General features: G+C 41.2%; 5 protein-coding genes across 5 annotated transcripts; 3 read left to right on the top strand and 2 right to left on the bottom strand.

Moving 5' to 3' along the window:
• Nucleotides 1-17653: 17653 nt before the first annotated feature.
• On the bottom strand, nucleotides 17654-24519 carry eme1 (essential meiotic structure-specific endonuclease 1). Its single transcript, XM_061095589.1, has 8 exons — nucleotides 23799-24519; nucleotides 23464-23591; nucleotides 22352-22441; nucleotides 21326-21447; nucleotides 20793-20931; nucleotides 19534-19649; nucleotides 19235-19424; nucleotides 17654-17830 (listed from the first exon to the last, which is right to left on the bottom strand). Exons 1-8 carry the CDS (start codon nucleotides 24517-24519, stop codon nucleotides 17654-17656), a joined length of 1683 nt encoding a protein of 560 aa, XP_060951572.1.
• A 1130-nt stretch (nucleotides 24520-25649) lies between these two features.
• Nucleotides 25650-29238, top strand: mrpl27 (mitochondrial ribosomal protein L27). Its single transcript, XM_061094945.1, has 4 exons — nucleotides 25650-25717; nucleotides 26794-26922; nucleotides 28242-28309; nucleotides 28857-29238. The coding sequence occupies exons 1-4, from the start codon at nucleotides 25678-25680 to the stop codon at nucleotides 29061-29063; spliced, it is 444 nt and encodes a 147-aa protein (XP_060950928.1). The 5' UTR covers nucleotides 25650-25677; the 3' UTR covers nucleotides 29064-29238.
• Nucleotides 29239-37097: 7859 nt separating this feature from the next.
• LOC133028085 (ras-related protein Rab-37-like) lies at nucleotides 37098-50899 on the top strand. The gene is made up of 9 exons (XM_061095281.1): nucleotides 37098-37250; nucleotides 45437-45547; nucleotides 47213-47254; nucleotides 47416-47482; nucleotides 47588-47640; nucleotides 47763-47828; nucleotides 49015-49071; nucleotides 49336-49412; nucleotides 50794-50899. Exons 1-9 carry the CDS (start codon nucleotides 37098-37100, stop codon nucleotides 50897-50899), a joined length of 732 nt encoding a protein of 243 aa, XP_060951264.1.
• A 3569-nt stretch (nucleotides 50900-54468) lies between these two features.
• On the top strand, nucleotides 54469-78615 carry LOC133027940 (Na(+)/H(+) exchange regulatory cofactor NHE-RF1-like). Its single transcript, XM_061095119.1, has 6 exons — nucleotides 54469-55089; nucleotides 71232-71402; nucleotides 72819-72972; nucleotides 73084-73130; nucleotides 77435-77539; nucleotides 77792-78615. Exons 1-6 carry the CDS (start codon nucleotides 54619-54621, stop codon nucleotides 77936-77938), a joined length of 1095 nt encoding a protein of 364 aa, XP_060951102.1. The 5' UTR covers nucleotides 54469-54618; the 3' UTR covers nucleotides 77939-78615.
• A 1338-nt stretch (nucleotides 78616-79953) lies between these two features.
• LOC133028129 (caskin-2-like) lies at nucleotides 79954-132138 on the bottom strand. The gene is made up of 21 exons (XM_061095323.1): nucleotides 132102-132138; nucleotides 128152-128626; nucleotides 111105-111156; nucleotides 105952-106049; nucleotides 103727-103872; nucleotides 103163-103258; nucleotides 101653-101786; nucleotides 96863-96971; nucleotides 96464-96572; nucleotides 96188-96282; nucleotides 94489-94606; nucleotides 92071-92199; nucleotides 90786-90907; nucleotides 90428-90509; nucleotides 88452-88525; nucleotides 88255-88365; nucleotides 86577-86678; nucleotides 86313-86451; nucleotides 83215-85497; nucleotides 82902-83127; nucleotides 79954-81902 (listed from the first exon to the last, which is right to left on the bottom strand). Exons 2-21 carry the CDS (start codon nucleotides 128243-128245, stop codon nucleotides 81806-81808), a joined length of 4416 nt encoding a protein of 1471 aa, XP_060951306.1. The 5' UTR covers nucleotides 128246-128626; nucleotides 132102-132138; the 3' UTR covers nucleotides 79954-81805.
• Nucleotides 132139-144179: the final 12041 nt, after the last annotated feature.

Raw genomic sequence — 144179 nt, 5'->3', positions numbered from 1 at the left:
AACAAAGGTAAATAACAGTTAATTAATAAAACAGAAGCTGATTATAATACAATTGGTTGTTCATATTTTTCGCCTCTGTCCATTGTTTTTTTTGTCGGCAGGATTACGCTGTTACGTGCTCCCACCTTTAGTTTTCTTTCTGTTCCTCCTTCCCCTCTTTCTTTTCTCAGGTGCATGAAATGCGCATAATGAATCTCTCTCTGTCTCTCTCTCTGCCCTCAGATAGCTGACGGCTTAGATAGTCATGGGGGGGGGGGAGTATCTGGATCCGACGGCCCACTGTGTGGTTGGTCCAGATCTTCCCCTTTTTCAGTTTTTTTTTGGCCAGGTCTCCACACTCCAACAGATTAATTTACCATGATTTGTTTATTTTTTGTTTTGTTGATAAACTTTGTTGTAACCGTGACTCTACGAAGAAAAAAACCCATTGAATTTTAGGGTGGATGCAGATAAAAGTGCAGATCCAGCAATAATTTTTAAATGTCTTTAACATTAGGTCATTTTGCTCCAGTTTGCCAGGGTATAATGATAACCATGGCTCTTGATCAAACAATTAAGGCATATTTAGGGCAATAATATCTATGAGTATGTGCAGTTTTCTGCAGTTTGATTCAATTTAAGGGGACTGTTGGGCCTTGGCGGTGGAATGCGCTCTACTGAGTGACAATTTAGTTTTTACATTGATCTGATGTTTTCGTCTTCTTCGCTGTGTTCCCGTATGTAAATGAAAAATGTAATAAACCCAGGCAGCGTTATGATGCAGGACCAATTAACGAGCAGTCACACATGAAATAAATAACAACGCATGGCATTTGTTTCTGCACTTCAACGTTCACGCTTTCTGTCTCGTCTCAAAAAACACATTTCTGCACAATGGTAATGATGAACCTCACTATCAGACAGTTCTTCAGATTCACTCAGGTATTAGACTCTGTGATGCACAGACACAACACCTACAGTAGTACCATACACAAGCTGATACGACTGAATATCATTTAGCCCGGACTGTCCTGGGTGGATCACTAGGAACTGAGCAGATCAGAGTAGGCCAATACCTTTGCTAACCATGTGGAAATGCATCATTATTACATTACATTACATTACATTTCATTTAGCTGACGCTTTTATCCAAAGCGACTTAGTGCATTCAACCCCGAGGGTACAAACCAAGAACAACAAGAATCAAGACAGTACAATTTCTTCAAAAAATAAAGCAAAACTACAAAGTGCTATAAGTAAGTGCCATTTTAGTGCTACCAAAGTGTTAGTTTCAAAAGTGGTTAGTTTTTTTTATTTTTTATTCAAGGTACAGTCGGAAGAGGTGTGTTTTTAGTTTTCGGCGGAAGATGTGTAAACTTTCAGATGTCCGGATGTCGAGTGGGAGCTCATTCCACCATTTAGGAGCTAGGACAGCAAACAGTCGTGATTTTGATGAGTGTTTAGCTCGCAGTGAAGGAGCAACGAGTCGTTTAGCTGAAGCAGAGCGGAGTGAACGTGCTGGTGTGTAGTGTTTGACCATGTCCTGGATGTAAACTGGACCTGATTTGTTTACAGCATGGTATGCGAGTACTAGTGTTTTGAACCGGATGCGGGCAGCCACTGGTAGCCAGTGTAGGGAGCGGAGGAGCGGAGTAGTGCGAGTGAATTTAGGTTGGTTAAAAATCAGTCGAGCTGCTGCATTCTGGATGAGCTGCAGAGGTCGGATGGCAGTAGCAGGTAGACCTGCCAGGAGGGAGTTACAGTAGTCGAGGCGTGAGATGACCAGGGCCTGGACCAGAACCTGCACCGCCTTCTGAGTGAGAAGGGGGCGTATTCTCCGGATGTTGTAGAGCATGAATCTACAGGACCGCGTTGTTGCAGTAATGTTGGCAGAAAGGGAGAGTTGGCTGTCGAGTGAACATACTTAAAGGAGAGGGATTAAAATACATTTTCCAATAAAATAAATTAAAAGCTTTGCCAAACATATGTTAAAAAGGTTATTTTCATAGGTAACTATATCTCTTTGTCTGTAAACCATTACACACAATATATAAAACATTATATTGAATGACAGTATCCAACAGACAACTAGCTTACCACAGCCATCATGAAAATCGATGAGTTTTAAGGTAGTAGGAACTAGCGAAGCAATATCAAGTTTGTCAGTGTTCAGGATCTTTATATTTCCTTAGATCAGCATGTGACAGAAGTCACTAACTGTGGGTTCCCTCGTCAATGAACATACGGGACTCGTTAGTTTGCACCAGAACGTTTCTTTTTGTCTTTGCAGACACACGCATATACACACACTCACACACACTGTTCCTCCTCTTGCCCGTCTTCTGGCAGTCTTTTGCCCAGCGGCACAAGAGAGTCACTCGGTGTGTGAGGCGGCGCGGCCCCAGCACGCTGCTGCTGAGGAACGGGAGAGAGGGATGACCCAACACAGAAAACCTATGTGAAATAAAACTGACCACACTCCACTACACAGCAGGTAACTTTAGACATTATTTAATAGCGTGTTTTAAATGTAATCCAATCCTCTGCCACTCACAAAATACAAAACAAAAGTTATATCCAAATAAAACAATTTCCACGGTGGAGGATGAATTCAGTCGTCTTGCAGCCTGAGGGAACAAACTGCTCATATGTGTGATGCTACGGCAGCAGATACTTCTGTGTTTGCCTTTCGGCAGCAGGGTGAACAGGATGTGTCTGGGGTGGGTCTTTGTCTTTTCGTATCCTTCGGGCTCTGTGAAGTCATCTCACCCCACTGATACCGCTGATGCTCAGTGGGTACTGATGATGTTTTGGATGGTTTCCATCACCCGGTGCAGGGGCTTCCTGCCCTGGGCCTTGAACATCCCATGTGTGATGTTTCCAGTTAGGATTCTTTCTGTTGCTCATCTGTGAGTATTTGAAAGAAATTTATTTTGGTTAAATTTCCTTACGCAGTACAGACATTTCTGAGCTTTCATTGTCAGGGTGGTTCGGATGAGCATGAACAAGTTAAACCCTGCTCCACCTCAGCTCATATGGGTTGATTTGGAGATGAGAGCTTCTTACAGACATGCACGGAACTCTGAATAATCATCTTTCATTCTCTGGAGAGGCTGTAATGAAAACGCAAATGTCTGAGTGAGAGGCCCAAGACTTTATCCTGATTTTCTCCTGCCAGCCCTCTAGTAAAAACTCTGGAGTGCATATATTCACATTCAATGTTTATTTTAATGTTATTTAAAATATATATTTAATGGAATAATACATTACAATATTTTATAGTAATTACAATAATGTATTGTTATACTATTACAACAAATATTAAAAATATAAACATAAATTGAACAATAATAATCCTATTACAAAAACTATTATAATGTGTTGTATAATATGCTGTAAATATACACACACAGACACCCACATATATAGTATGTTAAAGTCATATGTATATGTAATAATAATGCATGTTACATTCAATGTTAATTTAAAACAACTTAAATCTTTCCCCTGGAAAATTCTAATAAAAAACTAAAACAATGAAACTAATGAAAACTAAACTGAAACAAACACTTTAACAGTGCAGTGCCTGGGAAAGGGCCAACAATTACAGCTTCCCCGTTGCTCAAAGTACTTAACAATCTTATTCGTTTGTTTGAAAACGGCAAAATATAAGGAATTTTCCAAGGCTTTCAAGGAGAGATCTGATTACAGTAAATCCCATAGAGCTGCTGTGATGGTAACATTATGAAAGACAAAGTGAGGGCTGGGGTTTCACCGATAAGCAGTGGAAGCTGTGGCATTCAGATAAGTCCTCTGTACCTGATGGTACATACACTATCCATGTCAAAGACATGCGATGAGATCCCAATGTCACAGAGATTAACACCGCCGGGACGCGTGTTGGCCCAAGCTATGATAACCTTGTCTTCACTTGTCAGGTGTGTAAACCTCATCACCATTTTCAACCCAGCGCAGAAGAGGCTGGCGGTTAATAGAGATCGAGACCTTCAGCGATTCCTTATCTGCTCCAACACATCTCACAGCAAACTATTCCCCTGCTGTTCACTTGATTTGCCTTTTGTCTGAGGGCCCTCATGATATATAATAACTATAGTGTCTGGTACTTCCTGATAGAAGGATATCATAGACTTATAACAGCTAAATTATCTGCCGCATAGCATGTCCTAAAGGAAGAGTTAAACTGATATCATGGGAGTGCTTACGGAATGACAGAACTGGCTCAATAAACTCACTGCTGAGGAGTGTACTGTACCACGGAGACACATTAAGCCCCTGTAGGAATATTAGAGATATCATAGAATATGATGGGCCTTATTTGTTGGATGAATCTTGATATTTTCACATTGATCTCAAAGGGAGACATTAACTGAATATCGAGCTTGAATTCACAGTTTAGCAAAGCAAAAATCATGCATCCTGCCCTACTCTGACAGACTAGCAGATAGTGGTCTTGAGAAGGTAGTCATGGCAACAGGGATGTCTGTGACACAAAAGCATGACACGTCCACGCAAGATACACAGATACACATCCCAGCTCGATCTAGATTCAATGTTTTGATGTGAAGAAGAAAAAAACACATTCAGAGTCATTTGTGCTGCTAAAGTATAGAACTGGGTAATAATGATAGCAATAGTAATTATAACGGTATGGTTATTTTGTAGTCATGGATTGTATGAGTAGCTTTTTTGTTGTTGTTTTTTTGGTTCTCATGTTTCTCTTATTTATTTATTTTAACAATAATTTTTTTATTATTTTTTAGTAGATTGGCAACACCTTTTCTCCTCCAATACACCACACAGGACACAGGAAGGTGCATGCAAGCACATATACACACACCACACGTCCAGTCAATGTTCTAATGTTCCAAAAATGTTTTTTAATATTGACTTTCTTTTCCAGAGAGGAAACATATTGTTCAGTATAGTGCATATGTTGAGCTCTGTCTCCACTTCCTCTCACTGGAATTGGAGCCAACATATCCCAGATGTGAGCGCTACCATCTTGTGTTGAAGAAGTATGGTTTGATAATTAATAATTTCAATTATAACATTTCAACCCTTTTTTTTATAGCATCAAATTACTAATTAAATTAAAATTAGTCTTACCGGAAAAATGGTCTCTTATTCTGTGAGATAAGAACTACCTAAAATGACAGCCACCATTTTTGAGAAAGATTTATTTCATGTGTACTTCCCATCAACATCATGGAGGAGACTACAGTCAGCTACCAGGGGGCGATCAAGATGAATTGGCTTCAATTTTGGGGACCAGTCATGTCATCCACATTTCAATATTTCAAAAGACAATAAAACCTGTGGAAACATCACCACTTCAAGCCAGGGTAAAGGTTGAATGGCATCTGGTTAGATGTAATATATAATATATGACTCAGTGGTGTACCACTACATAGTCCTGTGTAGTTTGCGTTCATTAACAGAACATGTTGGTAGTAACCTAAAGTAATTAGCCAGGGCTTATAAATTATAAGCCAGTAGTACATGATACCAGGAATGCTGTATACTACGTAGTTGTAATTAACATGGCATTAAGTATTCGTGAAGTAGTATGTTTGTTGAATGGTTTAATTGACTTACTTCAATACACAATAAATGTCAATCTGACTACTTTGACCATTCCATAGGGTTCATTCTTTTGTCACAACCCCTGGATCATAAAGCAAAGAAAAATATGTATACAATTATACAAACTGCTAATATTCTGTTTTCCTCTCTTGGAGCAAATAAAATGGTTGTTCCTAGTTTGTACTACTTCTATTTGTTGTGTTGTGGTCACCCAGTATCATACAGAGAACAGGGTCTAGTAACATAAGCTGTCCTTCATGGAAAATCACCAGTTTCCCAACTCACCACCACAGGTTGTCCTGTGACCTCAGCACTCTTCATGTGAAGCGTTTTTTTTGGAGTCTAACAAACCTCTGAGGGAATTATTTGGTTCATTCAAGTTTAATCTCTAAAATGTAACCATTTTATCTTGTAAAATTGTTTGCACATTGTCATTTCATAGAATATTATTGGTATATGCTTAAAATAACAGATGGGACTGATCAACAGCTAACACCATCGACCCAAAGTAAGCATTTTCACACCTGTGTCCAGTCCAGGCTCCACTCCAAACGTCACGTCTTCACTGTTTATATCAGATCCAGTTAGTTTTGGTTTCACATTTAAAATTACTGAGCCGACCTTAATCAACACCTATGCGGGCTGCATCTACCTATACTTGACATTGATTGGTTTAACAAGCCCTGCAAGCTGTAGAACTGTTGTTGTTTAAATCTGTCTCAACTTCCTGCAATTGGACCAGAAGTCCAAACTATTCTAAAAATGTTTTCACACTGCAAACACCAACAAAGTTTTTTTCGGTGTGGTTACGATAACACCTCTTAGTGACTGTGGTCCAAGGCACCTGTTGTGTCTGTGGTCCAAGGCACCTGTTATTTTGATTCGGACTACACTGCAATTTCCAAAGTTCTGGACCAAACAAGGTTGGTGTGAAAGTGTCAAGTTAAAATGAAGAACCATATGTTTCCCATGCCCGTCCACAGAGATATTGCACCATTCACACCCCTTGGAGAAGACTAAACCATACATCTTTTTGGTTATTACAGTTTTGACCTTAGGACACAGGTCAAAATGGATACAAGGAATATAGCTTCTGATTCTTCAGCAAAAATGAATTTCAAATTAAGATGAGGTCCTCTGGCTGCCTGGTGAAAAAGAGCCTGGGGAGAAAAGGAACCAGGAACTGCTAGAATAAAAGACTCACTTCAGTCCCGTCTGAGCTGAGGTTGCCTCTTAAGACCAGACCGCCATCTCTTTTCTAACAGGGTCATTTCAAAAGTGACACTGAAGCCTGCATTTATCTGACAGCCCACATCAGTCTCTCTGGTTACACACAGCACCATGCCAAGAAAATGACTTGGCACTTTTTTCCCTTCACAAAGGAGGTGTTATTTGCAAGCGAAAGAATAGCTTTTTAAAAGAGCAAAATTTAGCAAATGAAATCCATAAGGACAACAGCAACATTACCCAACTTAATGGGAGCTGCTTCGAAGTCAGTATTTGATAATCACCTCATTATCCTGCAATCAGTCAACATAAGAGCTGAGTATATTAATTATATGACTACCCAAAAAGATTCTTTAAAATGCTCCTTTTTTCTTTTTTTACCAGCCTTCATCGGCTGGCGGCCGAAAGGAGCAGCCAGTTGGGTTATGGATCTTTCACTCCATCATGGGTAATGGGGTAGACAGGAGGGAGTAAATAGGAGCTGAGCTAGAGCTGATAGACAGCAACACCAGGGGCCAAGGTTGAATTCAATACCATTTATTCAAGTTGATATGAGGGAAGAAGTCTCGTGCAAAAGTGCAGGGCAGGAGTCGTTGACTTCTTTGGCTCTTGGTTTTCAATCACAGAGGCTAAACAGAGACAGGAAGTAGTGGGAGAGGTGTAATAATTTAAGTCAACCTGCTTATGTGCCTTATGATGTGCAGTCAGAAAGTTATGGTCCTTAAAGTTCCTCAACCAATGTTTTATTTCATATACTGTACATCAAATGACTGTATTGTCGGATCTATGGCTTATTTAAGCCTCTTTCAGCTTATTGCTGACGCTGTTGGTTGAAACGCCTACTGTCCATTACCTGCCCAGTGCCAAATTCAATTATTATTTCATCAAACAGCCAACAAACAGAGTCTGAAAACCAGGTCAAGCAAGAGCAGAAGCCATAACCTACATGTGCTGGCAGCTGTTCACCAATCCCAACAGAGCGGGTCAGCTGACCAAGTGTTTCAGACAGAGGTGAAAAGAGGCGCTGCAGCAATAGACAGTATGAGAAAAGGGATGTGTTTTCTGAGCATTAGAGCATGAAAACGTTTCACAAAATAACCTAAATTAAAATTGAATCTGAATACAAGCAACATATGTGTCCTTAAACCAAATGTAAAATATTTAAGGCTGTTGAGTCATACATATTTGATCTAACTTAATTTCGTTGGGAGTTGGGATCTGATGCAAATCTTCCTAACTCCTTGTTGTGTTTGGAAAATACATTTATAAGATCATGTCAGATGCTGTTTTTTTTCCAGCTTGTTGTGGAGCACTGCTGCCTCCATGTAGACCTAGAAAGATTAATTAATTCAGCCTTAAAGGCACAGTCTGATGTTACACAATTCAGAGACATATGGCACTTAAATTAAATGAGAAAATGCTTATTTTTACATATTTGTAACAGGTACTTCCAACTGCGCATCCTGCTCTGCCACAGGGCATCAATCACAACAACACTTCCCTTAACCCACCATGGGTTTGCGCCATCCTGTCTTTGTCCCTCTGTATATTTCTTAACCCCCATGGGTGCAACAAACAGTTTGCAAAGGCTCACTGGGGGGAAGGAGGCAGACTAGAAAAGAGGCAATGACGAATGACACAACACACAAACACTCTCTCTCTCTCTCTCGTTCGTCCGCCAACCCCCCCATCTTTCTCTCCTTTTCCCTCTCACTGTCGACGGGGGTCTACCTGTCTCTCCTCTCTGCTGTGAGGTAAAAGAAACCTGTCTTCTTCTTGTCATGTGCAGTGGATGTCGCTGTGCAGCTGCATAAAGACCCGACACCGTCCAGCGGCGGTACAGCCAGACACGATGCTGTTAGCAGTCAGATACAAAGAGGGCCTCTACACATCTCTTAGAGGACTTGTCACTCTCTGTCGTGCATCTCAAGAACTAAAGGGAGCAGGCCACTCCATGCCCAAGGAGTTTGGGTGGCTGACTTAAATGGAGCTCCCCAAATGGCATCTGCTGAAGGCATCCCAGAGGCTGGAATACAAGAAGCAGTATGACATCTGTAATATGATGGGAAAGTAACCCTCTCCCCAGCTGGTTATGTGCACGTAAAATGCATACATCGTTGAACCTCTTTCCGTTTATGTGTCTGCGCCTGCCTGTTGTGCGATTAGGCAACTGTGCGTTTTGTGCGCCTGTGAACTCCCTGGGAGTGTTTTCAGCTCCTCTATCAAAGGCTATTCCCAATTTGTTTCTGTGGATCAAGCAACTGGGACGGCAGCAGAATGGAATGTTAATAAAAAATAAGAAAAAGAGCGCCCTGCGGGGGCGCCCTCGCTGCTGCCGTTACCAGTGTGGAGTGAATATAGAGTGTTTGTGCTGAGGCTGCAGACAGTAATGGAGGGGTGGTTGCGGTGGGGTTGTGCGTCCAGTTTGATTTGACTATGCTCTTCAGGGATATGAATAAAAAACCCTGAGAGCTTCTCACTGTGTATTTTAGATGAACAAAAAAGATCTGTGATTTTGCTTTGGGATTTTGCTATGTGATAAAAACAGGGGGCGTGAGTACCTGACAGCATGCTGATGAACAATGGAGAGAAGACCACTCTGATTTTGCAAGATGGGAGATCAATGAGAATTTGATGGGTGTAGTTTGTAGCTCCCAGCCCCTGAGGAAGGAATGCACAGTTGTTAGGAGATCTTCTGTTCCAAGGGCAGATTTAAGATGCCCCCTGGTGCTGTTAAGACTACGATTTAAAGAGTATAAGCTGATGTCTGATAAGGGCCTCAGGGTATCTTCCACTGCGCCTGTTCCTCAAGTCCTGGTCACATTGTCTTAAAGGCTAATGGTGTGGCTGTTTGCACTCATGGTAATGGCGGAGAAAAGAAAGAGGGATACTGAAACACTGTAAAAATGTCCAATGTGAATAAAGATCATTGCTTTACAACGTAAAAATTGTTAAATAAGATTTCTTTCATTTTGTGTAGTTGATATCACACTAATATTTGTTCATGTGCTCATTTTTCAGACAAGTTTGGTTTTAATTAGTTTGCAGTTCATGTAGCTGAGACAGATTGTGATTGGTTGAGCACTGGTATCGATAGAACATACGATATTGAATATTTGCAATACTGCACAAATTGCAATATTGTTGTTTTATTTTTCTCTTCATCTGTAAAGATATATATTTAGATATATATATATTTGTTTTTCTATTTTAAATTTTTGATATTCTATTTTATACTATTTCTATTTTTATTTTATTTTTTTGATTGTAATTACTTGAGCATTGCTTAAAGAGAGCCTGTGACTCAAGTATTTAATTGCCAGCCGACTGCTTCATGTTATCTCTGTGCATTTGACAATAAAAATCTTGAATCTTGAATCTTGAATCTTGAACCTCTGTACCTAGGCTTCATTCAATGATCAGTACCGTGCAAGACAGACGTCAAAAGCTCAAGATGGCGGCAACGGTATCTGGGTTATTCTCCCTTAATTTTTAAACAACGGGAGGAAGTGGGATCACATCGTCCATCTTTATATACAGTCTACACTCTGTATGGAGATGAAGTAAGCTCATACAGCATCAGGAACAAATATTTGCTACTCTGTAAAGATTTAAAATGATTTACCTTCATAAGGACGATATGTTTCCAGGACTTTTGTTTTGTTTTTCAGCAGTGTTATGATCTTGTGGCTGAATCGGAACAAATCCCTGCATTTGGTGAAGTATCTCCAACCAGAGGGGTGTAGACTTTTGAGAAGACACTTTACTGTCCATGGTTTTGAACATGATGCTTCAGTTTGATCTTTCTATATGGGGGCCTTTTTGTTACAGGTTATAGGGTTACAAATAGTGAACCTTTCAGAAGTAGAAGAAATAGTGAACGTTAGCTTGATAACAGAACATCACTTAACTTCTGGTCATCATCGATTGATTATGACTCATACCAGAGGCTCAGAAGAGTAAAATCCTGCAGTTTACTAGGGTGTACTTCCATTCAGATAGATACATAAAAAGGGATCATTATAATCCTTATACCACTTGCCACCCCTGTTAAATGTAACATATACACACTATGTATGCTGGATAAAGGGCATGGTTAAAGGAAAATTCCAATATATTTCCTAATGAATATCCCTGTATAAAGCAAGTTGTTTCACAAGCTTTTGTTTACGGATATCTCTGCAATGGAGGCAACACGTGCAAAGTTACCATGTGGCAGGTTGAATTCAGTGGTGGAGGAAGTACTCAAACATTTTACTTGAGTAAAATTAAGTTCACAAGCACTATAAGTACCAGATAAACCTTCTACTTAAATAAAAGTAAGTAACTTGTTACTTTAAAATATAATAAGGTTATGAAAAGCAAGTAAAAGTAAAATGTCTTATTCCCTAAATGCAATGGTCAGTTACACTATTAACTGTGTCTATTGTATATTCCGTTTAATACAAGAAAAGCACAGACTCTGTCATATTAATAAAGGAAGCTTCAGATGATTCTACTGAAAACACTTTGTCATATAAATTAATGGCTGAGTGTCTGCAACGGCTTCGCCCAAATCTATTTCAGATGTTTCTTCTTCACCAGTGATGCTGCTGCATGAGGAGGCGGGTTTCTAAAGTCACCTGCTCGCTCTGATTGGATCAATGGATCAATTCACCCTTTCATCATTGACTATTTTTTACAAATATATAAAAAACTAGTTGAACATGTGACACAATGCTTTGTAAAAAGTGTGGAAAGTACCACAAAAAAAACTAGTTAAGTAAAGTACAGTTTACAAAGCTACTTAAATACATTTAAGGAGTAAATGTACTTTTTTTTACTTCTGACCACTGGCTGAAATGGGCTAGGAGATTTGCATTAAATAGTGAATCTACACATAGAGGAAAGACTGGGACGTTAAAGAGACTGTGTTGGGAAATATCAAGCATGCTGCACATCTTTCCACACGGCAAAACATCTCTTGTGACATTACTTTATAGCATGGCCGGTGTTAGGGAATCAGTTAAATAATGACTTTTTACAGATGTCCTTGTTCAGGTTTGTCTGTCGTGCATTTGCAGATTCACAGCAGCCTCGCAAATGCACCCTTGACAGTGTGACATCACATCCCTCTTCATGACCGTACGTTTCTAATGGAAACAGACAGCAGAGTTGAAGAATCTCCCTGTTCAATGCTGATTCTTCATCCTTATTTCACACTGGAGCTTCTCAACATGAATGGGCTTCTCCTCGAGCCCCTTACACAGCTAAGACCGAGGCAAGCCTGAAGATATTAAACATGCTACATAAAAATAAAACACAACTGTACAGGAAATCTGATCCGGCCCGTTGATCAAAGTCTTCAGCAGTTTTTTTACGGGCATATTTATCTTTCCCTGTCCTTTAGTTTACAGGATACATTTTGTGCTCTGCCTGATAATTCATCCAACCTTCAAAATCTTGACACATGCAGATGATTTTCTCCCCCTTTCGAAAAACAATGGAGGTGGAATGTGGTGCACGTCTGCCCCCTGGTGACGGAACACGATCCCCCACAACAATCACTCACACGGTACACATTTTCCATATTGTCTTAAATTGAGTACGAGCAGATTCATTTCACACCTTCATCTCATTACTGAGTATGTTAATATGCTGTGGAACATTAATTCACACACAGTGCTTTAGATTGGAAGTCTGTCGAGAGAATTGAGGACATAACATACTGTATATAGGGCATCATTCAGACAGAGCACAATAACACAATTAGCCCCATTTTAGAATACAGGACAGGAGGGTGAATGATTGTCGTATTAAAATTTGAAACTCTTTTACACATTTTATATTCTGCTGATTAAACATCTTGAGTATCCATGAGTAACCACCATGTGGAAATGAGTTTGTAGAGATTTTATGAGTAGAAAATGTGTTTATTGATAGTCCATACAACACTAAAGGACAAAATGATAGGGGTCTAGTTGTAACATCTGCTTTGTTGATAAGTTTGAAGAGTTAAAACTGAGCTTAGAGGAGCTATTTATTAGTTTAGTTTATACAGTGATTAAAAAGTGCACATCCTTGAAATTAGTATTACTAGAGTCGTGCCCATTCTAAACCTGCCTGTTTGCAATGGGCTGTTAGTGAGTCCTCCTTAATCAGATCTACAATATACTGTCACCTTTTATTGTTTGCATAGTTGACTGTCTATGGTGTAGAGTGAAGTTAGAAACCTTTGTGTTCATCCTACCTGGTTTGTCTGAATTTGCTTTATTTCTGTTCATGTGGTTTATTTGTAGGTTTGATGGATTTACTTACACTGCACTTCCCTGGACCACTAAGAATACACTTACCAAGTGTTGATGACCACACAAAACGCTTCACAGTACAGTTTTGCCATTCACCCACTCACACACACATTATTGTAGTGCGTCTAAGCGCTATATAATTAGCATGTAGGAGGCAGCCTGTCTGGCTTAGGGGTTCAGTAAAATGAATGTATTTACAAAGTGCATCATGCATAAACCATATCCAGCTTTCTTCTCTTCTTAAGCACCTCATTGTACGCTATGGCCTGGGGGTAAGGATGGATCACCAACAGGGCAACTCTCCCCAAAAGCCCAGGATTTACCCAATATCTCTCTGTCAATTTTATTAATCATGGTAAATGGTTAATGGTTTTGTATTTATATAGCGCTTTTGGGGATCGAACTGCCGACCTTCAGGTTGGAGGACGACCACTCTACCCCTCAGCCACAGCCGCCCATTGTTCCAACAAATCAGCCATTTGTTGGAACATCGCTCCACTGAAGTAAAAAAAAAAAAAAGAGCTCTAACTGATCGACAAGCCTTAACAAAAATAAATAATAAATATGGTTGTTTTAGTTTAAATTAATTTCCTATTTGTTGTAAAGTTGTGTTTTGTCTAAACGCTTTAGGGGTTTCTTTCCATGTCCAGCAATTAACAGACAGAAAACCTGGAGCAAGGTAAAATTATTTCTCACTGTAAAAAGGCCAAACCCAACAATACGTTAATCATAAGGTCCAATATTGTTCTCATGCTCAGTGTATGAAATGCGAAAAAAAAGTGTGAATGCCATTATTATTTCCTCAACCCTGAGCTAACATATTCATATTTCTTTTTTTGTGGCTAACTGTGAAAATCTGAAGATATTGAATCTATTGTAAACTGGAGAATGTTCCGACTTGAGAAGCTTGTCCCACTCCTTCTTTGGTATTTTAATTGCCCAATTAGAGCACAGTAAGGATTCACAGAGCAGATGTCTCTGAGTTTCATGTCCAATGATGAGACGGTAAAATGTTGGAAGAAATGTTACGTGTGTGAGAGCGACCTGAGGAATGGATCAGAGAGCCCTTTTTTCCTCTCTAATAAATCCATTGAATTATTTCATGTTATCTGAGAGTGAATTCTGCACATTTAATGCTTTACAATGTCCAGATGCACACAATGACAAAACTTGGGACATTCTTTTTGTTTTACTCAACAGTTCATAATGAACACACAGCTTAAATGAAAGACATATAGTGCACAAGAATACATTTTTGCCCGTGGCTCCCTAATGATTTTGTCCAGCCCTGTATTGTGATCATTTTATATCATAATTTTTTTTATGATCTACTTAATTATTTACCCCATTATTTACTTGTTTACTTTATTATTCACTCTGTGTGCTAAAAGCCTGATAACCAACACACACCGAAACAAGTGTACTCTGCTGAGGCCTTTTTCTTAAAAAAAGAAAAACATGTAACCGTGCTGTTCTCAAAGAAAAAACTGTATGAAAGTGTGTGAATGGGTGAATGTAGAGTACTGTAATGCACTTTGAGTGGTCGTCGAGACTAGAAAAGTGCTACTTAAATACAGACTTTAACCATGTAACAAGGTCGGGAAATAATGGAAACAGGAAGTACTACAGGTGGATGCAGGAGATAACCATAGAAAGAAAAACCTGTATTTAACATTCCGTGAACAGGTCCTACTTTAGCAATTAAGGTTAAAACCATTGAATACACGTTGTGATTCTCAATGTAATGATAAACCATTAAAAATAACCATTCTGTTAAAACTTAATCACGAGAATCTCACTGCATAAAACAGGAGGTTTTTTGAAAAATATCTTCCTTCTGTCAGAACAAGCTTGGGTTCCGAGCCATTGGTTCACTGTGCCCCGACACATGTTCTGAAACTATGCACACCCTGGGTTTGGGTAAATGTAAACATCTATAACCATCATTCTGCAAATGCACTTTAGTTGAAATTTTATGAAAATATTATTTTTATGGGTTGCTTTACAGAAATAGCTTTGATGGCGCACGACAGCACAGCACTTTCACCCTGTGTAAGGTTCAAAATGGCCCCTTTTAAAATCCTCTAAGTGCCGAGTTATCACTGAGCGTGGGGCTGCTACACATAAATGCCACATTAACACATAATGTGTGCATCAAACAGATTCCTCAAGTGGATATCTGCCTGTCTGATGAAAAGGGGAGAGTGGCAGAAGGCTCTGAAGCACTGCTCTTCACGTTTCTCCATTCCAAAGATATAACCCTCTTTCCTTTTGAGTTGAGGTCAAACAGAGGGAGGTGCCACGGTGAAATCACATTCTCATGAATGAGACAATTACACACATCTCTTACTTTCACCCTGCAAAAACCCTTTTCTGTTGTTTGCTCCCAGCATCCTTGAAGTCTCCCACACCTCAAAGCTAACAAGACATGAAGGGAAGCAGAGGCCTGTCCCGAGGTTGAGAGAAGCTGTGTATCTTTCGCGGTATTGCCAAGTTCTGTGACCTGAACTTAGGGTGATCTGCTGAAAGAATGCAGCTTCGCTTGCATGACTACATGGACTAAAAGCTACTGAATCATGTACTTTAACAACAGCTATCTAGAGCCGGCATAAAAGTGCATAATCCTCTATGGCAGTGAGTCTTAAAGTCAAGCGTGGAGACTGTGAGGGATCCTCAAAGAGTCAGTTCAATCCATTCAAAACAATGTCAACTGAAGCCCAAGAAGAATGAAGCAAATTTATTTGAGAAAGAGAAACGTCCATATTTATGAACCAACTGCAACAAAAGTCAGGACAAACTTTAAGATTCCATTTGTAATTTGTAAATCTTTTGTATGTCCGCCTTTATTTCTTATGACGGAGCAAATCCCACGGCTATGGACAATACCAGTCTTCAATCTTTACCCATCTATGGAGAAGGGTTCTGCCATTCTTCCCACATCATTGTTATCCAATTGCTCTTTGCTGGAGGGTTTTGTTGTTCTACCTTCCACTTTAAAATGTTCCTGAGTGTGCTCTGTTGGATTAAAGTCAGAGGACATAACTGGGCCAGGTCAGAGTTTGACTTGTTTCCACTTAATAAAAAATATATAATACATATAAGATAATTTTTCTCTTTGTCAATGACTCACCTGCCAGGCTTCTGGAGACTAGGAGTCATCTATACATTCACTATTTAGTTTTACAAACTTTTTTACTCGCATTCATGCTGCCAACTTTAAACGTAATCTTTGGTGGTGTGCACTCATGCAGGCCCACATTAACACACTCACCTCCATGTTTAGTGGGAAGCACAGGTTATAGACTATAAATATGGACAAAATGACAGCTAGCTCCCAAAAAGTGGTGGCTAGCTGCAGTATAGGTCATAAACCCTGCCTCCTCCATGTAAGTGTAAGGGACACAGATCAAGCTAAAAGTAGGCAAAAGTTAAAGAAATATTTTCTCAAAGATGGTTTCTGTCATTTGAGGGAAAAGTAGTATCACATTAATATATGACAGATATATGGTTTTGATTAGTTATTTGATGCTATAAAGTCACGATTGACATGTTGTCCTTCACTGTGATAGCCACTGGAGTTGTGACTGGTGTCGTCATTATTCTGGATCTCAGCTTTTAGTCTTCAATACCTTTGCTATGAGTGATGTGAAGAAACTGCATTGAACATTCTTCGCTTTATTTTTCATTAACAATATCTCCTGATCAGTTTACTCATTTTCTCCCCATGCTTTACTGGCAGTGCACCTCTCTGGGCCTGTCTGCATGCAGGACCAGGAGTGAGGCATGCTGCTCATCTCTTAAGCCCATTTAACAGCTCGTTACCCATTCGTCTCTTTCTCCCTCTTTTCCTCCGTTCCAGGCACTCATCATTTCTTGGTCAGGCTCCATTTTTGCTAATGCGGCGGAAATGAGCCGTGGGCATTGCAAAGTGAAGTGGAGCAGATTTGTCGTGGCATTTTACTACACTGCACTCCATGAAAACACAAACAGGGCCAGGTGTAACAAGGCTCGACACAAACAGGGGCAATGAAGACATGGGCGAGCCCAATGACACAGAAAGCTAATGGTTTGGCCACATTTAATTCAGTTGGACAGCAGTTAAAACACGGGGGGCTGAGCTGTTACACTGCACATATAACGCTTGATGAAACCAGATTAGAGGTGAGCCACAGAGGTGCTGTTCCACACGGAGTTAAGCATCTTAACGGTGACACTGGTGTGGTCATGATATAACGTATAAAAAAGGATTGAAAAATGGAAAATAAGGGAGAGTGCACTTTTCAACACAGGTCCCATTCTCATAACACTATGCTATTCGTGCTAATTTATGAGAATAAAACTGGTTGTAAAATATTCAATACCATTTTTCTTGGGAATAATTATCTTATGAAAACCTTTTAAAATAAGCTTTTCATGAAACTATAATATTTACAAAACATTCAAAAAACTGACATTGAATTAAATTATTGATACTACTCGACACTCTGGTGCTCAAGCAGTCGGAAGCAGTTGGAAACAAGATTAGAAACAATCAATAGGTGGGAACATCTCATGGGTCAGACAGTGGCGTCCAGTGTCTGCTCAGGATCGCGGGAGCTCATCAAGAGGAAGAGGCGTTTGGAAAGCTCTGGGCCGACCCTCCGAGTCGTGGAGGTCACACCTTCGCCTCTTCGGATCATAAGGTCCGACAGCAGGGAGATCCTCTCGCTGTCGGTCTTGCACAGACTGTAAGCCTGCAGAGAGACAGGGCCATATTTAGTATTGGGGGGGGGGGGGGATATATATGCTGAATATGACTTGAAAACATTTGGATCTCGATATCTTGCCTCGATCTTTAAATCTCCATAAATTTATAATTTCTCACGTAGGCTGCAGTTAACTTGACACGCTAATTTAAAAGGGTACCAGGAAATAAATATATGATAACTGTAAAAAAAACATTTAGAAGTCTGCAGTCGCACCGCCGCTGCTTTTCTAAGGCTGTTATAATTAATAAATTAAAACGCTATAATCAACAGAAAGAGCATAAATATGTTAGCACAAGGGAAGAAAAGACAAACATTTAAGCATTTTATGTCGAGGCCTTTCTTAAGAAGATAAGCATGATGTCATAGAGCTAAACACACTGTCTCTTTTTTAATGTTGAGCTGTTTTGGGTTTATTTAAGTAGTTACTGTATGTGTCACCCTGTGATATACTGGGTGCTCGTCAGAGGTGTATCCTGTACTATGCCTGATGTAAGGTTGTTATCGTGTCAAATCATTATAAGTGCCAGTTCTAAACCTGCCTGTGAGGAATGGGTTGTTAGCCTGGCCTGTTGTGAAACTGTAAGAGTGACCTGCAGTGATTGAGTTGAAAGACAAGTGAAGACAGGCTGCTGGACTCAGTCTGCAGAACCCTGAAGTTGCACCACCGCTACTGCACCAAGAGCTGTTCACCTGTTCATTCAGAATGTATTGAAGCTCCACTCAGAACGCAGAACCTTGACCAGGAGATCAGTTGTTGTCAACGCTCCCGTTGTCCAGATGATGCTGATGAAATGAACGTTGTGAGTCCTAGCCACAGCTGCTGCCGGGCGCTGGTCAGCTATTTAATCTAATTGTTTTACTGTTTTATGTATCTTAATCCCACCAAATTTGACACTGCACTTCTTTAGGCCCGGATCCATACACATAGGACGTGTGGCTCGAATAAGATGAATGGTTCTTGAGATGGCGCTCCACATTCGGAGAGATTGTTTCAGTAGATAGATAAATATTTTTTGTCACAAGCCCTTTTTTCTATCGGTCAAAAAAACCACTAACACCCACTAACATCTGGCTTTTGTCTGCAATGCGAATGGACACACTCGGCGTTCAATTCCAGGTGAAATGACACCGCAGTAGACACCGGGGATGGAAAGGTGACGCCCATGTGATTGTGTTAATTTGACAGCAGTGAGGTGAGAGGGCGCCTCAGTATGCTGAACATGACACACTGCGGAAAATAACGGTGAGGCGACTCCTCTACTGGCAATGGGAAAGGAAAACCTGCGTATATCTGCTGATTTGGGTGAAACAGAACTAATAGTGGGACAGAGAAAGGACTAGTATAAATATATACATGGGGTATCCTGAACGAATGAGCAGTTGCAGTACCTTTTTGAGCAGCTGTGGGGATGGGTAAGCTGCCAGGATTGCTGCGGCCATGTCTGGGCTGACTCTGTTGAACTGCTGGATCTGTCTCTTCCACACCTGCAGAAGGCCCTTACCAGCTTTATCCACCCGCTGACCGCCCGCCCACTCGCTCTCCAGGTAGAAAGAGAAGCCCGTCTGCTCCCTCTCTCGCCTGACAACACACACACACACACACACACACACAAGCAAGAGACGTTATTGTTTGATCTGCAAGAAAGCATTTGACACAGTTGTTAAGAGGAAGAACTACTTTCGCTCACTTGAATGGGGCCTCTGCAACTGCTTTGGTTGTCATGGTGATGTGATCGGAGAAGTCTTTCCAGGTTGACAAGTAGCGGACTGAGACGCCAGTGTGGAGCTGGAGATGTGCCACTGCCTGATGGGATATTGGACGACAGAAAGATGTGGATCACTATTAAAAATAAAAGACTGTTCATTTATCTATTTAAGATACGCGCCAGACACCTTAGTTTACATCTTAATGTGTGGGATTGCAGCCAGACAGCATTACATCTGATTATCAAATTATGGAGTTGACTTTTCCCTCAATATGAAATATTGGACAAATCATTTGAAGGCATTTGGGTGTTTTTTATTGGAGGTTTAAAATGTTTTCAGGTGCAAATGATATTCTTTAGTGGTCATGAAATTCTTACAAATATATTATAGAGGTCCTTATTTGCACAAACTTCAATTAAGTTACAAATTCAGGGATTCAACTCAAATCTGGGGCTGAATAAAACTTATTATATTAACTTAAAAATGAAATATATTAACACATACGTTTTTTCAATTAAATATTTGCAGTGTTTAAGGGTAAAACAGCTAAAATCATGCATCTGTTTTCACTTTTTATAAAGTAAGGCCCTTTCAAGCTATAAATGTTAAAGATGTAAAAAGATGGTTTTATTGCCTTTGGACAATTTGAATGGGTTTATACAACTTTAAAATATATTCTGGATTTTACAATATTTCTTCCTTGAGAGGATAATTTCCAAATTAAGAGGTTCAAATAAATTCTGGGGTTGAATAATATAGAAATGAATGGATTATAATGTGTTACGGAGTTAAAATGAATTACATGCATGGTTTGAGGGCTTTTTATGTGGAAACCATCCTTGAATTTTAACCTAAAAAAATAATGAATTTCATGGGAAGGTTACTTTTCAAAGAGCCGATGCAGATAATCAATTTGAAATACATAACTAGATAAAAATCCACAGATTTTATATTTAATGTCATTAAATCCAAAGTAAAATAATTACATCGTTAGTAATGGGGAATATACTGGGACTTAAATTTAGATCTCTATGTGAGACGTAGATTCAGTATTTATATGTTTGTTTTTTCTTTGGTGCTTTTGTATTGTATGTACTTGATTCTATGTTGTGTTGTGTCTGGACCATGAGTCTGGATAACAAATGTTGCCATCATCATCATAATAGAAAGATGACGGGATTCGGTACCACAATGAATAATTAAACAAACACTGGTGTTCGTCCTCCACCAGCGAACCCACCTCTTCTACTTCAACCCGTGACACCTCAGGAAGCGCCTCAGCTCCAGCCTTCTTCTTCGTCTTCCTCACTTTTCCTCCGCCTCGCTCCTCATTTGTGACCGCCTCTCGAAACCTCTTCTGGCTTTGCGACTTCTGGGATCTGAGGGCAATAAAAAAAATGGTTGGTTTATTCTTTTTGGTATTAACTCTCAGCGTGTAGTCTGCCATGGTCTCAACATGTGGGCAGCGGCACTCATTTTGCTTCATTTCCCTTCTTCAAACAGTTTCCAGCTGAGTTCCGCTAGCTGACAGTAATATGTGACATGTTTCCAGACACTGGGGCAGCAGAAAGGATATATTGAGGTTAGTTTACAAGGTATCTGAGTGCTATTCCTTCCTGGTACCACGCAATCAACCAACCGTCTTGTTGCCGTTTAACCTTCTTCCCTGACCAAGCTGGTACAGGAATTCGAACCCGCTGCCTCTGGGTTATCAAAACATCACTAAATGAAGCCCCTCCCAAATGAAAAGAAGCAGATGCCGTCCGTCCCCACCTGAAGTATTTCTCCATGTCGATGACCACCAGGCTGAGGAGCTTTCCAGGGTTACGTCTCTGCTGCTCCTGCACCCACGACGTAAGAGTGGGATTAGCGTCTGACCTGCCGTGTCTCTCTTCCTGTGTCCAATAGAGTGAATGGAGAGCAACAACAGGTATTAATACAATTAACTTTACCCACAACTGGGTGGTGAAACACAAATCCTGCACTCCTGAACATGAACAAAAATATGTATCTAAATCCAATCAAGGACAGGGGGGGGGTAAAATGGCTGAAAGTTGGGTCAACAAAAGTGTTGAAGGCTTGGTGATGATGAAAAAAGTGTGATAGAGGTCTCACTCCTTCTTTAAAAAACTGAACTAAACCCGCTGAAGGGATTTTCCTTGGCTTTGTCAACCCTGAAACCTGCTCGTTTCTGCTGGTGGCTTTAATGTAGGCCAGCTGAGCTGAGGACCCAGATTGTGCAACAAAATCGCTCTATTTTAGATTAAATGTTCTGAGTGGTAAATGGTCTGTATTAATATAGAGCTTTTCTAGACTTGATCACCACTATAAAGCACTTTACAGTACAGTTTTTTGCCACTTTTATCATGAGAACAGCACAGGCATCTGGGGCAGTTTGGGGTTCAGTGTCTGTCCAAAGGCAGAATGGGGAAGACTGTGATTGAACCACTGACCCTGTGGTTAGAGGACAACCCGCTCTACCCCCCTGAACCACAGCCACCCTCCATTATTATACACATATATTCATGTGCATTAAGCATTGCAGGAGTACTGGGACATCAATGACACAGGGAGACATCTTCATAATATACAAAAGCATATGGGGATTAGGAGAAAGTTAGGGAGAGACAGAAGGGATCAGATCTCAGTCACATCTATGTGGACAGCGGAGACACATTAGTACCAGGTGTAAATATGATCAGATCAAAATCATATCAAGATACGATCTGAATATGAAACACATGTGAAAGCAGGTGTAAATGGAGTCAGTGTGACCAGGAGCAGCTGCAGCGTACCAACCTGAACGTAGCTGTGGATCAGAGAAGTGAAGTCGTCCACGGTCATCTGCATCACTACATGAGCCTCTGGTACACACACTCCGTCACCTGGCTGAGATACACACGCAGAACACACGGGAGATTGTCATTTATAGTTATTTAGAAAAATTGTATGATTATGTTGTGATGTTACACACATATAAACCTGCTTCTTGTTCTCAACCTGCGAGTCAATTACAGAAAAGTCTCACAGTAACCCCTTGATATTCATGCTTCACCTCAATGTACGGTATAAGACATTGTGTGTGCAGTGTTTTCCTGATATCCATCATAACCACTGTTGAAAAACACACATTCTTTATTAATATTGTAAACTTTTTTTTTTTTGTCACGTAAATGTGTTTAACTGACTGTAGTACTCATAACTCCAGAATTAATGAAGGAAACATATTTGTTTTGCCAACACAATCATGCACAAATTATGTGCCTACGAGTCAGTTGCTAATTTAACAGTATTGAATAAAGATGTGGTGCAGAGGCCTATGCTCAAATACATCAGGTTTATATCATCAAAAACAGTGCGAGTACAAATAAAACAACAGTGGTTTTATCAATAATCTGATCGTTTCTGGATCCAACTTCACAGAGACGGAACTCGTGCGACTTATCTTGTCAGTCGAATTGTGTCTGGAGATGAGGCTTTAAATTTAGATTATTAATCCGTATTCAAGTTTGAGAACAAATGTCATTATTACCTCTGCTAATGCAGGTTATGGGTCAGGGAAGAACCAAATACATATAGGTGTAGATCCAGATCAGAGGATGGATCCAGGAGTTTCTTAACTCTATAATTTATGGATCTTGATGAAAAATATCAGGCATATTTAGGGAACAGAAATCTATGCGTTGTTGCAGCTAGATTGAATTTAAGGATGTTTATTTCTGCTGCTATCTGAGCCACTGTAACCTTTCACTTGCCAAAAGCCTTCTCCACCAGCATGTATAAATGTGTGTCCGGCATCTTCTACTCATGGAGACACACACAACAGCACTGCTGCTGGAAGAAATCCTTGGGGAAGCACTGGTGTGTGTGTGTGTGTGTGTGTGTGTGTTTGTTTGTGTGTGTGTTAATACCTGAGCACAGGGAGTCCTCCTCCTCCAGCTGACACTGCGTGGGAGGGGTTGCTTCTCTATGGCACAACTGCAGCCCAGAGCCTGCACAGACGCCAGCAGAGTCCCGCCTCCCTCCAGCTGTAAGAGAGCTGCGAACACAAACACACACACCGAGATAATGTGCACAATATATCCATTTAACTGCTTAAATAATGCATTCAAACGATCCCGACGCCATGCACACACTTGGCTTAATTTGCAGTCGGAAATTGTCTTGGACATATATGCAGAGAACCTAAGACGCTGCCCACTCTGAGGGGATTTGCTTTCAGTGCCAGGTAATGTTTTCTATTTACCTGGGTCCACAGCCACCACCATGTGCTTGATACACTCCTCTGGCTTCAGGGCCTTGGCAGCCTCTGCCAGAGCTTTTCTCTCTGCTTTCTGCCTCTCCTGTTCCAGCCGGAGCCCCTCCTTGTCCCTCTGCTGTCTCTCCCTGGCTTGCCTCCTCTTCAGAGCCTCCTCCCTGGAGGCCTGGATCTCCTCTGCCTTCCGCTTGGCAGGATTCCTCCTGGCAGGGGAGGTGTCGACGCTCCCTGCACTGGAGACGGGCTTCGTACCCGGCCATCGCTGAGGGAGAGCTGCCGCCTCCTCTGGACCATCCGAGGCACTGTGGCTCACCTGACGGTAGCTGACTAGGGGCTGTGGCTTTGGAAACCTATTCTGGCAGGAGAGCTGTAAACTAGGCAGATTGGATGGGGAGTTCAGCTCAGCATCTTTCCCATTAGTGACAGCGGAGGAGGCACTGATCACATTGTCTTGTCTCTGTTTGAGTCTCTGTGCCAGAGGGACATAAGGTGCATCCTCATCAGAATCGCTGCTGATCATCATGACATCAGCCACCCCCCTGCGTGCACCTGCTGCATCCTTCACTGGGGGGGGGCGCAATGCGTTTTCTGCATCAGAATCAGCCAGATCCACCAGGTCTGGTTTGTGTCTGTGTCGACCAGGCTGGAGGAAGTCAAACACAGGCAACTCCTCGTCCAGGTCGCTGGTGGAGTCGCTCTGGCTGCACATGTTCTTTCAGGTCCAAGAACAAGCTACTGTAAAAGGAGATATCAGAGAAGAATTATGAGGGGGGGCCGCACATTAGAAAGCCCCCAGATAGCCTTTGCTTCTGGTTGGGGGAAAGAAACCACCAGGCTTCATCCAAAGTTCTTACAATTTAAGATTTAAAAGTGTAGTTGTGTAAGGATTTTAATATTTTAACTATAGTCTGTGTCTGACTGTACTCTTAACAATAAAGATATAAGCAGTTTGAGCCAGATTATGCCTTCACACAAATGATTTAATAATAAACTTTTTCCTTCCTAGTGTTTAATAACTGTCGTTTAGTATCACACCTGTCTTGATAAAAGGTCCGCTAAGAGCTGCTGCCTGATTTGAAGTCAGTGAAATCTGTGACATACTATACACTGTACGTTAACTTGTTCTAATTTCTAACTTCTGTATTAAAGCGTAATTCCCTTAGATTCATTCAACATCACATAGATATCCCAACCTAGAACAATAACAGGGGATATGTGTATGACAGTTTTGAGCTGAGTCTGGCTCAGCGTTAACAATGGAGACACACAGGAAAGCCTTTCGTTTCGCACACTCACGACCTTTCATAAAGTTCAGATGTAGGATACTTAGAATGAGTATCGGCTACTCACAGTAGCGTCCGGTTACAGTACTGTGAAGTATTGGAAGTATTTCCACGGACAGTTTGTTGCGAGACACGTTTGATTTCCCCGGGTTGCAAAGTTATGGTGCGTTCATGCTTATGGGAAGAACGGAATTTTCAAAAGTCCATGGTGGGTTAGTGGGAATTCCAACACGTACACGACACCTAATAAAAGTGACATATTCGGTTTAGTTTACTGAAAATGTAAGTTGCATTAAGACAAAAATTCGTAATTTTTTCGAATCAAAATGGGTTTTTTTGAGGATGAATAATCGGAACCACCATCAGATCTCAAGTAGTTTAAAACACTGCACATGGTTTTTTTTATTTTGATGTTCAAATTAAGCTGAATCCAACTCTTATGTCATTAAGCTACAATTCGGGAACTATTATGAAATATATGTTAGGTTTACATGCATGTTTTCGTATTTTTCTTGGGGCTTTTGAATGCAGCGTGCGTAACTGGATGTGACGAAATTACGTCGACGCAAGTCACGTAATCCAAGATGGCGGCGCTGGCGTCCTTGATGCTGAAGTCTCGAGCAGGTATGAAGTATTTATGTTTATATACTTTCTGTTTTTTACTGCAGTTACTGAAATACTCGCAAGAACGACAGAAGTATGTTTATGAATTCCCAGCAGCCCCTGGACACATGCGTTTTAATGACCTGATGTCTACGAGCTAACTTAGCTTAGCTAGCTCTGCATGCTGTCAATGTGTAAAGTAGCACTGAATACCACAGACATGTGATGCCACTGTCAGCGTAGGTAAAGGTTATCAACATCCAATATATATGTAACATGATTTTAATCGATAACCAACTGTCACAAACGTGTGTTTACCTGTTGTGTATTCATAACAAGCGACACACCTACTTTGAATGTTCTTGATCAAACCTCTTGTGATTGAAAGTCCCACTCCTGTGTGTATGTTGTTTGAAAACCTTCTTCCAGATTGCTTTACTGACAATTTGCATTGAATGAGGAACACTGTTAAATCTGTCGTATTCTGAATGGAGTCTGGTGTGTGCTTGTCTTGATGTCAGGGCTCAGACAGGATGTTTCAATCAATCAATCAAATTACATTTGTATAGCCCATATTCACAAAACACAATTCGTCTCATAGGGCTTTAACATGGTGTGACATCCACTGTCCTTAACCCTCAGCAAGAGTAAGGAAAAACTACAAAAAAAACCTGTTAACAGGGTAAAAATACGTAGAAACCTCAGAGAGATCCACATGTGAGGGATCCCTCTCCCAGGACGAACAGAAGTGCAATAGATGTCAAGTATAGGAAAACATCATCAAATTAAAGTTTTTTTAGCAGCATTGATAGGGTAAACATTTTGAAGGATAACTTCAATACGGTATGTCAAGCAGTCCTGCTGCAATCATAGTCTCTGGTCAGCAGCCAGCAAGGTCATGATCCACCATCCCGATCAGAGGCCACTAGATCCAGCATTGCGCAATCCACAAATCGCAATCCATGGTACGGCCACAGAGGCCCTGGATCTGCGGGCGATAAAGCAAAGGGATTCCGGGGAAGGGGGATAGGGATGGAGAAGAGGAAGGAGAAGCTGGAAAGAGAAGCTCCGTGTGTCATGTGTTGTTTCTGTTTCAGGTTTGCTGGCGTCTCGTCCGTCCCTTCTGCTGGAGCCCGTGAGGTTCGCCTCGAAGAAGTCCGGTGGGAGCTGTAAGAACGTCGGTGGAAAGAGCCCCGGGCGGAGATATGGCTTCAAGAAACAGGATGGTAATTCCTTTGTTGTTCTGAGTGAAAGCCTCAACTCGCCCACTCATTGATAGTTTCTGTTGGACCTCTCTATCAGGTTCCCTACATCTCCACCTTTTGGTCAGTTCTGGATTCCGTCACTATATTATTTCTAAAAGCTGATCCACAGTGTAAAGACTAGGGAAGGGAATCGGCAGGGACCTCCCGATACGATACTATCACAATACTTGGGTGGCGATACGATACGGAATCATACCATCAAATACAAAACAGTCAAATTCACTTAGAGCTTTACCATTTTTATTTCAAATATTAACATTAACTTAATGACTGCCGGGCAGCCAATAGAGAAAATAAATAACTATGTGCCCTATTATTGTACAGCCCCTGTCTACCGCACACAAACTGACAGATTAAGAAATGTATGCCACTTAGGCTACTTTTAAACAATAACTAAAAGGTAAATTAAATAGAATGAATGAAAGTTTACTTAAAATATAAACTTTGAAATAAACAAAAAGTAGGCTATGCGTTATTGTTGTTTGCATGTAGGCTATGCAAAGCTAGTGCTTGGGTATGTTTAGATTCTTGTGCAAAAACAAGAGCTAGTCACATGATCTGGGGTGATGCTGCTCCTCCCCCCCATATATACCCTCTGTGTAAAACCAATAAATAAATGTTTAAAAAACAAAATAATTTAAAAATTATTATTATTTATTTTTTTTAATCGATTTGGGAGGCATCTTGGCGATTTAAAATTGTCATTCACAAGAATCGCGATTCGTAACTGAGTCGATCCCCCCCCCCCATCCCTAGTAACGACATAGAAGACGCATCTCGACATACGATAAAAGTTGTGCTCCACACTTGAAACATTTGTGTTTTTCATCAATAAAACCTTCCGTGTATTTTAGCTTTGTTCAAAATAGTTTTGTTCACATTCACTTAACTTTGACTCTATTGTTATTGGAGATTGATTCAACTGTTTGTAGTAAATGCAGGTGGGGACTGCAGAAGCTGATTTGGTAACAATTTCATACATTCTAATAATTTCTACAGATCATCCTCCATCATCTCTGTGTAATGTTAATTAAACACTGTCAGTATTCTCAATGATTGACTAACACAGTGATTTTTATATACAATTTTCAAACTATTCTCAGGGTTCATTCAAAATGTGATTAATTTTGACTATAACAATCTTTAAACCTAAAACAGAATCCCCACAGTGTTCCTTTATGGGAAAGCGATGGGAGTCATGTGTGATATTCCTCTTGTTACTGTGTAATTACATTGGTTACAATGTGGGTGACCTTGACTCTTGCCATCCGTTTTCCAAGGCAACTTGGTCCACGCCGGTAACATCCTTGCAACACAGAGGGTGATGAGGTATCACCCAGGAGCACATGTGAGTAGACGCATTCTGTAGCAGAGGTTTGAACCTGACGACATTTCTTTTTTTCTTTTTTTTATTCTTTTTTTGCTGAACATACATTTCATGATAAAGTCAATTAGAAGAGCGGTTTAGTATGAATCACATTTCAATTCAAATGCAGGCATAATCACAGTTAATGGGTTGAGAAAAAAGAAAAATAAATAAATAAATAACAATAACATGATTTTTCAAATTCATAAAATTGCAAATCTGTGGATATTGGAATTGTCACATTATACAGCAAGTAAATTGTCTCTTGTCTCAAACACACTTTCCAGTCTGTGACTGGTTTCAAGATTAAGAGCTCACCTCTGAGCTTTAACACTGCAATGAACACTGACTTGATATCTATAAGATCTGCAGGAAATCTTCATCTTCATAACATAAATTACACACACAATAGAAAGCAGTTTGCAAAGAGTCACGGTTTGCCCCTGTGGTGCATTTCCTTTTTTTTTCTGTTTTCTGAACCTGACGACATTTCTGGGTCAAATGTGAACTTTCACCATCTGTTCTGCAGGTGGGTATGGGCAGCAACAAGACCCTGTTTGCCCTGGAGGAGGGCCACGTCAGGTTCACCAAGGAGGTCTACGTCCCAGCACCACGCAGCCAGCTGTCCACACGGGTCATCACCAAACTGCCACAGGGAGCTGTGCTCTACAAAACTTTCATCAACGTCCTGCCTGTCAAACAGGAGGGCAAGTTCAAGCTGGTGGACCTGGTCTGAAACTGACTGGAGTTCCATTCTTTCCTTTTGTGTGTTCCTGTGACAGTCAAAGAGGATCATGTGCACTCTGGAAAACTCTGCCAGCTCGGGCTTCGGTCTGTGATCTCCCATGTGCGTTTAGGCAGAGACATTGAGTAACTATACTGGATAATAAAGTTTTATATGTATGTGTCAAGGGTAATGGCGTGTTCTGTTGCTTAGTGGTGGAAGAGATAACACAACAATGTACAAAATCTCTGACTTTACTATCAGCAAAATGTTTATGTGGTTTGATTATAATGCAACTCATTTTACTTTATTTTAAAAGTAATGTGTAGTTCAAAACAAAGTTGAATCTTTGAAACATTAGAATTGAGAACTGAGAAGTTATTCAATCTTTATATCTTTTGAGTTTCAACTGCTCTATAGTGATGGGTGTCTGCATATCAAAAGACCGATTAAGGCACTTTTTAGCACTATACTTGTTCAAGATTTATTTTTAGAAAATTCATCCTGCCGACAGAGATGACAGGAAATTCGGGAAAGGAGATGCAACAAAGGTCCCAATGAAGATTTGAAACCCAGACATTGTGGTTTATGGTTTGTGTCTTCAACCCTGAACCCTTCCACTGTCAATGGAATTATTAATTATACTACCGCAAGTCTGTAACCAAAATGTTCTTTTAACTGACATAACCTTCAGTAGTTCATTATGTAGACACAGGCTTTCATGTTCAAATTAAGTTATTAACCCAAACATTAATATTTTAATGCCACTTGTAGTAGTGCAGTACCAAAAACTGACCACAAGATTTCATTGCACTGTATGAGTCCCATAATTTCAAATTATAGACTCCCATTAGTTACAAAAATAATTTGACAGAAAACGACCTGCCCACAAGTAATGTCATCGATGATGCTGATTGTATTCATGCTGACATTGGAAGTGACACATTCAACACAATTCTTTTTACATACATTTCTTCATTCAACTGAAACTATTCTTAATGTCTCACTATATCATAATTTATATGCATTTGTTGCTTATGTAGTCACACATATTTAGAACTTAATTTATATTTGAAACCAAGTTTTAAGAAGCGTTCAGGACAAAAACAGCACATAACTCTTTAATGTTGTTAAAAAGGTATAATAACCAAACTGACCACAAGATGTCACCAAATCATCAAATGTGCTCAGCTTGAGTGTCCAAATTACACTTTCAAATGCAGGTTTACTTCCTCATAAACTGTTTTTACAAGAATAGAAAATACCTCCTAAGGTTTATGACTGTTGAAAGTAAAACTTTGATGTCGACCCGTGTTCCTGACTCAGGCTGTGGTCTGATCCCCTTGTGGAATTTGTTGTGGTTAAAGTTTATCAGTCAGATATGTCGACAGCATTCATCTAACGAAGCCTTCTGCAGGAGTACAGAGGCAAATGTGGACAGAGGGAGTGTGGGTAACACTGGGTACACTGTTTGGGAACTGGAACGCTGACGTTATGAAGCACAACACCTGATGGATGTGAAGAGCTTGCCGCCATGGTATTCTAATCTGTAGATGATGGAAAGTTACTGTTACATGTCATTACATTACATGTCACTTGGCAGACGCTTTTATCCAAAGCAACTTCCACTTAGTGCATTCAACATCTATGAGGAACCATTTAGGGGTTCAGTATCTTGCTCGAGGAAACTTCGGCATGCAGATGGGGAGGAGTGAGGATTGAACAGCCAACCTTGTTGGAGGACAACCCCTCTTCCCCCTATAGGCCACACCACGTGTGAACTGTACTCTCTGACTGGATAGTGTACTGAGGAATATTTATGTGAAGCATTTGAACTTTCTTGCTTCTCTGTCCATGCCAGTATCAGTGCAGGACATCCTCCATGGACAGCCAAGTAGGATCCCTTTCACCTAAATCTAACACACTGAACCTTTAAGTCATGCTTCCATTTCAGCTGTTATCTCTCAAGTCCATTCTGCTCTGTTGTTAAAGGTCTGCGTCCACGTTTTTGTAAAGCTGTGACTTTTGGGCCGTCACCTGGCAGAACTGGCGTCCAATGTAGTGAGATGTCAGTCCTCTGCAGCGGCGACATGTTGTGTGTGTCATCCCTCTCTGTCTTCCCCTTTCACGCTTAACTATCGTACCAAATAAAGGCAAATTGCACAAAACATTTGTTTTCTTTTAAAAGCCTTGAATTTGGTGCTTTAAATAGGAAATGGTATTGTAAATGACAATAGTATCTTGTTTTTTCAAAAAGCCACATGACACAATTGTGTGGATAGTTTCTACCATAGGGTCAGACCCATTCATGTATCTGTAATATGTTGTCCCTATGTTTCTGTGATTTATGTCGTTGAGGTGTATAAGTGTATAAATGTATAAGCTACTGGATGACCGTAATTTCCCACGGGATTAATAAAGTATCCATCTATCTATTCATCTATCTATTACAAGGCTGGAATGTAGTTAATTGCATCTTCAAGAATAATGTGAATTAAGTTCTCTTACTTCAGAGACAGAAACTAACTGTAGTGAAATATTAATTTAGTGAATTATTCAGCCTCACATTTACTATAGAAGACAATAAATAAAAGTAGAAAAATATTCCAATCTGTCCCCAAAGAAGCTTATTTGTCAAACCATTAAAAACTCCTTTCATACAGTTCTTCGAAAAGCAAACTGTAAAAACTAGCCAGATATTGCTGAGGCAATGCAGGGACTTATTGCTCTCACCCTTGAGTCAGACTTATTACCATGAAAATACCTCCGGCCAGTATCACAAGAATATATTTGCAGCTCTGTCTCAGAGAACAAGTGTTCCATTCCCTGAGACGCTTCTTGGCCCTGATGGCATCGTTTTCTTGGCTCAGCAGCAAAGGACAGAAGAGACAGTAGAGACAATAGCACTCGTCCTCACGCTGTGGCTTGGCAAAGAAGTCGAAGACCATCGCAGAGAGGGGTGGGGGGGTGGGGGGAGGGGGCTGTGAGTGCTGTGGATGGATTAGCTGAGGTTGTGAGTGGCCTCGCTGAGGTTTGAGGATTCATCCTGGGTGTGGGCTGGCAAATCAACATCCGAAGGCTGCAAAGCGTGGTGAAGGCTTTCTTCATACGTTGGTGGAGACTGAAATGGAATGTTGTAAAGTAAATATTAAGTTTTGAGATACTGTAGCTAAGGCTTAAAGAAGAAGTCCTTGATTTGAGACATAAAGATCAGTTTGCTTATCAAGGAGTGGAAACTATTTAGCTGGAGGAGGCACTGCTCTGTGGCTCTCAACTGTCTGAGGCCATTTTACAAACCAACACACCTAAGGAACCAACAAACTGATGAACTTACGAACCAACCAATAGCTATCAAACAAATTAAGGAACCAACGAACCAATGAACCACCTAACTATCTAATTAATTAACTAACGAACAAATTAAGGAACAAATGAACCAACAAACTAACTGACTACCAAACTAACTAACCAACGAAGGACCAACAAGCGAACATATTAACATACATCAGTTAGTTATGAACAAACTAACAAACTTACTTAAATAACCAATGAACAAACTAACTAACGAACAAACAAACTTGTAAACGAAATAACAAACCAACCAACAAACCAAGAAATGATGAACCAACTAACTAACCAACTAACTGACAACAAAGCAACCAATGAACAAACTAATGACTTACAAACTAACAAAATAACTGACCAACTAATAAAAAAATCCAACAAACCAAACTCAAACTAACTAACGAACCAACCACAAAGGAACTATTGAACCTATGAATCAAACAGACAAAACAACAAACTTACTAACAAACCAACCAACTAACAAACCAACCAACTAATTAATGAACCAAGGAACTAACTAACTAACTGACTTACCAACAAACTAACTAAATAACAATCTAACTAACCTACGAACAAAATAAGAGACGAATTAACAAATAAGCAGACAAACGAACAAACAAACTAACAAACTAGTGAATTAACAAACCAACGTACTAACTAACGAACAACTAACTAAGGGACAAACCAACCAACGAACAAACAAACTAAACAACAAACTAACCAATAATCAAACCACTTATTCATGTTGATTCATTGTTTTTGTATTGTTTATTGGTGTTTGTGAGTTCGTTTTTTTGTTGGTTTGTTAGTTTGCTTGTTGGTTGGTTGGGCGGTTGATTGGTTGGTTGATTGGTTCCTTAGTTTCTTGGTTTCTATGTTCCTTTTAATGGACCAAACACTTTTTTGTCATTTCCCACCTCATTATGGCTGCCAATGATGTTGAAGCGCTTTGCGATCATGTGATAGATGTATCCCTGTTTGTCCTTCCTGCAGACAGTCTCGTAAGAAGGCAGCCGCTGCCAGGGGTTGGCATTTGGCTAAAGAACACACACACACACACACACACATTCAATATTTTGATAAGAAAAAAGCTCAAAAGATACATTTGCAATATTTTCAACAAGCCTTCACAGCTATGATCTCACCTGCGGTCCGTCAGCAGCCTGGCTTATGGCACCTCTGTGCTCATCAGAAACAGTGCCCACCATTGTGTGTCTGATTCGGTGATGAGATTCCTCAGGAGAAGGATTCTAATTTATAAAGTAAAACATTTTCAGTTCAGGTTCATGACAAATTGTTTCATAGGGCCATTGAATCTTTCTCAGTGTTATTTTCGATAACACAATTTAATTTGTTTTTCCCTATAAAGACAAGACAATGAGTTGTTCTTACTGTGTTGGTTCTCCTTTTGCAGCAGGCACAGTATTTCAGGTACAGGAACAAAAGCAGAAACAGGAGCGCAAAACCATATATTACCCAGGCCACTGAGGTGGAGGAGAGAAACAGAACTCAGTTAGAAAAATAACAATGACATGGGGTTACAGTATTAACAGGTAAAAGACACAAATATGATGAAAGGACAAGAAATGTATCCTTACTCTGATAAGACATAGAAACAACTTTTGTAGGTCTATTGACGTTATACCAGATTTTTTTATATTAAACTGCTCTGTTCTGTCTCGACCAGTTGAGATGAGGGGAGAAAAATGGGGGAGAGAGGAACTACACTGCTCAGTTAATACTATACCAAGCAGATAAGCAGGGTTAGGGTTAGGGTTAGGGTTAATATGACTAAATCAAGCAAATTTAGTCATATTATTGATATTATTGAAAGATTATTTTGCTAAATTTAATGTCTCACATTTCACAAATGCATTTCATAGCTTTTACAGACTCTGAAAGCATTAGAGAGCACCTACATTTAAACATTTAACCTTCACGGCATTCCACAAAATATATCATACTGTACCAACAGAAACTATTTCTGTATTTAAAGAACTATTTAATGGACATGCTTTTTCTCTCTTAACGGCAGTTAGTTGAGTTTGGACAAAGATGAAATGTTGTACCTACCTAAATTTATTATGAGATCGAGGTCCATTTTCATCTTTGTAGTAGTCTCTCTTGGGCTCTCCATCTCCATATCTTGAAAACAGAATCAGTCCTTTGCAATGAAGCTGAAGGCAAACGTCTGACTCTGACTTTTTAGAGAGTCAGAGAGTTTCTGAGCACAGCACTACACACACACACACACACACACACACACACACATACACACACACACAAAGATTTCCGGATCATGCAGCAGGTAAACATTTACACCAAGTCGGTAGAGGGGTTGAGTTTCCGGCAGAAATAACTCACCTCTAACTACTTTGAAGAAAAAAGGCTCCGCAAAGCTGAGTCTTGTGCAGACTCTTGAAGTTACCACTCATGTCTAGTTTTATTGATTAATGAGCATGATGATTTGTAGACATTTTAAAATAGTGCACAACGAATGGTTGATTGCTGCCTCTTAGAAATATGAAAATACTGTAAGTTGAAGAGGAGAATGAGAAATAAGTAAAAATAAGAGATATGTAAAGAAGAGCTGCGAACAAATCATTTTAGTAAATTTAACAACGCAGCAAAGAAAAAACATTTTCATGATAACTTCACCCAAAACTGAAGTCATAAAAAAGAGCAACCGACTGTTGTAAGACTTGACTACTCTGTAGGGGCAGATCCCGGGTTGGAGCCGGGTGGCTGGTGGTGGTGGTCACTGGCCCTTATCACTTTTATTTTCCAAGATTTATGAAGGATTCAAAAGGAACTATTTTCAAAATCGACCTATTAATTCCACTAATGGAATCTTGCGAACCGTTCATCTTACCAGCTTCACACTTGGCTTGTGTATTGCTAATGGCCCATGGAAGTGCAGTGTGGCCAATTTGGACATGCTGTATTTTCAATATTGGTAAAAATGTGATAAACAGGTGACCAGCCCTTGTAGCTGTCAGTAATGACAGAGAAACCAGGAACAGTTGCTAACGTCCCTTTCGAGCTGACATATGAGTTGTTATAATAAAGGATAAATATGTCACTTCCTGTGTCTGTCACGTGGCGCTGAACCACACCCACTAATCACAGATTATGGTCCCAGCCATCAAGTGTAGACCACACAGTGACAATGTAATGTAAATCAAATTAAAGTTGTAAAATGAGACTTACCTCCTTTTGGCAGTGGGTGGTGCTATCACTGTCACTACATACAGACTAATAGATCTGTTCAGGTCAAAACACATGTTTCTCTTCAGATCATATAAATCTTTTACCTTTGAAACAGTCTAAGTCATCAAAGGAATCTATGAACCCTGTCACTGGGACATTAAAGCAAACTGACAAAAAGGAGTGTTTGATAATTATTATAATTAATAAACTATTCAAGCTGTTGTTTTATATAAAGCCTGTATATAAAGCCTTTGATACACAACATGGCTCAAAGATGACCCGGCACAGTTTTTATTTTTTATATCTTTGCAGTGAATGAATTTCATCATTCAATACTTCAGGTATTCCCCAATTAATTCTTATTAAACAATTTTCTTTGTTACTTTTTGAATATTTTTTCTTTGTATCACTACCATTCTAATGCACAACATGGGTAGAAAATTTGTCGATTCATTTCCAGTATTGTTTCACGCATGAGTGTTTCGTTGTTATATCTTAAAAAAGATTGGACAATGCACAGTGGAGTTATGACAACTGTTTCTCCTTTAGCTAAGGATCATCCTTCACCTAGGTCTTAAGAGACACGTTGAAATTTGACAAAATAACACGGTGTTTGACAAAAACAATTTGAGTTATTTTTAATCTCCAAGGAATCAAAATGACACTGGAATTTGAAGTTGATCTGATGAAAGCTCTAGGAGGAGTTTGTTAAGATTCACAACATGTAAAACAGCCAAAGTGGCCACTAAATCCAAAATGGCCGACTTCCCATTGAGTTAATCAAATTGGTGCTCTGGAGGAAAATTAACCAGCAACAAATCTTCAAAATAAAAGCACAAAGTTCATTTTGTCGTTGCAATGCTTCAAATTCGAAAAACTTATATAGCGTAATCAATCAAGTTTAATTTTTTGAAAAACATTGGATTTTAAATCTTCCCTGCAGATAAACCAGCCAGGTAAAATGAAAACAAAGGTGTCTAACTTCTCTCTGCCTTACTTGTACACCTGTGACCCTTTGTTGGACAAAGCTCTGTCATTCAGTGATACAAGTCGGAGTTGGAATCTTTCTCCTCATTCACTCCAATCTCCTCCTCATCCTTCATTCTAAGGAACTTCATTTCGTTCTATGAATGGCCGCTCACCAGCATCCTCCTCCTACTCCTCCTCCTGCTGCTCCCATCATCCCTCACTCGCTCTCCTCCAGTGATACTGTGCGGCGTGACGCGGTTGAACGATCACGACATGCCAGTTTAAATGTTAAGTGATGGAGGCAGATGTCCGCAGACTGTGATTCACGCTCAAGGAGAGAGGGAGGGAGCGGGGGAGGGAGAGAGAGAGAGAGAGAGAGAGAGAGAGAGAGAGAGAGAGAGAGAGAGAGAGAGAGAGAGAGAGAGAGAGAGAGAGAGAGAGAGAGAGAGAGAGAGCATTGGTCCTTATTCTCCTCACCAGTCTCCTCCGCTGTCAGAAGCGCACAGGGAGGACAACGGCATCATGGAGCGGATGGAGTCCATGGAACCGATCTCGGCGAACTACACCACGGCTTACCCGGAGATCCAGCCCGACAGCGGCTACGGCTCCGGAGAGACCGAGAGCCAGGCGAAGACTCCACCAGCCCCGACGTATGACGAGGAGTTGGTGCACAAGGTATGGAGACAAACATCTTTTAAACCAGGGATTGTGTGACTGAGACATTTGTCGGATCCAACAAATATAAAAAATAAATGCCTCTGTGATGCAGCCTGGTGCTGACCCTTAAAATACACAGGTCCTTAGGACACCAACACACACACACACAGGCACACGCACACACATAAACGCACGCCCCCACACGCAGTTGTTTATTAGGACTTTGCATTGACTTCTATTCATTGTGGACAGCTTTACCTACCCAGTCCATGCCTATATATCTCTAACCTTAATCTAACCACAATTCACACCTTACCACTAAATTTAACCAGGACCTCAGAAATCAAGTTTTGACTATAAATGGTAAAGGATCTGTATTTGATTTAATTAAATTCAATTTTATTTGTATACCGCCAAGTCCTAACACACATTAATTTGAGGTTCAATATCCTGCTCAAGGACACTCTGGCAGACAATGATGGAGATGGGAAAAACTGCCATTCTACCTCTTGAGCTACAGTGTTGTTTGCCACAAAAACGAGTACACACACACACACACACACACACAAACACTTTGAGTAACGTCTTTTAAATTTGTGCTCGTCATTATCATTAGAAAGAACTCCACTTGTTTATCTTCATTGAGAAGTTACATGGAGGCAGCATGGCGTGCATCATGGCAGAGTGATAATCAGGCATCCAGACTGTAAACATGTCACTAAGGTGAGGCTGCCAGCGCGTCAGCTTTCCTCCCTTTGGAATTCAGACATGAAAAAAACATTGTTTTCATCCACCACTTGTAGAAGCTCCGTCCCATCTGATCATTAAGGATGAGGACAGACAGAGGGAGGTGCAGTAGAGGGCACCCCAGGCCAAGGGTAGAACTACTCTGATTTTACACATCAAAATGGGTTTCCCGGGGATGAAGAGTGCAACCACATTTGTGGCAAAAATGTTGTGTAAAGGCTTTTGCGGCCCCAAGTCTGACAAATTACCTCAAGCGACGGTGGTGAGTAAAAGTGTGTGTGTCCTCCACGGTACAGTTTCACCCGTCTGTCTAATCTCTATCGCACATTGTCTGAGATGAAGGCACGCGCGATCGAATTGCAGACCCTCTGATTAGTGGACAACCCGTTCTACCTCCCGAGCCACAGTCACCTCTGTGTGAGGGTGTGTGAAAGAGGTCTATAGTAGTGACCTAAGTGACCGTCTAAAGTGCATTGAGCGTACATAATGGAAGACAATTGCAGTTCATCTACCATTTGACATTTGTAATTAAAAACATTGCACTCGCCTACACACATCCACAAATCATGAGTCCAGACTCCAGCCATTCACTATGTTCCTTCCAGTGCTGACCTTTGACCTGCTATTAGAAAGAACACAGAAAAAGAAAGCTCCCTTGTGGCTTCAGGGAAATGTCACATTATTTTACATTTTATTTCAGGAACAGCTTCAAAGTCATTGTGAGGGAAGTCAGTCAAGGCCTGTGTCATTTTTATATCTGGCCGTTACTTTGCCACGCCCCACTTCCCTTGTTAATATTGGTCGCCGTGGGAAATAAGTGTGCCCACGGATACTGTTATATTTATATTGACACTTAACTTGAAATCTGATATCACAGCTTTATTATTGATTTTGCTCCTCAGAGCGAGACTGTAGCTCAGAGAATGTCATTAGTGAGAGTTTAGTGAGAATTGAGTTTCCCCAAGGGTTGATGGTCCGATGAGACATAAACTTTGTTACCCTCATGTAACCCCAGTGCTCTTTGAACAGCTTCCTTTAATTGCCATAGTGACTTTGTGTGCCTGTGTGTGTGTGTGTATGCATTTGTGTAGGGAGCAGGTGCTATGCAAAAGTGTAAATTATCGCAAATCCAGCTGTTCTTTCAAAGAAATCAGCGACAGTACTTTTAGATATGAACAATTTGGCCATTTGGCCATCCATTATTTCTCTATCTCATATTTCTGTCTTTCGCATTAGCTTCTTTGGTCTCTATTCTATCTCCGCTCTGTTTCCCCCAAGGAGCCATGATTACACAACAGAACAGCGGCTTGTTTGAGTGCTCTTCAGTAAGGCCAGTGGTTAGATATGGAGCTGAAATGACAAATCCTACACATGCATTACACAATCTCTTTATCTTTCCCCACCAGGGTGATATTAAGCTCCAGCCAACAGTTTTATTAAAATACTTATACTGTTGATCTTGTGATATATCAATCAATATTTCTGCGATTTGGTAAAAGATGTCTTTAAAGTCTTTACAGGTCTAAATGAATGTAAATTTTTGTATTGTGAGTCATTTTTCAAATCCTTTTGAAAGACCAAAACATCCAGCGTGTTCCTCTCTCCATACGTTTTAAAATCACAAACCTGTTTGGGCCTCTCAACTCAAATCCCAGTGGTTCCCATTAAAGCTGCACTTAAATCAACATTGTTTATATGAACAGGGACTAGGTATATTGTGTAAAATGTCGCTCATGACTCATAAAAAAAAATGAATGCCTGAGTCTCCAGTTCACTTCAGCTTTACGCTGCACTTTAGTGTCTTGCATCACATTGTTTTGGTTTCACGGCCCGCAAACAACAGGCAGCTGTTTCATGTGTTTCCTGTGTTTTAGGTGAATGCATCGATGATGTGTAGTGATCTCTTTTGTGCTTCCAAAATGCAGATGGCCTACAAATCAATAAAGTGCCTTAACGCCTCCTGTGGTGACAATTCTGCTCACATTACGCCACATCGTTATCCTATAATGTTACAGTGAAGTTGTTTTTCTGAACATATTCATGAAGAATGAATTATTCAATTTTTTTCTAACAGTTCCTAAAAACACCAGCTATCCCCACATTAGTTGTTCCACACTGATGCTGAGGTGATGTGTTTCAATTTATTATCTTATTTAAGTGTCATTATGGCTATCTGTTCATTTTCATAGTTATTGTATTGGTAAAAAACTTTCTTTATACATTACATTTTACATTTGTAGCTGAGACTACATTACATTTTACATATAGCAGAAATCATAATAGATTAATTTATTCATTCAGTTTTCGAATACACAAGCATATTGAGTCTTAGGGGAAGAAATCCTACACATGCAGTCATCCACACCTTGCCATGATGTTGTAAAGTTGTGTTATCCATCAAACTGAAGCTTCTCTAATCTGCTTTTCTACTGCGGCTTTGAATCCCAGCAGTGCTGTGTCATAAACTTGATAAATTAGTGGCAATATGAGAACTGTCAAATTACAGTACACAGCACTTTATTTGTCCCCTCAGGAAAAGAACTGTGATGATTCTCATGTATCAGGCCGAGAGGATCCACAGAATCTAAGAACTGCAAATTTGCAATTTGCTACACTGCTCTCCAGTGAAGGGACTTCCACACTGGACTTAAGGGAGGGAAATTCACTGGCACTTAACAATTCCTTGGATTAATAAATATTCTCTCTTTCCTCATCACTCTCTCTCCACACCAGACACTCTTGTGCACAATATACTGTTTACATCATCCATGTCTAATTCCCGGACATCTGTGGTGCTTTCAGTTAATTGCCTCCTGGCTCCTGTGGGGTTATAGGAGACAGGCCGACTTCCCAGCTCTGTTACCATGGAAACAGCGTCATAGTCTTCTCCCACCAGAAATCCTACACATATATCCTGATCCTCATCAAGTCTACATATGCATGTGTAATTCTACAAGCATGGTTTTTTCCCTTTATTGGTTCTGTCCTCACACATTCGCAAGCAAATATTATCGGACACGCTCTCAGTGAGTTCCAGTAAACAGGATCAGCTTTTATTACGTCATCGAAGGATCAGATGATGATAATGTTCCTGCTGGTTTGTAATATGTTCTGTGTTTTAGTCACAGCCAGTGTGTGTGAACATTTCCGATCTTTCATTATAATAATATTATACAATATAATATAATGTAATTACCCCAATGTGGGAATTAACACTATATTTTGCGTATTAGGTCCACTTAAAGGTAAAAAAAAAGATCAGAGAACTCAAGACAAGTATGTAATATTGTGAGAGACTAGTGGGAAATTCAGAACAATACAGCATAAAGTTGACTTTTAATATTAATATTTAATTCCCGTAAATGTACAACTTATTTCTTGTAATATTACAACTTGATTCCTCAAAATGTTGGACTTTTATCTTGTAATATTGTGTGACTCATAATATTATGACTTATTTATCGTAAATGTACTCGTAATGTTGTGCCTTAATCTCTGTAAATCAATTGCTTTTTTCTTTTTCTTCTTTTTCTTCCAATTTCTATACAAAATATTGGATATTTATTATATATTTTCCCCTTTAAGCGACCCTATAGGACAAGCATGCATTGGCCTCCTTCATGACGAGCACATGCACCTCTGGAGAAGCCACTAATGAGCCAATAAAGATTAGGCTAACATTAGCAGCTCTGTGCTACTTACTCTGTGTTGGATTGGTTTAACACTCCAGCAGCCAACATCACCTATAGCATCACTCCCAAACCTATCAGTTAGTCCTTAACCTAAAAGCTTTATATCTTGTAAATAAAAAAAAAAATATATATATAGACATAAACATATGCATATAGTTAACCTAGGCAATCACACAATGTACATTTACTTAGCTGTACTAATTTTGATTAAAGTAGCTCTACAATGTAAAATGAGAAACATTTTGTTGAATCTTTACATTTATTGCTGATTGTTTGTACATTATATCACTTAAATAACCATCAAGCACAAAATCTACTTTTCTTGAGTCAACTGAACACTACAGACCTTGATTTGAGCCAACTCAACAAAATAAATCTGCATTACCTCTTTTTGAAATCAACAGTTTCAAAGGTTGTAGTTGTTCAGTATGCTGATATGCTAACATTCAAAAGTAGCCCCATTCACTAAGATGATGCTGATAGGAAAGTCAACAGTTAGTTATTAGCAGGTGTCAACCATATTAAATTCATCTTGCAACAGTATCACCTGTAAGATACATGCCAACTGAACCTGTTCATGTCAGTTATATCTCCTATGCTGCTCCTCAACTTTCAACATCGATACATGCAAGTAAAGTCACATTTATAGATACAGGGAAAAAATGAACAGCCTAGTTTTTGAGACAACCAAAAAACGTTTGTTTGTTCGAGAGATCCAGACCAAGTGGTTTGAAACATGTGACAACCTATATTTTTTAGCCTGGTTCCAATGCTCCACAAGCATTGAGCATTTTATTGTGTTACCTTTTCATCATTGATTAATTATTGAACATTTTAAGCATGATTCCTCTTTCACTCGCTTCATTGGCGTGTGATTCAAATGCAGACCAACTAAATGAAGTCACTGTTGGCGCCTGAGTAAAGCTGATGAAATGGTGAAAATTCAGAAACAGGATGTGTATTTTCTCCCATGCTGAGCTGTGGCACTTTCCTGTTGGTTTATTAAAATCCCTGAGATCAAAGTGAAGCTATAAGACGTGTCTGTGAAAAAAGCTGCTTGAGCCTCTCAACTCTAATCCTCCCTCCACCTCCCTTTCAGGCTTTATCATTCATAAAGCATTAAGATGAAACTGAGCTGCAGGTGAAAGTCGGCCTGGTTCAGCAAATATTTGCTTTTAACCTGACTTCACTTTTTACTTTCTCGCTGTGTCTTTCTTGTTTGGCCTCGACAGTTCGGTTGGTCCAAGATTGAGGTCACTTTTGGTCATCTTAATCCAGGCATTAAACCAGGACCACGTTCAGAAGAGGGTTTACCAAGACCACATTGGGCGTTTTGTGTAGCTGTTAGGCATCTTTGACCCCAGGAAATAGGAAGGTCCCTGCTACCTGCTAGGTTGTACTCCGAAAGTACAATGAAGGGCCGTGGAGCGATGAACTCTTCTGACTGGTTGAGTACTCCAATATTTTATTTCAGACACTATGTCATAGATGTCATAGTCTCTCAACAAATAGGTACAGAATAAAGCATGTTTGCTGTTGTTGCAGGGTCTCACACATAGTGATGGATGACATGATGGCTCACCTAAAGTGAGGCCAAAGCGTCTTGATCACCTCCTGGTGGTTGGCTACAGAATAGGTCATAATTCCCTCCTACTCTATGTTAGTGGATGGGACATCAACCAAGCTAAAAAGTAGACATCAAATTAAGAATTTGTTTATCGCCAAATCATAATATGTATTATCTCCAGGCGCTTTACATGGAGGGTCAAGACCTTAGAAATGAGAGGGAAAGAGAAACCCAACAGTTCCAACAATGAGCAGCACGTTGGCGACTGTGGAGAAAAAAAACTATCACACTGGTTTATGTCCATGTGCGATTTTTTATAATACGTTTGTTTTTGATTAGTTATTCAATGCTATTAAAACTGAGTAAAACATCTTGATTGACAGCTGAGACTGACTCAGGAATGTTGTCAGTGGACCTTGATACTGCGGCTCCATCTCCATATCAGACTCTATCTTCAAATGCACAAGATGGCAGCATTCGTATCGGGGACATTTTGGATTCATTGCCTGTCCGACACTTTAAATGGCGCCAATGTTGTTGTATAGTTTTCTGCATTACCGCCACCTGGTGGACTGGCGTTGATCGGCTTGTTGGTTTTTCATATGTCAGCGGGCATGTTTGCCTAATGTTCCAATGTCATTAGACAACGGTGAAAAAACAGACAAGCTGTCTAAAGGAACCTTTTAGATCCTTTAAGTTTTTGTTTGAAACATATTCAAAGATCATAATACAGAAATGACAGGAAATGAAGGCGGAACGTTCACTTCTGTGTGTGGAGGTGTTGAGTATCTCAAAGTGATTTTCTTCTAAATGGGCTAAAAATTAAAAGACAGGCCTGTATTGACTGCTGACTAACTCGTTCTGAAGGTTATCCTGCTCAGCCAATGAGTCACACTGTAGCAGCACACTGCCAAGCTTTTGAAAAGCCCAATATTGTTTGTGCTGCTTAGAAACTGAAGTGTCCACCGTGACGCAAATGCTGATTCATAACCCTAAACTATAAAATTATTCTGAGATATCAGCCAGTAAGGAATTTCGAGGGTGGCTCTTACTCCATTATAGACCTCTTAAAGTCATTTTACTCATACTTTATCCAAGTACACCCACTAAGAGCTTTATTATTAGCACATTACTAATATTGCTTAAGGCATTGATTTTGCTCTTAAATTGGGTCTTTGTGACACGTATTCAACAAAATGTTGGAGGCATTCCTCTGAGATTCTCCTCTATGTTGGCATGACGACATCACATTGTTTCTGCAGATTTTGTTGGATTGGATTCAAGTTGGCTGACAGTTCATGAAGTTTGAGATGCCTTTTGCTTGGTGACATTGAGCATAATCCAGATGAAAATATCCATTAGCATTAGAAAAGTGACTCAGGAAGTAGAGCTGTCTGTGACTGAGCCTGGTCCGTTTACTGCAGGCAGGTTGCGTCTGTGGATTCACAATGTTCATGTCAAATTCTGACCTGACCATCTGCAGGCTCCTTTCCAGGGTACTTTTATTTCCAGTTGAGTGACCATAGCCTGGTTGCAGTTTCTTTCTAAAACTATAAGAATGACCTGCACTAACTGAGCCATAGCAAGTACAGATTTGCTGCAGTCCACAGAATCCTGAAGCCACAGCTGCAGCACCAAAACCTGTTCACTTGTTTACTCAAGGTTTGGTGTCGGCCTGTTTATTCAAAGATTATTAACATTAAATGCATCGCTGTAAAAATCATTCCAAATCAACACTGTACGTCATTGGACTCTACATGCTCACGATAGGTGTTCCACAATCATTTATGGAATATTTAGAGAGACAGGGTAAATGGTCTGTATTCACAATGGTTTTCTAGATTTGATGAAAGCACTTTACTGTAAGGTTTTTTTTGCCCTTCAGTCATTCACACCTATTCATACAGTGCATTTATGTGCAACACTCTTTCTAGGGGCAATTCCCGACTCAGTTTCTTGCCCAGGGACACTTTGCCATGCAGAAGGGGGAGACTGGAATCGAACCACAGTCTGATGAGAACATTACTGAGGCTTCTGACCTGTGTCTGCATGATTTTCTGCATTGCACTCGTGTAACTGGATGATTGCATAAGCAGGTGTATTACTGTTCCTAATAAAGTGCTTGTGTGTATGTTAAACTCATCAGGGTCACTAATGCTGATGAGACTCCTGAGTGTTCTGTGTGTGTTTTCCTGCAGACAATCCTGGTCGGGGACAGTGGAGTGGGAAAGACGTCTCTGTTGGTGCAGTTCGATCAGGGCAAGTTCATTCCTGGCTCCTTCTCTGCCACAGTGGGCATTGGATTCACGGTGTGTGTGTGTGTGTGTGTGTGTGTGTGTGTGTGTGTGTGTGTGTTTGTGTGTGTCTGTGTGTGTGCATGTGTTTATGTGTGTGTGTTTGTGTGGGGGCATGTGTTTGTGCATGTAAAATGTTTGTATCTGTATCTTTAGATCCACTACGTTCTCTTTTGAAGTTCAACTGGAAAAGTCCCAAGTGTCAGTTCAACAAAATTGTTTCTTATTTATCTACCGTGCTGTTAGATTTGGCTCCATTTGCCGAGATATAGGTTCAAGATTCCTGGCTCTGCTTCGATGCAATTGTAATGAATGGTAATTTGTATTTTAAAGTCACAAATTATGTTTTTTTTAATGCTGGATAACACATATTTCAGATTCACATATACAGAAAACAGAATTGCCCCTACATAACGTTCTTTAAAATATGGTAACCTGATAATTCTCTATGACATAAATTAAATGAGCTACTTGTACCAGCAGAGACTATAGAAACATATAGCTCAGGACGTTAACGTCTTTGCTGCACACCAGCACAGTGACTCATAGGTGGCAAGAAAGAACCGGTTCCGTTAAGTCTGTGTGTGTCTGCCCCTGTAGCAATTTTGACTCGAGTACCTGTTCCTCGAGTGTGTTCTTTTCTATTTATGTTAGATGGATAAGGTTTGACTCACTAATAGCCTGCAGACTGGATTATTTTTTCATGGCAGCTTGTTATGATGGAGGCAGGTTTTATTTTAGAAGGGAAATGGTGAAAGTTCGCCACACATCCTTATTTAGTAGCCGATGCTTGAAGCTGGGTGATAGCAGTTCTACAGCAGCTGTCATGCTAATGGCTAACATGCAAGAGAGTTCTTGGCAAAGTCACAAGCACATAGTCACAACATCAGCTGCTGCGAGTAACCTAGCTCATCAGTTCATCTAAAACCCAAGTCTGCTGTGGAGCATTGAGAGGTGGAATGAATGGTACCACACTTGGAAACATATAATGGAGTAATAGTCTTCTCAAAGTCCGGATACTTATAATCATGTGGAGCTGATGAGCCAGAATATGAAGTTCTTTGTTACGTGTATACTCAAGTACAACTTAAGATTCTCCATATTTCCTCATTAAAACACAGACAACAGACTGATCTTCTGATCAAATCCCTCTTTATTAAATCAATGCAAAGCAATCATTTCAAGTTGTCCTAATATAAGCTCTTGACTTTCTAACCATTTTTTAAAGTTAGACAGATTATTTAAAATTTTGTCAAATGACAAATATATTATTAGCTTTGAAAAGATTTTATTAATGATTTCTCAGAACACATTTCCTTAGAGCAAACATTTATTGTTTTTACATTGCACATTTGTTTCAAAATTTCAAAAACAATCTTGGTGAGACCATATAAGTCAAACAGTCGACAGTGAGGTCTGTGGGTTATCCAGAGGAAGATGGACAGTGAATTATAGAAAAGAGGATGCTGCTGTTGAGTTTAGACATGTATTTTTAAAATTTGTTTTGAAACAGAGGCAGACATTTTTAAACCTTAGCTAATAAAGTGGAAAAATAATCATGCATGAAAGTAACTTAGTAACTTTTTTTAATGAAGGAATTGATCCTTTACTCATTACTATGTCTGATCATCATCTGTTCTGTTTCTGTACATTAATTAAAATCTGCTTCTGCTTTCTAAGAACAAAGTGGTGACTGTGGACGATGTAAAGGTCAGATTACAGGTCAGTGAGTTCCTTGCTGTGCTTTCACTACAATAGCCTGTTTTTAGAGCGCAGGCTGGTTTTATTTTCGACAGCATGTGTTGTGACAGAAAATTATAGTCAGCCTTGTGAAACCAGGCCACATCACCAAGTATAGCTTTTTTTTCTCCTTTCTGTTTCAGATTTGGGACACAGCAGGACAGGAGAGGTTCAGAAGTGTGACACACGCATATTACAGAGATGCACACGGTATGCCAACTCACAGATTTCCTTTTTCAATCCACAACTGTTACAGTTATGTAGACACTTGCATTATGAGACACATGTTCATCTGTTGGTTTTTTGTCTCCAAAGCTTTGCTCCTCCTGTATGACATCACCAGCAGATCGTCTTTTGACAACATCAGGGTAGGTCTGGGCTATAGAGTGGGTAGACATATGGAAAAGAGTGGGTTGGGAGGGAGGGGAAGTGTTCTAGTGTGCATGCCTATAATTGACCCGTACGTATCTGTCTGTCTCTGTTGTTCCAGGCATGGCTAACGGAGATCCATGAGTATGCGCAGACCGACGTAGTCATCATGTTGCTGGGCAACAAGGTGAGATTGGAGTGGTTTAAGAATCTCAGCAAGTGAAGAGTGTTAGGGAGGAGAGAGAAGGAACATGTGCATGATGCATTTCATAAAAAGAAGCTAGATGAATCCTTTAGAGGAAAAGGAACTGACCGGCAGAGGGCGTGGTTATTACTATTTATATATTCTCTATCAACAATAAAATTAGAGGAGTTCAGAGTCCAATCTGAAATGAGACGCTCTGTAAACTGCATCACCATCTCGTCCCACTGTTACAGCTGTTGCCTAGCAACACAGCAGAAGCTGGACATAGAGAAAGTTTTAATGCCCTTTTGTTTGTTTTTAACGTGTGAAAACAAGCGCGATACTCAAGCATTGCTGTCATTACCCCTCTGAAAAACGGTTTATCACTCAAGCCAAATTAATCCTGGGATATGTTGGGCAGGGAGGAATCCACCCGCGGAGCTTTTGTTTCTCGGCGAGGATGCAATTGCAGTTGACAGAGCCTTCAAAGTGGGACTGCCTAGTCACACACTGTGACGTAATCAGAGTTCAAATGCAGCTTCCGAAGGATGTGGCTCAGCTGTATATATTTAAGTAGCAGGGCAACAAAACGATGCAAACAATAAAACTAAAGAAAAAAAAAACAAATGTACATTTTTAAGTCCCCAGATCCAACTGCAGAACCTTGGGGTGCTGTTTCTTTTTAAACCTAGCCAAACATTATTGTAGAGTAGGAGCCTTTAGATGTAGCTTGAAAGAGTGAAATCCGTTTTTACCACCTACATGTTTGTACACCTGTGACTACAAAAGGAAATCTTATCCGGGATTTCTTTTCAAGACTCTTGAATCTTGCAAGATGAAATATCCAATTAGGTTTTTCAAGATTCTTATTTTGCCACAAAGTAAACAATGTATTTTTTTTCCAAGCACCTATTTAGATGAATATTTACATAGATGTATTTGTTTTGTTAGATGTTAAATAGCCCAGCTCTGTTTTAACACAACCCATAGTTTTCATCAATTGGTTTGACTGTGCAGCACTGGATCAAAACTATTCCCACACATTTTTTTGATCAATTATTAACAATGATAATAGGAAGCAACTAATACAAAATAAAAGATCCGTACATACTTTTTTGGAATAAAGGTCAGAATGATAACACCCACTTTTATTCACTGCTTGTTTTTCTTTGCTGGATCTCTGCGTCAGGCCGACATGAGCAGCGTGAGAGCGATCAAGAGAGATGAAGGAGAGAGGCTGGCCAGGGTGAGTCATTCATTCACTACTGTACAACCACAGCTGATACTGGGTTTTGTCCTTAACGTAACAGGCACAATGGACACTGCATTTATTACACCAGGTATCAGGGTGACATTTGAATCTGGCTAACATCTTATGTAAATGGTCCCTGAATATAACAGTGACTTGACTCACTAACCTCCAGCGGGTTCAAACTCAAATTAGAATGTTTACTGTTCTGTACTCTCTAAATGATTGTTCCCCGGTGTTTGCTCCTGTTCATGTCTACAGGAGTATTCAGTTCCCTTTATGGAGACGAGTGCCATGACCGGAGTCAACGTAGAGCTGGCCTTCACTGCTGTGTCCAAGTAGGAAACACACAATGTCACTTAATGTTTTATTCAGACTCTGCTGCTTTCAGACATGCACTGAATTCCAGATAACCTCCAGAAATTATCTGGATTGGCAATATGTATGATCCCCAGACTTTCTATAGCCAGTCCCCTAGTATAAAGCCCACAGAAACTCCAATTAAGCCAAGGTGAAAAAACAACAGGAGATCCTCCACATGATTCACCACGAGCAGGTAGGCATGTTGATGAAGTCTCTAACACTGATGAAAAACTGAAAAAACAAAAAGAAAACAAATATCTCAGGATGAAAAAGTGGAGACACACATGTAGAAGACGCAGACGAAGATGTCAAGAGAGCTTTTGGTGACACGGGCCGACGCCAGTGTTAATGTGCTGTCAACAAAAACATGTGATCTCCACAGCATAATCAATACGTTGCATCCTGCCTCTGCCTGCAGCTCCACCATTCGCCTGAACACTCCTGAGAGTTCTGTGTTGTGGTGAACGTGTCTGGGCGGATAATCTCCTGCTGCGTTGTGCATGTGTGAAATGCAAACTCCAGAGGTCATGTCTGAAAACGTCATAAATGTTCCTTCGCCCCCGGCTTCCTCCTTTATCATCAGTTTAGAACTGATAATAATGTTACATCTGTCTGATGGTGTCAGAACTTTTTGTATTTTTCTTCTGGAGCAGGGTACTATTATATTCCATGAAAGCCTTGTTTAACTTATATTTGTTCCATAGTTCGTTGATCATGTAAGGAACAATGAGTATATGTCAATCTAAACACCAGCCCTCCACATAAAAGTCACTTGAGATAATGTATTTTTGAGTGATTTTGCAATAATTATTTTTGATAAACCATGCTATGTAAAGTAGCCATTGTTTCATTGGAAGATTTAAGATATTTTGCCATTTATTACAGTTTTAAGACATTTTTGCTCTCATACTTACCTATTAATGTATGTTTCCATTACACGTGGAAATTATAAAAGGACCAGTTTATTTGGGGTGCAACCCAGTTCTTTTTCATGAATTACATGCACAGTGTAAGGGATTTTGGAAGAACAAAAAACTTGGATTTATACTTTGAAACCCTTCATAAATATTTACCAAGATGAATATTCATAAAACTCTTTAATATCTGGCCATTTTAAGTTGTTTTTTAAATCCATGGCTCTCTCCATTTATTTACCATTTATGTATTTCTTTATTTACCAACACTGAATTTATGTTGGATCTCTAATTCATTTGTATCCATAAATTGACCAATTTTAAGATTGTTTTTACCCTGTTATATGATTAAATTCTTGATGTGTTCACAGATTCATTATAGGCTCAAATGATCCATCCATACTGTGTTAGGAACTCTCTGATGTGTGGTTCTGTTCTTCAGGGAGCTGAAGCACCGAGCCGTCCAGCACCCCAGCGAACCAAGTTTCCAGATTCATGAATACATTGAAGCACGGAAGGAGAAGTCAGGCTGCTGCAGCTACTTCTGAGTCCTCCTCCATACATTCTGGCTGACCAGACTGCTGAGTAGGAGGAAGTCCTGTTAACTCACTTCTGCTCCCGAAATATGATGCTGCCAGTCACCCAAGACGAAAAGCCAAAAGTAGAGCGGTAGAGGACAAACCAAGCTATAAACTCACAAAACTGCTGACTGCAGTTTCTCTAATACTTTAGACTGATTTTTATCATTATCATTATGATCATTATGATCTACTGAATATTTGTAGGAGACATTTTAAGAAAATCCTTACATTATGCTATTTGCTTTCTATATGAGAGTGAGATGATAAGATCAATACAATTTCATAGGTAGACTAGCTTAGCATATACAGAAGGTGGAAGGCCAGTGGTTTCCTTCTTTCTTTTCTTATCACACCTGAACATACATCAATGTGATAAGAACTACCAAAAAGACCAAAACGAACACCAAAATTTCTTTCATCTGTTTAAATTTTGTGTTGCAACCAGCCACTCGGGGGGGATCCAGATGAATTTGCTTTACTTTTGATGAGCCTTCATGTTGACCATATTTATATACAGTCGATGGTACAAATATATTTGTTCGTAAGTGACTCACAAGTTATTCAACTACATTTGTGGCATTCAGGTATTGCTAACGTCAGCATGCTATCATGTTCATAATGACAATGTTAGCATGTGTGTTACACAATATAAGGGTGACCATCTTCGGTTTAGCATGGTGGTATACTAAAATGTACTAAAAACCAGTAAACACAAAGTACATCTGAGGTTGTTATAGGAACACTCACAGTCTATCCTCAGGGAATATGAATTTCTAAATCAACGTTTTGAGAGTCTTTGTTGAGACATCTGAGCAGTAAACAGAAAAGTCAACATTAACATTATGGTGGGGCTGAATCCTCTGATGAGCACGAATGTTTGAACACGTTTCCAACAGCACTGCTGTTAATACTTAACCTTATCATCTAACGCTCAGCAAGAAAGCAAAGGAGGTATTTTCCAACATGTCAAACTATTACTATGTATAATTTATGCTTTTGTTTTAATGCTTTGTTTTTATCCTGCAAGGTCATATTTGTTAATATTTGTTGATTATTTGCCTTACAAATCACTGACGCACAACCATCATTGCTGCAACCTTGTGCAACAAACAGGTCCAGACAAAGGCCACACACAATGGCTGTGTCATGGATTCCGAATCAAAGCCAAGTGTGTGGACACAAGCCCTGCCTATCCGTGACTTATTCACACTACTCCAATTCTTCAGAAACTCCTCCATAAGGGACAGCTGGAGAAAATGCTGATGTTTCAATGATAAAAAAAAATGTATTGGTCACCTGACATGTGGAGGATGAAAGATTGCTGAATAAGAACAGACGGAATATGAGATGCTTGGATTTCCGATGTTGTCCTTCATTTGGGAAACACCTAATACATAGGTGTGAGTGAGTTAACAGATTTTTGATAATTGTTTTCAACATGTTGGCTGCATTACTTTTCTCCTAAAAGTTATATTAATTTATCTATTTATGTATTTATTTCAGTTTGCATGTCTGCTGGATTGCATGTAGCAGATCTGTGTGCCGTGCCTCCAGAACATACAGTATTACAATCTATTTATATTTATATTTACATTGAGAACAACGTAGAAATGTGAACAATTAATGTAGATATCTAATCATATTTCAACTCAGGGCTCTCAGGGTTACATTTTGTTTTGAAATACAATACCCAATGTGTAACCAGACCACCTATTAAAGCTGCATTCTTTAATAAGAATTAATTTAGGGTTGAGTGTCTGGCAACAATGTATAGGTTTGGTCTTCACACTCTCATTTTGGTCGCCACCAACTCCTGAGATACCTGGTTCTTTGGCTGCTATGTTCTATGCTTTGCAGCTATATCTATCTGTCAGACGCCCAAACATTTACAAAACAATTACACACATATTTGTTTCCACCAGTGGCTATATACAACTATTGATTGGTGCAGATTCAAAGCACTGATGATGTCACAGAAACGGTTTCATGTTTAAAAGAAGCACGTTTATGAACAGTATGCAACAAATGTTTGATTGATCGATAATTGTATGCTCTTTGTCAGCTTTAGGCAGCTCAGGTCTTGATCTACAATGACTCAGATTGTGGCCATTAGACTTTGTATACACTGAACAGTTGTCTGTTGTCAGGGCCACTAACTGCTAAAAGTTATATTTGATGTGTTGTATGCTGCAGAAAAAATAAATTATTTTAACTGACCACACGTTATATCAAGTGTGTGTGTGTGTGTGTGTGTGTGTGTGTGTGTGTGTGTGTGTGTGTGTGTATGTGAGTGTGTGTGTTTGCACAAAGAGAGAGAAAGAAAATAACTTTAATTGACTTTACTGTATTGAGAAACTATACAGAGAATAAATAGAAACTTTACTTCCTGTTTGCGGGACGAGCCTTCAAAATAAAAGCATACGTAATTTACCACTGAGTTAAATAATTGTTTCTTTTGTGGAATCATTATAAAAAGATACAATTTGCTTATCTGTGTTGAGAAATTATGCTAATATGTGACCTCTCAGCCAAAACTGCCTCAAAAGGAAACTTTGGATAGTGTACATTTTTGCTCCTCAAAAGTGAAGGAGCTGCTCCCGATGTAAATAAAAATTATTTAAATATAAAGGGCCCATTCTAGGGTGTAGAAAACCACAAATTGTGCAATATAGATGAAACACACCAGTGGACACATCATTAGGATCTAAATCCTACACACTGAACCTTTAATAGAATGTTTCTAATTAATTGGATATTTTCTTTATTTATGCTAATATTCTTTATTAAACGAACATGACTTTTCTATGTAAATATGAATGAATGAACTTCTATGAATAGTAAACATTATCTTATTCAGCTTACGTGTTTACAATAATGATTAAAAATTGGTCATATTGAGCTTGACATGCATTAAACAAGGTGATTAAGGCTTTGTTTTATACAATATTTATTATATGTCGATCTAATGAGAAGAACAGATATTACATAAGTCGTAGAGGTCAAAATTGTAAACATGTTACCAGATTACCCAAATTAACCCTAAATACATACAGTACATACATACATACATTCATACATACAAACCAACATACATACATACATACATCGAACAAACAAATATACATAGATACATACTAAAAATATACACACATACATACATACATGCATGTCATGTCAGGTCAAGATGCTCTAAGACCCCAACTATTCTTTTATTGAAGGAGTCCATGAAACCTTTGGTCCTATAACGGTTCCGGACCAGATTTGAATAATTCTGTACTCCACTAATCTCTCCATTCACTGCCAGGAGATATCAACTCTGCGCGCAGGAAGGTTTTATTTTGAAAATCTCAGGACCTCTTCTCATCTCATTACTGCAGCTTTGGCAGTGATACAGTGTAATAACCATGTATAACACTGAGAGCCACGGTTGCAACACAAAAGTTCAGGAGGGCGGGCGTGTGTGTGTGCTTGTGTGTGTGTGCTTGTGTGTGTGTGCGCGTGCGTGAGGAGGAGTGAACTCTCAGCGTCATCAGGGGGAAAGTTTCCAGCGGCTCAGTTCAGCGGAAGTGAAGTGCTTGGAACAGGTGTCTGTGTGCTTCTGTCGTCGCGGGACTCGTCAGCTCGTTGTGAAGAGTTCCAAGTCGGTCCGTGCAGCAGAGGACTCCGCTTTCTGTCGCTTAACAAACATGTCGAGCCTCCGACCCAAACTGTGCGAGCTGGAGAAAGGATCCAGCGGCTACGGGTTCCACCTGCACGGGGAGCGGGGCAAGACCGGCCAGTTCATCCGGCTGGTGGAGCCCGACACCCCCGCCGCCGCCGCCGGGCTCCAAGCCGGCGACCGCCTGGTGTTCGTGAACGGGGAGAGCGTGGAGGGCGAGAACCACCAGCAGGTCGTGGGCCGGATCAGAGCCACCTCCGGGGCTCTGGAGCTCATCGTGGTGGACGCCGAAACCACCGAGCTGCTGAAGAAACACGGGCTGCAGGTTCGGAGAGAGTACGCCACGGAGGGGATCCCCCTGCCGGGCGGGGACAGCGACTCGGAGCGGGCGGACAGGCAGAGCAACGGCACCCCGAGGGAGGCCACCCCTGTCCCGCGGGAGAACGGGGACACGTCCTCGCAGAGGTCGGACAGGCTGAGTGTCACCTCCAGCATCAAGGTACGGAAAGTCCCTGTGGGTGACCAACTGCACACTTCTACTGTGTTCAATACAAAAGTTTTCGAAAAATAGCTGGAAAATCAGTTAGCCTTTATGTCATTATGTGTCACAAAACACTCAACATCACTATTTAAAATGTATTTAGATTCTCTGAGTTTCTTAGTTTAGAAGCTGTTTCTTCCACAAATACCCAGATGGAAATGTGTGTTTATGATAAACAGCAGGGGAATCAGGGTACTTTATGACATCAGTGCGTGAATAATGTGAAACAATCAATATTGTCATAAAGACATATAGATCATTGTTTTGCAGCATCATTTACAACAACTGATACATCCATATCATCAGTATTATATCATCTCACTATCAGATCAGTCAGATTTAACAAAGAGACCCTGGCTTGTATCCTCTGATCTGATCTGAGTTCAGCGTCACCTGTGAGCTGAAGAGGATACGTGGGAATAGGTTCCCTACCATGTGGCCACTAACAGAGAGGTGACACAGCACAGTGAAATGCTACCGCTGCCTTTGACTTCCTCCTGTGGAACAAAGTCTTTGTCATACATGTACCAGAAACTTTGTGGTTACCCTTTTGAATTCCCCCGTTTGGCTTGTTGGATCAGATGCCTTGTCAAACAGATTAAAGTCAGTGAGACATGTCATTTTAACACCACTACATTATCCAGTGGCGTTTTAAATCATATGAACCGACATAATAGAATAAGAATGCTCTTATTGCTTGGCCAGACATTCAACGCTCAAACTTTCAGAATAAGCTTTGTAGAAAAGAGCTGGATTAGTAACAATACTAATGGTCTGACTTCATATCTTGGAATCTGAGACTGTGCACCACATTTAAAACTGAACTACTTTGATCAAAACATGGTTCAACATCATCCTGCATTCATGAAAGACCAGGCTTTTGCTGTGGGTTCTAAAACAATTTCAGAACATTATTCTTTCATAGGCTCGTAAACCCTGATTTAATTACTGTCTAATAGCCTTGTTGAGGAAGTGTTAAGCTGTGAGCAACTCTGAACCAAATTTGGTGAGGGGGGTGTCTCCAGATGATTAACTTTAAGAGCTGACCATGCAGTCGATAGGTCAAGGACAAGACAACTCTGCTCCGAAAAACTCTTTGTCCAAGGTATCTCCACAATTAATGTGAAAAGCGAGACGATCTAAAGCTAGTATTGGTCAGAAAGTGATTGCCCATCATATAATGCCGTTTGACGAGTGAAGAACGTCATGAAGAAGTCACCAAATTATGTCATGTATAGGTAAAAAAATACATATATTTAAAGCTTCAGGTATCTCTGCGTCCGACAGGACTATAGACATGATCTAAAGCGTATTTAGATCATTAAAAATAAATGATCACACAGTAGGAATGACATCATCAAGTAGCGTAGTAATGGATTAATGTTTGCAACCAATAAGATTAGAGACAAAATGCTTTGACAGACAAAGCAGACACAGGAGACTCGGGGGGGGGGGGGCAATCACAAAAATTGACTGATACTAATGAAAACAACCAAGAATTAAAAGCAACAAGAAGACAGCATCACGTAAAAGCAGAAAGTACAAATAAAGAGAATAGCAACAATAACAAGAAAAGGACGATATTACGTACAAGCAAATGGATAAATATTTGGATAATAAATAGAATAAAAACAATAGAACCTAAAAAAAGGACATAACACAAAGAAGAAGTGTGTCAATGTTTGAAGTATTTATACATAAGAAGAAGTAGAGTCATTGTCAGTGATGGTATATAGACTGTATAGAGTATGTGAGTCGGCTTATTCTATATCAAGCAGTTGGGTTGTCATCATAGTCCCCACTATCTACGATCACAATCTACGATATAATTGAAGACATTTTAGACCAAAATACAACTTTGAAACTAATAGGAAGTTTTAGATATGTTTGTGGTCTCTCCTGCTGGGCTGCTTAAATCGTCAGGGGTGTAACTCTTCATAACATGAGTAGTTTCCACTTGAGCAGCTTGTGTTCTGTTAGTGGACCTGCAGCTCTGTGCAGCAGAAATGATCAAACAGCTGAAACCAGACCTGAGAGTATTGGGGCGGCCAACAAAAAAGAGTCACACTTTCCCATTACGTAATAGGTCAATTAAATTAAAAGAGCAATGTGAAAGAGCAATTACCATTGGGAGAAGTCGATCCAATGGTGTAAGTCTCTCTAGCAATTAGTCAGTCAGACATAGACAGTCAGGCTTTTAGGGCTGTCCAGGCAAATGTAGCTTATTTTAGGAGCCAATATGGTTTGTATTCACATTAGAGGCATTAACAAACTCTGCACCAACAACGCTGGCTCCTGACTCTTGAAAGTAATCTCTAGGTGCTTTATGGTTCTATGGCAACATTGAAAGTGCCACTACTCTGGACTTTATACATGTTAACTAAACATCAGTTAAGCATTAAGAAAAGTTTGCTGAGCCCAAGAACACTGCGGAGGAAACTGCAGCCAAGGCAGAAGAGCCCAGATTAATAAGGCCAAGTTCTTGAGTACACACAGAGCCTGATACTGGCCTCTGATACCAGCCTCCAAGTGGGATAGACTTGAGTGGGCTGGCAATTGATGACGTAAAACTAGCCCTGCTGAGCATAAAAATGTTCAAACAATTGTTTCTTTCACGTCTTTGCCGGGGGTTGGACTTGGTATTGCAGTCCAGGGCTCAGTCACTAACCTTTCTTCACTTTAAATACACCCAAAGCCTTTATGGTGATAGTCTTAACAAGGAGTTGGATATCTAATTTTGCAGGGATTGCTTTTTTTTTTGCTCGCAAGATAAAAGCATGAACTCAGTGAGCATGTCATCATATTATGGTAACATCCTGGCCTCCAGCGACTCAGTCCTCCGGCGCACCAAGAACCCTGTTGGTCACCATAGAGACTCGGAACAGCAGAGAGAGAAGAGGCTTTTGTCAGCAGTGTTTGCATGGGGAGAAAGACTTCTAGGCCAGGGAGGAAAGTAGAGAGGGCTCTCACGCCTCAACAAGGAGGCCACGCTGACCCTGAAATACCTCCACCCTCACTTTACATACACTGTCAATGGGGCTGGAGTGGAATGAGAATGTGTGTGAGTGCATGAAATAGCAGTTTGTTCTCTACTTGTAGATGTGAAAATGTCAAATAAATGATGAGATAATAGGATCCTTGATGAATGGGTGTGCAAAGATAGGAGGCGAAGTTTAATTTAATGAGGTTCTTGACCAAACATGACTAGTTGCTGTCATTTCACTCCTGTGAAGTAATCCGCACTGCTGCTTTTTTTGTGAGAAAATTAGTTTGCTGGTCAGCTTTTAATCGACAATCCATTGGTTACACAGGACACTGATTTACCACATTTACCCCATGGTCAACAACACTTTACACCCTGTGGGCTCCGTCTTTGCACTCTTTAAAACCTGGATCCTTACGCTCAGAGTGACGGCCGTGGGGCTTCACGGGCAGCTCTCGTCTTTCCAAAGAATCAATTCTTCTTCAGTGTTTCACAGCATATCTTATCACTCAGCTCATATATAACCCTTTGAAAGGGCAATTAATCTGCCACTTTGTAAAGTCAGGAGTAGAGAATGTTTTAATCAAGATGACCTCGATGTTACTCAACATGGCTGCAGTTGGTTTATTCCGTTGACTGAATGTTTCAAACAAATTCATTACATGTGGACTTCTTTAGTACTGGTGCTTCAACCATCAAGTGTAATATTGTGTCTCAGGCATTAACATAACTACAAGCATTTTGCTTATGTAGTAATGCACTAAAAAGTTGATTAGTCATGCTGTTGCTTGAGCAATACTGGAGTTTACAAACTTAGTACATGAATAAATATTTCATTATATTCTTTCAATTTTTAAAATACCTTCCACCAGTTCTAAGAGGGAATTTTTGTTCTTTAGAGGTCAGGATCATGTGATGTCAATGTTATTTCTAAATTACCACAAACTGTCCAAAGCTGTTTTTTCTACTGCAGTTTAAGTATTAACCGACATATGCCAATATTGATTATTAAAAATGTATAATTGAATTAAAGGTGTGGTCAGGCACATTGTTTGGAGCATTTTCTTGAGCTAGTGGAAAGCAATTCCGTATTGGATCAACAATAACCTGGTCTGAAGTCAGTGATGCAGTATTTCACTGTTAATTTAAAGCACATTATAAAGATAAGTAATATGCACCTAAGTAGGTAGGTGTACAATGTGCAAACACTCTGCCGGTTACACACAGATGGTCTGCACCTGCACAAAGTCACAGCAGGGAAGTCTTTTACTACCTGGAAAAAAGTCTTATATTAGCAATTGGTGCACCTGACTCTTACTAAATGGGAGGTGGTATTAGGTACTGTTTGTAAGCAAGATTATACAAACAAAACTGAATATTAGGGCCACAGCTGCCCTATTATCCACAATAGACTTCATTAAAGTGCTGTTGGCATCAACTGACTAAGATCATCACTGCCTCATTGTTTTCTTGGGGACATACTCTAAGCAAAGATGCACACAGTTTTAAAATAGCCCCTGTTTTTGTCCAAGTCATTGCCCCACATTCCTTTCCTATAGGATTGATTTTTTAGGATTAAAGAACAAGAAGACATAGATTCATTTTCAGCATTTTTTTTTTAATCAAGACTTTGGAGCCATCACTACTATGATCTTTCTGATCCCTTCAGCATTGAGTGGACCGTGAAGTTAAGCTGTCCACTGAACGTCTGCAGATCATTCCAGATTTTATCTATGGCTTTGGGATGATAGGGATTATAATTCCATTTGGTCCAAGTAATTAGTAATAGTGTCTTTGAAGCCTTTCCCTGCTGAAAGAATTGACAAGACTATATTTGGCTGTGTCCTCAAGCTATAGCGTCAGGCTGCTTCTTTGTTCATTCAGAAGTTTCTAAAGGGAGAATCCAGCATATATGATGTCTTCTGAAATATGGTGATTTTAGATACTTAGTAGGGCCCTATGATTTCCGCGATAACGAAAACGCGGACGGAATCACGGAATCGGACAATAAAAACGGAATCTACTGTTAACACGGAATGCAGCGGAATTCGCCATTATTTTGGTGAAATTCAGTTTCGAGAGAAAGGGAAACAATACAGGTGACATTAACCTCACTGAATGTTTAGCAGTCACTCCCAAAACAATGCTAAAAACACCCGGTCCACCACTCCAGCCTAGTTAGCGGGGATGCAAACAATAGGTCCCGCCCCCGCTCCTAACAAGAAGTTGAAGCGCCCGCGGCTGACCGCGGAAATGCCTAAAACTTCCAAAAAGCTTAATAATTCGGTTTTAACCCCAAAATTCAGAGCGGAACAATACCCGAAACAATTTTATCACTCAGGTAATCAGCTGTTTTGCCGAGTATGCCAACATACTATTGATTGGAAAAGAAAAGTTACGTGCGATGATCACTTGAAGTCAAAAATCCATCTAAAAAACAGTGAAAGCCGTAGCCAGGGCACGGCCCTACAAACCACAATTACGTCTACAATCAGCTCAGCAGATTCAAGAGTGGAGTTTATTGAGGACTTTGTGGCTGTGTGCGCCGCATCTGACATCCCCCTTGAGAAGCTAAAAAAGTTACGCCCGTTTCTAGTCAAACACTGTAAACACGGAGGAGCGCTCCCCCAAAATGCCAGCAGCCTCCGCCAGACTCACCTGCCTCGAGTGTTTGATCAACACATGACTGCCGTTTTAAAGCAGATCAGGGGGAAGAAGTTCGCTGTGGTTGTGGATGAAACAACGGATGCACGGGATTGTAGCGTCCTAAACATCGTCATTGGTGAGTTAACTTAGCAGCCTGTTAATATATTGTTGCAATAGTGGCGAAGTCACGTCCCTTCCGGTAGAGCCCATGGGACCTATGAGATCGAAAAATATGAATGGGTTTCAATGGAGAGAAAGTAATTATTTTCTGGTCCCAGTCTTTATATGCCGTGGATTTAAATTATAATTTTTCATGTCAAGAGTTTGACCGTTTATTGTGCAATTGTTCAGTTAAAGGCTGTAGAGGCTGTAGAGAAGGTCCCATGGGCTCTACCGGAAGGGGCGTGACTTCGCCACTATAGCGTTGTTTTTGTACTCAGCTATGTTAATTGTCCCCATGTAAAATATGATAAGGACGACCTCTTCTGTTGAAATAATAGCAATTCATAATGTCTGCAGCTGTATTTTGCAGTATTTGCTTTGCTTTAAATAAACACTTATTTTGTCAGAATATTATTTTAGGTTCAAATAAGTTGAGTAGAATATACATTTTGGTTTAAATAAGTAGTTTTCTTTATGTTATCTTTCATTGCAGGTGTTGAAAACCAGTACTTTCAGCTGGATGTTGTTTTCCTGGACAGATGCAACTTTTCAACCTTTTCCCAAGCTATACTAGCCTCCCTCTACAGCAACAACCTGGACCTGAATGATGCCTGGGCAGTGGTCACAGATAATGCTGCATACTGTCTGAAGGCATACAGGGAGGTCCTGAAAGGAGTGATGCCCAACAGTGTCCATGTAACCTGTCTCTGCCACATCATCAATCTGGTGGGTGAGACCTGGCAGCACTACAAGTACTTCTCTGAAGCTGCATCACTTGTTACATGGATGAGATCTGTCTTCTTCAAGAAGCCTGCCAGAAAGAGAAGATGGGTGAGCTTCCTCGTTAACAGGGAGTTTGCGCAGACAAAGACTCCTCCTGAAGCAGTGAGCAGCAGGTGGAACAGCTGGTTTGAGGCAGTGAAGTACCATGCAGAGCATGTTCATCTGTACAGAGAGTTTTTGTTGGCAGAAAAATCCTCATCCATGGCAGTCACAAACATCCTCAGCCAGGTGGATACAGAGGAGAAGGTGCAGGCCCTCACTGTCAAACTAACCTTCATCTCTGAGGGCTGCTCCAAACTGATGACAACTCTGACAATCCTGGAGGGAACCCACCGTCCCACAGCAGTGTCTGCCTACAACATAATGGAGGATCTAGGCTCTTACCTAGTTAATGGAACGGCAAAAACATGTGGCTTTGGTGCGAAGACCGATGAGCTACTGAGGAAGATGGGTGTTAGAGAGAGGAATGTGGTGCTTGAAAGTCTCCATGATGCTTTCCACTTGGCCTTCACCAAGTTCTCAAAGCACTGGGACATACATCCAGCCAGAGAGGTCTACAGGCTGGTAAGGGTGTTCGATCCAAGGCAGGCTCCAGCTATGGAAAAGTCGATTGAAGCCTACAACACACTGAAACCAATGGCAAATCCATCACCAGAGCTCAGTGAGCAGTGGATTGCCTTCCAGCACTGTGTGTCCAGGGAGCCCTTGCCAGCTGATATGGAGCTAGCTGCTTACTGGAAGGGCCTCAGGTCAAGATTCCCAAGAGTTGCAGAAGTGGCAGTGCCCTACATCTACTTCCCAGTCAGCTCAGTTGACTGTGAGAGGAGTTTCAGCAAGTACAAGACTCTGCTCACAGACAAGAGAGAGGCCCTCACTGAGCTCAACACAAAGAGGCTGACAATCCTGTACTTCAATGGAGATGTCTGTGACAGATGGAAGTCATAGGAGTTAAGCTCAAAAGGACAGTACTGTTAGAAAATCAATGATGTTGATTTTCCTAATTCATGTTTTATTGCAGGTTAAGGTTTAATTTAATTCTGCATTGTTTGTCCCCTGGTTTGATGTATTCTTCAAACAGTGCTTTGACTAAATGTTTTTATTCACAGTTATGATTTGTTAAAATGAAGGACAGGTTATAAGCACTTTTTATTGTTACAATAAGGGTCCTCAAGTCCTCAGTTATGCATTTTTTACACTTTAAGGACACTGTGAAAAGTTTATAAGCACTTTATTATTTATGTAATGTTCTTATTTGAAGCACTGAAAACAGTGCAATGTTGTGATGTTTGAATAAATGTATTCGTCCGCACTTATTTGACACTCGTTCTGATGATTTAAATAGCTTAAAGTGTAAAAACGGAATTCATGAAAATGAAAACGGAAAAAACGGAATTTGGAAAAAAACAAAACGGAATTTGGAAAAAAACAAAACGGATTTCATAGGGCCCTAACTTAGTGTCACCCTTTTCATTCGAAAAATGAAATTTTTTTTTAGCCTTAATGTCCGCTGATATCTTCCTACGAGGGGCTTTCACATACCCTTGTGGCTACTTCCGCTAGCTTCTCTGCTTCCGGTAGCGGATATTTTGGCCGAAAACACATAGTAAATGACCTTGTTTCGAGTCGAATATGAATTTCGGTGCTTGAAGAAACTTGTATGACAGCTAGGGTTGCAAAATTCCGGGAATATTCAAAGTTGGAAACTTTCCATGGGAATTAACGGGAATATACGGGAATTAACGGGAATAAACGGGAATATATGGGAATTAATGGGAATAAACTGGAAATGTTGTGGGTAATTTATACTAACTGTATTTACCTTGTCATATACAGACATAAATATAAACATTTTGTTTTGTCATAGGCTGATTTGAGCCCTGAGGAAACTTTGGGCACTTGACTATATGCTTCTGCATCGTTGTGTCATTCTTAACATAGGTCTTTGCACAGTATTTGCAAATGTACACAGCCTTTCCTTCTACATTGGATGGGGTGAAATGTCTCCACACATGAGATAGTGCACGTGGCATTGTTCTGTAGAATAAGATGAGGAAAAAGTTTGTAAAAAAACACTAATGCAATGCCAGAGATATAAATAGTTAGCCAAACAATTGGAATCGTCTGTAAACATATTTTACAATTGATGGATAGATGAATGGAAATAGGCTAGATGAACAGATCCTCAATCAGCATGCTAATATATTTTCCCCAGTAATATCATGGAAACTTACCTGACTAGTCCTGCACACTACAGCAGGCCTCAACAGCCCTGCTGTAGTGTGAAGGATGCTGGGAGTTATCTGTGCATGTGATGGAAGAATGCACAGTGGAGGGTTGAAACTCACCGTGCTGCATTCCATACATCTTTAAAATAGAGTTTTGAATGATGTTTTTATTGCTCAGCGTTTAATTTGCGTATTTTTTTTTTTTCAAAATTCCCCAAATTCCAGAGCTAAACTTCCCATGGAAAGTTTCCGGAAAGTTTCCGGAAATTTACCGGAAACTTTCCACACCTTTGCAACCCTAATGACAGCACACAAGTAGTATGGAGGCATGTTCTGTTTTTTCTGTTGTTTTTTTACGTCTGATGTAGAGGTCACCTGGGCTAAAAATGGTTCACCCCTGAAACTCCTAAAGTGTTTTGTAGAGTCAAACACTTCACCCACCCCTCCATCGGCACCTTCACTAGCATTTGCATTAAAAGGATAACCTGGACCTCTGAAGTACTAAGCCTGCCATACTGAACATTATCTGATGGCAACTTGCTAATGGCTAACAATGGTGCCAGCAAATGTTTCTCTTCATATTATTGTAGTAAAATGTTACTTGACATTAGCAAAATGCTAATCTTCAGTAAAGGACCTGTGCTTAAAACCGTGTATTACCTACGCCAAGGAGGTACTGTTTAACTCAAGACTGTTTGTTGATTTGTCAGTTTATTTAGTAGCAGGATTACGCAAAAAACAAATTGACCGAAGTTGTGTGCAGATTTGGATTTAGGTCGATGATTTATATAGGTTATCAGACTGCTTTGTTCTTCCACTGTTCTACCTCATCTTGTTGTCTGAACTTTGGAAATTTGTGTTTTCTCCATTACACTCACACACTCCACCAAGCTTTGGTGTGACAACTATTCTCCACTCCCTTGTGGTTCTTGTTGTAATTGTGGTTAAATTGTGTCTAGAATAAAGACTGTTTAAGAATAATGAATCTTAAACTAACTTTAGTTGCATTTTGGGCAGGGACCATGTCTATAACCACACACACACACACACACACACACACACACACACACACACACAAACACACACACACACACACACACACACACACACACACACACACACACACACAAAAACCACAATATAAACATGACTTCATACGTACACAAGGGAGGTTCCTCTGTCAGTAGAGATGAAGGCTGTTGGATGGAAGCTGCATGTGAAGAAACCACTTCCTGTTCTTGTAGCTAGTTGCTATAGAGCTGAGGCTACAATGTTTGTCTTAGTCCGTGCCAGTTAATGATAACCACAATATTACATGCAGTGGCAGTTCTATGCAGTGTTGTATATGTGTGATTGTGTAAGCCAATACACTCCTCAGGCAGTAAACACAAAGCTATATCCTAATCCAGCAAGTGCATAGTCCCTCTGTATGTACAGTTTGGACGTCACACAGCAAAATTCAGTGGAGGATCATATGTGTCACAACACCTTTAGCTGTCAGGCAAACCTGTTCGGGTGGTGCTACAAAAATAGCTCCATCGGTTGACATTGGGCAGTCACCCTTTATCTGTAGAACTATGGAATCATGCATTTGGGTATAGACTTGTTTCCCTTCTGTAGAACTGAGCCCAGAGATACTTATTTAAATTTTCACACCACACTCTATTAGGGCTTTTTCGCCCTCAGTTCAAGGTCCTCCCAACAAGTCAGTCTTCACTATACCAGGTTGGAGCACAGGACCTGATGTTTAACTACAGGGAGCTGTAAAACCATTAACCTTTGATATTCAACAAGCTTAGGGAATGTTTACTGTGGCAGGTGCTGTCACAGTAAAACTAGGCTAATGCTGCAGTCAAACTGTGGCTGTTTGGAGCAGTTTACAAACTACATGTTGTTTCTATGACGGTACATACGTGTTAAGTTTCATCCACTGAGTCTATAACCACACTAATACGATTAAGCTTCAAAATGCATCACTTCTGCTACGTTTACAACTCTAGTTCACACTACAGCTCTGGAGCTGTTAAGTCCCTGAAACGTACATTTCTGAATCATGTTTGATTCCTTATTGGATCCGTCATAACATATTATCCATTGATTCATCACACATCTAACGCATTATCTTGGATAATGAATTACAAGCATTGCTAACACTTTCAGTTACAGTAATAGTCGATTCTAGAAATCAGTGGTCCTAGTTTTTTGGCATTGCTGTTCCTTGTTCTTTGTCTTTTATGTAATAAGGCGGCCAACTGCAGATTAAATCAACCTGCTTGTTGTCCAGTGTGCGTGAAAGGTCATGCAATAGACGTGTTAGTATGGATGGAGATGATTTCTGATAAGGTGCTGTAATGGTCGTCTGGACAGAGGTCAATTTAGTTTGTGGTGAATCCCCATAAGGCTGCAAGTAATCTTCTGTAGTTGGGTGTGACCCCTGATCTCCCTGTGGAGGCAAACCACAAAGGTTTTTGTTTCCAAATTCCCATATGCCACTGAGCTGTCTGGGTGTCAGCAGCAGGGATTGGCTCCAGCTCCTGCCTTCACCTTCAAAGGATGAGTGATATAGAGAATGGATGGATTACTTTTTACTTTTACCGGCTGATCCTTACAGACAGCAGTGTATCTCATTCCCTTGTGGTAGCTTTGTGATGGTCATAGCTAAATGCTAATTTTGTGCAGCGGCCTTACAGATTTCCTTTTTTTCCCTGACTGACAAGAAATAGTGTACAACAGGTCAGTTGATGTAAATTAAATTTAAAAAAAAGTTAAATAATGACATGCTCTCAGGGTCTGTTATAAAGCAGCCAGTCAAATTGCTTGCTGAGTGGAGTGTTTAGTGTCCGATAGAATTCTTAACTGAAGAAACACACTGCTCGTGAACGTCAGATAGTAGAGTTAGGCGTGGCAGAGGTCGTGTGGCGCTCGACAGAGTGAGCACTTACACCTCAGATCTTTCATTCGACCTGACAGCTACAATGCTGTGCTAGTTTGTGAACGACAGTTTTTTTACCTCACACGTCTGTACAATATGTGATGCTTCCTGTCAGTTTAGCTGCAGGGGAAAAGTTCCTTATCTCAAATGTCAAGGATGAAAAACTCAGCCAAGGTCACGACAGCTGAACATATTATCACTTTGACCACTTTTTTTCCTAACCTCTCTACACTGGATATTACACAAGATTCTCATTTAATGTAGGTATTATTTCAAGTTGAAGGGGATGGAGTGTATATTTATGTGTATAGACAAATAATAAATCAATTATATAAATAAGGAATACTTTACATTTCATTCAAAGAGCAAGTTTTTACAGACTGAGGGAGGTTGAAGTGTAGGCATGGAGAGATATGTGAGGGAAAATGCTGCATGAGGTGAAAGAGACAGGTGTCGTAAAACAACAGGTTAGTTTCTGTACTTTGGTCCATGGGATGCACAGCTTCAGCAGCAGAAACAGGCTTGACTTCACACTGCTCCGGCAACTACTTTTCTAGATTTGATGACCACTACTTTACTGTACTAGTTTTCAATTTTTTCCTTAGTTTTTCGCCATTCACACACACATTAATACAATGTGTCTCTGGTTTGTCCATGGACAGCTCAGCATGCTGAATGGGGAAAACTGGGATCGAACCACCGACCTTCAGGTTATAGGACGACCCACTCTAACCCCTGAGCAACTTAATCTGAGCAAAGTCATGATATGTATGTTTTCAGATTGTTGAATATTTATAAATCTTCTGATGCAGAAGTCATAGATTATTATCTATGTAATATTGCCTCAGGAAGGTTTTTCATGATGGTCGTTGTTGTTCATTACATTCAAAAGAGTTGTTGCTAATTTAACACATTTTAATGGTGCCAACGTTTTGGGGATGATGCCAGTTCTGGTTATTGAAAATAAATAATAATATTCAAAGCATGGTGTATAGGTTGAGTGGCCCTGCACTATTTAGTGCTCAGACCATTCTCTGTATCTCAATGTGCACTGATATATTGTACATCACTGGTATTTAACAAGTAACATTATTACATGGGTAACATGCCTTTAGCTATAATATACTGAAGCCAAAGTAGTAAGTTCCACTGGGTTACACTTTCTAACAGCATGAACGTGACAAAATGTAGCAAACCATGAAGTGGCATACCACTCGTCAACATGGTAAGAGTCAGTATGGGCGACTGAATACTGCACAACTACAACCTTCAATGTTGGGATCATCTTATCATTGTTGGCCAGTCACATATTATATCACAGAAGTATTTCAGATAGACTTTGGGTGTGGAAACACGTCCTCTGTGAAGTGTTTCCACAGAAGAGGATTGCGTTAGCAATAAAACACTGAAAATAGTTTCAGAGTTAGCATGCGGAAGAGACTCTGCTGACTGCTGGACTTCACCCCATGGTGTCATTATCATACAGCACCCACTGTCGCTGCACAGTTTGATACGTGGGGCTCTGCTGACAGTGTGGTTTTCCTGTGCGCACTGAAAAATCTGGTTTTCCAGTGTGTCAGAGACAGCTGCTGTGAAACACAAAACTCTCAACATTCACTTAGTGTTTCTATATTTTTCTCATGGCCGTTGCATCGTTTAAGCAGTACCGAAATGATCTGTGTTTAATCAGTTCTCAGCTTCAATAAAAAGCACCACGGTCTTTTTATAGTGAGGCCAAATGCAAGGGAAGCAGCAAAGAACAAAAGGCTGCTCTTTAGAGGCAGAGACACCTGCTGGCCGAATTATTAAAGGAGTCTGTTGTGAAAGATATTATTTCAGCTCTGCCAGTAGACGGGAGGATCATTCTCACTGAGGATAGTACAGAAAATATCAACAGTTTTGATTCTGATCAGTAAGAAACCCGGCCTGGTATTCTCCCTGAGCTTCTCTCACTCCCTCCATTATCCCTCCTCCACCTCCCTGCTGGGTGCTGTCACAACGCCCGGGACCTTGGCCCGCTTTAGGACTCTCTGTACTCAGGCTGACGAAAACAACAGACCTTATCCAGTGGGGAGAGAGTGAAATCGGACCAGCAACATATGTCAGCTGTAAGCCCGAGGCAGAGACCTACCTGAGCATATCACTCACATGCAGAGAGAAAGAGGGATTATGGCGAAGCTGGTAGTGTGATCGAGAGAATTATGGAGATGGGAATCAAAGATGTCTGTATCCCGTGTTTCCTCACAGTGTGCTTCTTTAGATTGTTCATTGATTCACTGGCAGAGAGGCAGAGCTAACGTGTGAGTGAAAGACAGAGGTGGCAGTGTATCTGTGGTCATCTCCTGTGCCACAGGCCGATTCTCTGCTCACCTGTGGTGCAGTAACTGGATTAAAGTTTGCTCGTTCACCTTAAATGATGGGTTCAAATGCTCTACAGCAGCCAAGAAGTGCTTGTTAGATCAGCTGTCTGAACTCACCTTTTTGAGTAATGGACAGAGATCTATCAGAGTAGTCGGGAGTAATGTGTAAACGCCACTTTTATTGTTATTCAACTTGAGCAAACATGCACAAGGATAGCAAATTAGCATAATGACTGCCTGGATAACACCATAAAAGGACACGCACTAGTGCACACTAGTGTTCATTCATGAAAATATCATATCGATATCAATATCAAAAAGTAAATAGAAGTCAAATTGATGGATAGAGATCTAGGAAAGCAGAGGTATTATTGCTGTTTGATGGGTCGCACTGTCACTGAAATATAGAAAAAATAGTTTGAGATGAAAAGAAATGACCCGCAACAGAAGGCGATAGAGTAAAGTTGCTGATACAGAATGTGAGAAAATAAGTAAATGCGACAAGTTCTCCTGAATCACTGGCGAACGGGTCTTGCATGAGACCCATTGTTTTGCTGCTGATTTCCTTAAAACAGCTGATTGCTGCTGCTCAAAAAAGGTTGAGGAGAGTGGTGGGACAGAGAGTGAACCAAAACAATGATGGGAAAGATTTAAAAAAATGCTCTGTAGAGCTGAGGTGAGCTGCGTGTTCTGTTGGGTGATCACTGCAAATGAGACCTCTCACATACATGTCATCATTTTGATCGACTGTTGCAGCCCCTGACCAAGAAAGTGGTATATGCCTCTGCTTGTTGTAGAAAGAAAACTGTAGTGCACCGCATTGTGTACCTTGCACCTCACCTGTTATATCATCCTTATCTTCTTCATTAACAACCAGGAGTTACGTGGGTTCTGTCGTAAATGTGTGATTCCATCCAAAGGTTCACCCGAGATCCCGAGATGGACCTGCCCCACCCGGGGAGCTTCAGCAATCATCACCTACTCTGATTTGATATTAACCTCTGTGTCATTGTGTAAGCCCCGTTGTGATTGGTTGAGAGGGAGTGCGTCTGCCTTGAGTCAGCGCTGAGGTTTAAGGTGGATGATCTTCATGGTCACTCGGCAGAGAATCATTGACAGATGTGCCACTGATAGAGGATGTTGGACAGATTGCTGTGGTTTTTATCAGGTGATGGAAGTCATTTTATCAGGGCATCCACTGTTACTGCACATGTCAGCTGTAAAAAGGTTTAGAGGTCGTTTTTTTACATGGAAGTTGCTGAACAAAATGGCGTGTCTCATTCTTATGTGCAATAAACAGAACAATATACATTATATAAAGAACAAGAACAATCAATAAAACTTTAAAAAAACAACAAAAATGTTAACAACGCACAGAGCTATTAGGGTGTAAAGGGTATTTAAGGTATACATGGTGGTTTATAAATAGTATTTTACTATATTATAGTATTACTATAACTGTTAAAGTTATGGGATGGCAAGTCAAATACTTATTTAATCCAGCGCTTGCAGTCAAATATGGTAATTCTGAATTCTGATTTCTTAGGAGTATTTCTTTTAATTTGTATGATATTGACTGAGTGACAATTTTTTTATTTATTTAGTTCAATATCACAAGTCGTAAGATGTTTACCATCATCACATAGCTATTACTTCTTAGTTATGACTTGATTAAGTGATATTTTGAATTAATGTCATCATTTTGAACGACTATTTCATGGTTCTGACTTTGCGTCTTGTGTTTTACACTTACCTCCTAGTTTTGATCTGCGATGGCTTTTTAATTTTCTTAAAAAAACGTGTGCTAGCAGAGTACATTTTTCCAGGAAATGGTAAAGAGCCTCTTAAGAAGGTCTATAACCCCAAAAGCCCACTGTGATATCAGAAAGAGGACAGACGTATGAAGTTGACGCTATGAACTAAATTGTACTATTTTATGTAAAGAGTCCTCCTTGAAATGAACTGTCTCACTGACATTCCGCTGTGTGTGTGTGTGTGTTGGTGTGCAGGATGAGAGAGGTGGGCTGCGGCCTCGTCTCTGCCACATGAAGAAGGGAGCTAACGGCTATGGCTTCAACCTGCACAGTGAGAAGACCAAACCGGGCCAGTTCATCAGAGCTGTGGACGATGACTCCCCAGCAGATAAAGCCGGACTCAGACCACAGGACAAGATCATCCAGGTACACAACACACACGCTCTCCCACTACTGTGTTTGTGTGTGTGTGTGATTTCTTATGTTTGTTTGTGTATCAGCTGTAATCCTATAACAGCAGGGGGAAAGTGTTAGGGAACAGAGATGGTACATAACTGGAATGTGCGTACGTTTCTGTGTGTGTCTTGTACGTAAAGAGTGATTCTTGTTGTGTGTCTGATGCACATCGCAGGTTTCTCTCTTGCTGTGACAAACAGGTCTCCTGGCCATGTTGAACAGGCTCAGAGTTAATCCACTTACTGTTCCCGTGGGCCGAGTTACAGTCTGCAGGACCTCTCGAGTGCAGGAGAGAACAAACAATACTAGAACTGGACGTGTACAGTAGTGGTGTAATCCTGTATGTGTGCAATATTCGCATCGACATTCAGTAAACGAGACGTGTGGTGGGGGCTTAAGACGTGGATTTGGGGAAACAGAATGCTGAGAATGTGATGAATTCTCTGCAGAGGTCATGGGTCACTTGAGATGAACATAGTTCTGTACCAGCGTGGGAGCTGGTGAGACGGAGACGTTCCTGACGGTATTCCCACCTCAGCTCTGCCTCCCACTGGAATTCCTTCGTCACTTATCTCCCTGGATGCCTGATTAGATCCAGCGCCGGGAGTAGGATTGCACGCCACGCCCTGTAATAACACATGTGCCAGACATTTGACAGCACTGGTTGGGGTACCATTACTAATATCTTTACTTTTAAATATAAGGATAAATCCCCTGCTTCGCCTTCTCCTTTCATGTGGGAGTTAGGATGATCATATTATTTATGTTCTATGTTCCAAGAAACTGGTATATCTCCACCAGTGAAAGCAAACATCCCGGTCCTCATTGTGTAGGATCAGCTGGAATGCAATATATCAGATTACTTTGATATTACAGACATATAATTCACGGCTTGAAAGGTACCCATTTTTATTGCACAAGTAATAAAGATTTAGTTTTTTGTGGCACTAGAAGACATTATGCACGGCAGAATGTTTAATTAAATTCTGTTGTGAGGGAGCCAGTGGTGAGAGTGGGAGGCCTCATTCAGACTCCTTCTCTTTCTGACAGGTCCTGTTCAGACCTGACACTGTATTAATATTCGTCCTGAGGTATCTGAGATATCCAATCACAAGTGGTCAGCACTACGTTCTTCCACCTGGCACAAGTTTGTGTCTCCTGTGACCATTTGTGGTTGGAATTCACTTCCTGCTCTACATACAAATAATCATGTTTTCTTTTTTATGTACATGGACACTGCACTGGTTGTCAGAGGAATACAATCATAGTATTTGTAGTTATTTCTATGTTGAGATAAACGTTGGACTTCTCCTCCTCTCCCTCCTCTCCTCCTCTCCTCCTCTCCTCCTCTCCTCCTCTCCTCCTCTCCTCCTCTCCTCCTCTCAGGTTAATGGGTTGACTGTAGTCGGGATGCAGCACTCAGAGGTGGTTGGGGCCATCAAGGCCGGAGGAGACAAGACCGAGCTGCTGGTGGTCGATGCTGAGACTGAAGAGTTCTTCAAGAAATGCAATGTCCTGCCCACCGAGGAACACCTCACTGGTAACACACACACACACACAGACACAGACACACACACACACACACACACACATGTTTTTGCAAGTGAATGTGGATGAGGAGAGGCCTTTACGTTGTCTTTCCCCACTGTAGGACCTCTTCCTAAGCCAGCGTCAGAGAGAGCATCAGAGAACGAAGAGGTGAGGACCACTACACACACACACACAAACAAAACACAGACACACACACACACACACACACACACACACACACAGACACACACACACACACATGTTCTCTGACAGACAGTGGCTGGGAAATGCCGTGTTGATCCTCTCTGGAAATTCCTGGTAGCAGATTAGGACGCCTGGTCGGTGTTATGTGAAGCTGTCAGGTCTGGCCTGTTAAACTCTGCCACACTGATACACTCTGACTGACAACATTTAGGAAGACTGATACTGTATATTCAGTATGTCTGCCACTGTTAGAGGAAATGCATCAAGACACATCTTCAGTTTCTGTATTTGTTTATTTTGAGTTTTTATATCAAAATCATGTGAAACATTTTTATTTGCCAAAGGGGCTGAAATCTTTTTTCATTTTAGTATTATTTATTACATTATCATTGATTTCCCAGGGAGTAGTAGCAATAGTAATTCATCGATCTTGATGAAAAACATTTGGAGTATTTGGGGAACTGATATCTATGAGTGATGATATCTATGTGTGCGATTTGGTGCAGTATTGAATTTGCTGTTGGGCCTTGGCACAGGTGAGCGCTCTACTACACTTGCTGTTACTGTTATTGCCGTAATCATTTGCCGTTGTTTTGGTCATAATAGATTCACACCTTTGCTACCTGGGATTTGGGAGTGTCAATACCTCAAATAAACTCTCAAAGGACGCATGCTGGGTCTTATTTGAGGAAGTGGCCATAATGACAATGCATTCAGAAAACTTACCACCACCCTTCTATCCAATAAGCAAGAGAATAGAACGATACAAAATTTGGTTGAGTTGAATGTATTATTGTTTAAATATCAATCCACAGCCACAATCTGATAATTTTTTACCTTCTAACTTCTGCTGTCTTTCTAAAGCGGTCCTTCGCTCCATTACAGTGGACAAAATGAAGAATAAAATGAATTTGTTAGATATGTAGGAAATCACAAAAAATTGTGATTGTCAAAAACACTTTTTCCCTGTATTCCCAGTAGGAAGTAGCACATCTCATACACAAAGGAAATTCAAAGTACTTTATAAAGTGCATTTCAAAGAATAAAAAAAAGGCTACTTTAAACAGTGAAATACAGGATACAGGATTTCAATATTTTGAAAACCTTCATACTTGATGGATTACCATGCTTTATATGAGAGAAGCTCTATTTAAAGTCAATTTGAGGTATATTGCTACTGTGGGGTATTGTGGGATGTCCTGTTGGAATATCTCTTTGAGGGCATCAAAGACCTATCTCCAGTATGTATTTAACTTAGGGCAGAACCAGAATATATGTGTGTGATTGGTATCACGTGTTCCACGGTCCCGCCAACACAAGTTGGAATGCGTCGGGCCCATCTTGGTTAATATTTCTGGTGTTCTGAAGAATCTGGTAATTATTTTCCATTTAAATTCCCTCCAAGTGTTTGTAACTAGGTGTGCCTCTGTGCACATCCCCTCCCAGGTATTCTGTGGTATGACCTTGTTCATTTCCGCTTCCCATCTCTGCTTTATCTGCAGGGAATGATGTAGATTCATTGATTTAAATATGTTATATAGTTTACTTATTGTTTTCTCATCTTCGTTCCACATCTGTATTTCTTTTAAGAACCTACATATTCTTTCATAAATAACTAAGCTGTATCAAATTAAGCCAGATAATAATGGGTGTTGCTGCAGTAGTTAGGCTGACACTTTGATTGATGAGGAGGAGTTTGGAGGAGAGAAGTTAAATGTGATGCAGCACAGGCGGTTCTACCCTGTGGTTAAATCCATAGGCTCCTCCCACACTACTTTCAGTTTTAAAATGAGTTTTTAGCAATCAAAACAAAGAGCCGTTTGACAACTCTGGGGCTGCGTCGTTGTATAGTCCTAACTGCAGTCACCTACTTGAGCTTCCTGAAAGGTTCAGATCAGTCATAACTCAACCACCAAAATGAAAGTAAAGTTGCTACCACTTCCTGTCAGTAACAGCTCCACATTGTTGCTGTCCAACAAAAACAAATCCATGCTCTTACTTTTCATTATTATTGTTCCTTGGTCGTAGTATTTCCTGTAACTAAGCAACCAACTGCAGAGTCAGCCAGTCTGCTTCCTGTTTACACCACAAACCCAGTGTATGTGAGTGGTCAGGTGATACATGTATTTTAGATTTGAAACTACATTTTGACACAAAAACCTATTCGCAAGGATGTGCAGTGCAAACTCCATTTCCCATAGTGCAACTTTCAGGTTGCTAGATTCTTGTTGCCTCTTACTTCCTCATGTGTGACGCCCTGAGTTACCACACGCTCTGGTGTGAACTTTGTAGCTGTGACTAACTAGCGCTGACGACATCACTAGGACTTGACTAAAGTGGAAAAAAGGCGTTTGAGGCCACAGGAGGCGTGATGGGACACGTTTCAAGATGGCCTCCGTGATCTTGACGTGTGACATCAGCGAAGAGCCCTTTAATTAGCAGACAGTCTGGTGTGACGTTCCACAGGCACAGCAGGGTGAGTTTACCAAAAGTAAACACTCTGCTCCCCCCCCTCCCTCCCCTCTCCACACACACACACACACACACACACACACACACACACATACGCTGACAGTGACAACATGGGAAAAGTGGATTGGCCCCTCTTGTGACATTGTGGCTGACCCTTCACCATGGCAACGAGAGCTCAGCTCTATGCGTTTCCCCCCTCCCTCTCCCCTCTCTCTCGTCTGCGTCCTGGAGGATCATGGGATTGAAGTGGCTTTAACTCTGGGGGCGAGTTTGGGATTATGCAAATGAGACGACTAACGAGCGCTGTTCACATAGTCGCACATGCAGCCAGAATCTCACTCCTCCGCCACAGCAGGAACAATCACTCATTCACGGGCCGTTACATAACCCAGCGCCCGGCCTCAACACCACCTCTGACCCGCGCTGTGTGTTTGTGTACTCACTGGGTTTCATCGGCTGCCAACATAAGCAGATGGGTCCGGTTGTTCCTTAATGCCAAGAGGAAACAGCTATTTCCCGTTATTCATTTATGAAGCCGGACTGATGGAACTTCCCAAGCTACCTCACCTCACTCCTCTCGACTTGTCACTTCACCCTCCAGTAGCTTTGTCACCTCAGATCTGCGCTCGCACTAATGTTTGCAGAACTGGTTTTGATCCGGGTTCAGGTTTTTCTGCACCTTTTAAATAGAATGAGCTCAGTCCCACGTGGTCCCCGTGGTGATTTTACACCTTTGCTTTGTGATGTAATTGTTTTAATTAAGTCCCTGTAGTATTGCTTTTATGTATTACCTCCTTGCTGCGTTGTATTTCTTTGCTGATTGTGAAAGTCTCCTCTTCTCTGGTCTCTCTTGGTAAAGAGATAAAAATGTCCTTTAGACCGGCAGATTAGATAAAGATTAAATAATATAAAATAAAAAAAATATAGGAGATTCAATTTAATATCAACACTTGGTGCTGCCGCTTGGCCCTTGTTTGTTGTTTGAATGTTTTTGAAGAGCAGCTGCTTCTTCATTCATTCCTGCATAGAGTGAATCAAGTGTACTGTGGTAGAGCTCCGGCAGAGAACATGAGCAGGAAAGTGTTTTTAATATGTCACCGTGTTTTCAAACCTGCTCACAGATAAGTGCTGACACAGTGTCTCAGCTTTAATAAGTGAGCTGCACACGTCAGGCCGCCTGACTGCTGGGCTCTACTGACCTCTGCTGGACAGTAGGACCAAGTAGGACTCTGATCAGTAATGAAGTATTTTACTCCAACAAATAATCAAGGGAAGGAACAACTGGACAGACATACTAAATACTCACGAACAGTTTTCTTTAAATCAGATTGGACTGGTTATTCCATTCATGTAGTTTTTATCTCAACATTCATGTGGATTGGGGTCTGATCTAGTTTTCCCCAAAGAACAAGTGGACGTTGCTGAATTGGTTTGCGAGTGTTGATCAGATAAGCTTTATCTGCTAAATAAAAATACACTTTACATTTCAAACAGGAAATGTCCCTGTTAGCTTTTTTAAATCCTAATTTAAATTCAAACTACTTTTTAGCCTCTCTTAGTCTCTATCTAAACCTTGAACATGTATAAAGGATACAGTTCTGCTACCAGTAATAAGTGTTTTTAAAGATTTAAAGAGAACTACTGATGTTTCTCAGTACGAGAGGCAACGGTGCAGGGAGTAGTAAAGCCAACACTTTGCTGGTTTTGTCTTTTATCGGAAAAAAACAATAACGTAATGTAATCTGCCCCATACACACGCTACATATGAACACAGTGTCTGTCGTGTGTTTAAACAGGCGTCAGCACTGATCAGGCCTCACGTGCCGGCGAGTCCCACAGCTTCCACTGCCTCCTCCGAGACCTCCCTGCCAGCAGCCAGCAGCAGCTCCCCACCTCCAGAGGTACACTGTGATGCCTCCTTTGACTTTTTGTTTCTCTTTGGCACATCATTTTGGAATACATCCAATATTATTGTGATTGATTTCAAGAAATGTAAAGAAGCTACAGCAGAATGATAATGGCTGCAGCCAGGACTATCTAAAAAAACAACAAAAGCAAGCCCTTGAGACGAGGACCAGGGTAACATATATTGTTGACTAATGTGTGTGTGTGTGTGTGTGTGTGTGTGTGTGTGTGTGTGTGTGTGTGTCTAGGTTGAGAGTGCCCCACAGCAGGGTGACGGCCTGGGTCTCAGTATGTCATTGGCTCAGGCCAGAGAAAGAGCCCATAAGAAACGAGCCGCCAAGAAAGCCCCGGCCATGGACTGGAGCAAGAGGAACGAGATGTTCAGCAACTTGTAAACATCATCTTCATCTTCATCGGCATCATCTTCAGTTCATTCTCCTCCAGACTTGTCCGTCGTGACTCCAGAGAGATAATCAGCCCGCCTTCTGTCTGGATTCGCTTTTTTATCACACTGTGAATGAAGGACGCAGTTTTTATTTAGAACATTTTAAAACTCCCCCGTGTTGAAACAGTATTATTTGATGAATCTGTTGGTTTTAATTTAGGGGTTTTCAACATTTGAAATGTCACTGTCACAAACAAGAATGAATGTTAATATATTAAGAAGAATGTGGGAGAGAGAAAGAAAAGTAATGTACAGTTTTTCTCATATAACAAAAAAAGACCACGTCAGGAATAGTAGGAAAAGTAGATTATTGTCAGAGTCGTGATTTAAATCTACACTTCAAATGAATGTCAGACCCTTGGTGTCTGTAATCAGCAACTAGAATTAAAGAGAGAAAAAAAAATGTTGTGTCTGTGAATGAACGCTGAGTCCGTGAATAACATTCCATGACGACAGCACAGTCAGAATGTTGTCGTCTGAAGACGACTGAGGAGACTGTGTAAGTTCTGTGCGGTTCGTCCAGTCACCCCCCCCCCCCCTGGGCTTCTGCCCTCATTATACGTGATTCAATGAAATTATTTTTTTCCACCTGTACATACATGAATAAATGATTTTAAGAGGAAACAAGATTTTGTGTCAGTCCAGATAAGTTTGTCCTGATTGTGATGAGATTTAAAGTTGATTTAACGAAATCATGTCTGTTTTGTATTTTACATTCTGGACCTTGGAAACATTCATGTCGCCCAAAAGAAACGAGGGCCACTCAAGTCTTGTTACCATGACATTGGATCAAATAGGTGTTTAACATGACAGGGCTCAGTGATGGAGCCAGATTCGTTCGCCTCATGATTCTGCTTTTTGGTTTTACAGCCCACAGTTTAACTGTTGTGGTTCAGTCTCATCAGCTGTTTTTAATGTGTTTAGATATGATACAGTCACAGACATTGGTGGCTGTGGCTCATGTGTCTGTGTCTGTGTGTGTGTGTGTGTGTGTGTGTGTGTGTGTGTGTGTGTGTGTGTCTGTGTGTTAATGTCCTTTCAACTCGACTTGGGACACAGCCTATTCTCTTCACATTTTCAACTCATGAGGATTCATTTCAGAGGTGGATCCATGGGGGGATCTGACCCAGGCTGAAGTCTGACTGGCCCCTGAAGTGCCCCTATTTGTAACTATTTTAAATTTAATAGAGAATCACTTGCCTGTAATATAATTAAAGAGATAATTTAAATTATTAAATAAACAAGTATTATAAATCGGCCCCTTTTTGGTTAATTGTGGCCCCTTTATTGCCCCGGATTTAGACAAATTTGAGTTCTGCCACTGCCACTTATTTGTCTATACAATTTTTAAAATCGATATTCAGTGTAAAGCCAATCTATTGTCATCAGCTTTGCCGGGAAGGAGTTGATGTTTTCACTCCTGTCTGATTATTCGTTGGTTGGATTGTTTGTCAGCCGGATCACAAGAAAAATGATTCTCCCTAAACTTGGAGGAAGGGTGGGAAATGGGCCGAGACAAAACCCATTAGATTCCATCATGAGTCTAGACAAGGGGGCGGGTCCAGGAGCTTTTTTTTTAATCACTTCTATAATTATGAAGCCTTTTTTTTCTTTTGCAAAACCCCCCAATTTCGCCCCAGGGAACAATCCATGGATCTTGATGAAAAAATAAAACAGGCTTATTTAGGGAACTGATATATGAGTGTGAGAGGTTTGGTCATGGTGGAGGTGCGCCCTCTCCTGGGTGTCATTCAAGTATTAATTCAAACCTTTCATTTAGCCTAAAAAATGATTGACGTTTCCCTCATGATGAAATATCCATAGTTAATAAAAACAAAAAAAAATTAAGAGGGACAATTCTTTGTGAACTGAACTGGATTGAAATCCCAGTTTGAACGTGAAATTGCTTCATCTAGAATCCACTTAACTTTTTATGTGAACACACCCAGACAAACACGTCCTCAGTACAAATTCTCTCTTTTAATGGCTTCCAGGATGATAGTGTTATTTATCAATAATACTATTAACAGTAAAAGTAACAGGCTTCCTTTAAAACTGAACAGAGGAACAGATAGTGCTAAGACTTCGATGTCTTGGTGTCGAAATGCTTTGAAAACATTCCGACTCCCTGATAATGTTACAGTTCAGCTACATGTTCTCACGGTAAACGTTGGGGGAGAGGTTTATGAGAGCAGTTATAAAACAAGAAAGTAAATCAGGGAGTGCAAAGAGATGGAGGAATAAAGGAGGGTTCGCAGACAAGCAGTGGATTCTCTGTCAGCGTGATGAAGAGGAGATGGACCGATGGAGGCAAGCAAAGGAAACAACATGGAAGCAGAATTAACAACTCTGTGATAGACGTGGCCTCAGTAAACCTGAAGAACCTGTGTCACAGAGCTGCTTCTGTTGTTATTACATCATCATTTCATCAGGCCAATTAGAGACTCCACCTCTATTCTGTGTCTAAGTGACGTTTTAATTCATTCTAAGACTCTTAAGTTTCCTGCTTTAACGTTTACAAGTCTACGTGTAGTCATTGCTTATATTCAAAATGGAACTTTTATTTTGTAGGAGCATCTTTAAAAATAAAGATGCATTTGTGTATATGTGACCCCATCCTCACCCCTTACGTTAAGTTAACATAAAAACCATAAATGTTAAAGCAAGAAACGAATGCATAGTGACACTGGAATAAGTTTGGCAGACACATTAGTAAAATGATAAAACATAAAGTTATATTACATTTTATAAAATACATTTTGTTACTCCATTTTAAATAAAGACTAGGGAAATAAAAATATCATTTCATCAATATTTACTGTTAAGTTTGATAGTCTCTCATTTGAATGCAGTTTAAATTCATCTGTTTACAATAGGGTTTTTCTAAATATAAAAATGGACTTTACATATTCTGGTGGTACATGACACACTGCACACTCAGCTCCTCTATAGACACTCCTCCTCTCACAGTGTAGGAGTCATGTTTGGATAGGGAACATGTTCGTTCAGGATGTTGACCTTCCCTGAAAGTGTTGGAGAGCATCTCCCATTCTTTGGAAACAGCACATTTACAGTAAGTTCACTCCGCAGCACCCTGAGGCGAGCTATGGGGAAGTGGGCGGAGCTCCACAGACCCTAAATCACCACTCGAAGAAGCAGAACTTTGAAAGAAGTTTCCTCACACAGAAACGTCTCAATGTGCCGGCAGCAGAGGATCCCAGACTTTGGTAAAAAACGTATCTGCTACATACACATATATGGAATATATTGCTTTTACCACAAGAAAGACATTTTCCCATCTTATTGACAATACGCAACAATGGGAAAGTGGTCTGAAACTTTTGGAACCCAGTGTATATAACAATTCTAATATACACCAGTGGTTTAAACACTGGGTCAGTCAATAGGAACTCCATTTGTTAAAAAACAAACATATAGAAGTATAAATATATGCAATATAAAGATATCTGACTACACACATACACAGTGCCACCATAGATTTATCTATATATTTACAAGTGACGTGAATAAAATGGACCCTCATTCCCTTTAGTGTTAATGTCCTGAACACACACACGTCCGGAGGCTGATGCTGCAGCCACTGTGTGTTTCTCTCTCCAGTAACATTCCCAGGTGTGTGTCCTCGGGCGAAGTGCTCGCGTTGAGAAAAAAAAAAGGGGAGGGAGATGATGCTGAGGAGAGGCTGTGGGTGGGGGGGGACTTTATCGGTCCGTCCAGAGTCCTGCAGCAGCTCTGAGCTCCTCTGTCTCTGTGCTTCTCCTCTGTTTTCTCCCTTTGAGGAAAGAGGCCCGTGAAGTCACTCCAACATGGCGTCCAGCTGGTCGGCCAGGTCGTCAAACATGTTGCTGATGTCGTCCAGGATGTTTCCTGCTGCCTTCACGCTGCCGCTGCCGCTGAGGAGGAAGAGACAGGACAAGGTCTCAGATACAGAACGGAGAGTCAAGCTGTCCTACAACAAGTTATTGACGTAGAAAACACGCTCTGTAAGATTTTGATGTTGAATTTCCTCCATTTTGGATTAAAGCTTTTTTGCTACTTTATATTAATAATTATTCATTTGATCTGTTATCTTGTATCATCTTTCTTATTCATAAGATATCTTTGGGAATAATTGACAATTCTTTTAATACATATCAGCTGATATATCAGAATAGGAAATGTATTTGTTATAACCATCAGGCTCAAGTGTTTAGAGTTATAAATATAGTATGAAGAAATACATGAGCAGTTGTATGCATAGATATCATATATAAACACTAGATGTCTCGGCCGCGTTGCCGGCCAACAGAGTCGAACGTCACCACATGGCGGCCATCTTGCTGAGGGCGGCTCGCTCACCCATAACATTGTGTTGTAGTGGTGCGTACTTTTTAAATAACCATAACTTGCTCAATTTTCAACCGATTTTTAAACTGTTTGGTTTGTTATAAACGTCAGAGATGTAGCTATGACACTGCATACTTATGAATAATTATGTTATTTTTCTGAACAATTTAATAATTTATGCAGTGTCATAACTACATCTCTGACATTTATAACAAACCAAACAGTTTAAAAATCGGTTGAAAATTTAACACGTTATGGTTATTTAAAAAGTACACACCACTACAACACAATGTTAAGGGTGAGCGAGCCGCCCTCAGCAAGATGGCCGCCATGTGGTGACGCTCGACTCCATTGGCCGAGGCATCTAGCCTTATATATGTCTATGGTTGTATGCCTCTCTCTCGTACTTTAAGACGCCTGTACCTGCTTAAAAACCTATAGTTACTCTTCACTTTCACATTTCCTGGGATCTACATGTCCGTGACAGCCCTTCTGTAAAGCAGGCCTACCAACATGTGTGTGTGTGTGTGTGTGTGTGTGTGTGAGTAAAGATCAGGAGTGTTTACCTGTCCACACTGCTCCCCTGTGCCAGTTTGTTCTCCACCACTTTGAGAGCAGCCTCCAGTGACGTGCTGGTCTGCTCCAGCCTCTTCTGAGCCAGCAGCTCCAGACCGGCCACGCCCGGCTGAGCCCCCCCTGCTCTCCCGATCAGGCCCGGTAGCGCTGAGGCGGAGTAGGAGGGGGACGATGGAGCGACGAACCCGACACTGTGGCCCATACTGAAGTTTGTTCCTGTGGGACATGAAGAGAAGATGTTAGATTTTTTCTTAATGAGATAATTTAAACTTCTTTGGAAATTGTATCAGTGGTCAGTGTTACCCGCTGTTGATGGCGAGGCCGAGCCGTGCTGAGGGAGTCGCAGAGGAGATGCACACACACCCGCAGCTTTCTGTGGACTCTCAGGCTTGGACCCCATTGTCTGAGGAGGTTTCCCAGCTTTAGGACTGGGTATACAGGTGTGTGTGTGTATGCTGCCACCCAGCTTCGGTGAGACAGTGTGAATCTGTATGCTGGTTAGTTTAGGAATGGCTGTTTGTGCGCTGGCTCTTAGTGGAGAGGCTGGTGTCAGCGGGGTGGTTGGTCTGCTGTGAGCGGCTTGTTTCAGAGGACTGGATGGTTTAGAGAACACTTGAGGCTTCGGGCCTTTTCCCATGGAGCCAACTCTCTGGAAAATGCTTCTCAGAGGTTCTTCATCGCTCAGCGTCCTCAGGTCCCCTCTGGTGGGAGCGGACGCCTCCTCTGGCGTGGATGCGTCTTTGTCTTTGTTCTTGTGCCGTCTTTTCACCGTGTCAGACTCCTTCAGGTTGAACTCGGGGACCTCCAGGCCGTTTGGACTCTGGAGCGGATCCTCAGGAGGAGTCTTCAGATCAGCGTCTGCCTGGGGGACGAGTGCAACCCTGGGCCGCTGTTTGATGGTCAGGTTCCCCTCCTCAGCGAAGGGCAGGTGCTCACCTGAGCCGCGCTTTGGAGACGCGTTAGCACTCTTCGATACTCTATCGCTTTTTCTGTCTCTCTCCTTCTCTTCAGGTGTTCCCTCTGTAGTTCTGCTTCTATGTCTGTCAGCGTCTCCTTCTGCCCTCTCACTTCCTGTCCTCCTTAAGCCACTTAAGCCCAAGGCAGGGACAGGTTTTGTGTGCTGGAGGATGATGTGAGAAGGAATCGGTGAGTAAACAGGGCTGAAGACAGGGGTGATGGGGATGTGGGTCGGTGGAATGTCGATCCTCCTCGATGGACTGCTGCTGCCACTGCTGCTTCCTTCCAGCCTGGCTGCGATGCTCCTCACGCTGCCAACGCTCTCGATCTCCTGGCCTCCCATCCCCTCTGGCTCTGCCTCTTTCCAGTTTCCTGGTTGGCACGGTGGGCCGCCGCTTACCGAGCTCATCCTCTTCGGTGGCGGCGGGGGCGGCCCTTTGCGTCGGGAGCGCACGGCGAAGGAATGGCTGCGGTTGATCTGCCGCTGGGCCCCCATGGCGCTGGTGTGCCCGCGTCCCGGCCTGCGGGACAGCGTGGCGTAGGAAGGCATGGCTACAGAGGAAGCAGTTGAGCTGGACGGAGCAAGGTCGTCGTCCTCCGGCTCGCCGTCGGACAGGGCGTACCGTGTGAGGCTTTGGGCGCGTTTCTTGTGCGGGCCCCTCTGGGCGCCGTCAGCTTGGACCTGTCCAGGCCGGGGTCCCATCACGGGGACGGCCCCTGCCAGAGGCCTTGAGAGACCCTGTGGCGCCGCGCTGACGCCTCCTGCCAGAGCCTGCAGGTAACTGAAGGCCTTCTGTGTGGGCGACGGCTGTGGAGATGGAGAGGATGGTGAGGAGGACGGCTGGTGCTGGGGCTGGTAGAGGCGGTTAGACTGGACATGTTTGGCCTTGGGTGGAACAGCTGGGTAGGCAAAGCGAGGCATTTTGCTGGGGGTCAGCGGGGGTGTGAGGGGTGAGAAGGGGAGTTTGCTGGGAGTGGCAGACCGACTCTGGGGATCCCACATCTCGGTGGGTCTCTGTCGCCCTCGGCTTCCAGGACTTCTTCCTCCTCGCTTGACCTCCTCGCTCCCTCCACTCTCCAGACTCTCCTCAGACCGACTGGCTGCTCTGGCTGATGACGGCATGACATGGTGCTCATGAGAATGTCCAGAAGTTCCAGAATGCCCAGAGTGCCCAGAATTTCCAGAATTTCCAGAATTTCCAGAATTTCCAGAATTCCCAGAATTCCCAGAATTCCCTGAGCCACGTGACCGCACACTAATGCTCTCCTGACTCACGGACATTGCCGTCATGGCTGCTGCCGAGCTCACCCCCCTGATGCCGAATGCTTCTCCGGCTCCTCCGCCCGCCCTGCCTATCATGGCACTCTGCAGCTCAGCGCTCAGCTCGCTGTCCTGGAAGGAGAGGAGGGCCCTGGGGGTGCGAGGGGAGGAGCAGCAGGTGTCAGACGGGGCGTCAGAGAGTACGTGAGCGTGCACGTTGTGCATTGGAGGGTGTTCGATAGCCACCAGCTCCAGTACGCCGGGGGGCTTCCGTCTGAGAGTGCCACCTCCGGTTCGGTCGGCATTGTTACGAGAGCGCTGAAGGTCAGAAAGTCTCTTCACTGCCAACATGAGCTTCTTCTGATGACCTGAAACAAACGGATGACGTTAAAGCCTAAAGAGCATACAAGTCAGGTTTATGTAATAATTGGTAAACAGTAGGCAGCACAAGGTGGTTCAGGTGTTAGCACCTAGCAGCAAGAAGGCTCTGTGAACCTGTCGGCCTGCAGGACTTGTCTATTGGGAGAGGCGGTGGACTAGTGGCAGAAACTTGGACTATGGGCAGAAAAGGTCTCTGGTTCGACAAGGCACCTTACTCCCCTAACATCTGCACGGCTGCCCACTGCTCTGTGTGTCCTGCACGATGGGTTAAAAGCAGGGGTTAAATTTCCCCTTGCATGTGTCTGCATGAGTGTGCCTGTGCGTGTCTGTGCATGTGTGTGGGATAATAATAATTGTATCTCAAATTTGCCAGTTCTTCATCGCCACAGCTTCATTTGTGAAGTAATTGTGCGTAGATGTCAAAATGTTGGTCCTGTGATTGTCTGTTCAGTGTGTATCCGCCTCTCGCCCAAGGTCAGCTGGAATTGGCTACAGCCACCCCACAACTCAATAATGGTTGAATAACCACTATAAATAGATTCAAGGACAAGAGCTTGGGACCAGAAGTCTTCACTTTAACGTAGTCTATTCAAATTGCCATGTCTCTAATGAATCTGTAAGATATTAATTAAGACATGTGATAGTAAGGTTCGTGTCTATCAGAGGCTTCAACTACACTATGTTGTGTGACTGTAAAGTTTGTTTGTGTGCAGCTGGTAAAAAGTAAAACTGCCTCAAATGGAACATTGTCACCTTTTGATCACAACATTAACAGGAAATATCATCTGGTCTCATCCCTCACCTAGTTTGGTGATGCCTATCTCCTGCAGGTCCTCCCAGGTGATGTCTTTGACAATAGTGATGGAGTCGTAGCCGTTGTCGCACAATCTCTTCTGGTACTGAGGAAGTCCAATAACGCTCAGCCACTCCCCCAGGTCCGACTGCCACAACAAACAACAACAGAGACATGATCATCCTGTGTGTTGTGTATTTATATGACTGACCATTTGAGAAGCTAGACACATTTTGTGAACGTAACAATGTGACAAAAGAAGAGTTTTCTCACAGGAGTGTAATCAGGCAGCCACTCAGGGATACTGAGCTTTCCAATCTCCGTAGAGATCTTCTTTCTGTGGCCAGGTTTGGTCACTCCGATGGCTGTCAGGTCCTGGAGAACAGATGGAAACAGCCAGTCAATGAACAACTTAATAATAACAACACAAAATCAGCAAAACAAATAACAGGACAGAGGAAAAATTGAGTTCTCATTTTATTTAACCATCACAGCAGTAAATTGACTGCTTTTATATCATTTGTTTATGACAACTCAATGAGCTTTACACAAATATCCATTCCACAATTGTCACGCTTTTCTGTCACACATCATTCGCACACTTTAATGTTAAGTGTCTTGCTCAAGGACCCTGGGGAGAGGAGTAGCTGGGGATTGAACCACCAACCTTCTGGGTAGTGGACGATCTGACCTTACTTGTCCACGTGTTACCAAAGAGCTATAGAATATAGGATGCTGCTAAATGTCAAAACACAAAATCGTTTTACAAAAAACAACAACATTTCAAATTGTGGAAAAGCCAGGGACAATTCTTCCAGTTTGTATATGAAGTCACAAACATTTGATGGAGGGCAGAAAGTGATTTTCTTCTTCCCAAACCATTATTCATGTCATCAATCCAACTGAAAAACCAAGAGGAGTGTTTATCAAATACCAAAAGTTGTTGCTCATTAGGGAGAACAATGCAACAATTGGATTCTGTCAGATCACAAACAAGAAATGTTGTCCCTCTCTTTTCATAATCTGAACATTGTGTTAAATGTTTTGTAAAATGATTTTAGGAATTTTGAAAAAAAAAAAAACTATGCAAATTAAACGCTGAGCAATAAAAACATCACTCAAAACTCTATTTTAAAGATGTATGGAATGCAGCACACGCTGCACGTTGAATTTCAACCCTCCACTGTGCATTCTTCCATCAAATGCACAGATAATTCCCAGCATCCTGCATACTACAGCAGGGCTATTGAGGCCTGCTGTAGTGTGCAGGACTAGTCAAGTAAGTTTCGATGATATTACTCGGGAAAATATATTAGCATGCTGATTGAGGATTGTTCATCTGTTCATCTAGCCTATTTCCATTCATTTATCCATCAATTGTAAAATATTTTTACAGACGATTCCAATTGTTTGGCTAACTATTTATATCTCTGGCATTGCATTAGTGTTTTTTTACAAACCTTTTTTCTCCTCTTATTCTAGACAACAATGCCACGTGCACTATCTCATGTGTGGAGACATTTCACCCCATCCAATGTAGAAGGAAACGCTGTGTACATTTCCAGTTTATTCCCGTTAATTCCCTTTAATTCCCGTATATTCCGCTAATTCCCGTTAATTCCCATGGAAAGTTTCCAACTTTGAATATTCCCGGAATTTTGTAATCATCAATAATATCATATTCATGCAATTTAAAACTGAGGACTAAATTCAACATTGCCAGCTTCTCTGGCTTTCTACCGCATTGTAAGGTACATTTGGAAACATATTTATCAATTTGGTATTTTCCTTCTTACTGACAATCTTTTATTTTAAATTCACTGTACTTGTCGACCTAGGGTTGAAATGCTTTTCTTCATTTGCTTCTTTGCAGTTATTATTGTAGAAAAATAACCAAGTTAACAAGCTACACCAATAATTGCAAGATGCTCAATGTGACTGTGACACACACCTCTGGGGTCATCCTGCTGATGGTTGGCACATCATATCCTGAGCTGATGAAATTGGATGTGTAGTGCTCCAACTGGAACTCGCACAACCACTGGTAGATGGCCTCAGAGTCCTAACAATAGAGGAGGGAGATGTATGAGACTTAACACACATACACACACACACAAACGCACACACACTAAACTTCCCTCAACTCACCTTGCCCTCCAGAAGGTGTTCTGGTCGTACGAAGCCTTTCTGAGGAGTGCCATTGACCTGCCGGCGGGAGCCACCTACAAAACACACATGATCAATCCCACACGGCGACAGATGCTTTATTTAGTGAAGGAACCACGAAAGGACTGTTGGCAGAGCAGAGACTTAATTAACATGTGTCAGATGCACAAGCAGTGAAGTAATACAAAAACAAACACCACACAGGTGTCTGCAAGTGTGTGTGCGCGTGTTCGGTCTGAACAGTTTTGTTATCTACCTGATCCGAAAGCTCACTGAACACATGACTCATCTCTCAGGCAGGACACATAACCACACATCTCTGAGGAAAGCACCTTTTCCACCATTTTCCGTTTCATTGCTTCCTTTTGTTCAAGGAAATTATTTGACCACACCATTCTCTACGTGACTCTAGCACAGTCTTGTTGGAGTCTCAGTTTTGCTGCTAGGTCTGAAATTAAACCTCCACAGCGCAGGTCAGACAGCATCTCATGAAGAGAGGTATTTGTCCTCAGGGCGAGAAACAAAACTTCATAAACTTCTGGGTTGAGGAGAGAGTCTGCTCTTCACAAAGCCCGACACAGAGGGGAAACAATCAAGTGGGTACAATCCACTCATGTCAATATTATACAAAAATATTAGAATAAAATTCATGAAATGAACTTGTAATTATTTTCATTTTCAACCAGAAGACAGATCCTATTTAATTCTACACTGAAGCTCGGAACATTGAGTTTAATCTTCACTGTTTCCACTTTGTCTCGACATTGTAACAAAAATATTGTAAAATGTTATTTAATGAAAATATAAAATATCTCATCAAATCAGTGCATGACTTCTTACCCTTCAGGAAGAACAAGAGTGGCAGAGCTCCTGATACTTGGCCCTTCATCCTTCCTCCTGATCTCTCACAAATACTTCACACTCTTCCTCAGTTTACTCAGTTAACCTGCTCTTGTATTCTGTCCTTCTTCTTCCTTTAACAGACATGTTTTGCCTCTTTTGCTTCTTTGCCTGTCTCCTCCCCCTGACCACCCCCCCACTCCACTCCTAATTTCTCTTGTTCTTCACTCCTTCGGGCCTCCTTTCTGTTTTTTTACCCCGAGGTAAGCAGTGACCTTTGGCTCCAACTAGCAAATGATTTTGTAATGTTTGCGAAGCCCCCTCTGCAGAAATCAAGGCTTGAATATGGAGAATACCACTGTTTACTGGTTTGTAGTGTTTCCTCAGAAAGGTGGGCTGCGTCACTGGGAGAAGCCAGTCGTTTTATTGGTTTCTGTGGTGACGCAAGGTTAAGTCCATTCTCTCTCCCTCCTTTTCATTTCCTTTCAGTCAGATGCCAGTAAAAACTCAATCTGCAGAACAAATGCACTCGTCTTTCACTGCATTCCTCAGGTGAAGTGATGTTAAAGATCAAGCTGCTCACCACAATGTAAACCTCAATCCTCAAAATGCATCTTAGAGTCAAATAATGAAATGGTGTTTGTTGTCATTATGAGCTTTTTCTTTTGCACAACCATGATTTAGATAGATAGATAGATAGAAGTCAATGTTTTAACCCTTCAGAATAAAAATGAGAGGTACAATGGATTACGAAGACCACTCACCACTGGGTAAAGTGTCTGAGAATTCAAGCATTTGGAGAAAGTAAATTATCATAATAATTAACTTAAATGATAATAGTAACGGAAACAGGGAGAAAAATCTAATTTGAGAAGCAAACACTAAAGTTGTCATATTTCAAGACTTAAATAAAACATTTGTATGAAAGTAAAGAGAAACTGAATACTATTAGAATGAAGTCAAACCCTTAAAAGAAAATGTCATAAACATGACAAGAGAAAACTCTCTTTGATATTTTGAAAAAGGTATCTAGACAGACAAAACACATATCATTTGAATAAACACTGTTATTATCACACTGAGGAAGAAAATGAGTGATATTTCTTTCTGTGACTTACCTGTGGATCCATCAGCCTGTTTGCTGCGATCTGCTCCTGCAAGGTGGATGTGGTCTCCTGATTCACCAGCAGAGGGAGTCAGCTGCATACAGAAAACATGGAGGAAGTTGACATGCAGGTGAACCATTGAAAATATCCACATAGGCAAGTGGATATTAATCCATTATTTTTGAAAAATCACTACTTTATACTAGTGAAAAGAATCTGTCATGTTTCAACAAGAAAAAAATCATTTGAAGACTTGTGATGGAGTGAATTCAAGATTGAGGGATCAAACATCTGACATGCAGTGTGTATTATAGTGTTACAAGAGTATAGAGATCTATGGCTTGAACTTGTTCGCAGGTCATGTTAATACCTTGCCAGTGTCAGCGTTGTGGCGAGTCCCGTTCTGTTTGTGGCTGCTTTCCGAGCTCTGGCCACTACCGGCGCTGCGACTGCTGCCCACACTGCCGGCACTGCCGACACTGTGTCTGTCACCTGAGGGAGAAATGACGGAGGGGAAACAGAAAACAGAGAGAGGTTGTAGGGTAAAATAAGAAGAAGAGAGAGAGCACGACTGTAGCGTGTTATTCACCGACAAAACTCTTTCTTTCTTCCCAAGAGATGGATGAAAAGATTGAGTGTCTATGGGACTAGTGCTGGGAGGCAATCAGTTTAGTTTAGCTTAGCTTAAAGACTTAGGGCAGGTGTAAACAGTGCTGTCCAAAGTGTAATAAACTCAAGTATTATATATTATTTAGAGAAAGGTAAGTAGAACAATTCGTGATTTTTAAAATATTTACATATTGCCCCTTTTAAATGACTTTGTATTTAATAGGAACCAGAGGTTGCATTATTTCTGTCATTATTAAAGTAAAAATGCAAAAATAAAAACTACAACCATACATATCATAACTTACCACTGTATGAAATTATTTTTTAATTTTTAATGTAAAGGCTTCATGGTGGAGGGAAGGCACACAAGCAACCCAAACATTAACTTATGAATCCAGTAAATCAGAAGTAACACAGAATTTAAGACTCTAAATGATGACTGGTCACTTACCATTATGTCCTGCTGCAAGAAAACACCTATGGTTACAGTTACTGGATCATTGAGGGAGCGGATGGCAAGGGAGGTGTCGGGAGTGCGGGTGGGGATTTGCAGGGTGACATCATGAGGTCAAGACTTTGGGATATAAAAGGATAAAGATGGGAATAAGCTTCCTTAAAGCAGCCCTGTTAATCAGAACGGTAGGGGACGGAGGCTGGTGAGGGTCACACAGGGTCAGGGTTTGGGGGGGATTGCAGGGTTTGTTTGGGGCCACACACTCTTACCAGTGGGGGAGCTCCTGAGGACCCAAATGTCCTGAGTGGGGCTAGCAGGACTGCCAGGTGGCACACCTAACAAACACACACACACACTTTAGGTGCACACTCACGGTTGCCCTGCACTCACTGCAGAGCCGGGAGTGGATCTATGACGCCCACCACAGGACTGATGGAGTGGAAGCTAAGATCGGGGGGGGGGTGGGGGGTTGTTTGGAAGGGAAATGTGAAAACCTGGGAGGGCGTGATTGTGTCAAAGGTGGTGAAAAGAAACTCGGACAACAACAGGGGCCGTCGCGCATGTGTGTTTGTGTGTGTGTGCGTGTGTGTACCTGCTGGATCATAGCCGAGGCTGAATGAGTCGTCAGACTGAGGGGTGGAGCCATGGCTTGAGGGCGGAGCTCTGGACGCAAAGTGTTGTCGGTGGCAAGGCAGTGGTGCTTGACGGGAGAGAGTGCCCCCTATGGGTCAGGGAGACAGGTTTGGCTTGAGGTGGACATGCATGAGTGAAGGAAAGTCGATCAAGAACATGCGTGTGTGTGGGTGTCAGTTTGGCGTGCATGCATAGGTATGCGAACACGCTGTAACACCGCGGTGAACGCCACCTTCATTGGAGCCCGGAGACCACACTGTGAACTTCATCACGTGTTCTTGTTTGTTGAGTAGATGGAACAACAGCTGAAAAAGGGCAATTCACTGCAAATCCTCTCTGGTGTTACATAAGAAGCTGCTGAAAGAGAGTGTAAGATCACCAACGACGCAGAGAGGGCTTACTTTGTTGTTGGTCTACGGCTGCTGACACCACTGACATTATCACAGAGCTCAGGCACGCTCGCACACACAAACACACACACACACACACACACACACATTGCTGAGTTTGCATCACAAGCAAAGAGCCTGTCACCGACTTTAAGTCAAACTCTCTTTCTCTTGTATCTTCTCTCGCAAGCATGAGCATGCGCCCACACACAGACACACACACACACAGACACACACACACAGACACACACACACAGACACACACACAGACAGACACACACACACACAGTCACAGCACATAATATCCCAACGTAGACTGTGAGGGTTTTAGCACTGAGCTGACACTCGGCAATCTGGCCATAGTAATCCTATTAATGTGTGTGAGTGTCTAATGTGTGTGTGTGTGTGTGTGTTTGAAGCCTGGCTTGTTGAGGAGCTAGAAGTGATTTATCACGTGCGTGTGTGTATGTGTGTGTGTGTCTATGTATGTTGCTGTTACTGAGGCCCTCACTGTGCTCGTCCCACAGTTTGAATGTCAATGACTTCACGGCTGCAAAACAAACATAGGGCTCATATTTCTTTTATTCTCAGGGATTAAATCTTTACAAGCACGCTGAAGCCTCCAGTGATCACGCATGCCAACATGACACAAAGCACTCGTGTACAAGTGGCGAGATACAGTATATTCTTAGCTCAGATATGACCATTGACCTGGGTCAAGTTAGCCCTGTCACCTCAACCCCCCCAATGAACAAGTCTAATTTGGCCCTGGGCCAGAGTATAACGATAATCTGTAACAAAGCTGTTTTTGTGTACCTGCCCTGTTTTATAGTATTTTTGAATATCATCCAGCAACCTTGTGAAGTATCCCAACTGAAACATACCTGCCTTGTTGCTAATGCTAAGTGCTAAAATACTGATGGTGGCTCCTTCAGTTGTGACTTCAATGTTCACTTGTACCATCAGTGGGACGTGCAGCTACTTCCTGCTGTTACTGTCGAGCCCATTCAGCTCATTCAGTGTTAGAAAACCCAGTGAGAGCAGAGGACTGAGTGGACTCGTTTTAATTGAATTGAGTTGGACCAAGAAGAGAAGCTGGATCTAGAAGAGCGGAGGACTTTCCCGAGTGATGTTCAGACAGGTTTATGGAACACTTAGTGCAAAGGAGGCAACTACTGTGTTGCCAAGCAACCAATGATTTTGTCAGTGTCGGTCAGCTGCAGCTGCTGTGGAGTTGTCCTCATTTTCTCCACATTGCAACATTTTGATTTAAAAGTTAATTATTGCTGCGTGAAGCCTACGCACACCTGCTGTGGTGTCCATGGACTATTAATTATAATTTTTTGTATGGTAAGTTATGTATGTAGGGTAGGCTGAAAAACACATGATTGGAAATCATTGTTTGTTTAAGGTGGAGAAAACGTATATGCTTTGAAATACCAATGCATTTATACCTGGTGGCCGAAGAATATTTTATTCTTTAATTTATTTAAAAAAAAATGTTCATGTCTTTCTCATATTTTGAAACCCATGTTAATAAGCTGTTAAATTCTTGTTACTTTGTACAGAAACATGCTTCCGTGGACTGGTCTGTCCTTTCTTCATGTAAACATTGTATTTGTACCTCATTGCATCTTAAGCCGTTTTCAGACACGAAGTCCGAACTGAACAACACAATCAATAAAGTAGAGGGTCCAGGTCAGATGTGCAACAACAGAAAAACAGGAGCATTCAGGTGAGGGTTGGCTGCTGGGGAGAACAGGCAGGACATAACGTATGAATTCTGCTGCAGAAAACACATGGTATGTTCACAGCATATCAACATTGGCACTACGCGTTTTTCCATTTTCCCGTCCGTCACATTATCGCAGTAAATCCTTCTGACATTTTCTTGTTCTATTCCCACATGGGCTCACCAGAGTGCTCGCAGGGAAAACTCTGAACTAAAAGTCTGTGCCGATGTTGTGTGCGTGTTGTTAATTGTCTACCTGCTCGTCTGCTGAGGACCTCCACCACTGAGGGCGGGAAGAAGCCCACTCGGTCCGTCCCCCGCTGCGTGTCGTGGACGTGACCTTTCCACCGGCCGTCTGCGTGCTGCTCCACCACCTGACACCAACAAATCATGAGCATCAGCTGAGACCTGCGTGTGTCACTGCAACCAGCATTACCATTGCAACACTGCACAATCCCTAGACTTCTATAGAATATAAACAATCCCTGTAAAACAATGCAATAGTAACTATTAGATAATTAACATGACAAAGTGAAGGCCTAAATTGTAGTGGAACATTCTCCCTTTGTCAACTGTGCATCGACTCTTAAGAATGCATGTCATGCGTGCGACTCCTCCAGGCATGCTTTTAAAACCATAATGAGAGAGCCAATGAGAATACAGATTATATTCATTGTGAGTGTTAACAAAATACCACGTCTGCCCGCCTTCTCACACAGTACTGCACAACAACGCACAAGTTCATACAGGAGTCAGGGTCGTTACAAAGACTTGTATCAAGATATCAAAATACACATCGGTAAGCATGTAAACACACAAATGTTCACCCACGTGAATTAGTGCAAAACTCCTGCTTGTGTGCGTGGAGGAGGTGAGCAAACACCGGTAATGAGAGAGTGACGGCAACAAGTCTGTGCCCGTTTCTGTGCTGTGTTCTCCCGCTCAGAGTAGAGGAAATGATTCCTGCAACATCCCACACCAATCCACCACAACAAAGTCTGCATCATTTAATCCTCACACTGCCTGTGATTCCTCTGCCACTGAAAGAAGCAGCCGCAAAAAGGAAGAGAGGGAATTTTAGCCCAAATGATTTTCTCAGCAGCTGCCAAGGACATTATATATACACTGTAGATAACTCCTACAAATAGAGCTGTGTAGATATGTGTATCATCAGTGTTGCTGCAATTCCCCTATAGTAGCAAACGTTACCAGAGCTCATGCCTTATATTTTATTTTAAATTAGATCACTTAACCTGAAACATCAGGAGCAAACTTGCAATGTTTTTGAAACTTTCTGTCATCTCATTTAACAGATGTGTTTTGTTCACAATGACTCAGAACACACATCATGTTGTCCTCTGTAATTTCTTTTCTCTCTGACTTAATCGTTTATCGGCTAAAGATCAGGCAGAGCAGTATCTTTGTTCTTTGAGATGATGATCAAACAGTTGACAAATTCTTGGTCGACAGACATGACAGCTCACGTGTTGGACCCGGATAAATTACAGCTCATTGTCTTTCATAACTTGTGTGGCAGAGGTTTCTGGAAGGTGCTGTTGACATCCGCCACAACCACAGCGACATCAATAGTTTACAGTCGTGCTCCTCCAGAGGTAATATCTGAAAATGGTTTGTGTAACCCATGTTAACGGGTTCTGCCTGAGTAATTTTTTCAATACCGCTGAAAAAGTGTAGAGCACTTAAATTCACTGCCACCGTCTCCTGCTTAATGTCTCAGTGCTAAAATATGTTTCTGCTTCATAAATAAATAAGGCAGGTAAGGAGCCACTGTTCACAACTTATCTGTTTATCTAAAGCAGCAGTGTGAGCATGCTGAGGAAACTCATCAAGCAAAACCAAGAATGCTGCAGGGTGACCCTCCTGTTTCTTGTGGTAGACGGCCAAAAAAGGGACCTGCTCCAACAAACATAAACAACGCAGACAAAGACGTGTACCATAATGAGCTCTCCAGCCCGGAGGTTAAGAGCCGTGGGGTCGTGGAGGTTCCAGTAATCCTTCACCGCCCTGACCTGTAGAGAACTTGATGCCTCTGCAAAGACACAGATAGATATAGAGTCACATCATCTGCTTATTTTACTACTTATTTTTACACCTTTTCTCTGCCAATTATCATCCATTCCCTGTCTCTGTCTAAACCAATAATACAAATTTCACGGAAGCACTAATATCAAGCACTGTATCAAACACACATTGTTACGAGAGCTACTCACCTCTGAGCAGCTGTTTGATTTCCCTGCTGGCTGTGGAAGTGGTGAACTGGTTGACGATGTCCAGAGCTGTCTGGTTGTAAGTGTTGCGCATGTTCACGTTGATGCCAGCCTAAATACACACACACACACACACACACATTAGGATCACTGTGGGTGAGATGCACTTTTAAAACAAGCCCTCCCTTAAAAGCCTCCCTCCTTCATTAAAGAATAACACTGTGTGCGGTGTGAAGGTTTGAGCTTTGTCTCTCTGCATCTTCAAAATAAAAATAGCACGGTCAGCCTTCGAAATCCCACATCAGCTGAACTGAACATATATTTGTGTCGTCTTTGCTTTCTTCACAACCCTGAAAAAATAAGTGGTGTAGACAGTTGATGAGCTGATGGATTTTCACTTACATCAAGCAGCAGACGCACAACTTCAGTTTTGCCGTAGAGGGCAGCTTCATGCAGCGATGTTCCCGCTTTGGTGGATCTGTTGATGTCAATACCAGCCTTCAGCAGCAACCTATGAAATCAAATCAGAAACATGTATGTGTAAGAGCCGGGGGAACTCTCACAAACAGATTTAGATTAGTCCACTAGACTGTTGCAGACATCTGCAAAATCTCATTAAGACCTATACGCCCCCACTTATCAACCCACCCCCACACACGAGATAACTGATGCTTCTCCGGTCCTGTCAGATGTAGGAATGCTGATGGCGTTGGATCCAGAGAATTGTACACGCGGAGGAGGAGAAGGTCCTGGACTCGCTATGTGAAGGTTGCATCAGGTTATGAAGATGTAAACAACACTGAAACTCTACTTTCAAGTTATTATCCAGCTTCATGCGTGTGCACGATGTTTTCTTTTCTGTGCATGTTAACTGCAAGCACATTCAGGTCACAGGACACTATTCTTCTGTATCTGCTTTCTTCAGAGTTACAGTATGTATCCAGCTGTCAGACTAATTGGAGTTAGACATAATAAGTCACTGTGTTAAAGCATCAGTTACAGGCTACATAGCAACAAGGAACATGGAGACAACATTGTGGTTTTTGAAAAAGTCTTATGGCCACTTAAAGTGAAAAACAATAGTGTTTGAGATTAAAGAGATAATATTACCAGAATAAAGTTGGAATTTAACAAGAAAAAAACTAAATAAATAAAAAAATGTTTTGGGGAAATACAAGTAGAATTTCTGCTTGCCCGAATTTCACTCTGGATCCAAAATCTTGAACAAATCTCTTGAGACACTACGACACCACTTTGAATAGGCAAATCTGTGTGGTCCTTTCTTCAGACTAGAATGTTTCTTTCCCAATCTTTTCAAAGTCCTGATACTTATGATGTGTAATATTACTTTATTCTTGTACATTTCCGACTTTTTTCTTGTAACATTAAAGACAAATTCCAATAATATTGCAACTTAAACTTGGGCTCACATCTGCTTGACATCTGTTATCAGGGCAACTGTTAGTTTAAAAAAAAGAGTTTCAGAATAGTTGGAACGCTATGAGACGATGATGAAATTATTACTTTAGGGCAAAGAATCATGAATTTTTCTCACAAATTCAGCAAAGTCAATATTATATGAGACATAACTTGTAATTTTATAACAATCCGTAGTATTACGAAAGTGAGTGGAAATTGTGCTTGAACTGTGTGTGGGTAAAAAGCCTACTGGTGACTAATGACATGTAAATGTAGCTTCACATGACAAGATCTTCACATGCCCTCCTTAGGGCACCTAAGGAGGATAGATAGGAGAAATCTTAACACGTGATGCAGTGTGATGAAAAAAGGAGACTGAAGCGAACCTTTTGTAATCGGCAGCTTCTCCCTTTGCTCAGCAGCAGCAGTGTTAATCTGGCTGATGTGAAACTTTGAGAAGGCTGAATGTCTGAAATGTCTGTCATTAAGCCTAGACTTCTTCTCTGTGCTGCAGATAAGCAGTTGGTTTACGTTCATACTATATATTCTACAGAAACTGCACTGCGTGTAGTGGCATGCCATCAGGATAAGCAGGGCAAACAGTGCTAGACTTGTTAAAGGGATAGTTCACCCACACATGTAAATTCACTCAGAAAGTGGTAAACAGTGTTGCAGTCAAATTCAATACAATTAAGGTAACTGGTGACCACTTCTTCAAATGTAAAAAAAAAACAAAAAGCCCAGACATTAAAATTTGACTTGAAACGGTGTCATTTAAACCATTTCTTAAAGTCTAAATGTCCACTACCTTACGTAGTGATGCTATCGCGAACGTGAACGTGGCTCCAAGGAAAATATCAGTAGTTTCTAGCAATGCTGTTAACACCTGAAACTCCAAAAGTATTTTGTGGACCCTCCATCAGCATAGGGGTGAGTAGATAATAAGGGAATTTTCCTTTTTTTGTGAACCAGAAGGCTAAAAGCAGACATAAGTACGCCAATATGGAGGAGAGGGGTGAGCAGCATGTTGGGGACTTGCTGACTAGTTTATCGCACACGTTGAACATTTCCCCACACAAAACACAAACAGCGATGTCTTGTAGGTGTTTTACTTCCAGGCAACACTTTGGCTAACCTCACTAACAGCTACAGTCTCTATATTGAAGCAGAATTCACTCCAGTCAATGCTCTCAACACAGACTGTTTCCCTACAGGAAACTAAAGCCTATACTGAAATGGGATTGGTCAAATTAGAGACAGAAACTAGAAGGCTTCCAGCCCAAAAATAATGCCGCTCCCCTACAGATAAGCATTCTCATGGAGAATCTGTTTATTGAAATGATGGTATTGCACACAATTCTATACATATGTGCAGATGTGTGTGGAAACTATCCTCACAGATTAGAAAATTGTGATTTGCCATCTCTGTGTAAGATCTGCAGTAAATTCGAGAAGTTTCAGGTAGAATATTGTGACACATGTGGTGCAGCATCTTCAGGGACATTTCAGCATGTAAGAAGTGTGTGTGTGTGTGTGTGTGTGTGTGTGTACTGGGTGTGAGAGGGTGAGGCTGCAAACCAGAACAGAGAGTACAAAGTTGAGCAGTACAGCTGTAAACAAGCAGTGAAATGCATGTGCAGTTTACGCTGTTTCTCAATAAGTACAAGACCCAGGCCAAGATTTCTGTGAAGACATATCATGTGAGGTCACAGGGATCTTGAACTGTGACCAACAAACACTAGCCCTGGTGTTCCTGCGATATTGTTTTCACAAGAGTGAGACAGACAATGTGAAAACATAATGCCTCCAGCTGCGGCTGTTGCAGGCACAGAGGCATAAAAACTAAGTAGAAGTCTGATGCATAAGTATGGCAGTCTTTTAAGAGACATAAATCCCTTAGTGGGAGATTGCAGGGAAATTCTGCTGAGTAAACTCTGAATAAACTTCTATTACTATTCAACATTCCAGTTCAGGGGAGGCAGATTGGAGGATGAGGAGGGCGTAGCAGAAGTCTCCTGATAATTCAGCGAGGATGGGAGTCGTTAGCTGCATGTCTGAGAGGCAGGGTGGAGTGACTTGGCTAAGTACATATTTTCACATTTGCTGGCTTAGAAAACACCAAGTCCCTATAAGCTGCCTGAAGAGTGTTAAGACGCATTCTACAGAGTGGTATGTTGCAGCTGGAGATTGACGGGGTTTGCTACCTGAGGAGAAATGTTTAGGACCTGCAGCTGTGCATCAAGGACTGACACACATGTTTTCTGTGTGGTATCAATCATAGTAGCAGTATTCATTATAAGATCAGTGGTAGTAATTGCACCAGCAAGAGTCCAAGCAGTTAGTACTGTGGGTAGTTGTAAAGGGGATGTAAAGTAATAGTAGTAGTGATAGCACTGACGGCTCTAATCATAGCTATAGTGTTAGAAATAGTTGTCGCCAAACTAGTGGTGGTTTAAGTGTCACTAGTAGCTGTATAGTACTGTCATTGGCAGCAGTAGTTGAAGTAGTTGTTTTAGCTGGAGTGCTGTTACTATATAGTCATTTCTATAAACAGACTTTCCATGTGAATAAACAGAATCTGTGGGTGAAGGACAACATTTTGGGGTGGAAAGCCCTCTGGTTTGCATTTGAAGTTTGCCTGCTCAAACGTTTGAGCAGGAAAGTACAGGTAAACAGTCCATGTGGAGAGCAAAAGACTCAGAACACATTGACTAAAATGCATCAGCCGGAGCCCCCAGAGGCTAATTCGTCATCAGACGACAGCCAATAAGCTGTGAGATTACCGTATAGTGGCACCAACAGCAGTGTTGGGAGTAGCATTAGCAATAGTATACGTTGCAGTAGTATCAGCAGTAGAAATTATATAAGTTCCAGTAGCAGCAAAGAAAAAATAGAGCTGCTTTTAGATGCAAGCTGAAATGAGGACAATCTCCGCAAATGGCTGTATGTTAGAACACAAATGTCTGAGTGAGAGGATCCAGACATTGTCCAGAGTTTCTCCTGCTAGCCCCCTGGTGAAAACTCCAGATAATGTCCGTGCCCATGCTGGAATAGAGCAGGAGATCCTCTGCAGGATTCACCACGAGCATGTCGGTGTGTTGAAGACGGTTCCGTTGATGACCCAATTGTTGGGACGTTCTGAGAGTTCGTGCCCAAAAACGGCCTGGGTGACTCTAGTGGGGAGTGCAGCGCTAGTATAAGTAATAGTAGCAGTCCACAAGTTGTTGTATAAGGAGCAGTCATATCTGAGATACCACCAGGTGTAGTAATAATAGTATTAGTAGTGGTATTGATAATTGTTGTAGTAGCAGTCTAAGCACAACTAGTTAGTAGTAGGACTCAGAGTAGTAGTAGCAATGGTTGCAACAGTAGTAGTTGTAATTGCTTTAGCAGTAGCACAGGTTGCAGCTGCAGTAATATATTATTAATAGTAGCAGTAAAAAACTATTAATGTGGCAGATGTAGCATAAGTATCACTGGCAGAAGTAGCAGTATTGTTAGTTGTAGAAGTATTAGTAGACGATATAGGAGCAGTAGAAGTAGTATCAGTAGAAGAGCAAGGAGCTGTAGTAGTGGCCATAACAGTAGTGGTATTAGTAGTAGTAGTGGTAACAGTAATGTAAAGGATGGACTGGTGGTAGCAGCAGTATTGATGGCAGCAGTAACAGCTGTATTGGCAGTAGCAGTAGTTGAAGTAGAGAGAAGCTGTCAGAGACATGAAAGGGTAGACAGATGTCTATTACAGTGCAGACCGCTCCTTCCTGTCATCTTACTTGATGATGTCTTTGTGTCCATTCCTGGATGCCAGGTGGAGGGGGGTAGTGGTTGGAGAGTCGAGGCAGTCGAGCCCTCCGTCCCCTTCTAGCAGCGCCGTCACCATGTTACTGCTCAGCAGCAACTGAGTCACCTAAAGACAAATCAAACACGTCAAAATGAAGAGTTGGCTTTAAGAAAAGCAGAGTGGCAGAATTGGGGCAAGACTTAACGAGTTAGCGACATATCAATATATATGCAAAACCAAGCTAGATTGGGTGACTTGTGCTGTATATGGGGTCAACGTAGTGCAGAGAAGCTTATCCGCTACTCAGCAGCTGTCCAAGGGTACAACACACACATACACACACAGAAGCACACATAGACAGACACACAGACAGACAGACACACACACACACACACACACACACACACACACACACACACACACACACACAGACACACACACACACAATGGGTCAGAGCCCCGGGTTTCTGTTCTTTCAAAGCCAAACTACAAACTTATACCAGATGAGAGAACATTTTAACAGTCATGGTAAGAGTGTGTATGTGTGTGTCTAATTCTGAATTATAGGGCCAGCTACACATGTCACAGCCAAGCTTATCCACCAGTGTGACAGACATCGGTGGATATGTGTGTGAGTGTGTAAGTGTGTGTGGATCGAAAAAGACCGACTGAAGTCTAAGGCCCTTTCATCAAAGAAGCTTAGTTTATCTGGGTTGCTTTATCTAAGCCGTAGTTCATGTTTGAGATGTTTAACGATCCCATCAGAAAAGGACTAAAAGGGATGTTTTCACTTGTAAATAACTGGATTAGAATAACTACATGAATGAAGCAAATCATTTCATGGAGGTTAAGTCTCCCAGTTTCTCAATGAAAAGAGCTGCAATAAGACAACATTCTCCATATGGCACTGGTTCTCTATAGAGGCCTGGAAATAGTTTATTAAAATCAAACAGATCAAACCGGTCTCCTTCCAGAAGCCTTTTAAAGACAAACTGACTAATTCAGATCAGATGTGGTTGCATTTTCATTATCATTTACATTTTGTTGTATTATCATTATTATTATATGGTTTCGAATATGATTATTTTATTTATTTATTTTTGTGCATCCTGTTGTACGGTTTCATTTTAATAAATAAACCAATAAACAAATTTACTCTCTCATCACATTTTTATATTCATAATTTTGAATTAGTAATTAATATTATTTAATTATATTACATCAGCCTCATCTTGTATTATTCTATAGCACTTTGTATGTGGAAAATAAGATATGTATGGTTTCTGTGTATAAACATTGTTTCTCTTGCACCTACGTTTTGATATTGATGATGCTGACGGGACACACATCAATCTTATCAAACTAAGTCTGTCAAATACATTGTGTGGATTGTACAAAATGGCAAAAACGTACTTTTTAAATGAAATATCAACATTCTTATGTGTTACAAAATGAATAACATATGCACACACACACAAACTTCTCCACAAATGTTTTTATACCTTCAGTCTCCCAAACTCACAGGCCAGATCTAGAGGAGTCTTCTTCGCCTTGTTCGTCATGCAGGGGTTCGACTGATGCTGCAGCAACATCTCAGACTGAGAGTGAAAGAGAAAACAAGAACAACATAAGTGACATCACGTCATGTGTGTCACATTCCAATCTTCCCAAAACATTGAGTGTGTGTGTGTGTGTGTGTTGATTTCTTTTTTTTCTTTGAAGAGAAGTTAAGGAACACGATACCTCTAGTCCAGCCTGTGTCAGTATTACCATGGAGGTCAGGACTGGCTATGGCTTACATGTTGTTGTGTGTGTCAGTGTGTGAATATGTGCATCTTTCCGTTAAGACATTCCAGGAGCCCAACAGATGAGGCTGGAAGAACGGAATGTGTGTGTTCAGAGCCTGTAGACCCTGGTGAAAAACCTGTGGCACTGCATTAATGGTATTACTGGTATTGTTGGTGGACAATACAGGCTGAGACACAAAGGGGGTAGATTTCAGTGAAATGTGAGGACTGGCAGTGCCTTGAAACTTTGCCTTTGGCTGCTGAGGTGCGTGCACTCACCACCTCATAATGTCCATACTGAGCGGAGAGGTGTAACGGTATCTGTCCATCATGGGAAGAGGAGTTAACTGAAGCGTTGGCTCTTAGCAACAATAAGACAGAGTCGGCTTTACCCTGCCATGCTGCATAGTGGAGGGGACGCATGCCTAGAGACAGGAACAAGAGGATCCAATGAGATAAGAGAGAAAAGACAGTGAGATGTGCAATACCGATCATAGATGTCAAAGTTAATTTACTAGTCACAGGGTGAGCAAGCCTGCCTGTGAAAACAGTTGTCATATGTCCTCTGTTGCTCTGACAGAGCTTTGGTGATGTCATTTGACATCACCAGGGCTATCAGGTTATCTTGGTTTAGGCTTTGACATTACACATTTTTAACAAAAATATGAGTCACAAAGTTGGGGCGTGACGTTTGAAAGATGTCTCTGTCTACCAAGTAAACTAATATAAGAAGAAGAATTAATAATTTCCAAGTCTGTCACTCGACTGGACCGGTATGGTCCTCAAGACATTAATGTCGTCATCCACCAATGTACATACGGACCTCTATGCAGACCCCAGAATCTGTGACCAGGCTGACTGTAAGCGTAGACTGTAAATGTGCCACGTACATTATATCCACCTACTGGAATGTGGGATCAGCTATGCATGCATGGACCCCCAATTAAGAATTAATGGAACCATGCGCCATGTACGTGTGACCAGACCGGGTACACAACTCTCAGCGGACATGGAATGCAGACAGTATGGTCAACCCTTTGAGCTGTATTGTGTAGGATGTACTGTTTTAGAGGCTCATTTCATACTAGACTAGAAGTCAGGATATCTGTACTTCTGCACCTCCAATTTTGAGCATTAATTAAAAAAATATTATTAAACCAAGGAGATTGTGTTTTCATTCACGTCAGATTGTTTTGTCTTTTAATTTGTCAACAGTACAGAAATGATTTGACACCTAACTATGTGGAGCGATGTGGCCTGGGCCAGAGATGAACCCATTACATTTTTGGTGTGGATCCAGTTATATAGGCGGCTCCAGGAACTGTATATCACTTTCCATAACATTGAAAGATTGACATTTTCAACAATCTCTGAGTAAGTAAGGTTTCGGCTTTGATGTATTGCAATTTATGGTGTTAAGATCAATGAGTGCGTGCAGTCTGGGGCCGATCCAGATAATAATCCAGATCTGACAAACATGTGCAGGATTGTTCAGCCTCGACGGAGATATGCGCTCTACTGAGTGTCATTTCAGTTTACTTCCCCATCATCACCTAAATGTAATGCTAAATGGTTTGGACAAAAATGGAGCACTACTGCACGGAGGGATACGACAGAGATTTGCATATGCACACAATGCATGCAGATAAACATGAATTGTTCGTTTTGACATTTTCCAGTTGACGGAAGAAAAATGTCACCTTCTCATTTCAATAGATAAAACCAGATCATTTTGAAACTCGCCATTTATTTGATCCTCTAACTCTGAAAGGGAACAATGGAAGAGATAAATTGCTCACTTCATAATTTCCCAACTGAGGGTATACATTTCATCTTGCTGCTCTGATTAATTACTACAGAGTCGGATAAATCTCCACACAACTCGCCTTGGGAAGTAGTTAGTAAACTTACAGTGGGCTCACTCATGAAATGACTGCTTTTGCTGTGGAATATAGTGCCTCAGCTCTCCTTCCCTGAGGGGTTAATGTCGTATTTCATTTAAGTGTAATACTTTTCTCTGACATAAGCAATTTTTATTTTCATGGTGAGGCTGCTGTTACAGGCTGCAGGAAACCTTCGAGTACGAAAATGTGACAAGTTGGCATGCAAGCGGTAAAATTAACATTAATAGAAAGAGTAACTATTTGAATCTATCGCTGACCTCACAGGCATCAGAGATTTGGTTACGAGTCCTGTATAACTCTTGTCTGGGCAGCTGAGATGCCACTCCAGCAAAAATTCGACTAAATCTGTTCCACTTGAGGTCTGGAGATATTTGTCGCTGCACTGCTGTCAATGAATGGCAGGCAGACTTCAAAGTAAAACATATTTATTCATATGAGTCCAACTTATTTTCAGCTGAGAGTGTCAGAAAAGCTATTGAGAAAGTTTCAGGGTTGATTAAACCTCAACTGACTTCTCAGACATAAACTTTTTTCTTTTTTCTAAGTTATGGGCTAGTCTGGGGACAGTGGTTCAGCTGGTTAACATCTGCATCATTCTACCGTTGATGTCCTTGATGTCCACCGTGGCCTGGGCCTCCAGCAGCAGGGACAGCAGCTCCGTGGTTCCTGTCAGAGCAGCATGGTGCAGGGCAGAGAAGCTGTAGATGAGACAGAGGTAGGGGAAGGAGGGGGAAAGACGTGAGACAGAAGGGAGGAAAGAAGGAGTGGGGTTATAAATCACACTGAGATGATAGGAGTGTTTGTTTCTGTGTCTGTGTGCGAGTTCATCTAAGCGATAGAAATTAAATGTGCGTGTGTTTGTCTCCGGTTGTCTGTCAGATTGCAGCAGGGAGAAATTAAAGACATAAATTCTTGGCAACAAGTTTTCTTTCGCTTGGAGCGACACAGACAACGTGAGTGTTCTAGGGAATGTAACCCTCCGAGGCAACACACGAGCAGAGCCAGAGCTAAAACACACCTCCATCAAGTCGGAAAACAAAATAATAACTAACGTAGAGGGGGGGGGGGTGCTTTCAGGTGAATTCGCACAGCCTCAGGACCCGAGCTCCCGGGCAACAGCGGTGATAAACAGCTCGGGTACACTTGAGGAGAGAATTTACTGTGATAGTCTCAGCACATAATGATACTTTCACTGGAAGCAGCACCGACAAACAAACATTCTATCATGCTGTATGTTTCCGTGAACGCCGTAGCTCATGTTGTAATGTAAGGTATTGTGAAACTTGTCTCAGTTAGGGTTGGATACCCAACTCTGCCCTTTTAAGTGGACCAACCAAATTATGTTGCTCCAAGTAATTACGGGTACACTTTAAATTAAACAGTGTCACATTTGTGTTAGTTAAACTGGGGTTAAACAGCTGCAGTGTTCGAGCTGCAACAGACAAAAGCTGGCCGGGGCAACAAGTCTGACCTGAGGAAACAGAGCATCCCCAGCTACATTAGCAGGTCTACAGCCAGTACCACAGAAGTTGAACCCTCCATGGACAATGAAACATTGAGAAGTTTGATCAATTAGACGGTTGGATTCAATTATTGTTGGACATAACTGGGGCTTTCTTCCCGCTGCATGGTTGATTGCTTCAAAACACTGAAATCCTCTTCACGCCCTGATTGCCATCCATGAATAAAGTTGTGCGTCTGTGGCCCTCATAGGACTGTAATAAACACAACCAATCACTTCATCCTAACCGACCTGTGTAGCTGTGCTCACACTACACATGACAAGAGTCTTCAGCCAGAGACACATACCCCGTCTCGGAAAAGTCAACTTCTAGCAGATGCTAGACAGTTCACGTTCATGTGTTTTGGGTGCATAGCTTTGACGAGAGGGCCGTTGGGAGGGGGTGAGAAGTATCAGTTGCTCATTTTCAGAGAAGCCTGCTCTTGTTTGCTTTTCCAGGATCGCCACACAACATCTTTACCTTTTGCACAATCAGCAAATGGCTGTGTCCAAAATTCCTTACCATGCTATTAAATACACTAAAACAGCATGTGGGATTGTTTTTATCACGTCTTAAACCTAAGTATGAAGCCAATAGTACGTAAATAGCAGAGTATTTATGGGGATATATAACAGAATGCACTGTGGTTGTGCAGACAACAACAACAACAACAAAACAGAGAATGTTGCACCTATAGAGAGAGTAAAGCAGTACAGCTGAATTCCTGGTACAGGTAACTGGTAAAGCTAATGAACTCTCTTTACCTCTACAGGCTCACAACATGGATTTAACTGCTGTTAAGAAATAAGGGACAACTGCAGACAGTAAAGGGGGACATTTTTACAGACAGAATAATACAACTTTGCCATTGTGTTGCTTTTGGACATAGAAAAGGTAACTCACAACCAAAAACAGAAATGGACCTGTTTAGACCTGGTTTTAACATCTGTCTCAGGTGCTCTGATTGTAATTGCAGGTATGAACCCACACAAGACGCATTGAGACCGCATTTGAGATTCATTCACTCAGACCTTATTCCGAGGTGGTCTGCTTATTTTTATTCTTCTCTTTTTGTCAGATACATTAAGGATCAACAGAGATTTTCATTATATTTTTACTTTATTTCAAACAAACAAAAGACGTACCGTTCATAGTCAGACTGCTAAAAACATTGCATTTGGAAACAATGTAGCTACATGTATATTTGTGTGTGGAGCAAGGAAGTGAAATTCGATCACAAGTGGTCACTCGAGACACATTCTAATGCCAGGTGTGAACACGGGCCAATGGTTTTTCTATGGGAAGTCAATCAATGATACCAAAGTGGTTTCCAGACTGAAGATGCCGGCTGTATTTGAATGAATACATGCGAACCCACCTTTTTCTGAGAGTTAAATAAGAAGTTTAATAAAACTACAGGTACTGAGCTGGAACAGGAAATCGGTCTATAGTTTATCCTATAGACTGAAAGCAGGTCCAAACAGCAAGACTGGTTCTATCCTAAATCTACCAATTCATGATTATCTAAATCCGCATTTCTGTTCAGATCTGGCTTTTGAGCCAAATTTGGTCATAGCTTCCTTTTTATCTAATGTGGTTTTTTTGTGTGTGGGTGTTTTATGAAGCCAGGTACTCCCAAAAACAGGTTTACTAAGGTGAACTCCCAGTGTGACGCAGTGGGATGCCAGGAAATTTAGAGATTATGAAGATGTGTCTGTACCTTCATACAAAATCTAAGGGATCTCCAGACAGTCAGGTGACTTATCTTATCAGTCACATTGTTGAGGCCTCCATGCTGCTCAGCCACAAACACATCTTAATTTATAATTTTATCTCCGCTTCCAGCAGACCATACCTTATTCATATACTGAGTCAACTGTTACCACCACTTACTAAGACACGCACAGTCTGAATCTGTCTCTCAGGAATGATGTTGACTCAGTGACAAGTGACTGTTTGCTCACCTTCCCCTCTCCTCTAACCCCCCCTCCCGCACTGATCTCATATATCACAGGTAAAACCCTCCTCTGTATCACTCTCTCTGTCTATCACTTACACACATACACCCTCATGGATGGACATGTTTAATTTCAACACCCCTATTGTGTATCACCTCCCACACACTGCATTGACCCAACATGTAGACACACGCATCCTGCCTAAGTCAACACGCGCACACATTGCACTTATGCACAAACACACACACACACACACACACACACACACACACACACACACACACACACACACACACACACACACACACACACACACACACACACACACACACACACACACACACACACACACACACACACACACACACACACACACACACATGCCTGATGGGTTTTTAAAAAAGTACAGAGGCTGAACACCTTGAATTAAGATTCTCTCTTTGAAAAACATAGTGGAAAATGGGAAAAAGTACCAAGTCCTGAAACCACTATTAGTGGTTGCATGGCAGGTTTAATTGACTAATCACTGGCTATTCCTGGTCAGTGGTTAGCAAAGGGCTCTTGACACAGCACACTTCCACATGTTTAAGTAGTGTACACGAGTTTCTAGCATCTAGCTCGCATAGTTTGGAGGGTAGATATCCCATGCAAGAATGGAAACCTTGACAGGCGTAGCAACACTAGGCGATGGACCTTCACACTGTCAACTGAAACCACTCCAGCTACCAGTGGTGAGCTCCGAGTGTTGAGAGCCGGGCATTCAACTCATCAAAGTACTCCAAGCTATAAATATGTGAAGTTCATTGCTGACTCTTTGGCATTCATTTCACTGAATATGAAAATGTGTTCGAACATGAATCTGGGAAAAAACATTTTTTAACCTATTTGTCTATTCATTTTTGTCTTGCAGTTTGAGAGTTGTTATTTATAAATGCGGCCGAAAAAGTTCCCATTTTACTTTTCAATGTTCCTTCCCCCAAAGGGACGAGACCGACTTTCTGTTCAAGAGTCAGTGTTTCACCCACAGGAAGACAAATTAAACATGCTATCACCTCTTTAAGTGCATACTTTTTTGGGGAAAAATAAAATCCTGTCTCATTAATGCACCATTTCCACACTTGTTTACTTTATATGAACCTATTTATTTAGACTGAGACTATTTTAAGATACGTATCGTCTGTTTTGAGTCTTTTTATTTATTTATTTATTCAATGAAAGAACGATCTGATCGAATGACTGTTTCCATGGTTTAAGGACAGTAACCTTTTCATTACTGAAAACAACGTGACTGAAAATGAAGATAAGATTAAAGGACGATTAATTATAAAATTGGAATTAGCAGAGAATGATTATTAGAAGAGAGAGATGGAATTGAATACTTAAAATGTTCATTTGTTTGGCTTTCTCTGAATGAATTCCGGAAAATGCCAGCACAGTCGGGGACGGACCTTCTCCATATGTAGAACCATGCAGGTGATTCTTTGGTCAGACGCATTCACAACAACAGGAAATCTGCCAAGTGTACAGGTGAGGGGGGGGGGGGGTGAAGCATGGAGGAGGCAGTAATGTATAAATTCCACTGCTAAGGTCATTTGTTTTTGTTTACAGCACATCAGCATACATGTCGACCTGTATTACCAAAAGCTCTCCACTCTTGTTGTCTTTCCAAGTCTTCTCGGTGTCTTCTATGTGTACAGCACCTCAGACATTTGTATGGTTTTAGTTTTTTCAGTTTTGCTCTTCCAGTCAATGCATGACTTTATGTGGAGTTTTTACCTGGGGGGCTGCCAGGGGAAACTCCAGAGAAATTCTCCAGCAACTGACTCAGACATTTGTGTCCTCCGGATAATTCCGAAGTTCAGTAAATGTCTGAAAGCAGCTTCAGTTACAAGTTTCTTATGAAGAAAGTGTAAAATGAGGAGAATTTATGCTAAATTTAATTGACATTTTACCGCAGAATAAAGTGTGCCTCTCAAATTCTTATATTTGACAGGGTTGTTACACAAACTCTTGGTTCTACCCTCAACAAAGTCGATTTCCTGTAATTTACTACATTGATGATTACTCTGACGCACTATGTGTCAGTACATGTGTGAGTGTGACTTGGTCATGAGTCACGCTGTGGAGACTCCAGATGAACAGGAGACTGCCAGCCAAAGGTAGGGCATTGTTTTTTGTTTTCAATCTGCACGTCAATCAGGACGCAATGACTCTTGCATTGCATTCTTTTGCCTCACACTTATCTCACAAGCTGGGACACACATGAGCACATCCACACGTCCACTCCTCTTACCCGTCTGAGTCCTGGTAGTTGATGTTCAGCCTCTTGGTCGACCCCAGCAACTCTGGAAAAAGACAGAGAGGGAAAAAACGAGGGTGAGGGGATGACGACCATTGGCGTATAGTGACATATTTGTCTTTGCATGTGAGCTCTACAGAAATCCCTAGATCGTGTTTTCTTTCCCCGTGTTTTCTTTTCCATGTACTTCTCCCCGTCATCACTCCTTCATTCAAACAACCTGACAACCCCGACGGGATGGAAAGCTTTCCTCACCTCCTGCTGCCTCACACAACCTTCTCTCGATGCGTCTGACATGCTCATGGCAGCTCAAAGATTCAAAAACAAATGATCGTGCCTTACAGAAATGTACTATTCCGCCTCATTTACACTGACATCTTAGATCTTTAGAACTGATAGTGACTGCCATGAAACACAAGCATGCCATGACAAAACACACACATTCATGTATATGATGTTTTTTCCTTTTTCCAAAGCAGCACTTATGAATAGGCAGATACTGAACAAGTTGTTTTTTACTCACCGTGGAGCAGACAGACTGCTACTTGTCCCATCACCTCCTCATGCATTCTCATCTCCAAAAGAGAAAATAATGTAGTCTCATCTCTTGTCTCTCACTAGTCCTGCTTCTACATAGGTTGCCACATTAACCTAACTTTACCAAAAAAGGTGGCTAACAAAATTCAATTCAATATCTTTTTTAGAAATTCTGTCTCCAAATTAGTTTTTTTAGACCACACTCACTTCCTCTTCATTGTGCATAATCCTCTTTTCTCTGACTATCTGAACTCCAGTAAAATCTGGCGATCATCCCAATGCCTTACTCGACCCTTAAATGGACATGTGAAATCATATCAAACCAGACTTCTAGACATCAAATGCAGCACATCTATCTCACACGTTCATCTTCCAACCCTGAGGAGGACTGGAAACTCTCCACACACTGCTAAATATGCTTGGGCGTCCCACATCGGAGATCTACTGAAAAGGCCTTACTGTGCACTGAGACCCACACAGGAACCAAACTGCCAATTCAGAGTCATTCATCACAGTCAATCTCCCTCACTGTTTTCTCCCACATAGGTGTGGGACATCACAGCACTGTTCCAAGTATGTGTGTGTGTGTGTCTTTGTGACTGTGTGTTTGTGTGTGTAGGAGAGAGTCAGGTACAGTGAAGAAGATTTGGTACAAATGCAAATGAACTATTTACGCTTCTTGTTCCATTAGCGAAAGAGCCAAGCTTATCAGCTACCAAGCCTGATAACTGCATGTTAGCGAGCTCGTTAGCTCAGAAAGCTTTTCCTTTCACTTGTATTGAATGAAATGGTGTAAAATAGAGAGCAAAATGCAAGGAGGTGGAAGAAAACAGAACAGTTCAGTAAATAGAGGGATCACAATTCTTTCTGGTCATCTGGCTGCTCATTGTTTTGATTCCCCTCAATTATTTTTAGCTTCTACCCAGAACTCCGATATATCTATATTACACCAAAACTAACGGGTAGAAGCAGTCACTGACGATCAGGGTCAGAGCTGATGAAAAGCATCCATTCCCTTTGGAGACAAAAGCCAAATGTTAGTGTGTGTCAGTGGCTTTTGGCCAGTTGACTAGGGGCTTTACAATTATTGTCCATAAGAATGATGGCCGAAACTATGAAGCCTCACTCGATTAGTAATAAATCAGAATGATCTTGACAGAAAAATGGATTACGTAATTTCAAAAGGGAATGTTTAACAGCAGCAGCTGCAGAAAAAGGCTTCTTATGAAAAAGCAAACTCTCGTAATAAATATTCCATATAAAATGTGGAGAAGAATAAAAGAATATGAAGCAGTTTGCAAATTCATAGCACATAATTGGGTTCCCACTGGAGCCCCGATTAAATATTGAATTATGTTCTTTCTGGTTTATTGATGTTACTTTTCAGCTCACACTGGGTAAAAATACTCTGATTTCCAGTACCTTTGGGGTTTTGTGCATTGAAACACACAGGACCCGGAGTAAAAGCACAAAAAAAGTTTTGAAAGACCCCAAATAGATAAAAAAGTATTTTCTCCTGGAACTCAGTTATTGAAGAATGCATTCTCACTCATTACGATATCAACTGGAGCCTCCCATGTCAGAAATGCAGAGATTCACGGCACTGCAGTGTCTTTTTCAAGATAATTCTCTGCTAAAGGCAACATTAATGTGCACAACCTGGATACAGCCATGCTTCATTTTTGATGTTATCCTTCTGCAGCAACAGAGTGAAGTTTACTAACAGGACTGTGGTAGAGCTGTTGCAGCTTAAGACTCAACTGCATAAAAACAAGAGCCTGAAGGCACAAAAAGCCACATTGATAATGAGACAGATAGAGGGGTTGGGCGTTGGGCTGCTTGCCAAAACGGGGTCTAAACAGTCCCAGTGGTATGGAGAGAACAGGGCCCTTTCAGGAGTTCTAGTTACAACATGAGCCGACATTCCTCACATAGCACACCCACCATGCTATCCTACTCGCTCGTTGTCTCCCTGGCTATGTATCCACAAGCCTGTCAACTACCTTTTCTCTGCACTGCTTGCTGTTCCCTCCTTCCTGCTTCTGCACAAAACTAGTAGGGGGGCTCCTCCTGTCTTTAGAACCAATTAAATTAGCAGCATGCCGACTTTATGTGTGTTTGTATGTGTGTTTGCATGTACGTGTTTGTATGTGTGTGTTTGTATGTGTGTGTGTGCTCCCTCCCCTCAGCCATTGGAGCCGTGTGCAAACAGATGTGTAGTAAATCTCAAGCATTGTGTTTTCTTGCAGAGACAGGGAAATGATAGGCTCTGCTCGCTGCTGAAAGCTGACGTCCCTGCAAACAAAAATGATTGCATGCTAGGAGTTGTCTGTTTGGAAGCCCTCTATTGTCTTCTATGGTTACAACAAACAAAGCTTTGAAATCTCGTGATGCTGTGTTTTGATAGCCTTATCAGATGCATATATGCAACGCTCCGTACTACTGTTGTTGTGCTCCCGCTGCACCTTCGCATTAACAGCTGAGGCGTCCCGGACAGAGAAAAGGGATCTAGAGTCTTTGATGTGTAGAGCGTAGTTAAGAGCGCACAAAAAGAAGTGGAATAAAGAGAGGAGGAGGAGAAGTCAGGGAGAGAGAGCGATCTATTCCTTTATTGAGGCGAGATGAGAGGGATGTTTTTTGGTGTCAGGTGCACAAACAAAGAAAACATGCAAAGTACTGAAAGTGTGCAAACAGCCCCGAACCTCTTCAGAGGAAGAACAGCAAGCGATGGGAAAACCTGGGAAATGAACATAAAAAGGAAAAGACAACCAAAAAGAAAAAAGACAGCTTGCTTTTGTTTGGTGTCGAACAGGACTCCAGCTGGCAAGAACACGCATGTGTTGCTTTGGTTTGCTCGGCTACAAAACTTATTTCAATATGTCTTTGATCGTGGTCCACGCAAGCAAAGAAATGAAGGGGAAAATGAATGAAAATAAGAGGGAAAAGAAATCAAACCAAAATACATAGTGATCCGAGGAACAGAGTTGTGTGCTTGTGACTACAGGGAACACGGTATACAATACACAATCAACTATTATTAACATTCACCCCTGTCCATTTGTTGGTTTGTTTGTTTGTGTGTCAGCAGGATTACACGAAAAACTATTGAATAGAATTTCACAAAACTTTGGTGGAAGGACATTGGGCAAGTAAAAACACATTCAATTTTGGCACTGATCTGAAGAAAAAAAAAAATGCTTTCTTTAATATTTCGAGACTTCCTAGGAAATAACACATGGATCATGATGAAACCAATCTGGGGACTGATATCTGTGAGTGTGTGCAATTTGGTGCACGTTAATTGAATTTACCTGAACTTTGGGGCGGAGATATGTGTTCTACTGAGTGCAATATAGTTTTTAGCTAATATATTACAAAAATGGATTAGTGTAGCTCTAAAGATGCAATACTGTTGACTCTAGCTGTCTCAGTTAACAAGGGAGCACAGCAACAGTGGCTTAGGCTGAAGTAATGAGTGTATTTACATAAAAGTCTCAACTAATGCATCTTAAATGTTGCTCCTGTGTTCTACTGATGATAAATCAAGTGCAGCAGAGTGCAGCTTGCAGACATTTGCTATATCTTTAACTGTGTGAATATATCTGAAATGTTTGTCTCTCGGCTACTTGTCTTGCCGAGTTCTTTAGACATGCTGTTCTAAAAGTAGATCATGCACGTATCAGGACTGACTTCTGTACTTCAATGTCTTCAGGAAAAGAGAGAAAAGCCTTTTCCGTCTGTCAATAATAATAATATAAAAACACAAGATATAACGGTAGTAAGTTGCAGACTTTGGTCTTTGAATATTTTTTAAAAATTTCATTCTGGATCTGGAAAATATTCCTTGTAGTTTTACCACAGGGAATCCAAACCCACTTCCACCCACACAGGCTTCTCATTAACAAAAGCAGAAAAGGACACTTGATTCAGTTGCGGCTTGGGACGAGCCCCCGCACCACAAAGGGCAGGCGGTAGCCGGCATACAAACGGCAGAGCCGAGACCAAAATACAGGGGGGGGAGGGGGTAATTTAAGGTCATCATCCGTCTCTGCCGATAACTGGTTTGTGGTCAGGTGAGGACCTCATCAAGGGAAACACTTATCCAGGGAACACATCCATCTAACTACACTGATTACTGAGAGGGTAAACACAGCGCCTTCAACCAAACCACCGAGGCACAGTGGGGACAGAGCTTTCCTCCAGCTGTCCCACAGAATTCCTAATAAGGCTCCAAAATCATAAGGAATGCACACAATTTTCCCTTCAACCCCCTGTTGTTGTTTCTCATAATGTGGACGACCGTAACAAATGTTAATGCTAAATACAAATCATACAAAATGAAGGGAAGAATGAAAAAAAAACAACAAACAAGTTCATAATCGAGGAAGGCGTCTGCAACCTTAAATTAACTTTGAAATCCCAGCTGAGAGTGTCTCCCGCTTGGCTTCAGCAGCGCCGGCGTCCTTGGCAGGAGGTGAGGTGGAGACCAAATCCCTGTAGGAGTATGCACGGTGCATGCATGTCTATGATTGTAAACAATGTGATCAGACGTGAAGTGACACCAAGTTGGAGCCATCAGCCACCTCTTTACCGCAGATCCAACATAAAAGTTCAGATCCAGTGGATCTAAATGTAGAATCTTTGTCAGCACGTAAGGTTCCTTATAGCTATAAGGCTATAAGGAATAAGGAATTTAAGGGGACAGTTGGACCATGGCGGAGGAAAGCCCTCTACTGAGTGCTATTCTGATTTTGCAAAGCAAATGTTTAAACTGCCATAGAATACTAACTGAAGTTGAATTTGGGCGCTGTCTGTCAGAAATGTTCGGAAAGGCATCTCATTGTCAAGTGTAATCATCTCTAATCCTGCTAGGTCATAGACTGATATGTAATGCATGTTAATGCAGATAGGTGAATTGAGTCCCAGCCCAGCTGCCTACAAAGGCAAAAAGAAGCCCTAGAGCAAAACTCAGCTTCAGTCTTTAAATAAGTGAGTGAGTTGCAGCCTAATGAGGCTTCCTGACACGGTGCCACCTGCAACAGAGCACCTTTTGTTTTACCTTATACCAAGAGACTATGAGTTGTACTGCGAATGAAAACAAAAGTGGTTGGCTTACATGTATAAGTGTGTCTGTGTGTTTAAAACAATGTGTTGAAAACGTATCGTGGGCTGTGTGCATGTGCTGCAGTGTACCAGTGTTCTCCTTAAAACTACAGAGGAGATAAAGACGGTATAAACAGTGCACACCAAACACCCAGGGGCACACAAATACACCAAAATTCACAAAGTGACACACTTTAGCATCATCAATTCTTCATCAATTGCTTCATGGCCGCATCGTTTGCTATAAGAATAAACGCTGGAACTGGGTCTTGAGAAAAACCCTTAACACCAAAACAGCCCCGGGATGTATCATCCAATAAATTTGCTCCATTGTTAAAAATGTAGAGAATAATCTCCCGTGGTGCCGCTGGCAACTAGGTCAGACACATTCAATATTCGCTGACAATGAGCCAGTGTGAAAATGAAACAGATGATCTGCAGAAATGTGTTGCATTTGTTTATAAGAGTGTGTGTGTGTGTCTGTGCACGTGAAACAGCACAGCTACATGTGCGTGCTTCCTATTAACAAGTGTAAACACACCTGCCGGTTTCATGTTACATAACATGTCCCAACCCTGCACCTCAGGGATAAAACACTTTACATTCCACCATCTGTTTACTCTGACTTATCCCAATCACTCCTTTATTTCCATGTGCTCTTTCTACTGCACATAATGCTCTGGGTTTAACAGTTTACTACCTCAGTAAGATAGCCTTGGAGCTAAAAAAAAAAAGGTGATGTTAGTTACATCTAACATTCACCCAGGATTGTGCAATACGATGCTAGAAACTGTATTGGAAGACAATATAGATTCAGCCAGCAATCATGACCACAATATTACATTTTGATATCATTTCTGTATGTTGTGGAAAAGGATAGAACTCTTCTCACTGGCCCTTGCAAATATTGCATGTACTTTGGCAATACAAGTGGAAAGCTGGTGAATGATAGGTATATTATTTACTATAGGTATAGGTATATTATTTGTTACTCTGAGCCCAGGATGCTCTTTTTCTGCATACCATCATCTTGTGTATAAACAGACGTCAAAAGGCACATGGGACAATCCAATTCTGAACAAAGTACACACAGTGTGTACACAAATTATGGTAAAGAAGTAAAGTTTAAGCGCAAACCCCCAGCACCCTCCCAGGCACATCATGCACATGCATTCAGACAGTCTAGTCTTCAACCAAAGTGGGGGGCCCTCTCAGCTCAGGGCCCCAGGTAGATTGCCTGCTTTGCCTTCCCTGTTCCAACGCCCCTGATAGTGAAGTAACATGGATTGAGGTGTATAGGAAACCATTTCAAATTAGAAAAAGCTGCTAATTAGATTTCCTCAACACTGCCTGAGTTGATATTTGTGGTCCAGGATGTACAATTGGGGTGCCTGGGGTATATTCATGTACTTTTGGTACAAATGGTGGTAGAGGTAAAGGTGATATTTTGCTTTACACACACAGTTTCCTAATTGTTTACCATGTTAGTTACAAATTGCACATAATATAACCAGGAAACCTCCTCTGAAATTAGAGCACATAAGGGTTAAAACATATGTTTACTATAATAGGATACTGCCTTACCAACAGGTGTTTATCCTCCAAAAGGCACAATGAGAGTGTAACACATAACGTCCTCATTCAAACAAGCTCTCCACTTAAACATTTTATAAGACTGCGACAATCAATAATTATATTAATCCCACGTCAAACGCACAAACAATAAACACCATCCATTTTAGTCTAATGAGATATTCCATTTCCTTTTTCATTTCTCTGCATTTAGCAGCAAGGTGCCCGAGAAATGGCAGAACCCAATCCCTCTCCCATAACTACCGAAGAGGACTGGGGTGTAACGAGAGGAAATAAGACACAGGTTCATGAAGAGTTCACCTGCATGGAAAATGGGGGTTTTAATAGCATTCAAATAAAGCCCAAACTTCTCCATCTGACTGATGACTGTGGGCACCTAGCCATGGGATTTGTTTTGTTTTATATTGTTGAAAATGAAGTCGAGCTTGACTCGATCATCTGCTGTGTCATAATCCCTACAAACCAGACAAAATACAAAATGTGTTGAGCTCTAAAGACTTCTAGTGCAGCTCAAACTCTTGGGCTTCCAAATAGATTAATTATTCCCTTTTTAAAATAGTGGACAGAATCTAAGTCTTGATGCCATATCTGATCATGCTGCTGAAGTAAAAAAAACGATTGACTTAGCATGTGTTACTTTTCTCACTCAAACCCTGCAGCGAGTTAGTGAACCGTCATGTGATTATTGGACTTAGGCAAATACCAGCATGAGGTCACACACTCCAACGTGTGTGGAAAAGTCATTAGAATTCTCAATTAGCCAAAGAGGCATGGATCAATACACTCTTGCCTACATACCATTACTGTATATGCTACTTGAAGGTTAATTTAGCACAAAGGCTACTCCCTGCTTGCTTATGGATGATTCTAGTCTTTTCAAACCCCAAGACCTACAGAGTGGTGTAGTAATTACTTGACTAACCTCATCCAACCATCTCAACACAACGCAAAACGAAGCCAAGCCAAACATAGGGCTCGGAACTGAGTCTTGATATTTTTTGTTACCAACCAAAACCAGGACATGTAAACTATAATGTACGGTTGGTATTGATGGTCTATAGTCACTTTCATGGTATTGCTACTTTGATCAGATCTTGAGTTGATGAGTTGAACCCAATCCTGGAACACAAACACAGCACCCTCACATTGACAGCCTGAACAGCAGGCACACAGAGAGACTCACAGGACCAGTATAAATATTTTACAGTCCATGGGTCCACCAATGTGGTGTCCCACTCAAATTTGTTCAGGTAGTCCCAACAGCCAGTCAAAAAAATAAGAAATTCATTTGGCATTGATTATACCTGCCCAGTTATCAACATAACTGAATCTGCCTTTATCATAGCACCTATGTCAAGGTTTCTAGATCAGGTTGGCATTCACTCATATTTAATAGGTTCTTCCTTGGGTCATGCACCATCCCTCATCCAAATTCCGTGGAAATTGGTTTTCAATAATCCTGCTAACTAACAAACGCTAATGAAAACAATAACCTCTTTGGTGAAGACATTTCCCACAGAATGAATTAAATCTATGGCAGTAACGGGTGAGCAAGAAGGTCACCGTCACGTCCAACAGGGTCTGAGAGACAGGTACACAGACTACTGAGTAAAAGATAAGTTCTCATGAGAGAGAAAGATAGCAACTGCATTACACATACAACTGAAACTCTGAGGTCTGACTGTCTGCGTTTACAGTAAAAACGTTATGGAGCATGGCACAGGCATGCTATAGCTCGCAGTAGCGCAGCACACACAAATGTTAGAGATGTCCTACGTTATTATGAAAATGTCTGTTCATATCGAAACTGGCCAGACAAATTATAATATGGCTGACCATTAGTAGCAACTTGTAAAGGAAACAAATTAAGTTAAGAACAAAGAAAAAGAGAGATTTTGATATCAACTGATATTAAACCACTGGATTAAAAATATCAACTTTTGCGAATTTGACCATTAGAGATGCTTTCGATGGATGTGTTGCATCTTAAAAACCTTCATACAACCTGTTTGGGTCTGCGGAGAAGCCAAATAAGCAAAAAGGAATTGAAGAAAGGTTGCAATGAAAATCTGAAATAACATCAGTGAAGCATTCTCTGATTCACCTTGTTCGCACCATATTTGCCTAACATAGACACACTGATCTGTTCCAGAGTATCATCCAAGACTCTATGAATAGAGTCTTATTATGAGGCACAGTCACTTATCAAACAGCTACAGAGCCAGGGGATATGAAGAGCCACCACGGTTGATAGTTGTTGATGGTGATATCTATTCGCATCCAATTTAGGCTCACAGATGGGAAGAGCAGGTGAATGAAATGAAGGGATAAATGAAAGAAAATATAAAAGACTGAGATAATGTGGAAGATTAAAGCCAACACCAACCTCTCCTGCTGTTTCTCATTAGTGCTAAGAGATACTGACGCAACCCAGTTCCAGATCAGTAGACACACTCCTCACACACAAATGCAATACAAGAACACAAACAAAACCTCCTTGTCAGACATTTACGTTATCATTGTCTGTACATGCATAAAACCACTGCCACGAGTACTCAAAGTACTCCGCCTACAGATATCTTTATTTTTGTTATTGTTGTATCCATCTTATCACAGAGCCAAATCCAAACACATGATTACAGTTCGGGGGCATGTAGAGGCAGGGCAGAACTCGGTGACACCGTGCATCACAGGCTGAAGGCTACATTCATTCACCTGCCTGACTGACAGCTTGTTTTTCAGTAACAGAGGCAAAGAACAGTGCTAAATGAAGATCAGCGCCATACTAAACTATGTGCACCCCGGAGAAAGTAACAAAACACTGGTCGGGCTGGATCAAATGACACTGTGGATTGACTCTACACATACACATAGCTTAATTACTTCAGTAATTTCCTCGACAATCCGAGACAGGCCACCCCATCTGTCAGGACGAAAGGGGTCAGGATTAATGTGTACTTTCGTGTGTGTGTGTGTGTGTGTGTATCTGATACCATGCAAGAGTAGTTCACACTCTGCTTGGCTTCAAACCAACTGTCTGGCTTAAAAGTAGAAGACTGATTAGCCCAGTTAGCAGGTTTGTTATTGGGCTTACACATATATTACAATACTGCTACAGAATTTAAATACTAAAGAAAAGAAAAAAAATCTATGGATGTGTTTGGACATGTGCAGTATGTATAAGTGCATAGAGAATGCTATACACGACTGATATTGCAAACATATGCCTAAGTACACATCTCCTTAGGTACCCTTAAGTCTTACCGACTTCTAATCTGACACTAGGCCAGATGGGTTATCCTTAATTCAAGGTAAAGGAATGAAGGCAGGAGGGAGGCCAAGATAAAGGATGGGGGTAGGGGTGAGGGTGTTGCTGAGGAAAAGACGGATCTGCCAAAAGAATATCCTGTACTGAATGGGTTAGGATTAAAAGAAATCAGTTCAGCATTTACACTTATTAGCTTTTTATTAGCTTCTTAATAAGATTAGTGTCCAATTCAAGCTCCTCTTCTGTTTCTTACCTATAGTGATGAATAGTGCCCAGTGCATTTTTGTGCCAAATTTGAAGCTATTCCCTTCAGGTGCTCCTGAGATGCTGCATTCATGAACACGGGTTTGACATAAAGCCTAAAAACACAATGCCACTGGCAACATCTGTCATCAGTGCAACATTAACATTTAACTCATCTCCATAAGCAGATTGTTGATGTGAAAATCTAGAATCTGTAGACGAGAGTCAAGAATTTGGGGCTGAAGGCGTTTCCTTTCTAGTTTAAGGCATTCGTTGCCCGCAGGTAAACAGTCCTTGTGGAAAGCAGAAGTGGTGGAACACATTGACTGAAATGCAAAGTCTTTTGTCTATTTATCAGCCTTCGTGCAGATAGCTGTTAACAGAGATTAGCCAACAGGTATCATTCTTTGTGTTTTGTGTAGAGAATAATTTGACTCATGTGGGCTTATCGGACTTTAAACAGTGTACACCAAACGGAAGACAGAGTCTCAGTCTGGATATCCACAGTCTGCACCAGAAGCCTCAAAATATTGGCCGTTGCACCGAAAGGCTTATTCATTGTTGGACTGACAAATAACATTATGTTTAAGCTTAACCACTGACCATAAAACGAATACCTTATAAATTGACTTGTTGATTAACACAAACAATTGGCAATGCTTGTGTCAATTAATTAATCTTTAAAGTTTTAAACTGTTGGGTATTTTTTTTCACCCGTTTTTTCACAAGCATTCATCAGGGCCTCTGCTGATTATAAAAAAGAGGGAATGTAATTAGGATATGTTAATAACAATAAGCCGTATGAATCAGCTTAAGTTGCCATCCTGACTTCATGGCTTACTGTGTGTCCGCTGTATGTCTGGTAAAAATGTGCCAGAGATTTGTGAAGTTCTGAGTCATCAATATACTATGTATGGCTTATATGGCCAACACAATAGATGTTCAAATATGATCTTTTGCCTTTGTGTCATGGCTCTTTGTCCATTTGCCCGTTGAGAGTCACCGAAAGGCCTCGTGTTTAGCGTGACAGAGGAGAGGGTTGGGCCGTGGGTCAAGATGAAAGAGAGCATGTGTTGCAACAAAAGACATTGTAATCACAGAGGCCTTTGAAGAACCTCTAGTCTCTAATGGACCCCATTGAGGGAGGGTCCAACAACACCCTCTTTAGGCAACGCCAAGTCAAGAGGGTGTGAGGGGGCAACACTTTGGGCAAGATGACTTTATGAGTCAAGCTGTCACTCTAAATGACACAGAATATAAATAGCTAACAGAAGCCTCAGCCTTCTGTGTAACACACACACACACACACTGCCCTCTCCCACCCGGACCAGAAGGATGATATCTATATTATATAATATTTTATTTTAATACTTTAGTTTTAATTTATTTTTATATATTTTATTTAAGTCCATTGCCATCGACGGCTGAATGTAATTGTTCTGCATATGACAATTAAGTCTTGATTCTTGAAACCACTGTATCTCCTGTACACTCACTGCCACCCACCTGACTTGACAGCTTGCAACAGCTAGGCAAAAAAACATGGAGACTGTTTAAGGCGACTTAAATTGACTGAGCATCCAGCCTGATGTCAGCAGATGGCTGATTGGAGAGGAAACCTCCCATCTCAGCTCCCCTTCCATCAGCCAGCTACAGTAGCGCTGCTAATCCCTCCTCTGCCACCTTCCAGCCTGCTCTACAATTGAGTTCCTGCACCTAACAGAGCTCCTGCTGTGTCGACACAAGACATTGTGTTTAGGGGCTGATGCTGGTTTTATTATGATATCAGTCTTTAGCAAAGGTCAATATTTGCAATGTGAAATTCCAAGTCTCTTTACTTAAGGCAAGATGAGATAGGAGCTGAGTCTGTTTGTATTTTCATCTCAGTTGTAGAATTGTTTAGATTAAGAACAGGAAAAGGTATTGATAATGACATATTTGTAGTAGCTCAGGAAAAGGCTGCACTCAAGCACAGAGGTGCTTTGAGCTTAACGAGAATGTCAACAAGTTAAGGCTTTTTTCCCCCGTTCTCCTTTAGTATGCTAAAACGGACAGGAATATTGTCAAGCCCCCTTTCCAATGGTCAAAAAACTCATGAACACCCCCTTATATCTGGCTTTTGTCTGTTATGGCCATGGATACAATCAGCATTCACTCCCGAACAAATGACTCAACCCAGACAAACGTTTTTATCGGGTTTGGCTTCCTCCTCTTCTTCCTTCTTCTTATTCTTCGTCTTATCAGCAATACACGTTTGTCTACTTATTGTTTTTTGCATCTGGGGAACAATGTGCAACAGCATTTTTTTTCTTGGTATTGTGCAAAATGAAATGATGCAATGCTGGCAGAGAGTTGAAAGAGCTTTTCAGATTCGGGTGCGTTTGTGACGTGGAACATGACTCAATCACAGTGTGCCCACGTTTAAAAAGAACTTGCATGGACTCGCTAAATTGTGTGTAAAAGAGGTAGTTGTTACATCCATCAGGTTGAGATCAGAGAAACATGTGTGTTTGTGTGTTTGTCTGTTTGTCTGAGTAGGAGTGTGTAAAAAGTACCAAACTTGTTGGGGCATGGAGACTTGGAAGAACCCATTTACCTTTGGCACAGTTGGTATTCATGGGTAGAAGAGACTCTACAATGATTTGACTTCTATAAAGAGCTCATTAACTAAACATTATTCTGTTAAAAAGTTAATAAAAGAATAAAACAACTTGATATTTCAGTCTTCTGAGACTTTTGCAGCATCTTACTGGGATGAAGCTTTCAATCAGCAATCTCAACCACTTCCCAGATAAGGAAGGAACAGGAAGCAACCTATAGCAACATACCAAACTAGACAAATATTGAATATTGGTAATTTTCCTCAATTTGAATAAATACTCACAAATAGTTATGGACTATATGCGAGGTTCTCTTACATTATCGAAGTGCGAATTTTCTATAATGTAACTCAAAGGTTATCTCATACTCCCTTTCTCTTTTTTCTCCAACTCCAAGTCCTATGCTTCCAGTAAGACCAGCTGACCAGATGCCCTTTTTCACCAGCCCTGTTTTTGTCTGTCCTCCACATGCTCACTCCCTCCCTGACCCCCAAGGCCCCCCCGCCACTCCCTACAACTTCAGGGTGCAGTCCCAGGGGGGGTGCCTCCCTCCTCCATCTGCAGCCAGCCCCGGCCCTGGGCTTAGCCTGGGGCCTTGGGAATGTCCAGCATGTCGGCCTGACACCAGTACAACAGCTTAAAAAGCACCTGACCACTCCGGAGGATTTTCACTTATGAATAAGTTTTGTTTGTAATCACAATGTCACTTAAACTCACTTATTGGTCACATAAGGCTTTGAGTGTAATCATAAGCAATCACAATCTGTGTGTCCGACAACACATAGAAAATACCAATAAAAGACACTAGAGGCTGTAATGCTGTATTTGTGTTTTGTCATGTTTTTCCTGACAAAACAAACATGATGGAAAAAATAACATGCAAAATATAACATTTTAGTAGTCGGCCCGAAATGTTCCATTTGTCCTTGGGTGCATGGCACAGGGATCATATAAATAACAAGTATTTCTCTTTAACGTATCATTATGAAATAAATGTTGATTGCATAATGGAAACACTTAAGAATTATGATTTGGTGTTTAGATTCCTACGCAATTCTGTCTGCCACTGGGTATGTTATTATGCAGAAAAACTTGGACTTGATTTATGGCACATACGACGTGAATCTGCCATCTTGCGACCAAAACAGCAAGAAGGAAGCACTTTTGATCTCTGATTGCTATTGTGGCTTCACCGCATGCAGTGGGAACGGCAGAGGGTGGAACTATGGAAAATATGTTTCTGCTGCTGACAATAAAGTTGTCTTTCAAGTTATATATTTGAAGACAACATCTGCTTCATCTGGCACATTTAGCAATTCTACTTCCATGAACTTGTACTTGAATTTCAGCTGAATCTACAGTAAAACTCCCTCCAGCAGTTTCATTAAAACTAGTTCTGAAATGGACACTTCACCTGCTTTCACTGCAGGGTTTCCCCCAGTGCTGTATAGGCCTGGCGGGCCGCCAGGCTTTTCTCCCCCCCCAGCCAGGTTAAGCGTCCCTTTTTTTTTTTATTTAAAAAAAAAAAAAAAAATCCGTCACTCGCGCACATCAACAACACTTCACTTCCTCATTGAGCCCCGATCCCCAAGCAACCCCATCCTATTGGTCCAAACAGTCACATGTCCCACCCTGACCCATTCACTGACCCTCAGACATCAGAACGCTCCTTCAACACAGTATTTTACTGAACATACGTCCCCTTCACTGACCCTTAGTCATCAGAGCGCTCATTCAACACAGTGTTTTACTGAACATAAGTCAAAACCAAACATAAACATAAACCTAGTCCATTACACTATTAGGCTGCAGCTATTTGGTTTTATTTATTTAAAAATAGGGTACTTCTTATTTCATACATTTTCCACAAATATGGGGAGGACTCAAATAGCCCTACAAAGTTCTGTGTTTAATTAATTTCAAAGTAGGCCGACACTTGCCTGTGTATTTTGTTTGTTTGTTATTTTGTTGCTTGTCTGTTTGAGTAGCTGGCTGAAAGCAAAGAAGTAGTAGGCTAACCTTTTATTGGTAACCTTACTGTTACGGTTCATTGTTTCTGAAATAAGAGGCCTGACTGCTATGTTCACAGCAAACTTGAATTTTTTTTAATATTAAGGAGGGCTGCCACTAACGACTATCTTTCTATCGATTAATCTGACGACTATTTTATCGATTAGTTGATTAATCTAAACGATTAATTTTCCTCCAAAAAAAATCAAATTGACCCTTTCAATTCAGTTAATTTTATTTTGCTAACAACAAACTGTATGTCACCGTATAATGCAGCACAAAACAAAATGTAATGTCAAATATTAAAGTGCAAAACTGTAGGTTTAAACTAGCAACTCCAACGTGTTGGGCGCTCAAAATCCGACTCACCCCCCCCCCCCCCCCCCCCCGCTTCTCTAGCAGCCCTACCACCAGGCTTAGCAAGTTTTCTGGGGGAAACCCTGCACTGAATCAGTTTTTACCCCCGTCCATACTAACACACCTGAAATTGTTAATTGCAGAAGAGATGGAGTACAAACCAAACAGACCCAATCAGCAAGCAGTTTCTACCCTTCCAGAATAAAACGCAGCCAAGGAGTTTTTAAACTGAAACAGTGCCAGCAACGTTTCCATCTTCTAGTGGCTCTATAACGGCAGATGCATCGATAGCAAAGTCCATGCATTTTCAAACTGAAATGTAGTAGTGTGGATATTAGTTACTAACACATACACTTAAATAAAAATTGTTCCCTGTTTCAATTAATTTAATTATTGATTAAAGTATGTATGTATCTATTTCATTATGTGTTTATATATTTAATTTAAAAAGTAATTTTGAATCCTCCATAATACTCATTTTTAAGCTTCCCAGTTCAACCACAATGTGCTGCTATTCCAAAAGACATGAGGTGCCTTGCTCAGGGGCACTTTGATGTAAGTTAATAAAACAGGAGAGAACATTACTCATTTACTTTTCCAAGCCAGTTTGGCAGTGACTCATTGTTCCCAAACCAAAGTTCACACACACACAGCAGTACGAAAACAGACAATATCACTTTCAATATTCTCTGCCAAGCAGCTCTCACTGTCTGTGTAGTGTGTAACAGGCTTTTTCCTGACAGCCACAGCTTTGTTCTCTGGGCTTGTCATTTAGCATCCAGCCATGCTGATGAAAGCCCAGAACAGATAACGCCACAAAGAGAGGCTTCAACTTCACAGCCTGCTTGGCCTCGACTTTCCCTGGGCTTGGATAAGGGAGCACCCTGTCATTTGGGACAACGCTACTGTAAAGAGAGCTCGCTTGTCGCCTGACTCGGAATCTACGCAGATAAGGAACTCGGAAAGAAGAAGAAAGCCCCCTAAAACCCACACAGCAAGACATGCGAGCTGCAGGGGTCTGCGTTTAGGAGATTAGCCTGTGTTGTGCCGCAGTTTGAATCCACTTAGTTTCAAATTGTCCCTGACCTGTCTGCTGCGGGGTGCTGTGTTATGTGGTCGACAGCTGAACCCGGTCCTGTGGTTATCGCAAAGAAACTGCACTTGGTTGAGAAGCAACGGCATAGCCACTGGCAATAGCTCTGCTATCTTTGTTCTGTTTCACAGTGGAAAGAATCACACTCCCATGCCGGGAGCACTGAACAAGAACAACACTGCATAGAAATAATAGAAAACCAACAATCCCCCTTGCCTCTGTGGGCTCCATACTTACTGGTTTTGTTGCACTTGACTTTGGAGAGAAGCTTGTGAGCCAGCAGGAGATCCCCGCTCTTCACTGCCACCAGCAGATCCTGTTCTTTCCCCATGATTACAGACTCGACCGCAGACGCACTAACTGCTCACAGTCGGCAGCCTGGGTCACTTTGGTTTGACTTTTGAATGCTCCTTCAGGCGGACGGGTTCATCAAACGTTTGTCAGGAAGTTCACAGACAGATGCTGAAACCCAGCCATGAGGTTTACGTTGTGAATTCTGAGCCTCAGCAGCAGCTAGAGAGAGGGAGCATGAGGTAAACTGGCCCAGGAGGTCTTCTGCCTCACGTTGTTGGAGGGTGGATCCATTCTCTGGGATGATGGGGGTCTTGGAGTTATAGTAGAACCACTGGAGGGTCAGTTGCCTGCAGGGCTGAGAGTAGGTTCACAGCCTGCCTCCTTCAACCTGGAGGCAGCAGCCAGACCTGCTGTTACACTACAAAGGAGACACAGAAAAATCACTTTAAATCTATGTGTGATCACAGCAAAATATTTGTTTTAACTATGAACCCAGTGTTTTTTGTCACCATATGATAATGTAAGACTGGGTATCAAACCTCAATACTTCTTCAGTACTGACCAAAATACTTCTTGTAGCAGAAAATTAAAATCTCAAAAAGAATCTGGTTGTTTTTTAACTTAATCTTTGATCTCATATTTTCTATTTAAATCATAAGAATACAAATTTTAGAGCATTTTGATCAGGCACAGGTTGTGTAAGGATGTTTGTTTTTATCATTTATTGTCAATATCCCAAAAAATAAAGCATAATTTGATTGGCTATTGCCTGCAATTAAAGCAAAGCAACGGAGCAACAGTACAGTTCAGCAAAGCATGATGTCACTGCATTCAAAGTGAAGGAGCCGAGTTCCCATTAATATTAATTATTATTTTAAATATTGGCTCTGCCTCAGTAGGCCATGACAGTGTGGAAGTGAGGCAGCAGGCACAAGTCCAAGAGCCTAAAACTGAAGCAGCTACAGCGAGTCCAGATATCTTCTATTCTATTATTCACCCTGTGCCTTTCCTTGTGTGACACGTCAAAATGACTGCTATAGAAAAAGGCTCGTAGATCATGCCATCAAGTATATTTTTATAATGTAAAATATGTCATGCTCTCTGATGCTTTAAATTCATTAAAATCCATATCATACCTGCCTAGCTTCAGTATCAGTTGGGCAAAGGTATTGATTTATCTATTTTTTTTTAAGTTTTTTAAATCAATGAAATAGTTGTCATAACACTGGAAGCTTAAACTACACATGAGGCCTCAGTGAAAGAATAGTTTTTTCCCCCCTTTTGTTTTACTCAAACCTACGTCAGTTTACATCTTCCCCTGCTGTCTGAAAACATCAATGTTGATGGCTTCAGCCGTTTCCAGACATGAACTCCTGAAAAAGTCAAGACAATTTGGTCCGGACATTGTCCAGAGTCCTTTCATACATGAAGAAAGCAACAGAAGATTGTCTGACTCGTATGTAAAAACCACAACAGAAAAATCTCCAGAGCATTCAGACAAGGAGTGACATCTGGATTGACCACAGCACATCGACACTGGCGTCAGCCCGAATCACGACAATCTTGTTGTCCTTTCAAGTTGACATCTTTGTCGGTGTCTTCCATGTGTATGCCACATCTTTTTCATCCCATTATTTATTTGTTCGTTTGTTTTCAGCCTAACATATGCAACATGTTAGAAACATCATCCTCAGGCCTAATTGATCAAGATGAATCCTCCGGACATTATTCTACACATGGGTTTTACTTGGAGGCCCAAAGGACAAACTCTGGAAAATGTCTGCAGCCCCTTTTTTCAGGGAGCTTATCCACAGTTCAGTGCATGAAATCAGCTTTAATAAGCACCTAAGGACTCTTCATTGAGATCCAGATTCTGTAGCTGACATATAGATTTTACCCGGACATGTGCACCTCCATCTGCAATGGCTCTATGAACCAACTCACCCCCCCAAGAGTGCACGAGAACCACTGGCTTTGTCTTTAACATGTTAGAATAAAGTGGTGTTCCAGCACATGATGTGACATGCTCAAATTTCCCTTTGTCTGACCAAAAGTACAAAACAAGATATTCAAGATATTCAATTTACAATGACTTAAGTGAAAAGTGGCAGATTGTGCCATTTAAAAAGCTGAAACCAGAGAATGGTTTCTTTGTTGTCTCTTTTACTTGACAAATGACAAACAGTTATTCCCACCAATCAGTGCAGCCCATTCAGCAGCACGAGTGCCAAGCTGAAGTGTTGACCTGCTTGTGATCATCAAAAGAGTTTTTTGATGGATGAATGATGTCAGGTTCAGGCCTTCGACTTAAACTCGACCCAACTATTGTTTGTTTTCTCAGATCCAGGAAGCCCGGTCCCTCAGGAGTGTGCAGCTAATCTCTTACTCTTCCCGTGCAGGAGTAAAGACTCTGTCCATTGATAACACTCCTCCTGAAATATAAGGAAGCATCTTTTTTCTGTCAAGCTGTGTCTGGCACTCTGCCAACTTATGTCTTTGGAAAAATATCTGGTTTTTTTAGAGGGAAAGAGGGAAAAGCGAGGCACAGATGATTGCTGCCTCAGAACCAATTCAGCTGAAATCGCAGTCGCATGGGACGACGGATTGAGAAAACAACACTGACGATAAGCAAAATAACCAGAAGACATTTTCTCATGCAGGGGTAAAACAGTCCCTCTGGGTTTTGTCAGTTTCTAGCAGTGAGACAACATCACTCGGGCTGTGTCCCCGAGACACACAGCCTCCAGGAGCACTGTCTGTCTTGTTCCTAGCAGTCCTTAATTTCAACTGGATTTGTTTTGCAATCCTCAAAAGCATTACTATTCCCTTTGTCATCCCAACAGACAAGACACACCCACTCAGGTGAACACCCTTCTTCAACCCGTGCTCCACTTTGCAAGTCAAAAACCAAGAGGAGGCTGCTTCCACTTCCAGGCTGTTTGAGACAGACAGTTCAGGTCAGTTCGGTTCAGTTATTCCTCAGGTCTAACTGGGGTCATGGTGCAGCAGCAGATTCCAAACGCGTGTCTTCGCACTGACATATGATCTAAAACTAGCCGGGCACCTTGCCAGCCAGTAAACAACTGCATAGCTGTACAGCCCCTCACCAACACCAGACAGAAAATAAACAAGGGGTCCAATATGGAAAGGGTTTTGTCAGGTTTTGTCTTAAAAAACACAATCAGGAGGTATTTAAAAGAGGCAAGTGGGAGCAACTCAATTCACTGCCTTCTCAATAATTGGGTTTAAATGTTACCTAATTGGTTAAAAACAGGCTCACTTAAAGGATTTAGACTAGAGCATAGATGGGGGGGGGGGAGAGAGAGAGGAGAGGTGGATGGAGACGAAGGGGAGAGAGGAGACGCTCGGTTTAATCATGCGGACCATATCAGACCCCAAATCTCATATCTTGCCATTTAAGATATAGCGAATAAACACATCCACCAAAAAACACATAAAAGTCATCATCACTGTTGTTTATAAATTCGTCATATTTCCAAATACAAAAAGATCCACAGAAACACCTCGATTTCCCGACATGTGAGAGAATAACACTTTCATTCAAAGACTTGCTGTGTTTGGGTGATTTTTAAAAATGTAGCTTTTGACTTCTTGTTTGTAAATACACGACGGCGCTTTGATAGTTCGTCCTCTGAAGTGTAGTGTTTGAAAACTACGGAAGCTCCGCACGAATTCGGCCGGTGTGGTCGGCTCCAGCTGAGGAACGAGCGTTGGGGAAAGTGAAACACAAGACTTCGGCGTTTTCCCGAACACGGGACTCTGTAAAGTTCCGGTACCGAGCCACTGGCAGTACAACCACAGCCGGGGGTTCGATTCCCCCTGAGCTTAAACTTCAGAATGAATGTGTGTGTGAGGAGATGGAGGCTTCTCACCTGTTGTGGCCGGTGCAGGTGCCGACGGACATTGACATCAGAGTCACTGAGAGAAGCAGCGCTGGACAGCATGAGACCGAGGAGCGGGCATCAAGCGGACTGTGGGAATACACATCGTTTTCCGGTAGTGACTGTCAAAGTAAAGCTCGACTCATTAACGTTCCTGCAAGATCTCAAAACCATTCATTGACGGTTTTTTTATCCTTATTGCATTTGTGGTCCATCATCTGCATATAAGCGAATAGTTCCCTAGGAGATTTCTACTGTGGATTTCTGGAACTACTGCGCATCAAATGTATTGTACTTTCTGCCTGCCAACCATTTAAGGCTTTTATTTTGAAGGCAAATTTACATAACCCCTGCGAATCTAGCAACTCATATGACTTCATCCATCCGACCAACTTGACAGTTTGTTGACGGAACCTATTTCTGGATAACTGGGATCAGACAGACAGATCACAAGTTTAATAGTTAAGAGGGAAAAAAAAAAAAAATACAAACTCAAATAATGTGACAATTCTGCCTCTTATTTAAAGATTAAAGATTATTTTCTTGTTCATTTTAATTTATTGTAAACATTTATTAATTTGTTTTAAAACAAAAAAGACAAAATTACTCTGGCTGGAATTTGCACGTAAAAGTTGTTGTCTACTTTTTGTCAACAATTAGGAAAATTAATTGGTTCGTCTCCCTGCATGGGGCAACGGATTGTTCATAAAAAACACAGGCCCCTTGGAGATGCAGCCAATTGCACTCGGGAGACAGTGTGGTTATCTTGCAGCGCCATCTGCTGGTTGGAAAAATGCACTGATACAAGTCATGATCAAATGCCATACTCTCTTCTCGTGTTATTGCATTTCCAACAATTATATAATTACAATTATATAATTAACTTAAATTCCTGGATCCACATTTACATAACCCATGCGATGTAATAGATTATTTTTTTGACCCATACCACATCCCTCCACCAAGTCTCATGGAGATCTGTCCAGTAGTTTTGTGTAATTCTGCTAACCAACACACACAAAGAAACAGACGCATATGAAACATAACCTCCTTGGCAGAGGTAATTATATGGATTGTTTAATCCTCTTTCCATAAGGCTCAGAGGGGTGTTGCTAATTCTGACTATATTTGACTTGTCAGGATCATTTTTAGTGCCTCAATGTGAAGACTTATATATAAATAGGCCTCAATCTTCACACGTAGTCTAGATGAAAGTATGATGATATGTGTGCATTTTATTCTCTCATCTCCATCATTGAGTAAGATATACAGTAAAGCTGCAATGCTAGTGTAATACAGTACTTCTTCAATGTGGTAAACGTCCAATAAGCAGAAACAATGTTGATATTACTTAAGGTAACCTTGTAAAATTACAATGACGTAATTGACCTAAAAACAAACAGAATAAATAAATCTCACACATTTAGTGACACATCATTTCATGAGCTTTCATAAGTTCCAGTTGTTTGAAGGCCATTTCACAGAGCGAACATTTGTGTGGTTTCTCTCCCGTATGGCTTATCTGTCTCTTCAAAATCCCTGCACTTTTCAAACATATATCACAAGTTGGGTACTTATATGACTTTTCCCCTGTATTCTTCCTCCTGTGCTGCGAGGTAATACGACTCAACGAACCCCTCACCACACTCCTGACCCCTGAAAAGCCCTCCCCAGTACGATAGTGAATGTGTATTTGGATTTGTCATTCTCTGTTCTGGCATTTCCTATGTGTTTTCCCAACAGTCTCTCTTGTCAGTTAAATGCATCCATGTATTCACTTAGCACAGTTGCATCGGATACGCTCTCGTCTTGTTCTGTCAAGGCCGGTGGCACAGGTGGCCGACAGAGAGGTGAACAAATGCAGGGTTGTCTGAAAGATTTAAACACGTAGTTAGTAATACACATAATGGGGTGTCATTGATTTAAAACATCAGATCTCCTGCGTTGGACTTCCAACCTTTCCCGCAACCCAGCAGAGGAATGGCGCCTCATCTGTGTGAATGCGGAACTGTACGCTTTCGGACACTTGGGGCATTGAAAAGGGAGAACCCCAATGTGGAACCTCTCATCCCTGATCAGACCTTGTAGATCAGTATATGCGTTCACACAAAGAGAAATGAAAAAGGTCCTCTGAAGTCGTGCAGTTTAACAAGGTGCCGGTTGAGGTCTATGAAGCCTTTGAAACTCTCACCGCACTTGGTGCACGGACTGGGCTTGTGTCTCAGATAATGTTTGGTAAGTCTCGCCACATCTGGGAATGACCTGTCGCATTCCACACAATACAGTGAAGAATCAGATGTTATTGTGTCTATTTGTCTTTTTACACTTGGGACCCTTGGAGTTCTGGCCTGTGGGACTGACCTGAGGAAATCCTTGGTTCTGATCTTTTCCATCTTCTAACTGTTCTATGGTACTAAAGGGTTTTCAAATCTTGCTCAGTAGCCATTGGTACTCGTCTTGCAGAGGGAGGCTGTACTTCTTTCTGACTATCCAGACATTCATTTTCCTGAGTTTTGAAGTCGGTTGACAACGAAATTCCCTGTGCTTTGGGTGTTGACTGTGTTTGTCTGAGAAGTACAGAGTCTTTGGTACAGTTATTCAGCACACATTGGACTCATGTCTCGTGAGGTCATACTGGAATTGAAAGAGTACAGTACAATATCTGATGCACGACTGTATCTTTCACCACATGTGGGACACGTCCTGCTGGATGACACATCTTGCGGGTCCTTTTTAGAGACCTCATGTATGGGTGTTTCTGAAAGGTTTTCCCATCTCTGGATGTTGGTACTGTCTAAGTGGTCTTTGGGCTGCAATCACAACAGGTGTATACAGTGCAGGTGACAGCATCCCCTTGGGTATATTGTTTTTCATTCTCTCATCAGTTATTGTGCTGGTGCTGACCTTGCTGTCATCTTTTGTAAATTTTTTGGTCTTACAAGGGGTCAAGACTTTGTAAACACTTTCATATGCGATCCTGACTAACACCTGGACATGCTCTTCCTTTCTAATATCCATCATTCGTTGTCCAACAGTGGACTTTCTGTGGCAATAGCTTCCTTAATTTCAACATTATAACCAACTTGAGCCTCAACCGCACAAAAGTCTAAACTCATCTTATCCGCTTCCAAAGAATCAACAGGTGGAACAGTGTATGGAATCTTATCCCCTAGTCTTTGACCTCTGTTAACATTAGATTCTCTTGTTTTTGATTTGTCATTCTCTGTTCTGGCATTTCTTATGTGTTTTCCCAACAGTCTCTCTTGTCAGTTAAATGCATCCATGTATTCACTTAGCACAGTTGCATCAGATAGGCTCTCGTCTTGTTCTGTCAAGGCCGGTAGCACAGGTGGCCGACAGAGAGGTGAACAAATGCAGGGTTGTCTGAAAGATTTAAACACGTAGTTAGTAATACACATAATGGGGTGTCATTGATTTAAAACATCAGATCTCCAACCAAAGTGTACTGTATGCTTTCATTAGTTCCTGAGAGTGACAGAGAGACTGCATTCATTCTAACAGTACTGACAGCACAGAGCTGATAATCCAGGCAACGTGTTCATGAGAAAGATAAAGCAATGGAATTCTCAAGTTTTCTTGGGAAAATGTTTGATCCTTTTTAAGAGGAAGGTTGTCATCGGTACATGTGTGTTATGTACAGAGCTGGAGAAAAGATATGATCCTTTTCTCCACCATAACACTGCAGCCAGGGAAACAACTAAACAGGCTCTGCTCAGAGTTCAACAAAACAAGGCCCAAACCTATTGTACAGCTGGACCGTGATCAGTCACTGTGAGAAATTGAGGATGTAGTTGAAAATAGCTGTGGAACAGCAATAATCCAATTAGCGTTTTCATGACATCATTGTGTGGTATTTGCATTTTGTGATGTTTTATTTGGTGTGTTTTTGTCATATTTCTTGTTTTGTCTTGTAAAGTACCACTTTGCTTTTAAAGCTGAACCTTGATGAATCAGTATTTGGAGATAGGATTGGAAAGATATAAATGCCGTCACCGGAATAAAAATAAACTTGTTTTTTTCTTGATCAATGTGCAAATACAGAATTTAATATGAATGAGTAGAGTAAATTGAAACGATCGGGTCGGTCATGTTAGCTGGGCTGATGTTTTACACTGCACATGTCTGTAATAATGTGTCAGGCACTGTAACACTAACTCAGTGCAGCTCACTTAAACTGCATCAGGCTCAGACCACTCAGACAGAATCATGTTGCCCAAGCCACGCTCTGAACTGGACTCACACCCGGGAACTGTGTCAGCAGTTGCATCTCCTGGGTAATTTCTCATCTCAGCATCATCATTGAACTTGGTTTTCAGAATTAACAGGCTACAGTTGGATGAACAATTTTTAATAAAAGCTGTAGCTGTAAAACCATGGTACATGTGACACATTTAATAAGTGAACACCAGTACGTAACACCTAAAGATGGTTGACGATTAAGTCTCTCATCCTCAACATGTCCATGTGTTTAAAATCTCTTGAGACATAAATACAAATTTGCAAGAATAAAAAGATGCACCAATTACAATGCTTTCCCGTCTTGAGATAATTTCTAAATAATAAACACATACCTGCAAAATATTATAAATTATGTCTGAATGGAGTCTGAAGTTATTTGTTGTGGTTTTTTCTTTAATTAAAACGTAATATGAAAGGATTAAATGTTACACATCTAGTCAGTAGTGAGGTGTGCGTAAGAGCCCTCGTTGAGTGTGTCTAGATTCTGTTCTACATAAAAACAAATCTTAGAGATGAAACTATTGGTGAATTTCAGAATCTTCATAAAAACTGCATCAGTAGGTTTTAAGAGGACATTTCTTGATGTGTGTCTTGAAATCATCTAATGTGAAGCAACAGTTATTTAAAACTCTACCAAATGTTCATCTTCTACTATCTCTTGATCAAATTGATCAACAATCCACTAAACACAAGCCACACCTCATCCTAGAAGTCAAGGCTTTCCTGAATGACTTCTACCTTTGATCAATTTAAGGTTGTATTATACATTTATATCTGACACTGCTTATAAATTCAATTAAGATGTTTTTGTATTGCACCAAAACACATTGTCTCGAGGCACATTACATCATGTTCATTCTCCAATAGAGTACATGACATCAAAGACAATATGTGCACATTGACAACTGACAGAGTCAAAGGCATCAAAGCCACTTATGTACAATGAACCGTACAAAGACTACGCACTGTAGAAGGCGCGCAAACACTGCAGGAAAATGAAAAGAGAAAAGCCCACAGCAGCCGGCATGAGTAGACAAATCCTTGGGCCAGCAGGCCCACCCATTTCTACTGTAAAGGGGGCTCGGAAGAGTAAACAAACCAAGGACTTAAGCCATGGGGAGACGACTATCATTCAAATGGATACCTCCAAGAAGATTGAACACCACAAGAAATGTAACAAAGAAAAGCCCACAGCAGCTGGCATGAGAGAACCAAATCTTGGGCCAGCAGACCCACCCGTTTCTGCTTGTTCTTGTTCTACTTCTTGTTCTTGTTCTCCTTCTACTTGTTCTTCTTCTTCTTCTTCTTCTTCTTCTTCTTCTTCTTCTTCTTCTTCTGAATCTATTTTTTGTTCTTCTACCTCCTCTTCTTCTTCTTCTTCTGTGTCTCCTTTGTCTTCTTATTCCTCTTCTTCTTCCACTCCTTCTTCTTCTCCATCTTGAGGTTAAAGATGGTACAACAGCAGTCAGGTGAGCGAAATGGACATTGACGAGGAATATGATTCTGATCATGTTTCTGTAGCAGACAGTCTCTATCAAAGTACAGAATTATATTCTCTGAAAGAGGTGAATGACTTCTTCGATGACTCTTTTGGCAGGTCTGTGGAGGTGACTGATAACTTCCCTGATGTTAGGAAGTTCATTCAGGCAGTGATCATTCTGCAAAAGCCTGAAGGGACGGACCTGTTGGATGGGAAGAGACGTTAACCGTGATCATACAACACTGGCCGTTTCCTCTCTGCTGCGTCTAGATGTCTGTCTTTCTACTCTGCCTTCCCTCCCCTCCTCATATGGCATTAAGGGCAACCTCTCTAAATAAAAAGAGCTTAAGTGTCTAAAGTTTTTAAACAGAAAAAGCTTGATGTTCTCTTTTTGTAAGAGACTCCCAGCGATAGCCTGAATGAGACTGACTGGGGAGAATGGCAGTGGGAAAACTCAGCCATGGCTCTAACATATGAACCTTTTATCCAGCATAGAGATCATGGTAGGTAGAGTTCTGTTGGTCAGAATAGATTATTTTCACCACAGAAGAAGAAGAAGAAGAAGACATTAGATAGCGCCAATATACCAAACAGAGAAGAAGATGCTAAAAGTGAGTGGCTGAAATAAGACTAACGACACTCTGTTTTAGAAGAACACAACTTTTTTTGTGTACATGCAAAACATCTGTCCCTAACAGGGGTTCAAATACACTACTGGTCAGGAGTGTAACAACACCCTTTTTTCAACCCCTGCTCAATTCTTCATTCGTCAGTGTGGATGTTTTTAAGAACGATTACACAAAACAGATTTTCTCAAAACTTAGAGGAAGCATGCAGTATTTTGGTGCAGGTCTGGAGAACAGGGTGGATCCAGGATTTTTTTCACCATCTTCAACATTTCATAATTTTCACTGTATTTCCAGAGAAACAATTCAGGGATAATTCATTGTCCTTAATGAAGAAAAATCTGGCACATACAGGGAACTGATATGGGTGTGTGGATTCATGAGTCCCATGCTCTTTATATGCAGTCTATGGTTCCATGTTGTCATTACTCCTGTTTGGCGATTACAAATTAAAATAAAATGTGAAAGGAGGAATGTACCATAGTTAAAAACACCCAAATATAGATTAAAAAACAAATAGATATCAAGTACCAGAGTCAGTAGATTATTTACAATAAAAAATAGTGAGAATGTTATTAACATTTTAAAGTAACACTAGGGCTGTCTTTATCATAATTTTTAATTGGATTCATTGAGCTGCTTGTATTCTGTGTTCTACACTGTCATCACCCTTTCTAAATCCATGATTTTACCTTATGTCCCATTTTGGAGGAATGAGTGAGCTTGCTTTTTATAGTTTACACTTAGTGTGTGCACTAGTCTAGAGTTTCCGACCCCCGGCCTCCATAAACTAACCAAGGTTAAATCCCCAAAAAGAAAAGTCTGGAAGAAAATTGGGGAGTTTAATTATGCGTCGTCAGATTAATTTGCTTTCACTGCCAACGATGCTGGCTTACCTGTATTCTTGATAAGAGGCGAGAATTAGCAAACAACCAAAAATGTTATGTTGAAAGACATTTCCAGAGCAAGCACACAGCATTTACTGAAAAGTACCAAGCTGGAGATGAGCAAAAAAAAGCATAGTTCTGTGTTTCATTTATTTCAAAGAAAGCCTACACATGCCAATGCTTTTTGTTCTCCTCTTCATAAGAGTTTGGTGTTTTCCTATGTTGTAACAGGTTAAAATAGCAATCAAATGTCAACTTTTTTTTATTGTTGTTCTTTAATTTAATAAATGGAACAAAATATAATTTATATATATTGTATAACTATATATATAACTTTATAAGCTGTGTCATCAAATATGTTTTGTGGCTCCAGACAGATTTAATTTGGGGGAAGAGGCCAATTGGCTCTTTCGATAAGAACGGTTGCCTACCCCTGTCTTAGACGATTTTGTCATATTATACACTATAGCTAAGGTGTTCTTCACTGCTGTGGAAAAGGGTGGGCCTTTTGGCCCCAGAATTTCTCCTCTCATGCCATTTTCATTTTTTACGTCCTGGGTATGTTTGCTCTCTTTAGGTTTAGACCCAAAGATTGACAGTGACCTGGTGGTTATTGCAGCGGTAGGTTGCTTTGTTCTGTAAACTGCAGCTAACTTTTGCATCTTGTTGTAGCTGAACTTTGCAGCCTGTTGCCTCTTAGCACTTGTGGTCTCAGCTGCTGTAGAAATGGGTGGGCCTGCTGACCCCAGTACTGGTTCTCTCATGCCAGCTGCTGTGGGCTTTCCTTTGTTAGATACCTTATGGTTCTCAATCTTCTTGGAGTTAGCCAATTGTATGGTACTGGTCTTCTCATGGTTTAAGTATTTGGTTAGTTTGCTCTTCTGAGGTTGAGAGACAGAGATTCTTGACAGTGGCTTTGTGGTCATAACAGAGGTAGGTTGCTTCGTTCTTCTTTCAGCTGGAGCTGACCTTTGCAGCTTGTTGCAGCTGACCTTTGCAGACTGTTGCCTCTGAGCACCTGTGGTCCCAGCTACTGTAGAAATGGGTGGGCCTGCTGGCTGCAGAATTGGTTCTCTCATGCCAGCTGCTATGGGCTTTTCTTTGTTAGATTTCTTGTGGTTCTCAGTCCTCTTGGAGTAAGCCAATTGAATGGTACTCGTCTCCTCATTGTTTAAGCCCTGGGTTTGTTTGCTCTTCTGAGGTTTATCCCCAGAGATTCTTGACAGTGGCCGTGTGGTATTAGCAGAGGTAGGTTGCTTTGTTCTGTCAGCTGCAGCTGACCTTTGCAGCTTGTTGCAGCTGACCTTTGCAGCCTGTTGCCTCTTCGCAGTTGTGGTCTCAGCTACTGGAGAAATGGGTGGACCTGGTGACCTCAGATTTGGATCTCTCATGCCAGCTGCTGTGGGCTTTTCTTGGTTAGATTTATTTTGCTTATCAATCTTCTTGGAGTTAGCCCATTGAATGGTATTCGTCTCCTTACGGTTTAAGTCCCTTTTTTTTTTACTCTTCTGAGGTCCAGCCCCGGAAATGCTTGACAGTAGCTGTAGGGTAATAGCACAGGGAGGGTGCTTTGTTCTGTAAGCTGCAGCTGACTTTTGCAGCTTGTGGCAGCTGACCTTTGCAGCCTGTTGCCTCTTTGCAGTTGTGGTATCAGCTACTATAAAAATGGGAGGGCTGGCTGGCCCCGGAATTTGTCTACTCATGCTGGCTGCTGTGTGCATTTTCTTTGTTAGATTTCCTGCAGCGTTTGTGCATTACCGTCATCACTGTGTCCTCATCTTTGTTCTAACCCTAACTCTAAATAAGTGGCTTTGATACCTTTGACTCTGTCAGTTGTCAATGAGCACATAATGTCTATGATGTGATGTGCTCTACTTCAGAATGGACATGATGGTGTTTTGGTTCTATACGTTTTTTATTGAATTTACAGGCAGTGTCGGATATAAAATTATTATTATACCACCTCAAATTGATAAGAGGTAGAAGCCATTCAGGAAAGACCTGACTTCTAGGATGAGGTGTGGCTTGTGTTTAGTGGACTGTTGATATCAATTTGGTCAAGATATAGTAGAAGATGAACATTTGGTAGAGCTTTAAATAACTTTTGCTTCATATTAGATGATTTCAAGACACACATCAAGAAATGTCCTCCTAAAACCTACTGATGCAGTTTTTACGAAAATTCTGAAATTCACCATTATTTCGGGTTAGGGTTAGGGTTAGGGTTATTCTTTAGGTTTTGTTTTTGTGTAGAACAGAATCTACACATACTCAACGAGGGCTCTTACGCACACCTCACTACTGAATAGATGTGTAACATTTAATCCTTTCATATTGCTTTTTAATTGAAAAAAAAACAACAAATTAAAATAATATATTATCATTTATAATATTTTGCTGGTATGTGCTTATTGTTTACAAATGATCTCAAGACTGGAAAGCATCATTGCTTTATTTTTACAAATTTGTATTTGTCTCAGAGATATTTAACACATAACACAAAATGTTCCATCCAACTGTATCCTGTTAATTCGGAAAACCAAGTTGAATTGTCAGATTCTGTCTGAGTGGTCTGAGCCCGATGCAGTTTAACTGAGCTGCACTGAGTGTGTTAAGGCCGGCGCATGCTTCTGCGTCGTCAGGGGCCCGCAGGCACGCAGCTGTGACGCAGGACTCGTTGTCATTCATGGTTCTCCAACCGTTGCGCGTGTTTCCATGCAATTCCCCGCCAGAACACTAGGCGCAGTAATGTTTTTTGTCGAAGTCGGCTCTTCTTCGTGTGTTGCACGAAGAAGAGCGATTTATTAACATCGCCACGGCGGCTCCGCAGAGCCTTTTTCTGGCGGAAAAATCCGCCGGTTAGTGATGGGTTATACTAGTGGACATAGTGTCGGATCTCTTCTGCCAAGTGCTCTTCTATCTGGTCCATATTCGTTCTTCTAAATCTTCCGTGGTTTCCGGACATGAACCGGAAATGCGACTCCGGAAATTATGTAGTCAGCAGACCAATCACAGCCCTCGCGGCCGGGTGACGCTTGCGGGGCTTTGCCGTCTAGTTAGAAAAATTGGCCGACGCACGTAAGGACGTAGGAAGGGCCGTGAGGGGCCCGGAAGGGCTCTTGCGTCTCCGTTCCCGTGAAAACGCAGAAGCATGCGCCGGCCTTTACTCTGTGCCTTACACAGAGTAACACAGTTCAGTGTAAAACATCAGCCCAGCTAACATGACCGACCCGATCGTTTCAATTTACTCATATCATTCATATTAAATTCTGTATTTGCACAATGATCAAGAGAAAAACAAGTTTATCTTTATTCCGGTGATGGCATTTATATCCTTCCAATCCTCTCTCCAAATCCGGATTCATCAATGTTCAGCTTTAAAAGCAAAGTGGTACTTCGTAAAAAAAAAAAGAAATATGACAAAAGCACACCAAATAAAACAACACAAAGTTACACAGTGATTTTGATGTACAGGTGTAATCACACACTGTGTAGCAGATTTTAATCTTTAATCTGATCAACAAATAACACATTAAGAATTAAAGTACTGAAAGACTTAAGGATGAAGATTTTATGTCTCGAGGAATAAAACAACCTTTGCATGTTATATGTGAATGTAGTGTACAGACTTTGGTACCTTTCATACATACAATACCACCCAAAGCTCTTTCAAAATAAAAGCAGTAAAAATAATAACCAATGTATTGCTGTGATTGGAGGGGTGGGACGCACAAAGCAAGAATAATGACATAATTAAACGGTACAAAGAATGAAAGTTTTGATTTAGATTTTTAAGTAAATGTTTCTTTGATGACAGAAAACATTATTGGTAAGTTAAATTCAATGAGATTAAACATTGTTCAAACCCATGAGATGGGTATTATGCACTATATAAATAAATTTAGTAAAAAACTAAAAATTTGAGCTGAAGTCTCTAAAGGCAATACAGAGGAAAATGTGATTCATTGTCCACCTCTCTTAATTTGCACAGTTCATACAACCAGTGATGTTTTTAAAAATCAAACAACTTTGAGGGCCAGAGGAAGGATTCCTGCTCTCAGCTGTTTTACTAAAGACGCTTGAATCCTTTGTAAGTTTGTCTGTAACGTAAGATTCAGGGCTATAAGTCTGAGCTACTTCAGAATTATTCCTAGTCTTTAGTGAGCCCTCCTCAAAAAGTTCTACAATATACTGTCACTTTTCATTATTTGAGTGCTGGACATAGTGTGCAGAGCTTTTTATAAACAGTCTATGGTGCAGATTGAAGTTATAAAACTTTGTGTCATCCTATTTCCTGGAATTAGTAGGTAGATTAGTTGTATTCTATTTTATCATTATTTTATTCAATTTTTCTGTTGAACTATATCAATTCATCTTTTGAATAGTTTTTTTTTCTCAAACTGTCCTATATGTTGTTCATCACTCAAAAGCATTTTCATTGTATTTGTTTGAAAGGTGTTATCCAGTATAACTCCCTAACACCAGCAAATAGACTGATGTGTAAAAAGAGTTCATCAGGCCATCTCTGTTTGCTGTTAGCACCCTGACGTGACACTAGCTGCTACTGTCCTGCGGCTGTGGCTTAGGGGTGGAGCGGTTGTCCTCCAACCAGAAGGTCGGCAGTTTGATCCCAGTCTTCCCCATCTGCATGCCGAAGTGTCCTAGGGCAAGATGCTTAAACCGGAATTGCCCCTCATAGAGAAAATGTTTTAAGAAAGTGCTGCTAATAGATGCACTGTATGAATGGGTGTGAATGGGTGCAAACTGTACTGTAAAGTGCGTTGAGTCGTCATCAAGACTAGAAAGGTGCTATATA

This window comes from Limanda limanda, chromosome 21 (genome assembly GCF_963576545.1).
Source record: "Limanda limanda chromosome 21, fLimLim1.1, whole genome shotgun sequence".
NCBI classification, from domain to species: Eukaryota; Metazoa; Chordata; class Actinopteri; order Pleuronectiformes; family Pleuronectidae; genus Limanda; species Limanda limanda.
This window is presented reverse-complemented; position numbering and strand designations above follow the sequence as displayed.

Excerpts from the sequence above, each read along its gene's own strand:
- mrpl27 (XM_061094945.1), top strand. The coding sequence starts at position 25,678 with ATGGCGGCGCTGGCGTCCTTGATGCTGAAGTCTCGAGCAG. Across the intron at positions 26,923-28,241 it reads TGGCTTCAAGAAACAGGATG|GCAACTTGGTCCACGCCGGT; the intron begins GTAATTCCTTTG and ends CCGTTTTCCAAG. Across the intron at positions 28,310-28,856 it reads GGTATCACCCAGGAGCACAT|GTGGGTATGGGCAGCAACAA; the intron begins GTGAGTAGACGC and ends TCTGTTCTGCAG.
- LOC133028129 (XM_061095323.1), bottom strand. The coding sequence starts at position 128,245 with ATGGGGAAAGAACAGGATCTGCTGGTGGCAGTGAAGAGCGGGGATCTC. Across the intron at positions 103,259-103,726 it reads AGTATGGACATTATGAGGTG|TCTGAGATGTTGCTGCAGCA; the intron begins GTGAGTGCACGC and ends TTTCACTCTCAG. Across the intron at positions 90,510-90,785 it reads ACAACGCTGACACTGGCAAG|CTGACTCCCTCTGCTGGTGA; the intron begins GTATTAACATGA and ends TTCTGTATGCAG.
- LOC133028085 (XM_061095281.1), top strand. The coding sequence starts at position 37,098 with ATGGAGCGGATGGAGTCCATGGAACCGATCTCGGCGAACTACACCACG. Across the intron at positions 47,829-49,014 it reads TCATGTTGCTGGGCAACAAG|GCCGACATGAGCAGCGTGAG; the intron begins GTGAGATTGGAG and ends TCTCTGCGTCAG. Across the intron at positions 49,413-50,793 it reads GCCTTCACTGCTGTGTCCAA|GGAGCTGAAGCACCGAGCCG; the intron begins GTAGGAAACACA and ends TCTGTTCTTCAG.
- eme1 (XM_061095589.1), bottom strand. The coding sequence starts at position 24,519 with ATGTGCAGCCAGAGCGACTCCACCAGCGACCTGGACGAGGAGTTGCCT. Across the intron at positions 23,592-23,798 it reads GGTGGTGGCTGTGGACCCAG|CTCTCTTACAGCTGGAGGGA; the intron begins GTAAATAGAAAA and ends TTGTGTTCGCAG. Across the intron at positions 19,425-19,533 it reads GTTGCAGAGGCCCCATTCAA|GCGAGAGAGGGAGCAGACGG; the intron begins GTGAGCGAAAGT and ends GTGTGTTGTCAG.
- LOC133027940 (XM_061095119.1), top strand. The coding sequence starts at position 54,619 with ATGTCGAGCCTCCGACCCAAACTGTGCGAGCTGGAGAAAGGATCCAGC. Across the intron at positions 55,090-71,231 it reads GTGTCACCTCCAGCATCAAG|GATGAGAGAGGTGGGCTGCG; the intron begins GTACGGAAAGTC and ends GTTGGTGTGCAG. Across the intron at positions 72,973-73,083 it reads CACCGAGGAACACCTCACTG|GACCTCTTCCTAAGCCAGCG; the intron begins GTAACACACACA and ends TCCCCACTGTAG.